This window comes from Cynocephalus volans, chromosome 4, assembly GCF_027409185.1.
Source record: "Cynocephalus volans isolate mCynVol1 chromosome 4, mCynVol1.pri, whole genome shotgun sequence".
In the NCBI taxonomy this organism is placed as follows: domain Eukaryota; kingdom Metazoa; phylum Chordata; class Mammalia; order Dermoptera; family Cynocephalidae; genus Cynocephalus; species Cynocephalus volans.
Window position 1 is genome coordinate 78,696,174 of NC_084463.1, and position 133,934 is coordinate 78,830,107.

Here is a 133,934-nt window from a genome sequence, read left to right on the forward strand (position 1 = left end):
TTGGGCTGGGCCATGAGAAAAATAAGTAAATACAGGAAACTAGTGAGGGAAAGACAAGGGAGAAGCCAACAAACAAAGAGAAGTAGAGGCAAGAGAATTCACAACCCCTGGGAGCTGGAAAGAGAGCCCTTGAAACTTCCTAATTGCCTACAACGAGTTTCAGTGAGGCCTAATAGTACTGTCCTTCTTGAATTCTCTATTTTATTTTACTAAATCCTTTTCTATGTGTTAACATGAGTGGGTTTCTATTTCTTCCTACCAAAAGATCTTTGACTAGAACACCTTCTCTAATGAGTCATAAATTTATCTTTTTAACCCATTATTTCTCCTCAGGAATCAGGCAACCTGAGCTACTCATTATCCTGCAAATGCATCTAGCCTTTTGCTGCCTCTATTTCTTATACTTTCTCCCCATTCCAAATGCCCATCACCTATGTGTCCAGGTGTCTGCATGCCAGGCAGTCTTTGAGCCCCAGGGAAGAACTTCCCACATATGGCTTCTTTAAATCCTCCTGGCCACAAGTAATCTCTCGCTTCTCCATAGGGCTTCATATGTAGGTCTCCTGGCTCTGGTGCCTTCTTTCTCACAGTAGAGCTATTGGTATATCTAGCTTATCTTTCTTAGTATATTGTAAGTTCCTGAGGGAAGAGACTTTCTTCTCTGCTGATGAGCAGAGGTAATAATCTCCAGGTCTCGTGGAACAAGTTCTTTCCAAACTTTGCCAGGGTTTGGCAGATAGTAGACACTCAAATGTTGTTTATAGAATTAATGAGTAAATGAATGAATTCAAATTACCAGAAAGGATAATTAACTGGAAAGTGTCAACCGTATAATTTTGTAGGAGAAAAAGACAAATAGAAAAATTAGGTCATATCAAACATATGGTCAAAATACAAATCAAAATATGTCCAAAGATCAATGCAAATTCAATCAAATCTTGGACTTTATCTCTAAGGTTTCAATCCATGGCTGTGTGATTCTAAACAATATACATCTACAATACTTCACAGGGAAGTAAGAGCTTAGGGATCAAGTCTTGAGTACGTTTTCAGTGGCAAAAAGACAATCTTGTTATTCATTCACCATAGTACTTATCACCACATATCATGGTATGTAACTATTTATTGTATCTATTTGCTCATTATCTCTCTTCTACTGGAATGTGAGTTCAATGAGGGAATGACCTTCATTTCATTCACTGCTTTATCCTATAAGTGTAGAAGAGTGCTTGGGATAGAGGTAGGATAAAATAAATAATTGCTGAATGAATGCTTGAGTGATGAATGAATAGGAAATATAAAAATGCATAAGATTTAGCCTCTACCCTCAGTAAGCATCCAGTTATGTCTAGCACAGAGGACACTTTCAGTGTCCTGCCCAGACCCTGTACCAGAACAGTACCCTCATCTCCAAGCTATTGTAAGTATTGGCGGTTAACAGCTCAAAGATGCCCCCTTCTCCTGAGAATTTAGGAAACTTCTTTCCCAGAAAGACCTGGGTGGTTGCACATTATCTCCAGAGGTGGCCAGTAGCCAATGAAGGACTGATAAAGGACTTAAAAATGTGAGATCTCCACCTGCCATCTCAGTGTGGGAAAGTTTTACGATGTCATTCTTTATCTAGAGTTCCCCAAGGGATCAAGATGAGTACACATCTTTATCTGATTCTTTCTCATCTTGCTTTGCTCACTCACTCTCTGACAGGTTTTACCTGAGAGCACTCTCTCAATAAATCACTGACATGAAAATCCCCATCTGAGGCTCTGCATCTCAAGAATCCAACCTAAGACATCCGGGGTTATTTATAATCTATTTTGTGCCATGCAATATTTTTCAGACTTGATATCCATCTGGAAATTTAGTTTAATGTTACCTTCATGCCAGTTTGTGAGACAATTATCATCTCTGATTTACTGAAGTTCATATACGCTAAATTGTTTGCTTAATATATTGTACATGATCAATGGGAACTGAACGCCAATCTACCTAACTCCACAATCTCTGTGCCTCATATTACTCTATATTAGTGCAGGAGTTCATTCATATATTTCAGAAACATTTTTAATGCCAAAACAAGGAATAAAAGAGGTTTTGTGACTGGTCCTCAAGTAACCAGAATATGCAATTAATCACAACTGCCTAATCCCTAAAATTCAAAGTAATCAAATAGTCTCTCCTTTCCCAAACTTGCTCTTCCTTCACATTGTGATGAGAGTCTAACTTAGGAGTTCACATATTAGGGAGTCTTTTGGTGCTTTTCACTTCCATCAGACCTTTAAGTAAATTCTCAGCATTACGGGGAAGCAGGTATCTGTTGACGTATCGTGCTGATTGATGAAGACATCCAGACGTTGAGTGATATTCCCCAAGGCCACATAACACATCTTCATCAGAAGCATTTCAAATTCCTTACCCATGCCTCAGATTTTTGAATTATCTTGTACAAATCCATAGCTTTTACCATTACTGAGAGTGATGAGCCACTGATAGAACCCTGGTTTGATTCACTAGCTGTGTCTGACTCTATTAGTCAAGAATGGAGTGAAAATATGTATATGTGAAGAGTGATCATCTTTTTTAGGGTACCATTTGCAGCCTTACAGACCAGATTAAAAAGGAATTTTGGGTGAATAATATGTTGAATTAAAATATACAAAGTATTTCAAATGAAGAGAAATGAACAATTTGGAAATTTCTTTTCTACTTGGGGCACTTGGACTACTATGCTTCCAAGACCAAACTCTTTTGGAGATGTATTATACTTTTATAAAGGATATTTTGAACTTATAAACACCTTTAAAAAAATTTTTCCTAGTCTGAATAAGTAGGGACAAATAGTAGGTGTATGTATTACAGGCCAAATGTGAGTTAGAATGATAAAACACAAATATAATAATCATAGAGTGAGAACTTAAATTGAAATTGTGGCTCATAGATGCTTCTGGTTCTTTCAATGGAATTAATTAAAAGGAATATATGTTAGATTATGAATTTCTGTATTCTTTCTGTCACTGGTATTTTCTGTTTCTATCAAAGCAATGCTCTAGATTTTCAGAATCTACCTAGATTTGATTTTCACTTGGCAACAATAAACTTTGCATCCAAGAAGAAAATATAAAAAGGAGACTTCAGATAGGTCACTATTATAAAAAAAAGGAAAATTGCAATGTGATCTCCAGTATATGAAAAACAAAATTTATAGCTACATCCTACAAATGGGTGTGCTTTTTTCCTTATTTTGAACAACTCCATGCTCTAAAGCTGAATCTCCCAAAACAAAGATCCCTAAATATATATTTTCACTATAATAATGAACAGTTGGATGTCAATATCTTAAATAATGATTATAATGTGAAATCCAAAGATAGCATTGTAGAGTGGACAGGCCAGCGTCCTGGGCCTGGGGCCTGGATTCCAGCATGACACAAGCTATCTTTGTAATGCTGGACATTTGACATTCTTTCTTGGCTTTAGCTTTTTTCAAAATTGTATATTAAGATAATAGAATTAGACAATCTCTAGGGTTTCCTTCAGCTCTGTATTTACGTGAATTCACATTTATAAAATTAGTTTAAGTTCTTTGGAGAAAGAACTCAGAACTTCTGTAATAATTTTTCCAAATTAAGTGAATTATATTTCTCAGAGCATGTCTTTTTCGGATATGGTGATGTGATGAAACATAGCTTTCTCCCAAGAAGCACATGTCATGTTGAAACCTGCACATATGAAATATATTGGTATTATTATTAAAAGCATGTTGAGGCCAGATACATGATCAAGGAAAACATGATGGACATATTGAAATGGAATTACACAAAAGAAAAAATCCGTAGTGACTCTGGTGAAGTACTCAAGACTAAAAAGTTTGGACAGACAACATAAATGTAGATAAGTCGGAATTCAGGTTCAAATAAGTCAGCCAGTACAGAAAGGGTAGAACAAGTACTGTAGGTAAAAGCAGATGAAATCCAGAGTCCAGGATCAGGGAATGGATAATAACAGCACTGAAGAACAGAAAACATCAAGGAAATCAAATCATCAGATTTGAGGGCATACCTTGCTTTCTCTCTGTGTTGCTTCTATTTCCCTGTTGGTATAGATACGTGTGCCCCTAGGTACTTATGTTAGTTGGAATAATATGAGAAGAGATATTGATGAAGTAAGATACTGCCTTAAGTAAGACACTGGCAAAGATTTGGGAGGATTCCTTTGCATCAAAGAGCATCAGAAGATTCAGATGGTTTAGAGATACTGAAGGCAGGAGATGAGATAAGAAAGGAGAAACCAATATGTCTTTGTCTTTCTTAGACACTTAGTTTGTCCTGGCCCTGGATGTAGGGAAAACAAGCCACTCCCTACGTCTCTTCTACTGTCATATCAAGCTGAACCCGTATAGCTAGCACCCGGGAACGTGATCTGGGTAATGAAGGCATGGCCATCGCCCCCACCCTTACGAAGGACTTTGCATGTAGCTGGCACCATCTTTACCTCTCACAGCAACCCCTCCTGGGTGCTCCACAAGAGAACAATGGAGAAGGTCACTCTGTGTAAGGACTCCCTCTTATCTGTCTCCACCTGGTTCTGCCTGAAGATGCTCTGACCCATTCCTCATTCAAAGAGAAAGATTTAAGAGAGAAGTTTTTACAGAAATACATGGCAACATGGAAGACACTGGGAACACAATAGAAGTTTTTTTCTCCAAATGAGTATTCTTCTTCCGTATCAATTGACTAGCTGGAGAGGGATGTTCTGATTTATATTTTCAATAATTTTTCTAGTTGCCCTTTGGAGAAGGTACTTCAGTGGACAGAGTGGAAGTAGAGAAACTAGTTAGGATGTTTTTTAGGAATCCAGATGAGAGATGGTAGATTTAGGTATTCAAAATGCTTTACCCTAAAATTAGTATTTGATTGCATTAGATTTAAAAGGGAGTTTCAAGAGCACTTTAGTGAAAAATTCATGCTTCAAACAGTATTGTGGCCCTGATACTAACAAATTGTGTGACTTTGGACAAGACACTCTAAAGCCTCTGAGTCTTAACTTAGTCATTAGTAAATCAAGAGTAATTATGAGTTCATTTTGAGAATTAAATGAAGTAATGTATATAAAACTCTAGGTAACCTACACAGAGCTAGTCTACGAATTATATGCTCTTCACAAGAGGTACATCTTTTCTTTTTTCTTTGTCTTTTTTTTTTTTTTTTTTTTTTGGTGGCTGGCCAGTATGGGGAACCGAACCCTTTGGTGTTACAAGGCTGTGCTCTAATCAACCAAGCTAACCAACCAGCCCCATACATAGACCTAGTAGAAGAACATTAAAATGTTTTAGGAATGAACTTCAGAGATTTCTTATTTTTGAGCCCACATATAATCCTGATGAGGCCATAGAACATTAGAAGTCCAAATCACTATAAATTTACATTATGACACAATGGCATTTTCAATATATCACTGGCCCTCTGATTCTGCATATCAACTCATGTGGGAGAAAATTAAATTACTATTCACTGTGAGCATTATTAGAACTAATGAAATCAGCAGAGCATGCTCTCATTAATTCAAGCATTTGTTAAGCAGTTTGTGGTAATAATTACATAGACTAATCTTAGCTGCATTCTCCCCACCCCAAACAAACCCTACCTCTAAGAAGTTAATAGAAAAAATGCATCTGAATCTAGTTTTCAACTCACCCCCAATATCGATTTCTCAATTCCTTAGATTTTAACTATGAAATGAAGGCATGACAGCTGAGTACCAAAGATACAAAGGTATTGAAGGAAGTTAGGGAGACCACCCCAAACAATCTTTGAGTGACCTTTCAGTTTAATGCCACACGGGACTGGCTGGTTAGCTCAGTTGATTAAGAGTGTGGTGCTGATAACACCAAGGTCCAGGGTTCAATCCTGGTAACAGCCAGCAGCAAAAAAAAAAAAAGAAGAAGAAGAAGAAGAAGCCACAGCAAGTACACAATAGCATTTTAGTCAAGGTTTGACAGACATGCTGTAACTCTATTACAGGCCTGCTGTGAAAAATAGAACAAACTAGTCTTGGCAACAATTTGGAAGTATGATTAAATACAGTAATAGGTGTGTTACAATTTTAAAGAGTTTCTCTAATTAGGTTCTAAGCAAATTCAATCATATCTTGATTCTTTTCCTTTGGGATATTCAGTAACTTAGATAAGATGTGTAATGTCTATTCTCTAAGTCATTAGTTTTAGTTAACAGCTAATGGAGTCCTAATTTTTATATCAAATTTCCTCTTTGCATCTATATCCAGGTCTACATAGCACAAAGCAATTAAAAAGCAGAACAATTGTACAGTAAATCTGGAAAAGCTAACTAATAGAGCACGTCAAACTCCATATGTGCCTGGAGTAGTACAGACTGTTCAAAATTATCTGAGGACATGTTTGTCAACTATGAATTCACGTAATAGTTTCTAGTCTCCATTACGACAACAGTTTTAAGAAATATTTATTGAGCTTTTATGATGTGCAAGATACTTGTATTAGGGACTAGGAGCACAGAAATTATTTAAACATCTCTGCCCTTAAGGTGCTTAGAGTCTGTGAGAATGGCAGGCATACAAATCACATTGGTACAATATGGTAAGTGTTTAGCGCAGTCCACAGGTGATGCGGAATGTTTGGCACACCTTGACTTCCTCAAAGGAATAATACCTGAGCTGAATCTTAAACACACCTGAGAGTTAGCCGGGTGACTAAAGACAGAAAAGGGCATTTCAGACACGGGGAACAGCCTGATCAAAGAAATGCAGAAGCCACATATTTGAAGGCCACCATGAGCTCAGCTTGAAGTGTGTTATGGGAGAATTAAAAAAACCTAGCAAGCATCTTGATATTTAGAAAACCAAAGCTCAAGGAAGAGTTAAGGGCTGAGGATATAGATTTGGGAAAACATATCAAGAGAAAAGATCAGAGGGTGAGATTGAAACTGTGGGGAACACCCAGGCTTAAAGGGCAGGAGAAAAGATAAAGAATTCGTGAAGGGGCAGCACAGAAATGATCAGAATGGTAGAAGAACCAGGAAAGAAATCTAGAATGTTGAAAGTTTCAAGCAGATGGCCGACAATGACAAGTAAACACTAAAATGCAACTAATATAGGCCTAAAATAATGTGCATTCCATTTAGCAATATGAAGAACATTAGCAACCTCTTAAAAAGTAGTTTCAATGATGCGGAGGTCAGGGGAGTGAGAAAGAAAAATTAAACCTTAGACTGTGCTTCTTGACTAAGGAGAGGAGTGAGCTGAAGAAAATCTAGGTCAAGGGAGGATAATTGAAAGCTGAAAGAAATCAGATAGGCTAATGTATTATTATAGCACAACCTGGATGGGTCTGCAGAGTTAGATAGGCTGAAGGAAAAGGACCACTTGAAAGTAAGAAATTAAAGATGTAGAGAAGATAGAAGATAGTCACAGGAGTGGGAATTCTGTGGAAATATGAAGGGGTGGGGAGAATGGCCTTGAGCAGGGTGGTGCTTCTGATAATTTTGATCATACCCCTCTATAATAAATACATCTCACTCAAGACCCAGTATTCACACAAAAACATATGCATAATCATATGTGTAAAACAAAGTTTATGAGACAGTATTTACCCTTACTACACATTGTGTACCCTGAAATATTGTTTTCTGTTCTATTTTATTTCATTTAAAAAATGCTAGTCATGACCCACTAAGTTGATTTCATGCCTCGCTAACTGGTTGGGGCCTACAGTTTTCAGGAACACTCTAATGAGAGAAAGACTCTTCAGTCTCTAAAGCTGGTCAGAAGAAAATAAAGTTGGGTAGAGATGAGGATAAATATACAGTTATAGGGAAGAAGGTGAGACATTTCAGGCCTCATGGCCTCACATTTCTTGAAGTAGGAGTTGAGGTCACATGTTGAATATGAATAGAATGGAGTCAGGATAGAAAGTAATGAGAATGACAAAGATTTGGAAAAGTCACTGAGGAAAATGAAAGAGGACACAAGCAAAGACAATGAAAAGGCCGCCTAGCTGCACTGAGGACTCATTTAAGCCAGAAACCAAGCATTTATTATAGCATAGCCTGGATGGGTCTGCAGATTAGACTCTCAGTCTCATCAGATTTGTCAGTCTTGTTTACTACTCTTTCACCAAAGAATCTAACAAATTCTCAATAAATAGTTACCGAATGAATGTTGAATCAAAGACTCTTCCTTGTGAGTTGGTTCACTGCTTGAATTGAAAATGTCACACTGATCATTTCAATTCCTTCCTCTCTCGTGCAGGAAAGATACAGTGCACTTTCTTTAGGTTCTCTCCCTCCATAATACCTGCATTAAGGCTTTCTTTTGGAGCATTTGAGGTCAGAGAATTGTTCAGCTGTCAAGTTGACAGCACTAAGCGTGACACTTGGTACCTTATAGGTACAAGTTGTTTATTAATTGGCATCTAGTTTGCAATATAGTACAGAAGTATAGTGTGTAACCAGCCTTTGTGTTTATGCTGTTTGTCCCAGGACCAGGAACAATACTATGTGGTGAAACTGTGGCTGTTTGGAACAATTGGACTCCATTATTCATTCAACAAATATTTATTGAGCACTGACTACATGCGGGCACTATTCTAGGTGTAGATAGACCGTGAACCAGAATGACATGGTCTCTTCACTCAAGGAGCTAACATCCTCTTTTGGGGAGGAAGAGAGATGATTTTGTTTTGTTTTTTGGTGGGGTAGGGTGGGGGATGGACAATAAACATGCAGGAAGAGAGAAAAGCACATGTAAGTTTAAGGCTGGGTACAACATGAAGCATGGTGCTGGTGCATTCCAGGAACTTAGAGAAAGCCAATGTGGCTACAGCCCAGTGGTGGAGAGGACAGGACCCAGACTGTGCAGGGCTTTATAGGCACATTAATGATATTCATCTCTCTCCTAAGAGCAAAGGGAAGCCATTTTAGACAGGGGAATGATGAACAGATTGCCATTTCTGGATGCACCTCAAAGTCTGAATACTTAGCCAGTTGTTTATGCAACTAGGCATCTCTCAGCTGGCAGATCAGTCAAAGATCTGGTTTCCCTTTTGCTATATTTGCTCTTGTCCCAAGTGTGAGCATTGCTGAACAGGGTCTGCATTTTGAGCCACTTCCCTTCCACCCTCACAATTCACTTTAATTGTCTTGTGCCCTTTCTGCTTCTACTCACCCAACCTTCAGGCCAAATGGTAGCAGGAATCTTTGCTCATTCAGAACAGTTTTGAAAGAGAGCCTACATTTCAATATCAAAACAGAAAACAGTATAGAAATATTACTCTTTGTTAGGGTGGAGGGTTTTGTCTCCACTTAACTCCACTCTGCTGAATTAATTCCAAACTGGAAATCTTGGGACTGCTAATTGCAATGTCAGTTTCCTTTCTGATTTCCTATTGCCTGGGAACCTCATATGACCACTCCTTTCCCTTCCCCTCAGCTCCAGAGATGGTGGCAGATCTGGGCTGATAGAGGGAGCTAACTCCCTGAAGTGTACCAGGATGGGTGTGGCAATGTGTCTGGTAACTTGGCTAGTGTCTGGTAAGTGTCCAGGCTTAATGATTAATTATAATGACAACCCTGCTCAAGATGGGTCCCAGGATTCAAGCATGGCTGCATCTCAGGGGGCGCTGGCAGCATTGCCCTCATGGCCATGGACATGGAGCTGATGAACTATTAAAAATATCAGCCCCCTGCCAGGGAGATCATGAAGCCAGTCTGACATCACCAATCTCCATCTGACTTGAGGGGGGGGGAAGCTGTTGTGGCCTTAGGAGAAAAAGGAGAAGCTGTTAGTTTTATAATTATCTCCACTCCATTTGTTGACATTTGACTTCTGCCTCTTATGCTTTCTGAGACTCCCCCTCCCAGTTCATTAAATCAGTCCCAATTCTAGAAAGTTTAACATTTTCCCTCAGTTCTTTGTTCCTATCAGATAAAATCTTCCTTTAATTTTTTAACAAATTTTTTCTATAATTGCAATGAAATGCAAAAATTGACTCATCTAATAAACCTGGCTTTGAGTCCAAGCCCTGTGTTTTACTACTTAGCAATGCTAACCTCATAGAACCCTATTTTCTCAATTATATAATGGTGGGAATAATAGTAGCCACCTCATTGGGTTGTTGTGAAGTTTAAATGAAATGATCATGCACAGTGTCTGGCACATAGTATGTACTAAGTAAAAGTTAGTTGTTATTATTGTCCTCCGCTAATTCAGGAAGAAGGGAATCTTCTGGGTATTGATCTTGTCATATAGAAATCTTAGACATTTGAAGAAGATCCAAAGTTTGCCCACTGCAGTTCAGTTCTGTGTACTTTTTGGTGGTACAGAATTAAAACAGTATTTTGTGCCATTGTTTCTAATCGCCAAGTTTAGGAGGTATGGATGGGGCTGAAAGTCACCTGCTAGACATAGCTCTGTGTTAGAAAGCACCAGTATTTTTTTATTTAGAGATAAAATGCAGAGCAGGCTAGTCGCAGACCAATAAAGCCAAAGTTCCAAAGTCCTAATTTCCTAGAATTTGATGAAATCCTCTCAGATGCTGCTGGTGGATGGGTTTGGAAGCAACACAGTAATAAATCCTATGCGTCATCTCTTGTCTATAGATGCCCCCCCACCCGAGTCCTCTCCTTTCTTGTGGCTAAGCAATCTTCTCACTGGGCCTTCTGATGCTGGTTTCAACAGCTCTTCACTGCAGTGATTCATAGCTAATTTACTGAACCTTGGACAGAATTCTAGGCTCTGTGCAAAGTGTTCTGGAAACATAGCCCCTGTCCTTAAGTTCCCTTCAAGTTTCTATTTGTTAGCAAAATTGTATTTCTCCTTGTCCTCAAACATACCTGGTTCTTTTCTACTTCTAAACCTTTGCTCATGCTGTTTACTTCTAGGAATTCCATCTTTATTCACTGTCCTCTGTCACTACCCCCCATCTCTACTTTTTAATATTCTTTCTACCTACATGAGCTCAATTCAAATGTCACTACTCTTTGCAGCTTTTTTCTTGCCTTCCCATATACCCCTCTTCCTCCTCCAAAGTCTCAGTATAGAGTCCTTATCTTATTCAAGGGGTTACTTGGAGTATCATTTTCTATGTATATGTTTCTCTCTTTTAATTCAGTATAAATATACTAGGGAGAGAAGTGTATGTTATTCATCTTTGTGTCTCCCACAACACTTACAGAACTTCACAGTGGTTATTAAAGGTTGAATGATCAAGTCAGTTTATTAATTCACCAAATATTTATTGACTACCCACTATGGATCAGGCACTGTTCTAGATGCAGGGAACACACAGGTGATTAGATAAACAAAATCCCTACCCTCGAGGAGTTCACCTTCTGCGTGAATAAATTCCAGGATTGTTTAAATAGCAGAAATTCAGAATGTTAAAACAACAACAACAAAAACTGATGCTATCACAAAACAAAAAAGTAGTGCAAATATTTAATTAACTCCTTTGTTATTTCTATACTGACTTTTTCCATCAACTAATATTCATTTAAATTTACTACCATTTATTGTTTACTGTTTTCTGGGTGTTTTAACAGAAATCATTTCATGTGATCCTCACAAAAATGCTAACAAGTAGGAAATATTATTATATTCTAGGAAATGATGGTTCAGGAAGGCTAGAAAATCTGTCTACCCAAGCACAAGGGGATAAGTGAGTGGGAAAGCTGAGATTTGAACTCCACTCTACCTGACTCCAAAGACATACTAGCCATCAACTCCTGTGTTATACCTCCACAGACTCTGGGACAAGAGTCTCAATGCCAGACAGAGTAAACTACACGACCTACAGTGTGCTTTTGTTGGTCTTCCACTCAGTACAGTTTTCTTGAAACCAGTCTTCATTGCTCCTTTTATACCCACCCCCCTTTTGATATATGCTATCAACTGAAAACATTTTCTTCATAAATTTCAACAAGTTCAACTTCTACATTTAGAAAAATATGTTGCCATCAGTTTCTTTGTCCAGAGAGCATGTGCTGTCACATGCAGTCACAGGCCAACCTCTTGGCAGGATTGCTGCATCCCACACACCTAAAAGGTCTAGCTACTCACAATGTTTCCATATTCCACACACTGAGTCAATGATTAACTTATAAATTACCTTCTAAAACTCTCACAATTTCAACATAAGATGGCCCTGGTAAGATATGATATGATTTTATCCATAATCATCCCTGGGGCAACCAGATCTGAACAGAATCAGTTGATCTCAGAGGCAAAGTCTGAAAGTCCTCAAAATAAGGCACTGCAGAGAGAGCTCCCTGAGGGGAAAAACTGTCTTTGAACTCTATATTTCCGCTAACTACTCTATATCTGGAACACATTCCTTACTCAATAAATGTTTGTTAAATAAAATTGAATGAATACGTGATTTAATTTTTAAAATCACTTTGAAAAGAATTTAAGATGAGATGTGTAGTGTGGCCATAAGGAATTGTTGACCTTGCAGGTTTTTTTTTTTTTTTTAAAAAAGACTGTTTGATTCCTGGCTCCACTACTTGGGATCTAAGAGTGGCTCAATGCAAGTAAGTCAACTGCTTTGCAGCTGCTTTATCTGTAAATAGAGGATAGTGTTATTTGATTTGAATGGTGTGAAGAAAACATGGATAACATGGCAGAGCACCCAACACAGTGTTGGTACATGGTAGATCCTCACCAATATTCTTTCCTCCAGAAAAGAAAACCCACTCGGTTGTGCTGTACTTTTTCATAAAACAGAGATCAAGAGTTAGATTAGGTCTGGGGTACACTCTTCTTATTTCCATTTGAAAATGCTTGTTATTTGGGGACAGGGGTTGTTCATAATTTTAAAAGCAATTAATAGGCCAGTGGCAAATCCTGAGTTACTCTTCTTGCCAAGAAGTTGTCTGTGGTCCAGTATCTCACACTGGCCCCATTATTGTGGTGCTTGAAATATCTCCTGAAGGACTCACAGGAAGCTATAAGTCCATTTAGCCCTTTAGCTCTGAGAGCTTCATAAATGGTTCAAGTTTCAAGGAGCCAGAAGTTCGAATGATCCCCAATAGGTGAATGTTCCTCTAATTTTCAGACATTTTCAGTCCAGAATCTGATTTGCTATCTCCAGATACCTTGGTTGTTGAGATCCAAATGACAAGAAGTAAATTGAGCAAGATCTCAAGAAAACACTCAAGAGTATTTGAAATGTGAGAAGGTAATGTCAGCTCATTTGATTCTTTTCACCCATTTCCATAGTTTTTGCCATCAAAAGCTTCGCGAGCTATAAGTAAAGCCCCTGGCACAGTTGCCATCGCACATAGCAGACTATTGACAAATGCTACTTCCTCTTCTGCTGTAAGAGATTCTCCTACCACAACCGTGGTACGTAGGCAAAATGTCAAATTTGATCAAAGAAAGAGAAAGAAGAAAGTACAGTGCACTGGCTTCAGCACCTAGCAAGCTATGTAGCCTCGAGCAAAGTTTTTTTAACTAGTGACAACCACTTGAGTTGATTATCTCTTTCTATCCTCTTATCATTCTGTGAGATAGGTATTGTTATCCCCATTGTTATAGATAAGGACAATGATTATCATAAAGGTTAGAAAGTTTCAAAGATCAAACAGCCTGTGAGTGATTAAAACCCTAGATTTAGGTCTCTTTGACTGCAAATAACAGTTTTCGCCATATCTCCAGATCTTCAGCTCTAAAATGTCATTCTTAAGATCTTTTTCCAGCTCTAAATATCTACATACATTATTATTTAATTTATTCAAAAATTATTCAAAAAATTGAAGTTCTAATATTCAGGTTCCACTATGCTAGGTATAGTTGGGTGATAGAAAGAATAACACATGAAATTTAAGACCTATATTGACGCACATACAATAATGATAATACAAGAGAAAGGCAGGAACTGCCATCAAGGGGCTCTAGAAAAAGAGCTCAGGGACTTCAGAAGAGAGAGAAATTGGGTCTTGCTGAGCAGGCCAAGGAAGACTTCAGGAGGAGGAGGAACATGATCTAGACCTCAAATACCCACTCAGTGTTGAAAGAATGATGCTCCTATTTCACAGGCACCAAAACTCTCATGCTTTTTCCACTTCTCCATTTAGGTTGAGAGAATCCTTCTGTGAAATGAGAGCTTGGTATTATTCTGAACAATGGAAAGGCAAGAGAACTCCAAGTGGCCATAATAAAGTACATTTCAAAGTGCATGCTTTAAAAGTCTATGATATCTAAGTTTCAGTTCATGTAAATCTTTTCAATTCATCGTTCGTCATTTCTTCTATAAATCATGCACTTGGACACCCAAATAATTCAGAAGCCTTATTGTCAAGCTTCTCCTCTTGCTTCAAGGAGGCTGGATGCAGGGTTTGAATTTCAAACCTCTGACACTAAACAGAGCTCTACTTGGTTAGGAATCATACTGTGGCAAAAGCAAACCCAGGTGATACACATCATGTGCCCGGCATGGTTCTAAGTGCTTCACATCTGTTATTCTCATGCAGCACATGCAACCATCCTATGTGATAGATGCTACTAATATTCCCATTTTAATGAATAAGTTTGAGATTCAAAGAGTTTAAATAATTTGCTAAAGTACACACAGCTACCAAGTGTCAGAGCCCAAGTTTAAACTAACAAAGGCTTTCTTTTTTAAATGAATTACTTTTTTTTATTGAAACATAGTTTCAATAAAACATTGCACATATCTGTGGCATACAGAGTTGAATATCAATACCAGTGTGCAAGATGGATGCTCAAATCAGGATAATTAGTATATTTAACATTATACAATGTAAAAAGAAAAAAGAAACTGACAAAAGCCTAATTCTATAGCATGTGCCCTTCACCACTATTTCACATCGCCTCCTTCTATGCTTACCCAAAATGATTTGGCTGATTTAAAAGCAATAAAAGGAGAAAAACTAGCATGATTCTAATATTTGGGGAAAACCAAGTGGTTTTTAAAACATTATTGTACACTTTTGGTTCAATACATAGTCACAGTTTTAGTGGTCTAAATTTTGTACATTTAAATTTGAAAAATTATTGTTAAAATGTTTATATTGCTATTTTCCTAACTATAAATGTAAAGCAAGGTAATTGTAGAGCAATTTTCAATACAGTATAGTATAAAGAAGAAAACAAAAATCACTTATAAGGTGAGCAGTATTTATGTTTTGGAATATTTCCTTGTAAATTATTTTTTTTCTGTGTATAACTATGTATTATGTATTTGCCTTCTGGATATGCATATTGGGGATCATGATATACCCAGTTTAGTGCCTTGATCTTTTTCCATGTTGTCCCATCTATTCACAATGCTTTCAAAAGTTCATATCAGGGCAGAAAAATGTTTCATCCAATGGACATTCTGTAATTTATTTAATCAAACCTCTGTGTTAGGCATACAGGTTGTTTCTATTTCTATTACTAAAATAAATAATAAACATCTTTGTACATTTTTATAGCTAACATTACTTTCTTAAGCTTTGTTAAGTTTATATCAGATTTAATTAATTAATTAGTTCCATTAAATACTTAACTAAATAGCTATGATGTACCAGCTACAATTGAAGAGCTGAGGATATTGTGGTGTCACTGGGTCAAAAGGGATGAATATGGTTAAGAATCTTGATACATGTGACCAATTGCTTCATATGAAAGGTTGTCTCATTAATTCATCCCACGTGAACTGTGTGAGACTTTGCATCTCACTGAATCTTACATGCTTTAAGAATTATATTTCCAATTTGAAAGGTAAAAAATTATACCTCATCATTGGCTTTATATTTCTTTGATTTCTACTGAGGTTATACCTTTTTGTGTATTTATTATTCATAAATGTTTAATTTTTAAACTCTTGTTCAAGGCCTAGTCTAATGTGGAAGAAACTTCTCATTTCATATTTCTTTATATCTCGAGAAAATGCATATCAAAAACACTCCCTGAAAGCTTTCATGTTGCCTTTCGGTACCCATGAAAATCAAGGTCAGCCTTTTAATACTTCTAGCTCTCAGAAATCTGGGTTATTGGAGAACATCAAAATGGTTTCACTGACTGCATTAAGAGCTTGGAATGACTCAGACAGGGACATTAAACAAAATTGGGCAGAAATGATAAAATCTGTTGGTCTCCTAGCTTAAGGAAATTAAACACATGTAGCAACAGTTGGAGGAGTTCTTTCTACAAAATATTTTTAAATCCCTAGGTTTATCTCAAAGGCAAACTGTTATTTAATGTAACTTAATGTAAATTAACGTAGTAATGTTACTTAATGTAACATGTGTATCTATCTCACTGAATCTTATACGCATAAAGCATTTCAAAATACTTTACAAGGTCTCTTTGTAACCTGTTCTCAGAAATGGGATCCTTTCATCTCTGGGATGTTCCATTCAAGTGATTATAAAAGGGCACGAATACTGGAAGAGATTGTTGGGGATCATCTCAGAGGCTGACAATCACACTCTGTATTTTATCACATTTTATCTTCTTCACAGTGCTTATTATTAGCTAAAATTATTTATTTGCTTATGTTTTTATTGTCTAGCTCCCTTTTCTAGAATCTAAGCTCCATGAGAGCAAGGACTTTACCGGTCTTATTTGCCACCTTATCCCCAGAACTTCAACTATATCTTGCTTATAGTAGGTATTAAATAAATATTGATTGGTTAATCAACTGATTGATTGATTAATCTGATAGACCCAATGGACTGGAAAGGCATTACGTTTACTAGTCAAAAGTAATGTCACCTTGCACCATGTGAGGACAAAGCAAGAAGGCACCATCTGTGAACCAAAGAGTGAGCCCTCACCAGACACCAAATCTACCAGCACCTTAATCTTGGACTTCCCAGCCTTTAGAACTATGCACTGTGTCGATTTCACTGAAGAGAAAACCTGAAATTTAAACTGCAGGTTTAAGAAAATGAAATAAGTTAGAGGGCCACAAGAGAATGTTACTCCCACCCTTACCACCCTTACAATGAGGAAAAAGTTGATAATCTACAAGACCATAACTTTTTTGGAACCCATGAGAGAGTTGAGATGAGCCACCAGGGAAGAATTGAATCTACTCTGGTGTCCAGGAATTGGGGGTTGCTGTGGATGGCAAGGAGTGCTCTGATGGCAGATTGAACTGCTGTGGTTGGCTGTACATCCGGGTTATCTGAGACCCAATCTCACCACCAGGGTTCTTCCTGGGAAAGGAAATATGCAAATGGCACAGTAGCAGCTCAGCAATGGTCCAAGGGGATCTATTAATACTGTATCTGCTAGCAAGCCACATACATTCTGAGGGAGAAAATTCCAAGTATCCTTTCTCAGGAATGGGGGTAGAACAATGGTAGTTTGTCAGTTGGTGCTATTTTCTTCTTTGTTCTTAATGCCCAAGTAAATAGTACTCTTTCCCTTCGAGAGGAAAAAAAAAAAAAAGAGCAAGTTCAAACAGACCTGAGTTAATTCCTATCTTTGCCACTCACTAGCTGTGTGATCTTGGTCACAACACATAGCAATTTTCAGTTTCAATCCCATATTGCAGAGTTAGTCAAATTCACTTAAATTAGAAAGAGAGAGAACTTGGCACATAGTGCCCAGTGCATGGTCATTGCCATTGTTATTCAAAAGGTGATTCTCCCGACCTGTGTGTAAGTCTAAGCCTGGCACTGATGCCTTGCACTGGGACCCATTTTCTGTGAAGACCTGCCTGAGGTGTGTGCATCACTTCTCAGAAGGCTTCATTTCTCCCCACCCCCTGACCTGGGACCTTGTTTGGTCAAACTTAGCCATGGAAAAGAGGATGGGGGGCGGGGGGCATATCAAAGGAGAGACCCACATTGTGAGCCCATTTCTAGTTACCACCCAGCTCCTGGCCACTGCCCTCAGGCTGGGCTGCTGACCAGCATGGTGAGTTTGTGCTGACTCTTCTGCATGCTTTCATTCTATCTCCCTCTGCCCTGAAGAGCTTCCCAGTACCACCTAGCTGTGACTGATTCCAAGCGAGTGAAGAACTGCACAGGACACCTCCACACACATTCTGACTAATGGAGCTAAACCACTATCACCACAATCTGATTAAAGAAAAAAAGTTGATAAAAACATTTCCACCTACCTCAGATGAGTTAAAGATTTTCACACTAAACAAACAATACACACAAACACTTATCATAGTCATACTTTGTTATTTATTTGTCCCTCTACTCCACAAGCATTTGTTTAATACTCATGTGCAAAGCACAATGCATGGATCTGGAGAGATTTACAGATGGGAGAACTGGTATAAGAAAATCTGACGGAGTGCAATGGGACCTGGCAAGAAAAAAAATTTTTGAAATGGGTCCTGAAGAATAAAAGACTTCTTTCTTCAGTTCGTACTTATCAAGCTTTTACTATATGCTGAGGAAAGTGCTAGATGATGGAGAAAAAACAGTGAATGAGAAATAGTTCCTGTCCTCAAATTGCTCATTGTCTCATGGAGAATAAAAGGATGGGTGAGAAGTCTCTAGGGAGGAGGTGAGTGCAGGATTTTAGAAGAGGGAAGCTCATGGCTTGTTTAGGAAACAATATTTTAGTATGGCTAGACTATATGAAATGTGGGGGTGAGGGGAACTGGGAGGGGGCTGAAGGGAGACAAGCCTGAAGGGAGATGTTTGGACCAGATTTGAAGAGCCAGGTACCAAGCTAAGGAGTTGCGATGAGATTCTGTAGGTAACATCAGGCTGTAGAAGGTGCATGTAGGGGAATGATATTATCACATCTGTATCTACATAGATTCCTCAGGCACTTGTGTTATAAATAGGTTAGAAGAACAGTATGGCAGTTTTCCAAGCAAGAAATAACTAGGCCCTGAACTAAGACATAACAAGTTCAGATGGAAAGATGGGGAAAGATTCAAGAGCTAGATCAGATGAAAAGCTATAAAATATTGGGAGATAATTGCATATTCTCAAAGGAATTTAGAGTCTTTTTGAGTCACCTACTCCACCCCTATTTCACAAGTAAGAAAACTTTCTTCTAGAAAAGTCAAGTAACTTGCCCAAGATCACACAACTGGCAGCTTTACCCAGTCTGGAGTGACATCGATAATTTTGGTTATTGCCATATGTATTAGTTTGCTAGGGCTGCTGTAACAAAATACCTCAAACCAGGTGGCTTAAAACAACAAATTTATCATCTCACACTTCTGGAGGATAAAAATCCAAAACCGAGATATCAGCAGGACCACGTTTCCTCTGAAATCTCTAAGGGAACCCTTCTTTGACTCTTCCTAGCTTCTGGTTTGTTTAGGTTTGCCAACAATCTTTGTGTTCCTGGAATTGTAGATGCATCAGTCCTATCCTCCGTGTTCACATGGCATTCTCCCTGTGTGTGTCTGCCTTCACACCAGCATCTTCTTATACAGGTACCAGTCATGTTGGGTAAGCAGCCCACCCTATTCCAGTATGACCTCATCTTAACTAATTACATCTGCAATGAACTGATTCCCAAATAATGTGACCTTTCCAAATAAGGAATTTATTTAACCCATGTCAATTTAACCCATGGCACCATATCAAATTGTTCTGACATAAAATGTCACTGTCTTGGAATAAATTGGTTTCCCCTTGTCTAAATATAGGTAAAGATCTGTTTGGGCCTAAATAGAGAGGTTCAGTTACTCAAAAATAGGCAGGTCTTGACTCTTGGTTAAAGCTGTAGTTGCGATTTTTACCCATTTCTAACTTCTCCACCTAGATGTGAAGTGATTGGAATAATGGAGGTTCTGTCCGGAGATTTCTACTTTCTGTTCATTGCCCATTCAGCCTCTCCATCCTGCTGTCCCCACGTGGAGTGATCTTTCACAAACCGCTGAGCTGGTCCACAAGCGATCAGATTGTCTTTCTGTGTGGTGGGGAGAAGGAGGCTTCTCTGTGGTACAGTAAGCGAAGCCTTGGGTGAATGGCGAATCTCCGGCATTGTATTTTAGTCAGCAAAGGCATTTTTCAGGAGAAAGGCCCAGTGGAAGTAACAGCACGTTACCATTTCTGTAGTCTTCTCGATTACTGACTAATGAGGAACCAGAGTCCAAAATAGCTGATTCGGCCTCACCCAGGAAGTGCATCCCCCACCCAACTTCCTCCTGACTTCTCAGGGCACCACAGCTGCTGTAACCTCAAACCTGCCCTGAGGCTTTCACTTTTCCACACAGACTCCTTGTCTGTCCGCATCTGTAGAAAGCTTCCCTAAACTCCTCGGGGCACCAGGAGCATGTCCACTTGAGGGACGTTCAGATGAAGAAACGGAATGGTGATAATAGCATCAATTCAGATACTTCACATTTTGGGTCTTTCTTGTAAAGATTGTCAGGGCACTATAAAATCACTAGAAAACCTGTTGCATTCATCTCAAGGCTCCCAGAAAAGTGAAACTTAGATCACACTAAAGCCACCTTCATCTGCAGTTTAGGGTCAATCAAACAGAGCCTAAACTGAAGTTAAATTTTGCCCTAGCAGTGAGGATTTGCTAAGCAAATTAATACTAGAGTGTAAACAAGGCTTCTCGAGTCTACTCAAGAGCTTTTAAAGAACAGCATGTTTTCAAGGCTTGGAAGCAGTCCTTTTACATGCTAATTACAAATCCTACAGTACTTGTGAAAGCTGGCCCCTCTGGGATTTCTATTAGCCAACAAGTTGTTTATTTCCAGTTTAAAGGGGGTAGAGGGTCTATGAATTATTGAGTAGCTGCTATGTGTTTTGCTTGTGCTTGGTGGTAAGAGATAGTTTATCTTCACAACCATCCTTGGAGCTAAGCATTGCCCTAGTTTGCACCTGTGGAATAGAGATTTGGCTGAGGTGCAGAGCTGGCAGAGATGGAGCTGGGATTCAAACCCAGGAGAGCCCAAACTCCAGAACCTGTGTGCTCTCCTGCAGCATGTTACCAGCCTTTGAACATCATAAGGCTGCTTTTCTCTATATTCCCAAATTCAGTCTCCTCAATATTTCAGAATGGCCTGCCCCTAATGAGCTCAGATTAGCTAGCTTTTTAAAAGCCTATTTTCATTTCAGTAATGAAGAAAATAAGGCATTCAGCCAAGAAGCAAACTCTCAAAAGAGAGGTTGTGGCAGGTCTGGGCTAACAAATTGTAGTTTGTGGGGCTTCCTGAGACCTACCAAGGATTCTGAAAGAAGGCAAGGTAGAAAATAACTCTCTTTGCTATATATATTTTTCTTTTGGAAATATGTGTTTTCATCACTTACAGGACAGACTGCCTCTGGCCTTAGCTAACACAGAAATTGTCCTCATGTGGTGCAGGTGAGGAACCTGCCTGGGAGGTGTAACAGATGTGGTGCCGTGTAGTTAGGTTTAACCCTTGATTGCACCCTTTTCTAGTACTTCTGTGGCTGTCTACAAAGATCAGAAAAACTGGCAAAGTGTTGGGAAATAACTTTATGTTTTCAGAAATACTACAAAGCCTCCCCCCACCTATGAGGCGATGTCTACAAGTCACACACAACATCACCTGCCAACTTAGACTTGTTTTTAAAGCATACACAAAACACATTTTAGTGGAATTAATGAATTAAGACTTTTGACCCAGAAATCAAACAGGTGTTGATTTCCAGGCTGCTTCTTATTTGAGAGAAAACTTGAAATATCAGAGGAAGTTCAAACTCTCTAAAGTGCAGTATTGAACTTTATGTATAGCTCAAATGCCAAGAGCTGCCCAGCAGCACACAATGCATGAAACAAAACAGGTTTCAAACAATTATAAGTTACAGCATATAAATCAAGACTTTATATGTTTATTAATGCTGAATTTTTCATTGCAAGAAAATGCTTTTAGAAAAGCATAGATGTGGCTCTTATTACCAATAAGACTGGCTGTTTGGATGGAAATAATCTTAACCACTTGCACACCCACTGGTACCGTTTCAGCTAAGGAGCCATTCAGTCTCAGCCTCGAGTGCAGAGGAAGTGCAAATAGCCTCTGCACTTCAAGAGCTCAGCTTGCTTTGCTAGGAAACAGTTGAGCAAAATCCCAGCACACTCTGATTCATTCTGCCTGCTGATTGGTTGTTCTCCCTAGCCGCTGACATCATCTTGTTGCTGGGTGGAAAACTTCTGCCACACAGCTCTCTTTACTGATACTGACTTCAGATGCTTGTGAAGGGGACATTGTACTCACCAGTGAAATCAGATTATAGCTCAAATGAAATTAGATCTCTTTTTTGTGTGATTGCTTCAGTCATATTATGGCTCTTATATTATAGCATACCCCCACCCCCATAATCTAGCAAATGCTTCTGTGTGGCATTCTCCCTGCAAGCTACCCAACCCCCAACACCCTTTAGAATACTAGAGAATAAGAACCTTACCGTTTTTCTTTGACTGTGCATAGATGTTTTCTACATCTCCTAAATGGAGTTGGCTTTCTGATTCGTTTATGTTTGCCTTTACCAACAGAATTAAGATATGTCCTCACTTGCTGTAATGATTGTGAAGTGGTACTTAGGACTTACTTCATTAAATGCCTTTCTAGCTGTCATTTATACTCCCAGCATTCTACGAAGCATTAGATAAACTGGGGAAGTTGATGGCAAAGGCCATCTTATCTATTGCCCTTTACAGTTTGCAAAGCACTTTTTATGTACATTGTCTCATATGTCCCTTGCAACAGTCCTTTGAATTAGGTGCTATTACTTCTCCCATTTTGTAAATAAGAAAACAAGCCCCCAAATATTAAATTCCTTATGAGCTCTATAGCTCATTAATGACAAGGCTAGGATTCAAACCCAGGCTTTCTGACCCTAGTTTCTGAGCTCTTTCCATTCAGGCATAGCTTCTTTCAGCCCCAGGAGGCTAAGAAATTTGCAAGGACCCGTCCAAAGTAGTTAAACCAATGCCAGGACTGACCCAGCAATTCTTGCTTTCCATCCAGGGCCTTTTCTTCTAAACCTCTTGTAGCTCTCAAAACAACATTATTCTTCAGGTTTTCTTTAGAAATGCTCTTAGATACACATTTATTTTAGAAATCTCTAGGCTTTTACAAGCTGTAACTTAAGTGCAGCTTTGAGGGAAAAAAAATAAAAGCCCAACAATTCAGATGCACATTTGCATATGTTACATAAGGCTTCTATAAGGGGTAAGATTATCCAGTTGCAGGTTTATTTTAGGTTTTAATGGAATGACTTTGACAGAGCAGAAATAGCAAGCTTAGTAACCAGCTCTGTGACTTAGATGTCAGAGACATTTCCGCGGTGGACAGCAGGCTCCTCCTCATCCAAAGGAGACACTGGATTTCTCTTGTTTATCTCCGGCGGGCATGATTAACCACCCCTTGCTTGGCCTTCATCTTGCCTGGAACAGCTTTGTCTTTCATTTCATTCATTGCTCCAAACCCTTCCTCTCTAAAACTTTTAATACACATTTGAGATATTTCAGCTTCCCTAAGTTATTTTTACATAAGCAGAGCAAAACAAACATGGATTTACTCTGTGGAGCCTGCACATCTAGTTCGCTCAGGTGAAAACAATACCCTCTCACTCATTCTTATTTTTAAATGAGATGCAATCCCTCAACAGAGGCTTAAGAGATTGAAATGTTGAAGGAAGGGAGCAAGGGAGTGAGGGGCACAGATTACTCAGACATGGAGGTGTAGGTTTTTATTTTCTATCTTGATCTTTGTGACTGCAGCCCTAAGACACAGTACTACGACTCACGTTTCCCATAGCTGATTTCATGTACTTTGCACACTTCTTTCATTTCTCCAGTTGTCTTTTTTCTCCTTGGGGATATTGTGGGGCCATGCGTCTCCCTGGTCCTCAAGTCTTCTGCTTCCCATGTATGACTTAAGCATATGCAGGTCACTCTCAGTTTCAGCAACATGCTGTCTCTGAAAATGGTTTCATTTCACACTGCTCAGAGCTTCACATTTTTACTGCCTATGGAAATAGACAAACTTACTGATTTTTGTCTTTCTATGTTATCTTAAGTTAACAAACAATTTATCACATTGAAAAGTAGAATCTCTGTCTCATTGATGCTCCAAAGTGAACCTGAGCAGTTCCCACATCCAGCTCTCCCTCTCCAATCAGTGGATGCAACAAACCTTTGCTCCTGTGGTCCTTTTTGCCTGAAATGCATGTCTAAAAATGGCTCAGAGTTAGTACTCAGTAACTGTTCAAAAAAAAAAAAAAATCAGCCTGGCCTCTTAGCTCAGTTGGTTAGAGCATGGTGCTAAAAACATCAAGGTCCAGGGTTCAAGGGTTCAATCCCTATACCTGCTGGCCAGCCGCAAAATAAAACAAATTAAATAAATAAATAACTATGGTCACATAGCTAGTTGGTGGCAGTTAAAATTAAAATTAATTCCCAACCTCACTGAATTATTAAACAAATATTTTATTGATGAGGAAACACATTAATGTAGGTCAAGAAATTTGTACAATATCCATCCAATTCTAAAGCTCCAGATATGAAAGCCCTCTTCTGGGAGTCTGGGACTTAGAATCAACCCATCTCAGCCCCTTGTCCCACTCCATCCATCTCCCCTACCTGTTTTTTGTTCTGGGAGATTCATTTTGCCTAGAAGATGACAGAGGGAATTAGGCCCACAAGCATACATTATGTTCCAAGCTAGATGATCTCTAAGGGCACTTCAGCATGGCATTTAATGTCTTTGAGTCTTTTACAAAATTATGTGCTGGACTAAGAATTCAATCTCTGGGATCAGGTCTCATTCAAACCTCAGCTCTGCAATACACCAGCACACTGAGGGAAGGGATGAAAACCAAGGTAAATGTGTGAATAATTTAACCTCACCCTATTTTATTTTTTTAGTAAATCAAGGAGAACGATATACCTGCCTCTTATAGATGAGGATTAAAGAGGATAATATCTGTGAAGTTCATGATACAGAACTGGGATGTGGGATATAGAAAAGTCCCAATAAATGTTTCCAGGTATTTTTGCCAAACTGACAGAAAATCACATACAGTAAGAAAAAAACCACGGTAGTGAGGAATTAATAAAAGCAAACTTCAAAAATGAGTATCTGTGGTACCCACAGTTTAGATAATCAAAGAAAAAAGTGAAACACGAGGGTACAGAATGAAAAAGTACTAATATTTCAAGATGAGTAACATCAAAAAGGATTTAGGGCCGGCCCTGTGGCTCACTTGGGAGAATGTGGTGCTGGTAGAGCCGAGGCTGCAGGTTTGGATCCTATATAGGGATGGCCAGTGCGCTCACTGGCTGGGCATGGTGCAGACCACACCATGCCAAGGGTTGTGATCCCCTTACCGGTCAGAAAAAAAAAAAGGATTTATGCAACTCTGTACCCCACAGACATGTACAATCGTGTATCAATAAAAAAAAGACATATAAACAACAAAAACAAGGATTTTTGTTGTTGCTGTTAATGAAGTTTCCCAAATTAAACTGTGGCTTTTGTTATATTTGGTATACCTGTTAACCAGAGTTCTACTGGCAAAATCCAGGCCTTTTTGGCATGTCTTCTCCATGAAAATGAGGATCTGTGATAAGAGATTACACATCTCTTTTCTCCTGATTTCACTACATCATTTGTGGAATCTCTGGTATAAACTTAAGAGACTTCTATGGAATATCAGGAAATGCTCCAGAGAACAAAGCCTATGATACTATGGAGCTGACTCCAAGGAATGAATGTGGCCCCAGTTACTAACCCATGCAGAGCTAAACTGGCCACAGAACTGGGAGCTATCTGAAGGGCTAAATTTTATATTTCAACCCTCGATATTTAATAGCCAGGCTGTTCTGCAAGTCCATAAAAAAATTATGCAGGTTAAATCACTGAACAAATGCACTGTTTTGTGTTCAGAATACAGTGATGAGTGAAATGGCAGCCCTGTGCTGATAGTCAGATACATAACAAAATTAAAATGTAATGTCAGAAGCATTCTGATATAGGTGTTCACCAGTGCTGTGGGTGCCCAGAAATAGGGCACTTATCTCTAGCTACAAGATAGAAAGAAGCTTCCCAAGAAAAAATAGTGTATGATATCCTACATATATTGACTAATCAATCAATAATCACCTGGAAGGGTATCTCTACTGCTGCCATGCTAAGGGGCTTAAGGATCTCAAATAAACAAAAAGAAGACATGTTTATCAGATCTGCATGTAGCATAAAGTTGTAAGAGAAAGCTATTAGCAAGATTCAAAAAGATATAGCAGGCTGGAAGGATGCCCTGAAACCAAGAAAAATGTAAAATTTTGTATTAAAATAATCAAATATATAAGAATAAGAGGTGGAAAAACTGGTTCAGAAGCAGTCCATGTGAGAATACATAGGGAATGATTAACTGGAAGTGCTTCTTGGTTTGACTACAAGCTTCTTTAATGAAGCAAAATGTCATTACTGATCTGTAATGTCCTTAAGGGTGTTTAATAAACCCACAGCTCAGTTCAGGTCCCTCTACTGCCTACTCTCCCAGTTTCCTATGTGTCTCCCCTTCTAGCACTATTCACAGTCATCATTCAGTGTTAACTGTGGAATTATTGTTTCAAATCTGTCCCCCTGCTGGAGTGTGAATTCCATGAGAGCAGAGACCTTAGACGTCTTGTGTCTTCACCACTGTATGTTAAGTACTGAGGTCAGTGTTTCTCAAAGTCTAACATGCCTACGAATGATCTGCGAGATCTTGTTAACATGCAGATTCTGATTCCTAGGTATGGGATGGGGGCTGAGATCCTGCATTTCTTATAAGCTTCCAGGTACTGTTGATGCTACTGGTCTTCTGATCTCCTTTGAGTAGCAGAGGCCTGTAGCACTGCCCACCCACTTGTCCTCACTGCCTTTAAACCATCTCCTTTCCATTCTCATAGCTATTGCCTTAATGAAATTCCTCCGCACCTCTCACCCAGACCATCTCATTTCCAAGCTGGTCTTCCTGCCTCGGTTTCCTAGAGGTCCAGCCCGTGGGCCACAAACGTTCAAACTGTCATTCTAAAATATAAACCTAATCATGTTGTGCCCTTTCTTTAAAAACTTTATCGACTACCTTTCACCTTGTAGAAAACAATTCAAGCTCCTCAGTATGGCATTCAAGGCTCTACCTTGAGTTTATCCCCGACTACTTTTCTGGTCCTACCATTTTTGTACCCCCATCTCACATCCCACACTCCTGCCCTAGCAAAGCCTTTGCAGTGCCTTGAACTCACTATGCTGTTCCATTCCTCCTTACTTTTGCTCAGGTTGCTGACTCTCCCTAGGATACCCTCTCCCAGCTCCATCCATCTGTTTCAAAGATCCACATTCCTCTCCTGACTCCCCTCCCCTTTGTGAGAAGTACTTTAGGGATCCCCCTCTCCAAGGAGAATTGGCTGCTCCCTCGTTTGGATTCTGCTATAGCTCCCAGTGCTGTTCCAGCTTATTTACATGTAGCCTCCTCCTGGGAAGTGAGTCCTCTGAGTACAAAACTGTGTCTCACTCATCCTTCTTACCTTTGTGCTTGCACATAGTTGGCACTTAGGAAATGGATAACACATACAAAAAATTAATGTTACCATGTTCTGCTCCAGATGCCATATTTTTAAAGGAGATGATTTGACACAGTGGAGTCCTTCCAAAAAAGGAACAGCAGTGTTGGTCCAGAATCTCTGTGATATGAGAAACAGTTCAAAGAATATTCTAAACATAGAGTCTGGAGAAAAGATGTGTCTGCACATAATAGGTGCCCAATGGGCTTTTATTGAATGAAAGAGGGAACAAATGAGTCACGATTGATCTCTTCATATGGAGCAGTCAGATTGAAGAGAGATTATATGCATTTGAGTTATCTGTAGCTCCAGAAGCTAGAACATTATATCTAGGGCAGTAGATTTCAGTCCAATAAAATAATGAGTTTCCTAACAAGACCAAGACTTACAAAACTTCACTTCCTCTAAGAGCCATCTAAATGATCTCTTTCCTTTAAAAATATAAAACCTAAGTAATACAACATAGCCTCTGTACTAGTTAGTGTTATCTTTGTGGCAAATGACAGAAAAAAATGAAGTTGTGGGTGATCTATTGCCTGTAATGATGCCATCAGGATCCTCTCTCTTTCTCTGTCTCCCCTCCGCCCCACCCCTGTGTGGTTTCCGTGTAGAGGCCCCACAGGTCCAGCTCATTTCTCCTCCAAGCAAAGAAAGGACAGCCGCCTCTCCAGTGTTTCTCTGACAAGACCAGCTGGGCTGTGGCTGAACAAAGCCTTATGGCCCGAGGGAAGACAGTTCCCTGGAGGAACAGAGAATCACATACCAATGCTGGATCCCTGAACCTGGGAGAGGAGACTCTACAGCAAGAGCACATGGATGGGGCTGAGAGGAAAGGAGGGCGCAATTTCCCAGACCCAAACTGGCTAAGAGGAACCCAAAGGAAGAATGAGAGCGGGAGAGCAAAAACAGCAGGTGTCCCAGGCAGCCTGAATGCTTGTTCCTATTCCAAACTTGCAACTACATTCAGCATCCCATTTACACATAAAATAAATTCAGTTTACAACCACTGGTTACTAAAAACACCTGAGAATGCAACCCACATTTCACTAGCCTGATAAGAATTCCTATTTCTATGACCTAGACTGGAGGCTTTTCTGCATTGACTGTCTTTATTCACTACTCCAAAAAAAAATTATTGTATTGAGGATATAATGATAAGAAAAACTGACCTCATGAAGCCTATATCTCATGGAGAAGGCAGCCAAGTAAAAAAAAACAATCGCAAAGCAGGTGACAAGGGCTGTAAGAAAATAACCTGTATCCATTTTGTTGTATGAAGATATAAAAAGATAAAGCAAAACAGTTTAATCAAGCTCCTTCATGACTACGTATAAGTTCTATTTGTTAACTTGGCCAGCTGCCTCTAAGAGTTGTGATGCAGATTGGCATAAAGGTTATTTTTGCTGAAGTCATCTCAGTTTTTCCCTGGCATGCCTGAAGGAAAGGTATCTACTTGCTTGGAGTGCTCAGTTTCAAACTTAGCAAAGACTCACAAATGTCGCAGACATTGAAATCAGCGCTTTCAGAGGCACAGTAAACACAACAGGCTACTGCAGTTCAACTGAGTGGCTTCTACCAGTGGTGGGGGCTGTAGAGAATAAAAAAGGAGTGAGGAGATTGGCAATAGTTCTGACTTTGGTCCTCAGTTTCACTTATTTTTCTCAGTGTGATGCTTTGAACTTTCGTCATGATTCCACAAAGCATTTGACTGCTCACTCAGGTGTCACCTTTGCTGTGGACATTCTTTTTTTCATCTGCGGTGACAGGGCACACTACTTGTCCTTCAGAATCTGAAGTAAATAAGATGGTTTGATGATCTTCACTCTTTTCTTGGGCAGAGAATAACAATGCTTTATCTTACTTGTCTTTCCAGCCTTGATCATATAACTCAGATTATTTAGTTCCTGAATAATGGCAGAGGTAGCTGAATTACAAATGTCACCAGAATTATGATCTCTGCTTTTCACTCGTTATTATAAAAAGTTTTCCTGTTGCTTATTAAAATCTCTGTTGCTATTGTTAAGCAACATACCATATTTACAGTGAGATAAAGAATATTTAGGAAACTGCTCAGGACTACTTTGTTACCTCTTTTTGCAGAAAGCACAGATGTGCCACCCTTAGGTGACCTAAGAGGCAATAGTTTCCATTGTAATTGTTGGTCCACATTGTAGGCCCAGCTGGACTGACATTTTAATTTCTGCCTCTTTTGTGGCTTCCATTATCCTGGGGACTAAGGTATAAACGTGTCTGGAATCACAATTCGTGGAAGGTTAGTAAAATTTTGGAACAGTGCCAGGACTATTCAGTGCTTGTGATGGATTTCTTGGAGACTCTCCAAATGTATGTGTTGTCCATTTGTGCCATGTGGCCAGACTTGAGTCTAGAATAGACAGTTAAGAGAAAATTATGCTTACTGCAGCCTAGTTGTACAACAGAAAAAAACTGAGGTGAGCACTTTGGAGAGGGTTGCTTCTGTGCTTTAGAAGTCTGGTTCCATAGAAGAATGTTGCTTAAGTATGGTAAGGCTTTAGTATGCTTAGGAGGCAGTTACTATATAAGGTATGATTCAAAGGGAAAATGATGGCTAAGACTAAAAAGGCTCTGATTCTTGGCAAGTGCTCTGACTACCCAAAAGGAAGGTAGTTCTATGTACTGAATATAAGCAGAGTGTTTTGGTTCAGCCTGGGTTGGTATCCTAGCTCCACCACTTATAAGCTGCATGACTTGGAGAAAGTTAGCTTCTCAGAAAAGCAGCAGTATTATAAAATTAAGGTTAAATGAGTTAGTACATATAAATGTTTAGCATGATGCCTGACACATAGAAAGTGTTCTGCCAAGTCTTACAAGGAGATGATCTAAAATATTATAATCCAGTGGATTATAAGGTTTTTGGAGTCTCAAACTACCTTGGGAATTTGATGAAAACTATGGATCCTTGTTCCTTAGGGGGGAAAAATAGCATATAAAAAACTTTTCATGCAGTTTAAGGAAATTCAAAGATACAAGGCAGTAGAACCACTGACTTTAGGCTAAAGTCCTTTGTTCTATCTAGGGCTAGACTCATTCCAAAAGAGAGAATAAAGTCTTCAGTTTTATTTATGTTTTATAATAGTTAGGTCATTTATACATAATCTTATGACATTTTAAATTTGGAAAGGTTCTTATCTAATCTAAATATTTACTTATTTATTTATTTTATTTAGGAATAGCAGTACTAAGGTCCTGAGAAAATACTTAGTGTTTCAGGTAAATAATTTCACATTTCTATAATTTAAAAAGAAATAAATTTTCTCTTTATCTACTATCCCTAATGTTTGAGATATTCCTTAAGTTTTATTGTAATTTTATTTTGTTCCTAATCCTGTTCTCTGAGATACATTTACAGCCCTCAGAAACACATGTTCATTTAAAGCCCCATGATGGAAACCATGATCATTTTTTTTCTGTGTATTTTAATTAGCATATTACAATCTACTCTGCCATATGCACTTGATATTGTGCTATTTAATGTAAAAGAGCCTTGTGCAATGCTAGAGTAATAACTTCATCAGGTAGGAATTCAAATTAACAAAGACTCGTTGAACGCTTACAATGGGACAGACTCCTCCGTTCTATAGCATCTGGGATACAGGAATGAACAGAACCCAGACATAGATGTGTGCTCTCATGGAGCTCACAAGTCTAATGATGAAAATGGTCTTTTCTTTCAGAAAAATATGTTTGGGGTTGAGATTCTGTTTATGGACAGGGCCAGAGGTAACCTGCAAGTTTTCAGCCACGGGAATGCCACTAATGTCTCCATTACCATTCCTCAAGGACACTTGCCTTCATTTTCTTAAACAATCAATACCTGACTCAGCCTGGGCAGTGGTAAATACAGAATGGCCAGAGTATGTCTAGGCAATATCCCACCCATAACTTCCCCCTGGCAGGAGCATGAACTACAGGTAGGAAGCGGGCCATGTTTAAATAAGTCATCTCTAGGCTTTTTACTGCAAACATATTTTTAAGCTCTTCTACTCTGCTACCAGGATAATTTGGGTAACTTTGCAAGGAGAATTTGACCAATAAAGCAAAGGTACTGGGGTTTAGCAGTTTGCTATAGATAGAGGGTGGCAGGAAATAGGTCAGATGATGTGGAAAGAAGCAGATTAACGAAAAGAATGGGAGACTGAAACATGAAAAATTGGAAGTAAACTTGGTAACTGACAGAGACATTAAAAGGCAAGAGATTCTAAAAGGCCTTGAAATCACGTAATATTGTTGAAACGGCTTATGGAAACCCAGAAGCAGTGGTGCCATAAAGTCGGAATAGCTAACATGTCATTGGGATCCATGGGCTCACTCCAGAATAGGGGTTGAATGATGTTGCTGAAGCCCTGAAGATGAAGGACAAAGAGAACAAAACGCTGAATGGGCTCAGGAGCTGGCAGGGTGGGGCACCAGCCTCTACTCACCCCGGGTTTTTGCCTCTTCTAGGGGTGCAGTCTGCTGGTCTTCATTCTGAAGCTCTTTTGGGCAGCGTCAGGGCTACAGAAACTATGATACCAACACACCAAGACATCTGCTTTCTCTCCTTTGCTTTTTCTACCCAGAAAAATTTTACTCCTCTTTATTACCCTCCACCTTTAGAAACTTATCCTTGTTTGGCTAAATATACTCCCTAGTTCTTTAAAATAGGGTCTTCCCTTTATCAATGTTCTCAAGAGGATTCAACTCAGACTTTGCTTCAGCTCCTTTTTACCTGAGATGCCACTACGCAATGGACTAAGAACAATAGGTGAAAGGCAGAAATTATGTTCATGACGTCTGAGGAAGGTAAAATACACATGAGTTGCATCATTAGCTCAAGAGAACAAAATCATTTAATTATGACCTGTTAATATAGTGACTTTTTTAATGTGCAATCATAATTTATAGGCCACAATATGTTTGGCAGATAAATTCCTTATCTCTTCTCCCAGTGAATGCCTTGATAGACAACAGTATAAATATCCAGTAGCCTGGGTCCTTGGTTTTGTAAACAACTAGGAAATAAGTAAGGCATTTTGCCTGAAGACCAAGGCAGACTCACAAATAGGCCTCTATAAAAAGAAGGCAATTATAAACGGCAAAGAAGACAGAACCCATTGCACTTGGAATACGCTTACATACCTACCCATAATACCACCCAGAGGACCCTCTCGGTCCAGCCCTATATTTATAAAAGCCAGACCTATTTATAATATGGTTAGACACTTGCTTGTGTCATACAGAATACAGTGGGCATATTTTGTGATTTTGTTCATATCACAAAAGGTAGTTGCCTCCTGCAGAGTAAAATTGGGAATCATTAGTAATGGATAGCAGGCAAAGCTCTTGAAGTATCCAAAGCACTCCACCACAGAGTTCCATCTCTTAAAATGAGAACAATATTCCTTTTTCATTAACTGGCAAACTGTGATTCTTCTGTTAAAAGCTTAAAAAATAATTCCTATCTTTAGCTTTTTTAAAAAAGAGGATTTGTTGAGTGCAGGACACATAAAGGTATATATACATGTGTGTGTGTACACACATACACTCACCTGTGTATACCTGCAAACCCGAATACAATAGAAGATCATTCATCTTTGTTTATCTAGAGAAAAGCTAGAACGAGGGATACATTTTTGTCATTTAATTTCTCCATATCCTTAGCTTCTTCGGTATTCAGTAGTATCACTGACCCTGAATTCTCTACCTTAGAATATGATTGGATAGGCTGAATAATAGAAGACAGAAATGTACTTTGCAAACACATGTGCAATAAAGATGTTTAATGATAAACCCTGCATGTCATCAAGCACTTGAGGTCCATTTAAATCAAAACAAACTGTCTTAGTAAGTAGTATTAGGGAACCCAAAACATTAAAATTCAAGTAAGTTTCAGTTGCTATTAAAAAGAAATTATTGTTGTGTGAAACCTTTTAAAAATAATAAAAATAGCTCACCTTTATTCAGTGTTCATAATAGCAGGGACACTGTTCTAAGCACTTTACATATATCTTTTTACTCAATCCTCACAAAAACTATAAAGTATGTACTAAAACATGGGAGTTCGAAGAGTTTTTGAACAGTGACTAGATTATACAATATTGAGGTAGGAAAAAAAATAATAAAATACTTCAATTTCACCCTGATAGAAGTCTTAGGCAATACATTTCAGGTCATGGCTAAAGTTGCACCATTAGAATCTTTCCATTTGTTTCTATTCCTGGTATTCTAGTTCCCCATAGACATTTGAATCTCTAGATGTTTATGTCTTCACTGGAAAATAGAAAATGCAAAGTGACAGGTCATATGTATACAGAAATAACAGTAGCACTGTCTCATCAATAGCAAGGCCAACACAACTACACCCTTCTAGTATTGCCCAGAGTGAGCATTTTCCTTTCTTCACCATACCTGCAAAGATGACCCCATTAGCAAAGTGAAGTACTGCCTTTATTTTCTAAGGGCTTAGCAAATCTTAAGAACTAGTTCACCTATGAGATAGAAAATGGATTCAAGGGTTGCTAAGCCCAGAATAAGCCCAGTATAAACAAGAGAGAGACACAGAGAGAAAAAGGGGGGGGGGGGGGAGGGTGAGAGAGAGAGAGAAATTCATTTAGAAAGGGAAAGAAGGAGCAGTGGCTCCTGCAAAGTTGGGGAATAAGACTCACAGGAATGGAAACAAAGAAAATCCCAAATCTATTGTGATCAGCCGAGATTAGCTCCTCTAAAGCTACTGATTGACTCTCCAGAAACAGATCATTTAGTTGTTTAGGCACATTCCACATCTGGCAAGTTGAGTCAAATTAAAACATTTATACATGTTTATATTTCCAAAACAAAATGACCTCCTAGTATAAACCTGGTCCTTTTTATACTCCACAGAGGACACTACAGTGATCTTTAACCTGCCTCCTGACACAAAGGTGCCCTCATTCACTTTATCTTTTTCTTGATAACTTAGTTCTTGGAAACTTTTGAGGAAATTTACCTTTGATTTTTATTTGTTTTTACTTTTTTTTTTTTTTTTTTAGTCTTTCAGTTCATAAACTCTGGAAAATCATTAAACTAGGCCTGTAGGCACTAAGTCTGAATAAAAGATAATGAGTGGAAAGGGAGGAAACCTGTGTCCCTCAAAGTTTTCTTTACAGGCAGTTGATAGTAGAGGCATGTTAGAAACACTTTAACATTAAACCTGGAGAGGAGAAGCAGTTTGGGTAATAGATTACTGATCGCCATTCTCCGACTAGGAAAAAAAAAGTTTCTAAAAAGTTTGAGGTTTTTGCAGAGAGCAAAATGACTTTCTTAATGAAACATAGGCTGTAAGAATTTTTTATGTGCAAGAACTAAAATGGGACTTTCTGGTCCAGTGAGTACTAGTTCTTTCTTTTGGAATGTCTGACTTTCACATCCATGCACTAATGAGAACTAAGAGTAGTATTTCATATTTATCAGTGCTTAATATGGAAATGAAGGAATATGGTTTCAGTCAGTCTCTTTTGGTTGAAAGAGAGGTGCACTTAAGTTACTTCACAAAATTAGCAGTGGAAGGAGATTAGATCAGATGAAGGAAATTATTACAAGAGACACAGGGACCAGAAGTGGAAACACGTCAGGATTTAAGGCAACTCTAAATACCAGTGTTTTAGCATCTTTGCTTTCTTTCTGTGCCTTGCCCCATCCTCCTTTCCCAACTAGCTTCCTCACCACTTACTCTCTATTCTGCTCCTCGTAGTTTTAGTTTGTTTATGGTTCATGTCATGTTCTCACAATATGACTTTGCTGTCTACTGGCATAGTGTCTCAGTTTCTCAATGCCAAACTTTCAAGAAAGGAATGTGATTGGCCCAGATTATTATTTTAAAGTAGTCCATACAGACGGATGGCCAAGTTACAGAATGGCTGTCTTTGAGTCAAGTGTCTATCACTTGGTCCACCCATCTGAGACAAGGGGCAACCACACAGTATAGAGCATGACTGTTTAGAATAAGCACACCAGCAAAAAGATTTCCTTATAGGAGGATATGGACAGGACTGGTGACATAAACCTCTCAAGTTTGCTGACAGCATATGTGGAAACCAGTTTATTCATCTTCTCTCTTAGAGGAGCTAATCTCAGCTAATTGCAAGAGACCTAAACTTGCTTTTGCACAGCATGTGAAAGAAGCAACAGCATCTCTTTCCTCTACTCTTTCCCTCACTTTATCAACTTTTTCTCCATCATGCCTATCATTTTATCCCCCTGACTAGCCAAGTGCCTAGGAATTTTCAGACTTAAATCTCAAAACATGTAGAATTTTAACTTAGGGTGCCAACAAAAGTACTTTTCTTATCCCAAGATCATTCAATTGTTTTATTTTAGAGTAACATGGCAGTGGGCAATAAACTATTAAAATAGGGAATAATGGATACTACTTTGTCTACTCCCATAGCATTTGTTTCAATAGGTATCCAATTAACAGAGGTGTCCAAACTATATTTGGTGAATATACGGGAGATCTAAGACAGTGGATTTCAGTTTGGTAACCTAATACAGAGAATTAGTTCAAAGAATATTTAGAGTAATGACTGAATAAATAATGCCACGGCAGTATTGCATAACATTGTAAATGCTGGTGGCATCAAATAAATCTGGCTTCAAATCCCAGCTCTGTCTTGTAATAACTGTGAATTTGACCAAACTTTCAATACCTACAAATCATATATAAAATAGGAACAATAATAGCCACTTACTTCATAGGGGTTTTATAAATATTAGGTAAGATAATGTATGTAGGCTATTGCATAATAATCGGCACATAGAAGTACTCAGTAAATGATAGTGTTTGCTTCTATTACTATGTCTATGATGATTACTATAGTACCATAGGTGTTACGGTGATTAGAAAATGTAGATTAGAGGTATAAGTGCTTGCTTTAAAGTACTTTACAGTCTTAAGAGAAATAACATAGATGCACATATTAGAAATGGTGCATGTATATATAATTTGTACATACACAAATGTGAATATTAAGTGTGAGACCATAAAGTTAAATGATATTTAATCAGGAAAAGGAGCTTAAAATTCTGGTAAATTTTTTTTTTTTTTTTTTGGCAACTGGACAGTATGGGGATTCAAACCCTTGACCTTGGTGCTACAACACCACACTCTAACCAACTGAGCTAACCAGACAGACTACTTCTGATGAATTTTTCCTAGGGATATGCCTCTTAGAAAAGAACGGAGGGATTGCACCAGCATGTAAGTTTGTCTGCTTCAATGTAAAAAGCCAGAATTCATAGTTTTGTAACTGGAGCATGAACGATATTAAAAAGGGGAATTGAAACATTAGAATGAGAGTTGCAATTGGAAAGGACCTACTGGATGGAATACCTGGGTGTCACTGTCGGAAACTAGGGGGCAGTCCACGATGTGGGTTTACATTTCACTTCCTCGGGGAGGCCTAGACCAGGTTAGTTTCCCCTGCTATATGTTCTCTTCCTGTATTTCCCCTGCTATAACACTCATTACACATTGGCATTATTTGTTTAACGTCTATCTTCTCTGCTAGGTTATAAAATCTGGCTCTCATGGTCATCATTCTATCTTCATGACTAGCCAAGTGCCTGGCACATGGTAAGTATTCCATAAACATATTCTGAGTGAATGGATGCATGAATTCGAGAATGAATTAAGTAATGAACATGGAATTAGGAGGTGAGTTCATCTTCCACTGTACTCACTGTTCTCTAATATTTATAAGAGTTAATCCTGTCTTCCTGTTGACATTGTAAATTGCACTGAACCACAGCAAGAATTCTGCATGTCTCCAAAACTACCACTGAGAGGCATCCAGTTATAGACATAAATGCTCCCAAGATCTTTCTAAGCTCTTTACTAATAATCCTTTTTTTTTTTTTTTTTTTGCTCAAGTCTCCATTTTCTCTTTATCATCTGTACCAATGCAGAGATTATACTTCAGTCTCATTGTTAGATTATAAGCCTGTCTTTTGTTATTTTTATCTTCAGGAATTCCTACTTGGTAAGAGTTCAATAAATAAATGAGTAAATAAAGAAATATCTGGATAGTATATATTTCAAAGCATACTCTTTCAAACTTGCAGACTTCCAGAATCTCACAAGTTGCTGTTGTGATTCCAAGCTTGCAGTTCATGCAGGAATGCATCATCTCAAGCCAGCATTATATCTTTGAAATTGCTATCTTTGTTGTTATTCTTGTAAACCGAAAGTTTCTTTCTGCTAATGAGGCAAATTTTACCCTTCTATGAAAACATGTTTATAATTTTAAGACAATTTGGGAATTTATGTTGGTAAAAATAATATGCTCATTTGATTGCTAATTAACAAACTCTAATACATTGAATCATTTCATCCAATGAGCTCTTTTTTTCTCCTTTTGTTTATGGTGGTAAACATATATAACATAAGGATTGCCGTTTTAAGCACTTTTACACATATAATTGAGTGAAATGAACTACATTCACAAATGCTGTGCAACCACTACCCCTACCTACTTCCAAAACTTTTCACCATCTTAAACATAAACTCTGTATCCATTAAGCAATAACTTCTCATTATTCCTTCCCACCAGTTTCTGGTAACCTCTAATCTACTTCTGTCTGTGAGATTCTTTTTTTCTTTTTCTTTTTTCTTAATTGACCCATGATAATTGAAATATTTATGGAGTACAATATAATATTTGGGTACACTTACACTGTGTCCAATGATCATATCACAGTGTTTAGCATATCCATCACCTCAAATATTTATCACCTCTTTGAGTTGGGAACACTTAACATCCTCTCAATTAGTTACTTGAAATTACACAGTAATTTGTTGCCCAATGAGCTTTTTTGAGCACCTTTTAGATTCCAAATACTGGAATTACTGAGATGTATCAGACTCTTCCCTGAAGATGCTCAAAGTCTGGATGTGCCCTATTCACATTCAGACAATCTGAAAGTTGAAGTGTAGACAACTCCTTTCTAAGGGCCCTTTTCATCCCATCTCAGTGCTATGTGTTAATTCCCCACAAATCCCTCACAATAGAATACTACTGTACCTAAGACTTCTAAATCAAAAAATTATAACTCCTCTGCACTCCCATTGACTACATCCTACTCCCAAACTGCCTTACTCTCACGTGAATTTTTTTCTTTTCTTCATCAATTCTCTTTTTTAACTCCCCGACAGCCAGTATGTTTCACAGTAAACTTTCTTTAAACCATATAAAATATTTCTGTCTCAGTTTCCTCATCTCTGAAGGAAGAATATTGAGAATTTGCGACAGTGAGTTTGAAGTACCAAGAAGACAAACAGGTTAACAGCAAAAATAATCCCTTAGGGGAAAAGGAAAGCCAACAGAACTCTAGGGATTTTTAAGAACAGAGCTGCCTTTACTTTCTCCCTGCCTACTTGAAGAAATTCTCCTATTTCTCCTATACCCTGCTTACACTAGATTCACATGGAAATACTAAGACAAAACTCATTCACAGAATTAAATAGCTCAAAGAAGTCTTTGCAGTTCTCTACTCAAACATGGATTAATCATGAATATAATAGAGTTTAAACTTTAGGGTCTATCACTAGCATTGACCCCTTCTGAGGCCCCGGGAGAGGTCCAAACAATGTACTCACATGGACATATTTTTAATTAAATTTCAGAAGTAAGCAATTTTAACCACTGCTGGTACAGACCACAGTCTCTTTGCATTCCAGTTTACTTCCTTCACACTCCACCTCAATTTGGAGGAACCGGAGAAGCTGCACATATCTTTGTTGACCTGGGTAAGGGGAAGTTGAGATGAGGATACCTTTAGCTTGGGTTGAATGGGTTATATTTATGTGGATCACAGTCACTTCAGTGAATGGTTGTTATTTCTAGTTGTCCCAATAAAAGAATAAGTTCTAGGAATACTCCCACTGTCCACTGGGCCAGTTCACCAGACATCATTTCACAAAGGTGTAGGGTCAGAGGCTGTTTCATGACACATATGTGTCCTAGGGCACTAAGCACCAGAAATGTATGCTAGGGGAAAGATTGAATTACCTTTCCATTCTCTATAAAGATAATATTGCAAAAATCTTTGTCATATGAAGAAGAAATCAGAATATACAGTCCCAAAGATGTAGACAAAAAAGTAATATAGGGTTGTATCAGGCAGTTAATAAAAATTTGTTGTTTATCTGGACTTTGTAATTTTATTGTATTTTTCAGCTTTCTAAAATTAATTGTGATATTGCTGATTTTAAATAACCATTCACTTTCATAACTAATTTGCATCCACAATCTTATATTTTTTCTCAAATAAAGTCCTCATATTATGTAAGCTTCAGTACCCACAAATCCTGGATCTGGCCCTGATCCAACTTCGTCACCCCTACACATTCAATAGATAAGGAAACTGAGGCCCAAAATCATATAGTTCACAGCACTACTGAACTAAACCCTAGATCTCATGACTTTCTGTCCATTGCTATTTCTACCACCCCACATTATCTTACTTTTGAGAAGAGTATCTCAAAAATCAAATATCCTCATCGGAAAAAGAGAGGCAAATAAAAAAATCTCCTGACTACAGTATGTAGTAATAGGGTTTATACAGCATTTCTTATAAGCGAGGCATTGTTTTAAAGTGCTTTACATGAAATTAATTTAATCTTCAAAACAACTCTATGACTAAGCTAATCTTAATATCCTCATTTTTCAGATGATGAAAATTGAGACACAGAAAAGTAACTAGACCAAAGTCACATAGCATATGGAGAGCATAACATCCTTTTCATTGTGGCAGCTCGTGGAGAACATTTATTGAGGGCTTACAATGTTCCAGTTATTTTGCTGAGCATTATAACGCATCATCTTACTCAATCTTTATAATCACCCTTTGTGATAGGTAGCATTATTCCTCCTTCTTACAGATGAGGAAACTGAAGCATAGGGACATTTAGTAACTTGCCCAAGATCATATATTTAGTAAGGGGTAAAGTCAGTACTCAAATGCATGTCTGACTCCAGAGTCAGGGCTATTAGCCTCTCTGTGATACAGCCTATCAACCCTCCCCCCGCCCCCCTCAAAAGACCCTTAATGCATCTGGCTTGGCTTCCTTGCCCTCCCACTACTGCTATGTTCCCTGTGGTCCCTTTTTGCCTAAAGCAAGAATTAGAAGGGGGATGTGGGCATAAAGAGTGGGGTTAGCAGTATGAAGGACATATAGTCTCTTCTTAGAAACTGTCCTCCCCATTGTAAGATATCTATCTATCTATCTATACCTACTTTTATATCTGTATCAAGAGTTATATAGTCAGGGTACCTGACATGATCATACATCAGAATATTCCTTGCATTTGACCCCTTTCCTCAACTTTTACTACAATCAAGAGATTGACAAATTTACTTTTAATTCATGTTCTATGATAAAGTTAAGAGTGACAATTAACAGATCAGACACTGGAGAAAGTTTACAGAAGTGGCAAATTCAAATCCCTACAGAGGTCTAAAAGATAATGTAAATAAAGTGACAAAAATATAACCCCCAGGCTATTGTAGAGACCTTAATAAACTGGAGAGGGCAAGTCCAAACCGAATAGCAGGTTCTGAGCTCGACAGATGGCTCCATGTGGGAATAGGAGCCCAGTGTGACCAGATCTGACATTTTTTCAAAAGAAACTGGAAATCTAGATTTTCGGTACAAAAAAATCTCCTAAATTGTAAATATTTGAAAGTAATTAATTTTTTTAAAGCACTGTGCCAGCTAACATTGTGCAGGCCAAGCAAACAACAAACCCGCATCTGTAGGCCTTCCATTTGTAGCTGCTTTATAATGGGGTTAAATGCAGAAAACCCTGGGATGGGAGGTTAGAAGAGAAGGCTGATAGGAATTTGGATCTTGATGATATATTTGATTTTGAAAAATGAACTTTTTTAAGAATAATTTTCTGGGTGGAGGTGGGGAGAATGGAGATGGGAACTAAAGCAGTGGCCTTTTTGGATCAGATGGTTTTATTTCCTCTTTGGAGGAGTATTGGTCTTGGGCCATAGGAAAAAACAACAGGAATCTAATTAACAGCTCTAAGGGAGCAATCAATTTACAATTGCGTGAAGTGCAAATTCCTTTGTACAAGAAATAAATTACAGTATTTGCAAATTTGTAAATAACACAGCACTTTCCCTGCAATCCAAATGCTTTGGGTGTCTCCAGAGAAAGAAAAGTCTGAAGAGGCAAAATGTTAGAAAATGATCTATTGTCCCAAGAAATGGAATTTAAAAAATATCTTTAGTAATTGATTTTCTCAATTGAATCTTTATTTAGGAACTACAGAGGGGCCCAGTTCTTAGGTCAATAGAATGAGACTATCTAGAGAAGTAAACAATTTCAAGTTCACAAGTCACAGCATGTTATTCAAAGAGTAACATCTTTCAAAAGTGCTGAATATAAAAATTTTCCCTCAATCCTCCCTAAACCCCTGGTTTGTGGCAAGCACTTTCATTTTATAAAAGAGATATGAAGCCTCAAGCCATAATAATTAATATGTTCAATGTCAGAGAAGGAATTGGTGACAGGTAAGGATATGAACCCAATCTCTCTGCTCTGCAGCAGTAGTTTTTATGAACAATTTAATTCACAAATATATACTGGGGCCCTTTTGTAAGATCCTGTAGCTGTTATTAGAGATTCAGCAGAGATACCCTAGAAGAAGATATGATGTATTTAGAAAAGTCAGAGTAAAAACTCAGTACTTTCTCCAAGAAATTTTAAGCATTTCGCTGTGGGTTGAGCTAGGAGCCTAGAATACAAAACAAAGTAACTCCAGCCCTGCTCTCAAGGGGTTTGAAGTCTAATGAGAAAACAGAATTTAAACCAACCACTTCAGTAGTGAACTTGATGGTAAAGAAGAGGTATAGAGGGCAACGATGGACATTGGACAAGTGCTTGACTCTATCAGGAAATCTTTCAACAGGAGAAGACAATCACCAGAGAGAAGAAAGAGGAGGAAATTAGAGGTAGAGGAAAATGGAATACTGATGGGCCTTATGCAGGAGAATGACAAATATGATTCACTCTTTGTAAATAAATAAATAAATAAATAAATAAATAAATAAATAAATAACATATTAAAAGAACATTTCTAACAAGCAAAAATGATTATAACATAACAGAGTTTTAAAACGATGTAAAAAAGTTTAATCAAGTATCATCCTAATTTTGTAATAAAACAATTAAAAAGTAGTTGTCAACATCAGTTGTAATTTTCACCCATATTCTACTTCTAAAGTTGTTCCTTAATTTGGACCTAGCAGACAACAAAAGGGGTGGAGTTTCTCCTTGTTCTGTGTAAAATCAAAAGCACTGGCTTTTGTTTCTTTCCCTCTAAATTGCAAGTGCAATCCTAGATTTGCAAATCACTTAGTCTCTAAGTCACATTCTCTTTATGGTACTCAGGCTGGTTAGGAAATGAAGAAAGGTCAGGTGAAGAAAGGAGGGGTCCAGAAGAAGAGTATTACCATGAGAAAGGAGAACCACTATGATGGCAGTCAGGGCGTAAGGACCAAAAAGGTTGTTTTTGTTCATTGAGAATGGGTTACTGGCATTGAGTAGCTCAGGGTTGGAACATAAACACATACATAAGAATGTATATAAGAAATTTCATATGTAAGCTGTATATATAAGAAATGTCACAATGCAGTACATGATTAATTGCCACATAAAAGGCACTATGGACAACAAACGTTACATAAGTTAGGAGGAGCTTGGTGGAGCTATCATGTGGTTAGATATATGTCCAAGGGTACATCAAAAAGTATGAGGAAAAATAGAAGTAAAAGATAACATGAATCTTTCCATGAACTTTTTGAAGATCGCTTATATCTGACCATGTATCATTGAAGACATTCAACCTCTAAAACCTCCCTTTAGCAATCTTTGTTAGAGGGTATAATTGTGTAGAGCTGGACTCTCCTGGCTATCCTTTCAGGGGCATTTGGTTGTTGAAGAACTCAAAGGACCTCATTGCAAAAGGACTTTTAGCTAAGTGAAAAAAGACAAGAAAATGTTAGAAAAAGAATGTGTTAGAAAGCAATTTGAAGTTAAAGTACTATTTGAGAAAATTCAATCTGCACAAATACTCACTTCATCTTGCAATTTCTCCTTTCCTTTAAAACGCACTCACATAAAATCTGTTTTGTAAGATGGAACCAGCCAGGAATATAGCCCAAGAAATTTACCACTAAATGGGAACACATATGTGTTTCAGTTCTTAGAAAAACTGTGCCTTGCTGACTTTCTCTCTGGATTTCTTGTTCTCTGCATTGAAGGGCATGTGGTAATTTCTCCCTTTGCTGAATTTTCTTGCTTTTACACTTTCTTCTAACTGAATGTTAAGCACCTTCCCCACACCATAGCTATATTAGGTTGTTCATGTCTACACAGCATCAAGCAACCTTTAGCTATCATTAGCTAAATGGATCAACACTTTTACCCAACCGCATAACTTAGACCCTAAGTTATGGGGTTTTCCAGTCTATTTTAATCCACTTAAACATGACACAGGCAAATTTCCATTTTCTTTGTCCCTTGTGTAGACTCGGTTTATACGTGTTAGTCTTTAACATGGGCAGAGAGGAGACAGCAGTTTAGAGATGAGATTGGCAGTTTTAACCGCACAATTTGGTCTAATAGCTTTGATATGCTAAACTTGCTAGCTCCTCCAACAGGAGGTGCATCACAACAGCACACTGAATCCCTAAGGATACCGGGACAGTTTTTTACATTAAAAAGAAAAGAAAGAAATGCAAGCTAGTGAAACTTCTTTTAAATCATCTCCACAGATTTCATTCTGTGAACTGCAGGCCTTCACAAATTCTGGTACACTGGAAACCTTTAAAAAAGGAGAAGCTGAAAATACAGATCAGGTTCTAAAGAGCGAAAACAGGTGATGTCATAACGCGTGGTCCTGTGTGGTTATGGCCAAGGCCGGATGGGGAGCTGGGACTCCAGTGAGCACGGCGCTCTGCGCCAGTGGGCGACGCAAGGTATCTCCGCGGCCCGGAGGACACCGGTGAGAACCCGGCACCAATCAGGTGCTCGCTCTCGCCTGCCTTTGTTCTCACGGAGGAGCAGGTTTCGGGCTTCTAGCGTCGGGAACCCGCATTCGACCCGTAAGCGCGTTGCTGGCCCCTTTGGGAGACCTGGCTCCCCTGCTCGCCTGTCCTTTCTACCCCTATCAGCTAAAGCTTTCCATTACATCTGCCTTCTCTTCCCAGAACGTGGACGCTAAAACCCTGACTCACCATTTTAGCTTTGGAAGAGTCAGGTCCAGACCAAGAGTTTTAAATGGCAGTTTGTTCTCTGAACCTTCCTTCCCAAACAGGGCTCTGTGCTCTGCATATACCTGACCAGCTGCCTCAGAATGAAGCTTTGGATAAGACCAACATCTCTTTGGCCCTTTCGTGCTGGACAAACTTTCATTAATAAGAGGACTGCGAGAAGGTGATTCACTCAGATAGAAAAGAAAACCGCTAAACCAGAGGTTTTGTCTTATGTCTTTCCCTCCCTCCAACTCGATTCATTGTAAAAATATACCTTAGACATCTATCCCCTACCCACCTTCCAAGCCTCAGGTAACTGTTTTTTTTTTTTTTTTTTTTTGCAAAACAAGCCTCACAATAAATGATGCATAAAGTTCTTTGAGATCCCTGGATGCAAAGTGCTACATGAGTGCAGTATTCTTTAAAGCTAAACTTAAATTTTGGCTTAGAGAAAGCCTAACCACTAACCCGATGGAGGGAACGTTTTAGTCCTCCTCCCCCTTTCCCAAGAGATCAGGAAATGTGTAGCTCAGTCTTAGACCTCTAGCGAGCTCTAGCTCCCAGCTATTTTTCTCACTCTCCTCACCATTTCTGCAGGGACCTATGGGAGGGCGTGGCTTGCCTTGGAGTTGGACTGGTCTTCCAGGATCATTTGCATAAGACAGACCCTCTTTTTCTTATTGGCGGAGCCGAGCAAACTGTATTCCCTCCTACTCCACTTCCTAACTAACCCGCCATCTCCTTTCAGTTCGGAGCCTCGGAGATAAACTTAACTTGCCCGGAGATTCAAGGCAACCTCGGTCCTTGCGATTGGTCGACGCGTTTCCCTAGCCGGCTCTAGGAGCTTATTGGCTAGCGCCCTGAGGGCGTGGCCGGAGCAATCGGATTGGCAGGAGGGGGCGGTACCCGACAGTGGAGGTGGTGAAGGTGGTGGGGCGGCGGGGGCGGGGCCGCACTGAGGCGCTGCGGCGGCGGCGGCGGCGACGGCGGTAGCGGTGGCGGCTGCTCGTCCTAGCCTGGCGGGGGCGGGGGTCTGGAGAATGGGGGCGGGTGGAACAACGGGCCGGTGAGGAGCAGCCGCCGCCGTCTCCGCCGTCGCTTGGGCAGCCGCCGCGGTGGGTCGCCTCGGGCAGCGCCGCTCGCTCGCAGGCCGTCGCCTCCCGTCCCGACATCCCGTCCGGAGGAGGTAGAGGCTGAAGCGCGGCTGGCGGCGGGGAACGGTCCGGCCCCGCAGCGGCGCGGCCGGCGGCAGTGACAGCCCGGCCCCGGCCCGCCGCCCGCCTTCGCCCTCCCCCTCGCTCTCGGCGCCTGCAGCCACGATGAACCGGGGCGGCAGCAGCCCGTCGGCCGCCGCTAACTACCTGCTCTGTACCAACTGCCGGAAAGTGCTGCGGAAGGTACGGGCTCGGCCTGGGGTCCGGCCCGAGAGGGGCGCTTCCTGCCGGCCGGGCGCGGGCTGTTCGGCCCCGGGCGCACACGGGGGAGAGGCTCAAAGGGAACCCCGGACACCGTCCCTACGCGGAGACCGAGGAAGGGGGCGTGGGTTGAGGGTGGAAGGTTGGGGCTGCTATTGCATTTTATCTCCGCCAAGTCAGAGGCTAGTCTCGAGGGGGTGGGATTTTCTGTATTTATTTAGGTACCTATGGTCTGTTTTCCGGCTCGCCTTCCTCCCTACCTTGCTACTTCGGTCTGCTCCTCTGGCGGAGGGAAGGAGGGAGGGACCCGTTCGATCCTCCTCCCTGTGCAGTTTAGCTGTTGATGGAGGTCGGTATGAAATCAGAGCAGCCTGGACTGGTCTCGAGGAACCTGGCTCTCTCTTTGCTGTGGCTAACTCTTGCGGGTGTTGTTTTTGTTTATTCGGTTGCTTCTGCCTTGTGCGCCTTGCCCAGCACCCTCTTTTCCCATTCTTTTGATGGTCGTCCTGTGTCTGTAGTTCAGTCATGAAAGAAACTAGTAAAGCATCAGGAACTTTATGCCCATGGGAAATGCTATTCGACCTTACAATTCCTCAGGCTGGGGTTGGGGGAGGAGAAGGTGGACGTGGGTTATCCCTCCTTAGCACCCCCCCACCCCTGTGCTGATTCAGAAAAATCAGACGCACTATCAGCTTGTTACTTTCCAGAGTGATTGATAGAAAGTTTACTTCTGTATTGTTTAGCTTACTTGGCATAATCGCTTGGGGGAGGGGGGAAAGGAGGGGTGGAACGGGATGAAAAAATGTCTCTCTAGACCGGGAACAGTTTTAAATCAGATTTTAACAGCCACTCCTGAGTAATATTATAATCAGTTTATTCTACTTTAAACTCTATTTTTACATTTCATTAAGAGGAAACATTAGGCGAAGTGCTTCTGTTTGTCCAGTGTACAAATGAATTAAAATTGCTGAGCTGTGCAGATGCATCGGGACTGAAAGGCTGAGGTGAATATGGTACTGTTTTTAGTCAATTTCTCTAAATACACTTCACTTTGAAATTGTTCTTCATATATTAAAGAAGGAGAGAAAGAGCACGTAAGTAAGCAAGCTCAAATATTTGCGCTCTTTGTCCAAAAACTGTTTTTCTTCCTCTGTGGGTCAGGCCAAGTGCCAATCAAAGTTGTTTTTCAAGCCTCTTTTCCCTGCAGTAGGGCTGCTCCTTTTTTTTTTCTTTTTTCATTTTATTTTATTTGAGAGCGTGAGGAAAGCAAAGGGATTGCAGATTTGAAATTAATTGAATGGTTAAATATGCCTTAAACTGTGCTTATCGGATATGTTTCTCTTGAAACAGATTTTTATTAAATGTGCTTGTTAAGTATGCGCAGTTATTTTTTTTCCATAAACTCGGGGATCGAATTACAGTTGATACTTGCTCAGCTCATTGTAGGGCAGCTTGTGAGAAATGTAATGGATCAGGAGTGCAGATCAGCTTAGTTGAATGTTAACTCTTTCACCGCAGAGCCAGATGTCATCTGAACTTAGCTTTAAAAAAAAAAAAAAAATCCTAACTTTAAAAGTGATAAATTATGTCTTTGACATGAAAATAACGTGTGTTTGACACAAGTTTGATTTAACTCAATCCTGGTTAAATGACAGCAAGTTTTTTTTTTTTTTTTTTTTTTTTTTTAATTGAGTAAGGGAAAAAAATCTATATTGACTTCAATACTTTTTTTTTTTTTTAATGGCTCTGGCAATTTGTTAGGATAATAAAACATTTGGAGGTGATATTAGGCTTCAATATCTATTTTATTTTTCTTTTGAGAAAACTATGGTTAGGGATCCATGACACTTTGCTAGTATTTGACACATCTTTACATCTTCCTCTTAGCTTTTAAGAAACTATTTCTATTTACCTAGAAAGAACATCCTCATTTCTAACCATTATTAAAAGAAAGAAGTATGTGGAAAATGGGTATTCACATTTTCATATTTTATAATCACTATGCACATCTTTGCCAATATTCCAGTTTTTAGTAACTCCAAGGTATTTAATATTGATTCATGCAGTAGCATGGAATACTTTAGAAGGAAATAGGATTGTTTGAGCCAGTTATGACATGACTTGGCAACATTTGTAGCTTTTTAAGAGTGCTATTTTCAAGTGCTCTTAAATCAGTGTCTAACATTTTAAATTCTTCACCATTCTAAAAATAGCATGTAAGAGTTTATTTCTGATAAAGACATGTTTTTCTTTTTGATAGAAAGAGTATAAGTAAAATTCATCTATAACTCTCAAAATGCAATTATTTGAATTTATGTTGTGTTTTCCACTTAATAAAGTGTTCAGTAATAACCAAATGAGTCATAGCACTTTGAATTTCAGTTCACGTAGTTTATAATGGAAGAATGAAACTCATGTGCATCCAGTTTGAATTGCTCTCTGCTGTTATAATCCTCACTAATGATGGGGGAAGGGTAACCTTTATATGTGGGAGAAAGCTTTTATTCTCTCTGTAAGTGGCTTAATTTGTTGCAGTGTTGTTGAATTTTGAGGGAATTCCAAAAAGAATTGAATTCACCTTCAAATGAATTTTGTTTAACCCAATTTAGTTTAACCCAATATCTGAATATTGAACCGTATACTGTATGAGAATCACCTTTATTCTTAGAAGTGCCTTAATAATTTTGGCTCAGTGTCTTCCAAAAGAAAGAGACTTAAAACATCGAATGTACCTAATTTGGTAACTTTAGGTCAGTAAAAGGAATGGAGAGGTAACCATATAAAGAAAAGAATGAAAAACAAAACTATCCTTAAATACATAACTCCTACTAAGTCTAACCTGTTCTGTTGCCAATGAGGCAGTTCAGTAAAGTTTTTAATAAAAGAGGAAATGCTTCTATTTACTTCATAAAGTTGATGAGTTTTTAAGTTTAATAGATTTTGCTCGAAGAAATTCCATTGACACCTAGGTGAACATGATCCTTTAATTTCAGAAGTGGAGTGCCAAACTGCTTTGAGGAAGGTAGGTAATTGTCAGTCCACTCATCTTCCGGTGAATAAAAGCTGGCATATACAATGGACTTTGAGGAGTGAGCAGTTAATACTATTTAAGTGACTAGAACTCTACACTTTAAGTTAGAGGACCTAACATTTAAAAATTCTTAATATGTTTAGGTAGTTCTAGTGATACATCTTTGTGTGTTTATTGCACTTTTCATTCTACTTATATAATCACATATTTTGACAACTTTTTGATAGTTTTATAAGCAAAGATACTACTAGATTAAAATAGAAAATATTAAACCTCATTTTTCTTGTCAAAATAGTCAGATAATAGCAAGTTTATATTGTTCAGCCAATAGAATGTATTCACTTTGACTATGGACTTGTAATTATATTCTGTTTTGGTTAATCAGGTTTCTTGTGTTATATATTTTTGATCATCAAAGGCAGTTTTTTACTTGATTATCTTAAATAACCTAAGCAGAGATCAAGCAGTGAATTTATGATAGCAAACCTTTATGCAGTGGTTTTCAAAACGCTTTCTATGGATCCCTGAGAAATGCTTAAGGTTTTGAACATGCTTGAGTTGGATTCAATTTTTAAGTATGTTTTAAATTATTTTCAAGTTGTAATTTAAAAATACAGCTACACAAAAATGTATTAGACATAATTTTAATACATTGAAGTCTACTGCAATTATCTTTTGTTACAAGATTCTTGTGCAGGCCTTGAATTATAACTGATCTACTATCTTTGTTCATATATTTGAATTTTTTTGTTACCATGTCACTGATGAGAAAGATTTTCATTGATAATGAAGGGATTGGCCCTTTTAAAAAGAATTCCTTTCTCTACATATCTACTCATGTTAAATACTTACTTGTAAGAATGCAAACATTATTATCAGTAATTGTTACTTTATAACTAAAATACTTATTAAAATTTTTGCTTTGTATATTTATATGCTTCATAGCTCAGGTTCAATATAAGATTTAATTTGTAAAAGGGGTTCTGCCACTTCTCCCAACTACCCATCATCAAATAAATAAAAAACGTAACTACTAATGTAGATGTGCTTACAGTTAGGCCTTTGACAAGTCTTTTAATTTGGAGCAAGTTACTTAACTTCTTTGAAGCTTAGTTTTTTCTATAAAATGTAGATAATTTCTACCTGCTTTATAGGTCGTTACATAGCTCAAGAAAGATAGTGTTAAAGTATTTTGTAAACCATGAAGTACAACTGTAAATATAAGGAAGAAAAGGATAAGCATATATATTTTACCTTTTTCCAGAATACCATAATTCTTGTGTGTTATGAGAATTTGTACATGCTGAATAATTTGGTTAATATTCACTTTTCTGTCCTGTTTATTGCCTGTAAACAAGAGATAAAGATTATACTTTTAGTTAGAATGATCTTTTTGCATATTTTTTTATTTCCATAATTCTATTTGTATTCTCCGTCCCCGGTCCCCCTCACTTAAATGGTAATCCAGTGCCTTGCTTTTGGATTTTAAAATAAATAAAATTGCCTATTTGACATTTCAGCAGATAAAGGAAATGGGTATTTGGTTTGAGAAGATGAAGAGTTAAGGATGATTGTGCTTAATAAAGGTGGGGGTAAATCTAGGGTAAAGCAAAGAATTTTTAATTATTTTAGGAGAAGAGTTATGGAAGTAAAAGTCTGTTAATCTTTTCTCTCCATTTCTTTCTTTCTTTTTTTTTTTTCTTTATACTTTTCATTTTCTCCTTTTGAAGGGATTGGGTCATAATAACATAAGTTTATATTAACTTTCACAATTTTTAGAGCGCTGTCCAATGATCTTGATTCTCTCAAACTAAGAAGATTTAAGTGGGATGGTCTCTGTCGTACACCTAATAAGTTTATTTAATTCTTAATACTGCCTCTTTAATAAACTGTGTTCTCATTGTCCCCTGCAGTATTGAGGCTGCCAGGGAATATCCCTGCTCCCAGCTTCAGTGTCTCTGGAATGCCCACAGATACCTGAAATTCTTCAGGTAACATTGGTTAAGTTTGAAAGTTAGCCACTGTTTGATATATTATTATAGATCAGTTAGTAGAGTAGGAGAGGAGTAACCTGGCTACTTTTATTCTCTCTCTAATTGTTATTTAGTTAATTTTGTAGTAAGATAAAGTATCAAATAAGATAAAGTTCTCAAAGTATTGTCCTTCGACCTCTGTGGGTATCGAAGACCATTTCAGAGGGCCGGGGAGGTCAAAACTATGTTCATAATTATACTAAGACTTTATTTGCCTTTATCACTACATGAAAAAACAGTGGGGGTAAAACTGTGCTGGCCCCTTAGTATAAATCAAGGTAGCGACACCAAGCAGGGATTACTGTATTATTCATCACCACACGTTCAACAGTGTAGGGTGGGGGGGGGAATGCCGATTTCACTTAATTTTGTCCTTGAAGAAGCAGTAAAAGTTTAAATTCTGTTAAATATTAGTCCTGGAGTGCCCATCTTTTTAATGTCCTGTGTGACAAAATGGGAAGTGTATAAAGCACTCGTACTGCATGGCAGTTTGTTTTCAAGGGGAAAATGTATGCAGTTGTTTTAGTTACAGGCTGAACTAGCCACTTTTTTCATGTAACTCCATTTTTACTTGAAAGAGCACCTGTCAGACAAACTTTGGTAACTTAGACTTGGATATTTGATAAACATTTTCTTAAAAATGAGTAATGCAACCCTGAAAACTCAAGGAAAACTAACTGACAATATTTGTTGCCAGTGACAAAACCCAACCTTTCAAGAAAAAATTAGAATTTTGAAAAATGTGTATTTGCTACCATTAGCCTGAAAGCTTCCCAGTCCTTAAAGGCCACCCCTTGAGATGTAGGATGATATTAATGGATGTGATGTTTTGTTACCCAATTATAAAACTTGTCAACATTTGGAAGATCTGCTGTAAATCATTGAGCCAATATTTTCTAAATGACCAATGCATAAAGACATTGCTACTCAGGACCTTTCTTTCCTTTTCAGCCAAGAACCAACCAATTACAGCATAATGGACATAATCTTTGGATTTCACCATTCTATTTATCACTGGCAATGAATATTGTCAGTAGTTTTTCTTGAATTTTCAAGATCGCTTAACTCATTTTTAAGAAACTGTTTATCAAAATTATGCATGGGTAAAAGATCCGTTCAAAATGCAAGATAGAAAATGGATTTTAATGTAACTTACAAAGTTAAGTTCATGGATATGGTTTCAGATTCCACATTGCAACTAACGTTTAGGAAACTAAATTTGTAGAGTTTTGGTGTGGTATCAAAATATAATATTCAGGATTATCTCCTTTTCCCAACTACATATCTGTCAGGACAGATTTTCCTCACTTAATTTAATCAACATATATCACAACAGACAATGCAGAAAATTCAGGTGTTTTGTGTCAAATAGACATTAAAGAGATTTGCAAAAATGTAAATGTCACTTTTCTCACTTTTTGGGGGAAATATTTTCATAAACATGTGACATGTTATCATGTAATGGATTTTTATTATTATTTTAAGTGAATTAAACATACAAACTTTTCAGTTTTAATTTCTAATACAGTATATATTGACACTTATAACCCACACATAAACAAAACTTTTTTGGAGTCTTCAATAATTTTTAAGAGTGTGAAGGGGTCAAGACTAAAACATTAAAGAACTGCTGAGCCAGAGTTACTGATGGCACTGTATGGTACATATAAATGTAATTCTGTGGGGAAAATAAAAAGCTAATACCACTGACAGAGAATGTGGATAAGGCCAATCCAGTCACTTCTATTCTGTGTGTGGGTGACTTGCAGATGCTGCCTAGCACCTTTTCAGTGATATCCTAGAAGAAGATCTTCCTGCAATTTTCATGAGCATCTCTTTACCTGGTAAAAGCCAGGGAGAGGGGAGAAAAAAACAAAGCTATTTGGAGCTAACATTCTTCTTAGTTCTGTGCAGCAAATGAAGGAAGGTCAGATCCAAAGATTATGTCCACTGTGCTGTAATTGATTGGTTCTTGACTAAAAAGGAAAGAAAGACCCTGAGTGGCAAGGTTAGCCTTTTTGGCTTGAAAGCTGGGACGCATCAGAGAAGCAGCAGCAGATGAAGGGACAAGAATCAGAGAAGAAAGAGAAATATCAGTGTAGTGTACTGATGACAAGCATTGTTACAACAAAGAAAAATAAAACTGCCACTGTGGACAGGAGATAAAGACAGCTGTGAATATGAGAGTTCTTAGAAATACTGCAGTCCTCAAAGATATAGGGGACTATTCATTGTGTGTGTATGTGTATAGCAGGGTGGGGTGGGGGTGGGGGGCATACTGTACACGAAATCTGTGGCAGCCAACAACTATCTGCAATTCAATGTGGTCTTGAAGGCATGGGCATAAGGATCTATTTACTCTGTCTGATTAGATCTGGTGAGACTTACAAATGACTACCAATATCTAATCTGTCCCTTAGACATCACTGAAATGTGAGTGAGGATTGGGGGAGGAAGTAGAATTCACTAAATATAGTAAATACATTACGAAGCCAAAACATTTAGTCCTGTGTTCCATAATTGTTACCTGAAACCTATATATAGGTGTGATGTAAACTATTTAAAAATATATGTCCTGTACAGTCAAAATCTATAGTTAACATGCATAATTCCTATATCACTTTCAAAAATTTTCTTCAAAACTGGTGGCATTTCCCAAAAGCCTTTCCAAATTGTCTAACTCTCTTTCCCTCTACCCTCTGGACTGCCATGCTGTACAGTTATACTGCATTTATTGGTCTTAACATATTGAATTATAATTAACAATTTATATATATCTTTGTCCTATTAGTTTGCCTCTTATTTGGGATCTAGCTAATGGAAAGTTTATTTTTAACAAAATGGGATTTTACTTTAAAGACATATAAATACTGGCAATGTATTTATATTGGATGCAATATATAACTAATAAAATGAAAACTTTTCTCATTTTCAAAAATATGTCTGAAATGTTTGTTTTTTACAGTCCTATTTTGTTGTCTTTATAGGGAACACTTTCAGAAGTGCAAAGCAAAGATTATTTGAGAAAATAAATTCCACTGATGTCTGTTTATTATTATTTTTGTTTTTGTTTTTGTTTTTGAACATTTTAAAACCATGAGAATGTTTCAGTTAAATATCATACCACTTTATGAAGGGAGTTCTGATAGGGAGCAAGAATGTTTGTCTGCCCAGAGTAAAGACACCCAGAAAGAGAACGCCAGTCTTAGCTGCTGGTCCTTCTCAGAAATGTAAAGTGGCCATCGCTTTGATATGGACACATGCCCCACCTCTTGTAATCTGCTACTGTTATATAAGAGATGAATGTTTTAGAGTAGTTAAGGGCACACCTTCATATTTCCAAGATTCTCTGTAAACAACCTCAAAATTCCAGTTTGACTATAGAATTGTGGCTAAGGCTTTCCATCGCCACCTCTCCCCCCTGACCCCGGCCCTTTACTTTGAAAGTCTCCCAAGCCAGCTGTGATCCCCTTGGCCAGCAGGCACTCCCTTGGTAACTGTGAAACAGGATTGTTGATAGGCCAGGACTACCACATAACTAGCCTTTACTTTTTAGATCCACCCAGAAGTGAGTCATTCATTGGTCTGTGGGCCAGGATATTGGATGCCCTCCGAGGGTCGCATGAATATTGTGGGGTATTTTATCCCTATTTAGAACTCATTGCATTTTGCTGCTGAGAGCTTCTGATAAGGTATGACAGGCATTTTACCTTATGCTTCATAAAAAATGTATTGAAAATATATATGAGTAAGTATGACCTATTATAGAAATGGTTTAGTTAGGTCCACATTATTTCTTGCACCAGAGACGACTTCTTAACAAGTATAAAATATATATTTGAGTAAGACTTATTTTCTCTTCATTCTTTGCTAATCAATAGCTATTTGTAATGGAGGGGTGTGTCATTATTTCTATTTTTTTAAATTTTTTACATGCTAAGATGTTGCAGAGCAGTTAGGAGGGGGTGAGGGGAAGGGGGATAGAGTGGGAGGAGGATGAATGAGGGAGGGGGCATGGTTGAGGCTGTGGCACCTTCCTCATTCCAACAGGGGAGTCCAGGGGGCTTCTGTTGTGTGTGGGGGGCAACGTGGTTAGGGCCCTCGCCTCCCCCCACCGTGGAAGCCAGGACACTTCTGGGCAGCTTGGTCATTACCAGGCTGGATGTGGACATTGGGGTGATTATTTCTAGATACATATTTTACTTTTCATCCTTTTTACAGTAAAGATAGAACTGGTCAATTGAAGAAATGAAATTTATCTTACAAATTATAGATATATATATGCGGAATATTTAGAAAAATCAAACTTACCTCATGGGTAACTAAAGTTGGATTTTGTGGAAGATCATTGTAATTGTCTGAGACTATGACTGTTAGTTTCAAAACACATTTTATAATAATAACAATAAGAGCTTCTATTGAATACTGCCCATGTGCCATAGCCTATGCTAAGTATTTAAGCTGTACATATGTTAGCACATTTAAGCATCACAATTAACCGATGAGGAATCATTACTTACATTATATGGATGAAGAAACTGGGTCTCAGAGGGCTTCAGAAACTTCCTAAAGGTCATTGTAATTGGAAGACTCAGGATTTGAAACTAGGTGGAACTCCAAAGCCTGGCTCATTATACAGGAATAAACACTGCATTGCCTTACATCCTGCCTGTTTTTTCTTTATGGAAAAGACTTGTAAAATGCAAAAGTAATGAAACTTAATAGGACCTGATTATTCAAGAGATTAATAAGAGTGATTTCAAATTCATTTATTCTACTACTTTATTTTTACATTAGAAATGCAAAAAAAAGTGCTTTATAAGATTAAATCAGTTGAGAAACAATTGAAGTTCTTATTGAACAGTTTTAATCTATCTAATTAGCTCTTTTATCTATGTAAATCCCCAATCATGTGACCATTCTTTCCTCATCTCAGGATATTTTTCCTCCTAACTTCCCAGCATACTTTACCCTCCTCCTTCTGCCAACCAGTCATTCATTAGTTCAATAACATTGAATCATTTAATACTATTGTAGTATCTGTGACAAAAGATAGTGTCTAGAAACATTTAAATGTTGTGTCTCTTGAATATGACCTCTAAAAATAGTCTCACTTTCTGGTAAATTTTTTGCAGTAAAAATGAGTTATTTGTGAAGATAAGAAATAACATGCATGCTCATTTCCACCATTAATTTTGGCTTTCTGTGTTAAGGCCAAAATGTTGGTGAAAGGAAGCAAAGAAATCCTGGGACTGGTATCCTTCCCCTGGCCTTTCCCTACCTATATTCCCCATAATACTACATCTACAGAAGGGTTGCAAGTCTTACAAAGGGTTTATGTTTTGAGGATAGGGATTTATGAGGAGATGTGGTTCTGCGTGAATTAGAACTCTGAGATTTTTCCATAGAAACAGTGTTAATACTGCAGATACATTCAGTAGGCATTTACTGAGTAGCTTGGAAACTAGCCACTAGGCGTAACATTGTTCCAGAGGAAAATATATACTGAAATCTAAGTAAATGCTTCACTGAAAACTGTCCTTCCTAAGCAGTTTATTCAACACTGAAAATTAGGGTAATGATTTTGGCAAAAATATTTTTCTTAATATGTTCACTCCCAGGATGAGTTTGTCAATTAATTATTGTGTCTAATAGGAAAAAACTGTTAAAACAGTTAATGCAGTTATTCAGGTAGGAGTCGAAATGGAGAAAGATATACAAACTGGGTGATAAGCAGGGTGTGGAACAACTGAGGCCCAGTGTTAGCTGGCTTATCCTTGTTCACTCTGACTAAGGCTCTGGCCCCAACATGGTGCATTTTAAGCTGGGTGACATATTTTTTATTACTCATTGTTGTCTTTAAGGTAAAATAAATGAAAAAAATCAATTTTAACTCCCCACAAAGTTCCCTTTTTATATGAAATTAGGAATTTAACATGTATATCCTATTTTTTTTGGTATAGGAAAACAAATCAGTCCAGCAAATATACTCCACTAGAAAAAGAATGAAAACAAAACAAAAGATACCTAAGTTAAAGTAACATACCTTAGCATTAAATGCCATGTAATCTTCAAATTCTTTTTTTTAACCATCAAAACTTTTTTGTGTATTACTTGAAGTAGCGATGTTCAGCTGGGATGTGGAATACCTATTTGTGTTGTAGTTGTATTGTTTTAATGGAGTATGGCTTACATAGCTAATAATCTCATGAGATACTAATTTTTATGTTGTATAGCTGTTAAAACTACAAGCTCTAGGTTCTAATATTCTTTAGGCAAAATGCATTGTTTAACACCCAAAATTAGCATTAACTAGTAAGTATTCTTTTGATTATACAAGAGGCCTTTTTAGTATTTGGCACTCTTAAAACTAAGGGAAAATACATGGTTAGGTAAATAAAAGTATAGAAAAAATTTCCATTTTATGCTCATCAGGATTCTATGTCAGATGCCTAGTACCTTTTACTGGCTAAGGCTCTGGCCCAGCATGGTGCATTTTAAGCTGGGTATCATATTATTTGTTACTCACTGTTGAGTAATAAAAATTCTTAGGCAAAAAATGTTAAGGTTACTAACATTTATAAATCACTCAATACTATATGAATATCTTCCATTCATTTATTTATTCGTTCACAAACATTTAGTGCTTCTACCTATAAGACACTGAATGAACATAGAATGACAATATCAGGGTTTTTACCTAAGTGGTGTGATGATTGCAACATATTTCTCACAGAGATCTTCAGTTATTCCCCTAACTTAACAGATAGTATAGAACAGGGTTTGGCAAATTTTCTGTAATGGGCTAGATAATAAATATTTTAGATTTATAGGCCATACATACAAGCATAGTAGTTTTTCTATAGTAAGTAATTATAAAGTGTTGAACTAATTGTCTTATTTTGTTAAAGTCCTAATTCTCCACCTGCTTTTGTCAACTAATGTTAATAAAGTGGCACTAAAGAAATGTGTCATGTAATAAGTGAACTATACACATACTCCAGAGTTGACAAGGGTATACCTGACACAGGAGTATGTGAGTGTGGTGTTGGGGAGTGTTGTGAGTGGAAGGTAATTCAGTAGAAACAAGTCTCTCTTCTGATAAGCAGAAGTGATTGCTCTCAGTAATTTAAAAATGGAAAATCAAGTTATTCAGAATATTTTTTATGGGGATAATCTTTAAAAGTTGCACATTGAGCATTTAATCAGTGAGTATAACATGGCACCTGTATTAGTCTGTTTTCTGTTGCTTATAACAGAATACCTGAAACTGGTTAATTTATAAATAGAATTTATTTTTTACAGTTTTGGAAGCTGAGAAGTCCAAGATTCAGGGAACACATCTGGTGAGGGCCTTCATCTTGGTGGGAACTCTACAGAGTCTTGTGACAACCAGGGTATCACATGGTGAGAATGGCAAGAGTGCTTTCATGTGCTGTTCTTATAAAGCCACTAGTCTACACTCATGATAACCCATTAAACCTTTAATCCATTACTCCATGAATAGAGTAATCCATTCATCAGGGCATAGTCCTAACTATCCAATCACCTCTTAAAGACCTCACCTTTTAAATACCATTATCGGACAGATTTTCCATCCTCTTAACACTGTTAAATGGGAATCAAGTTTCCAACACATGAACTTTGGGGGGACACGTTCAATCCATAGCGACAGCATTTATCCAAGTTGCACATTTGTAAAAGCATCAGTATATTGATGTTTTCTATGGTTGAGCTCTACTGATACCCAGAGCAATGACACAGCCAGTGCAACCTGCAAGATTCAAGCCCTATTCAGTCAGTCAGAATTTCCATTCAAATGAAGATTGACAGTTATGCATTTTAATAATGTATACTTCAAATTAGCTCTGGTAGGGAGGCTTTTGACCAGTTCTTGTGATTGTATATTATGATTACATATGGGAGAATTAAATGCATATAACCCATATACAAATATGGATGATCTTTCTCATTCTCTTATCTTGTGAAGTAATCACTAATCTAATGTACCTTGTTTAAAAAAAAAAAATCCATGATGTATAAGCAGCCATTAATGGAAAACATTTTATTTTTAATTGGTGTTAAACTTTTAAAGGTAAGTATATGATATCTATGTGTTTTTATCTTGCTTCCTTTACTGATTATTTACTAACAACCATATGTTTTTATCTTACTTCCATACTTATTAGGTCTTTATTAGAACTATTGCAGAGAACATATTTGTCCTGGAATATGGAAAGAATTGACAATTAATGAGTACCTCAGTAACTATTTAACTTCAGATATAGGCACAATTGGATTTTTTAAAATACTGAGTAAGTAACTAGGATGTTGCCATCAATGAGCTGCAGAGTGTTCCCTCTTTCATTTTACGGTGCTATTAAAATTTGTACTGATTATGGCATGTACATTTAGTAATTTTGCATCTAATAACCACTGTGTTACCATTCAGAAAAAGCACTCTGATGTCATAAAAATGAAGTAATTTGGCCTCTAGAATAACTAACTTGTCTGTCACTTTTTCAGTGACAAGTATACATTATATAACCATAAAATTGGAGAGGAATGCATTATTATTATAAAAGGTCATTTTCTTTTATTCTACCTTGATAGTCATTTTAATGCATTTTAGTGTTTGTGGATAATTAACTATTTGATAGAAGCTATAGAGCACTTGAAAACTAAAATGTAATGTGCTATTATAGATCATCATTTTAAGATAAAGGATTTCTAAAATGAAGATGTGTGTCAATGGAAAAGCTATATTTGGCTCACAGAAATTTGATACTTTTCTGGAATACATGTAATGCATAATTGGTTTATGGTTATTTCTAAGAAAGATTTACATTAAAATACTAAGTTCCTCTTCACTGTTTTGTAGTAGATATTTGTTTTTCAAGGCCAGTTGAATTCACAGGAGATAAGTCATTTACTACTTACTGGTCAGGAGTTTATTTTCCTGAATGTCATTGTAATTCACATCAGTTATCCAACCACAGGATAACAATTTTTAGGAATTAATTGGTCTTTATTGAATTAATATTCTTTCCAAATTGCTATGATTGACTGTCCTTACTACTCCCCTCCCCCAAGACTGAAGCTATTGTTTATTTAAAATGGTTAATTTGGGGAAAGATTGAAGTATTTATTAACAGGGTTATGAAGTTTGGTTCTGGATCCAGCAGCGTCAGCATCATCTGGGAGTTTGTTAGATTCTTGGGCCCCCATCCCAGACTTGCTGAATCAGAAATTTTAACAATACTTCCAGGTTATCTCTAGGAATTGATTATTAGCCAAATGTTTCTTCAAATGGGAATTGTTTATGTTCATTTCATATTCAACATGGATTATCAATTGTTTGAAAAATATGGTAAAAAGAGGAAATTGTTTCAAATTAATCTAAAATCCTAGTCTTCATGGATGACAGTGGCAGTACCAGTTCTAGAATCAGGAAAATTCCTTTTGCCTGTTTTAAAAATGTAGCTGTAGACTTGAGATCTTCCAGTACAATATACTCTCCCCTTAAGAAAAATGTCTCATTTTATTGTTGTGAGGTTCTGAACTTTAGCGTAAGGAAAAAGGAGAATTGAGTTTTGGAAGCTTGTTTACAGCTGAAATCAAGTGAAAATATCTCTTCAGTTTGCTTGCTTCCATAAAAATAAGTGTTTTAGCACTAACATTGGTAGACTTTGGTGGGTCTTTCCATCTTAGATTATTTTTATTTCAAGGAAGATTGATGTCTTAAGTTTTCATGGAGAAAAGAAAATTGTTTCTTAAATCAAAGGAGAAATAACATTTGTCCTAAAGACAGATTTAGGATTGAGACATTGTATTTTTTTAATTGTTTTTGAGTCTATTAGACAAGATTAAATATGTATATAAATTATGGATATTCTTTTTCACCTATGGTAGTTTACTCTTCAGTTACAAATGTAGTGTCAGAAAGTCACATCAGGAAGCTGGCAAATTAAAACAAAGGCATGTTTCTTCTACATGGACCCTAGATAAATAGAAAATTGTTCTTTGAAAAGCAAAGATCTTTTCAGTTACTTGCAGTTCTGTTGGATAGTAACTTTAAGTAATTTTATTTTGTTCTTTGGTTGCACCTCATTTTGAGGTAATGGATGTTTTCCACATACTGGCTCTAATATAGTACTAATTTAACCTGTATTGATCTTACTCAGGAAAAACAATGAGCTGTATTAAATTGTCCCCCACCCTACTTCCAAATTCCCGTATGTATTGGCTGCCCCAGAAACTAAACTAGGGAAAATGATGCTTTTCAATTGACCATTTTTCTATCCTTCCTCTGTGAGGAAAGGACTAATATAGTACCTTAAATAGAACTGTCTCCATGGCAATGGACAGTCAGCTTTTGACTCTGAGTCTCATATAAAAGGAAATTTTAAAAAGCATTTTCATGGTCTAAAATAGCAGTATGGCAAGAGTAAGGTATGAGAATATTTCCTGTCTGTTATTGCATGACTGATTAAGCTAGCAGAACATATCTTTTTTTACATAACACTTTTTATCTGAGTTTTTCGAAATGCTATACAATTCTTTCTCTTAATGATTGGTAAGTATTGGTTGATAGAAAAGTTGAGAAGCTCAGATATAAGATTAGAATTGCGGTCCATGCCTGAGAAAAAAGAGCTGCCTAGCTCTGGTTGTAATCTTATTCTCATAAAGGATAAAAACACTGACTAACTTATGGGTCATTTCTTGAATGTATTTAAACAGAATTATCTCTGGAACACTGGAAGCAGTGACAAGATTAAAGATAAAATCTTAACAAATTATGCCATTTTTCCCCCTAACTAATTTCTACAATTTGGGGTCTACAGATATCACTTACCTTACTTAAAAGCCACCTCCCTTGTTTCCTCTTGCATCCACACCCACTCAAGAGGCAGAGGCCTTTGATTCTAGCTGCTGGGCCACCTGGCCTTCAGTAACAGTCAGTGAGGATGCTGTACATTAGAGGCTAGAACATAAGACAACATTATTATTTGTAATCTTTTTTTGTCCTTTTCCTTTCTATAGTTGTTTCCTCTTTGACTAAATCATATCTCAATATAGGATTAGTTTCCAGTTTAGTCAACCCTCATCTTTAAAGCGTCATCACTAGATGCTTAATACTTAGAGATTACTGTTAAAGAGAGAACTGGTTAAACAAATTATGCAACATAAGTACAGTGAAATACTGGGCAACTCTTAGTGTATAGATCTATGTATAGAAGACAACAGATGTCCATACTAAGTTATTGAGTGGAAAAGGCTGTTTTTTTCTTTTTTTAATAAAGTATATGAAGCTTCTCATTCTTGTTTTTAAAAAGATAAATACAGAAGGATGAACTCCAAAAATAACAGTATTAATTTCTGGGTGGTAGGATTACAGAAGATTATTTTTTACCATCTGCTTCTTTTTGGTTGTTCTTAACAATAAACGTGTTTTATAAAAATTTAAAAAGCTATCACTTTTGAAATAATAGAATGTGTAATTTAAGTGGATGATAGTGCAGAGAGCAAATTCAAATGAGATGTAAATTAAAGATGCATTGATATAAAAACAAATGCTCAAAGGTTTAATAGATATCCCTAGTAGCTGTGGTAAATTGCCAAGGGAATAATAATGTGTGTGTAGGTGGCTAATGAGAACTCAGATGTGTAGACACAGATATATACAATATGGAAATACACATTTTTTTTGATGTATCAGTCATTCCAGGATTTCCCTTTAGGAACCAGATGTACTTACTGATACTTTATGAGAATATTGATTTTGAATTCCACAGATAGCTACAATTGTATTGCTGTATTTTTACACTGTATGGTAGACATAATAAGACTTATTGTACAAGGTACTTTAAAAAGTTCGTGGAAAGATTTGTATTATCTTTTAATTCTATTTTTCTATGAACTTTTTGAAGTACCCTTGTATATGTTTCAGGAACTTATCAAATAAGTAACTTGAACATTATATGTTAATCTAGAAATGTTATCTATTAGGACCTGAAAATAGAAAAAGATGGTTATTATATAAAATAATTTAATTTTGCAGTTATTCAATTAATATGTACATTCTAGGATTTTTGAAGAATAAAAAGGTGTACAGAATCTGACCTAGGTTTTAGAGAGTTTACTGTATGGTTGGAGAGAAAGATATTTTCTAAATAATTATAAAAAGAGGTAAAAATGGAAAACATATGTTCTTTTGACTTTTTATAGATATTCATAGATTATTTATCTTTAACAATTGTGAAGGCATGTATAAAATTTCCATCATCCTATACATTACTGTGGAAAAGAAGGGTAGTTAAATATTAAATACTTGTTTTTATTTTCAAGGCAGAGGGATGTGGTTCTGATGAATTTCTCAATTTTTAACGATTTTTTAAGCCTAAATTTTTATTCTTGACAATGAAAAATATGTTATTACACATTATATTATATCATAATTATATTATAACATTATAGAGTATCTATAACCTGTTATTTTATAAATGAGTATTTCTTAAGTGGCTTTTTTCCCCCAATTTTATTTTACATTTTTAATGATCTCTGTCATTTTTTGTGCAAGACATTGAATTAAGGGCCTCAATTAATAGTTTTCTAAACCCAATCTATTCTATAAATCTTTAACTTGCTCGGCAGTATTTAAACATTTTGATTAGCTACGTTGTACTTTATGATTGTGTAATTCTAATTATAACAAATACTTATATCGTAGGTAGTATCACACTGTTTTAACAGCTTTACAGGTGTTTACTCATGTAATATTCTCACTGTCTGTTTTAGTAATCTCCTGTTCTCCCCACTGGCGATGGAGGGATTCTCAACATTGGGTCAAGGGGGTGGCCAACACTGGACAGATGAGATTGACAGCAGTTTATTAGTCACGTATACTCACAGTGCAGGGCAAGAGAACACTTGCATACCATGCAAAGCCACATGGAAGTTGCACTCAGGAACAGAGTGAACAATTTGGGACAGTGGAAGGCAGGCTTTGTAGTATCAGTAGGGTGAGGTGCCCCCTGCTTTGTATAGGGCTATGATCTGTTTGAATAATTGCATGGGCTGGCAGTAAGCTGAACCCAGCTACTCAGTAATAAGCAGGAATTGAATCTGGTCTATTTGATAAGGAAGATTATTTGGCCAGGGGACCTTATCTGCATAAACAGAGTGGGGGGGGGGGACTTGCAGTTAGACCATTTCAGGTCCTCCTTATTTACCAGATATCAAGGCAACATAAAATATTGAGCTTTAATTTAGGGCTTATACCACACTATCATATGAGGTAAGTACTTTTATTGTCCTTATTTCATAGATGTGGATATCAGGCACACAAGGTAACTTGCTTAAAACTATGACAACCACTCCTCCAACTATTTTCTTCTATGTTTGCTTTCCTTCAACCCAGACAGAAATTGTTGATATCCAGAAATAAAAGGAAAGCATATGGAAATTCAAAATCCATTTCTATCTCATAAGTAGAAATGAACCGCTTTAGTATTTTTATTATTAATTGCCAGCGTTTTCATTCAGGAGCCCTGATGAATCTATTTCCTTTCTATTTATACATCTGCAGACTCTAATACAGGTGAATACATTTACATTATATATAGTCTTTATCAAGAAAGATGAGAGATTCAGGTTTCCTTTTCTAAGAGCCTATAAAAAAGTAAACATTAAGATAATTTGGATTTTATTCTAGTATGGAGAGCATGGTCTGCTGGTCTTCATTTCTAAAGACCAGTATTTCTGTGAGTAACTTAGCTATGTTTCTTATAAATATGTAAAGTACCTTTTGGTTAATAGAAATTTTAGTGGTTTACTTGATTACGACTTTGGAGTTTGCATACTTGATCTGTCATTATTGTTTTAAAAAACATACTTTTTCTGTACACCAGAAAGTAATTAATGATAATCTGGGATATACTTTTTTGTTTTTTGTGTTTTCTTTTCACTGTAATGATATCAGATCATCTCATCATTTCTCTTGGTAAAATTGGATTTTTTTTCTGTAAATTTGGTTATTAAATAATGCAAATCTAATTATAAGCTACCCAAACTAACTCTGCTTTTGTTTTTCTTTTTTCTTTTTTTTTTGGTATGGCAAATCTTTGTTATAAGGAAGACAAGTGTTTATTTATACAGTATTATTTATACTGAACTATATGTCAAAAATAAAAGTGGATTTTCCAAGTTTGGGTTTTTCTCATTCTCTTCACCTTACCTGTAACCTTTGTCAAATTAACTTTTTTTTCTTTTTCTTTTTTTCTTAATAAAAACAATTACAGAGTCTGGAATCTAGCATACTGGAATAATAAATTTTTTTAGTCTTCTTTTCTGTCTTAAGAACTGTGCTTAAGTGACGTAGTGGCAGAATGCAAAATGCTGTCCTATTGTGACATGCAAATTTGTTCCAATTGATGTCTTAGGGAGAAATTTAAGCATAACAGTCAATTTTGTTTGCTTATGGATAGGTTTGTCCATGAGAAACATGTAAATTCAGAAAACTGCACTCAGCTTATCTGAGCTTTGTAGGAATACCCCAAACCTAAACACATACCTCAAAATATCTACCTTAGTTCACCAGTGTGTTATGAGCTCCTGTCCATCCACATCTGGTGTTACAATTTTCCGTCTGATTTCAGATCATCTTCCTTGCATGGCTTTATAATTCACAAGCAGTAGCCCTTCCAACAGCCAATTCCATAAGCAACTTTCAAGTCTTTTTCAAAGTAAAGTACCATATATGATGTAATATTTAAGTATATCTTAACCGCTTAACCTGCATAGAACTATGGTACCATTTTTTATTAGGTTCCTTTTTTAAAAAAAATGTATGATATAATCAATAAAAATAATAATAAATTAATTAAATGTATGATGGATATAGTTTTCCTTAGTGTTGTGTCCTTAACCTCATTTTTCCCATTAAGCCCTGTAGTTTTTATTGCATGATTTTTCATAGTGCAGAGATTTTTTTTTTTAGTGGCACATATGTTGTGTTATAAGCAGAATTGCTGTGATTGGAAAGGTTATCTTTATTTTTTTAGTTAACTTGGGATTTTATTTTATTGTAATAGTATGATTAATTTAGTAAGTGTATTAATTATAGTTGTGATAAATTGGGTATAAAAATTTAGTATTTTTCTTTCTTTTTTAAAAAAATTATTAGATCATTATAGGTCACCGATGTTTTTGAAGTATATCGCCTGAGAATACTTATTGAAAACTGTCATGAACTTGTCACCTAAATTCATAATTAAAAGCACTATTGATTATTGTGAAGTCATTAAAATTTATGTTTGGGGGGAAATTGTGGAGAAAAAGAATTATAAAATTGTGTAAAATTATGATCTCTAGTAATTTTTTATTTTTGCACGTACATATGTGAATATATGCTTAGAAAAACTTTTTGGAAGGCTTGAAACCACCATCTTCACAATGGTGAGATTATGAAGGATTTTTATGGTTTATCTGTACTATATTTTCCACCTTGGGAGAAATGTTATTTTTATAATCAGGACAAAAAAAACCCCAAAACTACAGATAGAGAGGAAAAGTGCACATAAGTGGGTGTTGGGGAGGATATAGTAGTAACAATAACTTGATTTATTTCTCAATGAATCTCAGAAAAACATAACCTAGAATGGAGGGAAATTAGTAAATCTTGCCAGAAATGTTTCTATCTATAATTCAATATAGGACTACTTTTCATTTTGTGCTCACTATGTTCTTGACACAGTATAGTGTTTTTTCTTTTTTTTTTTCCATACCTTATCTCGTTTAATTCTCATAACAATCTTATGAAGTTGAGATACCATCCCTACATGATGAAAGAATAAATTGACTGAAGAGATTAAATATTTACTGCTGGTTGGATACTGCACTACTTCCATTATAACATGTTATTTTTCTTTTTCCTCACAAAAATGTCTGTTTTTGAAACATTTACATTGTTTTTTAAAAATCTGTAATAAAAACTTTACCATTTTATCTTCTAAATTAGATAAAGTACATATTTCCTGGACAAAAAAATGTCTGCCTTTGTGGAAAAAGTCCTCATTGCCTTATGACCTTGTAGGATATTGCCACTCAAGACTTATGAATCTTTATTTCATGTTTTACCACTTAGAAATAAATGTTACGTCAATGCTTATTAATGAGATTAAGGTGGAGCCTCTGTTACTTTTTGCACTCTTATTTGATACTTTCATGTTTTTTTCCTAAGAAATCAAATAATAACATTAATAAAACACAAATGAATTTTGTATTTATATGGGTTATTTGAAATGCAGAAGTGTGTTGGAATGTTAAACGTATTTAAAAACATCTGCCAACTAAATTCTGCTGATAACTCATCATATATGTCTATCCAAACCGTTGTTAAAAAATAATTTTAAACACTTTATGGATAAGAGCGACTTTACTTTGGTAAGGTCACTTCTGCTCTTGATCTTAAAATAAATCTACATTTGATTATTCTTTAAATACTGTAAAAACTGTCATTGGACTAGTTTTATTGATTTCGAAATGTGCTTTGTCATGTGGAACCTAATTCTCAGTTCTTATTACCACTCATGTAATTGTGCTGGAAAAACTCAAAGTTGTTTCCGCTGTAATATACTCATCTCAGAGAAATGATATTTTGGGGTGCAACTAGGAAATCCAGAATTTTTTGCTTTAGAAAGTAAGGTTAGCCTGTGAAGGGCTAACAAAAAAAACTCAAGGGGAGGATCTGCAGCTTCAGCCTTTGCCCATTTGGCTTCTTCTTTTTGGAACCAAGCTACCATATTTGGGGAGCAAAAGCAGCCCATGTGAAGGAGAAGCAAGGCACTCCAGCCAACAGCCAGCACCAGCAGCCAGCCATTTGAGTGCGGCATCTCAACCTACCAGCCAACCCATATGCTCTGATAGTTAGAAACGTGTTTGGCAAACTGATGATCATATAGCTCTTCTTTTAGAAGAGAAAAATGTATTTTTAGGAAATTGCATTCTAGGAAAAGAACAGCTATATTTGAAGGCCTGTATGATTATATGAACTCCATAAAAAAAAAGTTGTGGAAAGTTAAAATTCACTAATATATAAAGGCCCAGTAATTCTTAAATCTGTAGCTAAAATTATGTGATACGTGTTTTAATAGAAATATCTGAGGACAAATCAATACATTATTTTATGATGTCTTTGAAAAATCATTTATAGTACTAGATTATAAAGATTATTAGTCTTATAAATATTGTTTAAAGACTACTGTCGTATATCTATGTATAATTTCTCCAACTAGGTTGTAAGCCCCTTTAGGGAGTTTTATTATATTTTGTAAGTTCTTAAAAGAGCTATTACATAAGTTGCTTAAAAATGAAGAATTCAGTGAGTACATACTGATTGGGTGGTTGATTTATTGTTGAAAGTGTGTGTTTTAATTTAGAATGCCTAGTAGAGTGCTCTGGTTCCTATTAGATGTCCTTTTAATGCTTAAAAATTAGTAATGCTTAGATCATGTGAATGATCTTATTTATTTTGAGTTAACAAAAATCTTTGGATTATACTAAAACTGAAGTCTGAAGTATAGGCTAAGGATTTCAGATCCTATTATCCTTTGTTAAAATAAGTTAAGTTAGTTAAAGTAGAATGTTAAAGAATAGAAAAGTGCCTGAATAGCATCTGCATGCAAAGCTAATCTGGAAAATGGAAGGAGATATCAGGAGAATATCTTTAACTTGTATTATAAATACCAAAACTTTATTGTAATAATTGCCATTTATTTAAATGCCTATTACGTCAGGTACTTTGCTAGGCACCTTTAGAAAAATATCATGAAAAATTTCAAGCAACAGAAAAGCAGAAAGAATACTGTAATAAATCATCGTAAAACCATCCCCTAATCAAAATTGGCAAGATTTTGCTACTCTTCGTAATCCCGTGGTGGTGGTGTTGTTGCTGAGCTAATTTAATCTCAAAACTCATTTCTTTTTATTCCTGCATACTTTATTTAGTATGTATTTTTAAAATATAAGGACACATTCTGATGTACTACAATGCCAGTATCATACCTAGCAAAATTAGCAATAATCGCTTGATATCATTTGATACCCCCATCTTATTTAATTTCCCCCTGTTTAGTGTGTTGTTAGAGTTGACTTTTTCTGAGTTGGGCCTATCATTACATTTGGTAGTTATGTCTTTTAAGTCCCTTAGAGTATCCTTCTTTTTACCCCCATGCCTTTAACTCTGAAGACATTGGGTCAATTGTCTTATTTTCACAATTTCATAATTTTTCTATTCTTCCTCATGTTATCATTAAACTTGTTTCTCTAACCCTAGTATTTCCTGTTAGTTTGAAGTTAGGGCTAAAGGCTCAATTACAATTAGGTTAAAGTTAGTTTTGGTATATAGACATTTTCCTCTTCCTTTTTAATGGCTGTACTGATGGCATAGATTCCTAGAAGTGTTTTCTGAGTCAAAGGGTAAATGCTTATGTAATTTTGTTAGACATTTCCAAATTCCATCCATGACAGCTGTTTGATTTTGCATTCCAGAACAATTTTTGAGAGTGCCTGTACCTCTACAGCCTTGTCAATAAATATACTGTCTAACTTGGATTTTTGCCAACCTGATACATGAAATATAGTATTTGCTTTTCTCCTTTTATGAGTAATTTTTTCTATTAATTGCCTATTTGTCCATTTTTAGATTGGGGGTTGAGTTTTTTCTCTCTTGATTCTTTATAGAATTGGGTATTAGCCATTGTCTGTGTTAAGTTGCAAATATTTGCTTATAGTGTTTTTTATACCATGTGAAAGGTTATTAAAATTGTGTGTATGTATAATTATCAGTTTTTTTGATCACTTTTGGATTTTGAGTCATAATTATGAAGTTTCCATTGGTTTGTGAGTGTATTCATGTGCCAGCATGACTCTTAATTATAGAAATATTTTCATGTGTTTTACTATATGGAGGACTAGCCCCCCACCCCCACCCCACCATGTTGCTCTTTTTACAGGTTTTTCTTGGTCATTCATATTTGTTTAATTGATTGAAAATTTATTTTACAAGTAAAAAATGAGCACTTTCATAGAAGGTCTATGACCTTTTGTAGTAAAGAAAAAAACAAAAAATATTCATTATTCTTAAGAGTTTCTTTAAATCTAGCAATCTTTTTGCAAGTGACTGAGTTTATCAATATATGTAATTAAAAGAAGAGAGACAGGAGTGTATTGGAAGCATTTATTTCAATCAGAGTTTCTCAAAGTGTGTTCTGTGGACCTCTGTCTGGCACCTTAGCACAAATTAAAGGAGTGGCATCACACTCTAATAGTAATTAATCATTATTTTCCTCACCAACCTGTGTTCACATTAGAAAATGCCAGTTTCACTCAAGAATGTCCTTGATGAAACAGTAAAAACTACATTTACTTAAATCTGACCATTGAATGCTTATCTTTTTAATAGTCTGTGTTTCATAATAGGGAGTATGCATAAAGCTCTTCTGTATACCAAAGTGTGATGGTTGTGTCAAGGAAAAGCCGTCATGTGATTGAGTTGTGAGCTAGTCACTTGTGAACTAGTCACTTTTTACTGAATACCATTTTTTAAAGAAAGAATGACATAACTGTGGTCATTTGGTCTTGTGTACTTGACAAATATTTTCACACACACACACAAAATGAACAAAGTGAGCCTATCATTTCAAGGAAAACAACTGACAGGATATATTTCCAATGATAATATTTGAGCTTTCAAGAGAAAAGAATTTTGGAAAACTGGTATTTTCCGCTTTGGGCTTGACCAAGTCTCAATACTTAAAGATTTTTCTGGTTTGATTAGTGGAGACTTTAACAGATTTTCTTTCCAATATTGTACTAAATGTTTCTACATTTGGAAAACTTGCAAAGCTCAGTGAATCAATGTTTTCTAAATGACGAATGATTAACATTACAAAATCATGCACGGATAGAACTATCCATTCAAAGTACAGGACAAATCAGTGTATTTTATTGTAACGACATAAGAAGTTTATTGATAGATTCCACATTACAACAAACTTTTAAAAGCTAACACTTGTCAAATTTTAGGATAATATCAAAGAATGCCCCAAATTATCTGCAAAGACTATTAAAATACTCCTCCCTTTTCCAACTACATATCTTTGTGAGGCCGAATTTTCTTTATGTAGTTCAGTCACCACAACATCCAGTAACAGATGGAATGCAGCAGATTTGAGAATCCTGTTAGTTCTCTGTAACTAAGCTAGATATTTGCACAAACTTAAGACAGTGCTACTCTTCTCACTAATTGTTTTTTGTTTTGGAAATTATAGTTTCCAAAAGATTTATTCATGTTAACATGTAATGGGTACATTTTTATTTTTCAATGAATTAATAAAGATATTTTAAAAATTTTCTTTGACTAAATTTGTAAAATGGTAATTCTTGATAAATATAACACATAAACAAAAGCTTTTGGGATCAAGTATCTTTAAGAATATAAAGAGGTCATGATATCAAAAAGTTTGTGAACTCTTATTTAAGTGAGTGTAACAATTCATGATTTTAATTCTGATTACAATAGCTTTTCTTTTCTTTTTGGAAGCTGGCTTGTACAGGGATCGAACCCTGGACCTTGGTACAGGAACTTTTAAGTTTACCTATATACATTAAAACACAATCTTATAGTCAGTCCTCTTTTTATAGTCTTAGGGATTGACAAAACAGAGCAGAGGAAAAGTCCATGAGCACTCACTATACAGATCAGATCTATTTTCTATTCCAGGCCAAAATTAAGACACAGCTGCTCCTTTCAAAACTAGGAATAAAAACTTCTGTTCTTTGTTTATGTTTTATTAAAACTACAGATTAATTCCATGTAAAATCAAACATTTTAATTTGCTTAGTTGTGTTCCTGAGAGGCTGTGTGAAAGGTACTTTCTCAATTTAAATGAGAGCATGAGTTCTTTTTATTTTTGACTACTCAGTGTGTAAAGTATTGGTTTTCAGATGGCTAACTGCTTATAATATGTTTTATAAATGTCTAGAAATCAGTTGTATTTTTCTCTGATTCCTCTGAGCTGGGCAAGTGACTTGTATTTTATATATCATTTGAAGGACCTGAAAACTACCCTGTCATTCTGCATTCCATTAGGATAACCTAAGCCCTTTGATTTTATTACAGTCAAGCTGGTTGATACTGAATACAGAGGCTTGATTTAAAATTCTATTTGTCCCTCATATATTAAGATAACTACATTCACAGTATATTTTTTTGTTTCTCCAAAAAGACTAATAGCTATCAACCATCTACTGAGTAATATTGGAATGTTATATAACTGTAATTGTCCCTAATAGGAATTTTACTTTCTGAAACTCCCAATTTTAATTTCTTTTAATCTAATTAGTACATAATTTTAATAGGTAAAGCTTTCTAAAATTCAAGGAGAGATCTTATTGCACAGTACAGAAACTTAAAAAATTGTGTAGAAGTAAAGCCCTCTTCCTAATACTTCTGTGGGACTGGATGTTATAATTAGTGGTAGAAAAGTATATTGTCTGTATGTTAAGAGAGGATTATTGAGATAGGTGGTTAATATGGACTTGCATTATCTCAGGTACAAAGACTTAAAGTACTTTCATCATTTTCTTGGGTCTTAGCTAAAAATTTTAATAGCATATTCAATAAATATATTTTGTAGCTCTACATCTCTAAAAGTGCTCAACACTTAAAAGCTTGTAGAGGAGCTATTGTTGCCCAAGATTATTGTCACAGCATGCAATATTATTACTGAATTCTAAGAAAGTAGTACAAAACATGGGAAATTTAAGGGACTGTTTGTTTTAACGACATAAGAAAAAAACATGGGAATCCAGAAGGTACTTGGAAGGTAGCAGATTGATGTCCAGGACTGTGTTTAATTTATTAGTTTAACCTTTTGGTGTTTCTAATATGGATACACAGAACTTTAACTTCCTTAAATACACAGAATGCTCTTAACCTGTTCAAGGAAAAGAAAACGGATACAGAATCCTATAGCCAGACTTCTGTCTCCTTAATTCAATTCAGCAAATACAAGTATATGAGAATCTATTATTTTCACTTTGCTGTGCTATAATGCTGCAGATAATGTGGTAGAAATTGATTCTACTCTTTGAGGAGCTTACAGTCTGAAAGGAGTGATAAGATAATGATATGTGGTAATACTTATAAGTGACAGAAACAGGATTTAATTGTGAAATCTTAATAAGAATTGGCTTAAATTCATAGAAGAGCTTAGGAGTTGGAGGGAGTGGAAGGAGACCAAAAGAATTGGTATTTGAGATGGTCTTAAAGGAAGAATGGGTAGGATTTCAATAGAGATAAAAAGTGAAGGCAAATTCTCAGGAAATGCTGGTTCAAATATATCTACATTCCATAGGACACAGAAAATACCTGTCATATTAAAACTACCAATTACCTTTTTGATTTACAGGTGAATCTAGCTTTATTGATTTATGCTATTCTGTGGCATTACATGGAAAATGAAAAAGGGGGAGTGTTTTTTGCTTCTTGCCTCTGTGTGACACTGAACATGAATGTGATTTTAAATTTACTTCCAGTTTAGGTGATTAGCTAGTAGTACAATGCCAAGAGATGATGATATAAAGACTGTCCTAGCCCAGTATTTGTTCTTAATATTTCCACCTTGGTAGGTTTGTATCACTTTGTGGTTGTATAGGGTTCTAGTGCTGCGTTAAAGTGGTCATTTTGTTTTTAGAAGCTTGCTACTCTGTAGTCAGTGTATAAATATAAAAACTCGCCTGCACTTTGAACAGGTTCACTATGTGTTCTAATGAGTAAAATTTAAGGGATTTTGTAACCAGCCAAGGGAAACTTCATTTAGAAATACAGCTATACATCAGTGCAAATTTAACTTATTAGCTACCCTTTGCTATAAGGATATACATTTTAAATTATTCATACATTTACATTTTTTTAGTGCTAGGATGAGGTCCATTCTTCTCTGAGTACTTAACTGCTTCTACTACAATGAGTACTACTGCTAATTTCTAATAGTAATAATATGCATGGCTACTAATGAGAGTTGCTTGATGATGATACGTCATATTATTTTTTGGAACTCATGTTTGAAAAGCAAAAGAGAAGAAACATACTATTATTCAAATGATCATTACATAAAACTTTCAAAAAGCGACCAGAAGTTTACCTCACACTGTAGGCCATCCTAAGTTGAAGTATTCAAAGATGAACAAGGTATGCCCTTGCCTACGAGGAAATGCTGGCTCAGTAGGAGAGAAAAAGGAGGTTAAAAAAATAAAGAAATTCCTACAACACAGTTGATAAATACAATGCTTTTGAGCGAAAATGTTTTGTGTTTTCAGATTAAAAATTGAAATATGTATGTATTGTTGAAGAAGGCTAAATTTCACACTATTAGTAACAATATCTTTACAGTGTTTCTCAAGTGATTCTACCCAGAATTGGAGCTGTTTCAGGAAGGACTTATAGCCTTGGTTTTAATAGCTCAGTTAAAAGGAATCCATTTTTGAAGTCTTGGGCCCTTAGAATGGAATTCCCCACTCTGAAGGGGAGTTTTGAGTGGTTTTTTTTTTTTTAATATCAGTGAGTTTCTGAAATACTCTGTAGTGCCTGACTAGGCTCCTGGCACTCAGTGGTTCTCTGAACCACTCTATCACCAAGTAGGAGGAGAGTTGATGGTGTGATGTGGAAGATTCTCATCCTTGGCGCCATTGCCATTTTCTGCCTCTAGATCTTTTCTCAGTAAATCACCTTAAATCTTAGTTATTATAATATCATAAAGGTCATTACATATTTTAACCTAACATAGGAGAGAAATCTCAATTTTTTAAAATAGTGTTTTAGATTTTTCTTCTACGGATGATGGGAACAGAATGTATATTCCAAGTAGTGGTTGATATTTGAAGTTGAGTTTACTGTAAAATTACCAATCCATTACAACTGATCTAATTTAAAACCTGTTTTCTGATTTAGGATTAGAGAATTTTTAAAGCAATTTTCCTGTGTTCCTTTCCATTTGCCCTTACCCCTTTAAATGTATAGTGTCATCAATTTCAACAAACCAGTCATATTGCCTGAAATTATCTACCAAGGAATAAAACACGGCATCAGCATTATTTGATAGCATAGAACCAACTGTCCATCCCTGCTCTTTTTTGCAGTTTCTGCCAAAATGGAACATCTCTTAACAGTAAAAGGAGTCAATAACTAAAATTTACTATTGTGTTGACAATTACAGTTGGCTTTCTTACATTCACACCTAAAAAATTTGTTTGGGGCATGTGTTTCATATTTAAGATATTTTGTCATTGTGGTGTGTTCAGAAAAAAATGTTGAAGCTATTAAATAAATTATCTTCTAGGATTTATTTTAATAAAAATTATGGAGTTAGTATGCTCTTGAGTCAAATTTCACTTTGCCAGAAATTTTTGTATGTTGAACAGATTTTTTTTTTAAAGATCTCTTTTTTAAGTGTCTCCATGTGAAATTAATTACACATTTTACTGTTAAAATTCTTCTCTCCTATAGAGATAGATAAATACATTAGCAGCCATTACATTTCAATGGGTAGAAGTGCATGTTTTTTGCTTCTCCATTTTCTAATGAAATAAACTAAAGAAAAGATAAATGAAAATTAAATTTAGTAATTTATTTTAAAGCATTTAGTAGCTTAAAATGCAGCAATTAATTCTCTTTGGTAGTCAGCCTTTTAGGGGCAAGTAATTTGATGATTAGTTCTAAAGATACAATTTTAAGAGTTCCTAACTTCCAAGTATCTTAATTTTCTATTGGGATTAATTTACATAGAGTGATCTAGTAAATTGCTTAGCTGTTCAGTGTCAAAATAAGTAATTTTCTAAATATAATCATCTTTATTCTTTCAGCATTTTGTTTTCCAGAAGATAATTACATAATGGGCTTATGTAATTCAACTGATGAATTTTAAGCATAACTTCTAAAATATAATAAGCTATAATAAGATATATGAAAAAAGAAACTTCCTAATGGTAGCATTCTTGAGACTATAACCCTTGTAAAATAATCACTTAGAGCTGTCATGTAAAAAGTAGGAGTTTCTACTTTATAGCTAATTTTTTCTTGATTGAAATTATGGAATTTTATGGAAAAAAATAAGCAAATTCTGACTGTTGCCTAAGATATTTGAAAGGAAATCACAAAGCTATTACTGTTTGAAATTTCTTAAATATTTTATACCTCTTTTTATTTTTTAACGCTAGAGTCAACATTTTAGATAATTTTCTTTTTAGTTAATGATTTCAAAGTTATCATCAAATTAAGACTCTAAAGAATATCTTCTAACGTTTCTGTTATTGTAGTTAGTTTGTTGCTTTTATTAGTTTCATGAGTTTTAATATCCAAATCAATTTTTCAATTCTGTGAAGTTACCTTAATATGTGATTATTATGCTTATGTTCATTCCTGAATTTGTAGCCATTTTGTATCTTTACATTATCCCAGTAGCTGAAATCAGGACTGAACAACTCTCTGAAATAGCATTTTACCACAGAACCTTTGGCAAGGATAGAAATATCCTAGATTTGCATTGTACCCATTAGCCACAGGCTATTAAACACTTGACATGTGGCTAGTGCAATTTAGGCTCAAAAATTTTAACTTTATTTAATGTTAAGCAACTTAAAATTTAAATAGCTACATGTGGCAGGTGACTGCTGTAATGGATAGTACAGCTAAAGAAACTCAAGGGCTTGTTTTTTTATTTTAGTTTTTCACAGAAGCTAAATAGGGTTTATGATTTAAAGGCCATTGTATAAAATTCAGTATAATCAGAGTCACTTATTTCCAAGAATAAGATATTAGCTTTATCTTAGATATTTAAAGAGAAGGAAACATGGCAATATTACTTCTCAAAATTGGTACAACAGCAGATTATTTTTGCATATAATATAGAACAACCTTTGAACTTTTCAAGTAGTATCTGTTAAGAAAATATAGGTATTCTAGTTCGGGTGAGTGTGTGGGTGTATGTGGGTGTGTGTTTCAACATTGGGGGAAATGGGCAGAAGAAAAATAAAAATCTTATTTTGTATTGTGCTTTGCATTTCTTACATTTTTATGTGTTTCAAAGCTTCCCAACAAAGGGGAAATCTACAGTCTAGAATTTATGTTATTCTCAGTTGTGAGGGGAAAATATTTCTCATCATGAAAGAAACTCTTATGATTGAGAAGGGGCTGTGAAAGGATGACTTAAAGATTTAGTTGGGAAAAGGCAATAATAAGATTTGGCATCTGCTTTAATGCAGGTTTCTAGGATAAAGAGTCAGAGATAATTGCGAATCTGAGCCATGGTTACTGGTGTGCAAGATGATTTTATAATGTATAGAAGAAAGTGAGGAGGAACAGCTGGTTTGGGGTAGAAAGTTAGTATTAAACATGTTGATTTTAAGGCTAATATTATATCTATATGATGTCACAAAATGCCCCAAAGCCAGACTGAAGGGTAGAAAAGAGCCAGCGCATGGCTAGATATTAAAGATTCAAGAGTCAGTTGCATGTTTTACTCATTTTCATACCACAAGCCCTCTTTTTTCCTCACCCACTCTACCGTCCTCCCCACACCACCCCCTCCCTGCCCTCTGCCGCCAGTATGGTGACCATAACAAATTTCAGTAGAATTTTGTTTGTTTGTGTAAAGAAGGTGAAAGCTATGGAATAGAATGCTTACATGAGAGAATGAATATTTATGAGGAAAGAAATGCAAGGAACATCTAGGAAAAGTGTAAAAGTAAGCGGTCAAAAAAGTTAGTGGATTGGATGGTTTGTATGGAAGCTGAGCAAGGGGAGATACAAGGAGGTGAGATAGCTAGGGAGAATCTCAGCTGTGATCTGAAAAGTCTGTTTACATAAAAAAACAAAGAATGGTGGTTTCCAGAGGCTGTCATGGGTAAGAGGAAATGAGGAGTTGCTGTTCAGTGGGTATAAAGTTTTGGTTATGCAAGATCAAAAAGTCCTAGAGAGATCTGCTTTACAACGTATATTTGTAGTTAACAATATGGTATTGTATACTTATTTGTCAAGAGGGTAGATCTCATGTTGTGCGTTTTCTACCATAAGAAAGTGAGAAAGGGAGGAAAAGCTGAGGAAAGATATTACGGTTTGAGGAAAGATATTAGAGTTTTAAAATGAATCTTTTGGATATAGTGCTATCCTATTTCTTTTGTGTTTGATCTTAATGACTTTAAAACCATACAGAGATACAAAGTGGGTGGAAAAAATTTTTTCAGAGTAAAATGAGTTTAAAGTAGAATTTATGAGCTGCTTTGATAATTTTTTAATTGTTTTTCTCCTTTATATACATATACAAAACAGCCATCTGAGACTGTAGTAGAGTCCTCACCAGAAAAGATGCTCCTTATACAGCAGCAGGGACTAGAGCAATCATTTCAAAATTATTGAAGAAGGATACATGATGATAAAACTTAAAAATTAGTTTTCTCTTCTGTTTATTGTATAAACACTTCTCTTAGATCAGGCCACAAAATCTCTCTCCCGGGCTATCACCATAGCTTTTCAGCTGTTTTTTCTGTCTTAGGCCCAGGGGCCACATCATGCCCAGAATTACATTATTAAAAACACAGATCTGATGCACATTTCTACTTAAGAATATTTTACTACAAATAAACATATAATAAAAAGTTTCAAACACATTTTTAGATGCTGTTTTTCACTTTTGAAATTAGTGGGTTAGATAGACATGTTCTAAGCTGATGAAAATAAAATTGGCAAAACATTTTTGTTAGCGTATTGGCAGTATGCAACAAGAAGTTTAAAGATATTTATAACCTGAACCACAGTAAATTCACTTCTGGGAATCTTACTTTAAAAACTATCTTAAATACCACAAAATATGCCCCAAATCTCTTTTTGTAAAGATGTTCATCATAGCGTTATTTATAATAGTGAAAACTGTACATAACTAATATCAACAATAGGGAAAGGAGCGAGTAAATAATCATTGCTAAAATGATTTCCTCCCACGTCATTTTTTTATATGCATCTGCTATGGTATACATCGTATGCTATCATTAGTTGTAGGCATTTCTGCCAGTTCAGTCTTTGTGTCCCCATTGTGCCTAACACATTGTAAATGCTCAATGAATGTTTGCAGAATAAATGAACAAATGTTGACACAAATGAAATTGAGTTTCAGTTGCCTCTTATCAAAAACTGAGATGTTATATTTGTTTAAATTCACTAGCTTGCAGTTCCATATATAATGAAGATGTATTTCAGATTTAAACCTCCCCCATTCCAGAAAATATTTTTGTAGGCAAAAATAACAATTTCAAACATTTAAAGGTAAATTAAGTTGATAAATGAATCAAATTGTGATTTTTACAAATTGGATTAGAAATAAAATCATTGTTTCCAAAGTTCCATTGTATACTTTAATGTAAAACGTTCTATGTGTTTTTCTCCCCATTTTCTCTGAATTCTATCTATTTTTCATTTTGAAACTTCTGCTTATTTCCCTGTTGATATTTTTCTCCTTGAACCTATAAATTTCCTTCATAATCAGTTTTTTCAACTGCTTTGTTCTTTTGAAATTATCAGTTGTCCAAGAAATTGGTTTTCACATACTAGTTCAACTTATGTAAAGAGTGTTTGAAATTTTATGTTCTATTACTTACAGAGGCTGGCAAAGGGAAGAAATCTACTATTTTCTTTTAAATTCTTTTTCTGGGTAAATCTAGATTATGGTTGATGTAGATAAGTGTCTTAGTCCGTTCAGACTGCTACAGCAAAATACATTAATTTCAAAACAACAGAAATTTATTGTTCACAGTTCTGGAGGCTGGATGTTCAAAAGCAATGCTCCAGCAGATTTGGTGTCTGGTGAGAGCCTGTTTCTCATAGATGGCACCTTCTGTATCCTCACATGGCAGAAGGGGCAAACTCTGTGTCCTCAAATAGTGGAAGGGCAAAGCAGCTCCCTATAACCTCTTTTATAAGGATACAGTCCCATTCATGAGGGTAAAGCTGTCATGACTTAACCACTTTCCAAAAGATCCCACCTTGTAGTACTATCACATTGGGTATTAGGTTCCAACATATGAATTTGGGGGGACACCAACAAGAAATACCAATATTAGAAATTCTGAATTAATCCATTTTATGTGCATTTCCTCCAGTCTGACCAGTGGGCTGTGATCTATTTGTCATTACTTTATAAATATAACCTTAATTCTTTCTGAAACTCTCACAGTTTAAAGCAATCATTTTATAACATATTGATTTCAATAGAATCCTGGAAATTGATGAAAATGGTGTGCTAAGCTCATAAGGGCAGGGACCACATCTGTTTTCCTCACCCTGTATCCTTTGGCACAATATCTGATTAGGCTCTCAAAAATGTGTTGCTGAATGCCTAACTGCCTACTTTTGCCAGTTTGTTTTGTAACTGTTTTCTAATGAAGTAAGGGATTTAAATAACTATTTTGTGTGTGTGTATGTGTGTGTGTGTGTGTGTGTGTGTGTGTGTGTGTGGTAGGGTTTTTGACTGTGAAGAACAAAAGAGACTCAGGCTACCTACTGATGGTGCGGGGGGTGGGGTTTGCATGTGTGTGTGCGTGTGAGAGAGAGCGAGAGAGAAAGAGAAAGAGAAACCATGACCATGATTAAGCTTTACTTTCTCTAGTGAATCGTAGAAACTCTAGTGGGTTTCTCCTTAGAAACAGTTTTCTGTTGATACATATCTGGTGCTTCTTTATTGTTACACCTGTTTCCAAATAATATTTTGTTTCATTCTCTCTGGCAGATTGATTGCTTTCATATAATTCTAGTACATAGTTCAGAGACAATCTTACTGGTCCAGCTAATTACCTTCAACTCTATTTGAGCAGAACTTTTACATCAAGGCACCCATGGCTGCAGATCAGCTTTTGTTTTAACTGGTTGCAATCTTGATCTAGTCAGCTGTGGCCAAGAGATAGGGTCATGTGAAATAGATATTGCCATCCTCAGGTAAAGAACCACCTAGAGTTACTTTCTCAGCTTATAAGTTTCCTTGTGAGGTTTTGGTCGCATCTACAGCTTAATTCACTCTTTTCTAATAGACACGGGTTCCGATGTTCCTCAATTTTCCCACTCAGTCTTTATAATCTTATAGACTATGGCACACTGTCCATATTTTTATGTTACAGTTTTGAAGGGCACCTTTTTCAGAACTTTAAAATACTAGTTTAGAGAAGTCAGTCGCCATTTCCCCATCTCATTTCCTGGCTAAGAAAGGATTCAAAGCATGAGGGCCTCCCTCTGACTATCCCTGCCCCTAAACGTACCTAAGCAGAAGGAAGCTCTTCCCTGATTGGCATTTTCGTGGCTTATATATAACCACATTTAAATGAAGACACCAAAATATTTTTCAATTTAAAATAATTTAACAAAAAATCAAAAAGCTTAAAAGTCAGCACTTAGAATCATTAGTACTAATTGGCAATCTATAATACTAATAGAATAGCAAGTAGAACAATAAGAATTGCTGTATTCTCCATTTCTTAACTTCTATTTCACCAAGTTTTACATTTTTTCTTAAAATTTCAAAACTTTATATCAGATATGTTTATTGCAGTTTAATTCAGAAGAAAATTCACATGTCAGGTAATTGCTTTGGCGAATTACCTGTAATCCTCTTTGAATTTAACCTTTTCTTTAGTTTTCAAATTGATGCTAACAGTACATTAGTATGCTATTGGGTACAATTTTATTATGGAGGTTAATGGTTTTTAGTCATGTCAAATATGGGCTGAAAATCTATGATGATATAGAATGTGACTGAGGGAAATGATAGTTTGAGGAGCCTGTGTTGTACCCAGCATTATGATAGTTTGACCTTTTGTCTCATCCATACAGTGGCTTTATGGTTTTTTGGTGGTTTTTTTTTTTTTTTTTTTTTTAATCTGAGATCCAGCACTTATTCTAGCTTCATATAATTTTATTTATTTATTTATTTTAGTACCTTAGCAATAAATGTGTACCAATTTAACTTTTCTTAGAAAGTCATCTTTAATACATAAAACTTTTCTTTTAAAAACAGGATAAAAGAGTCAGAGTATCTCAACCCTTGACAAGAGGACCAAGTGCCTTTATTCCAGAGAAGGAGGTAAGTTTATGTATTAAAATACATAAAGTGTGATTTAAAAAAAAACTTAATTGTATCAAAGAATATCTCCATTTTTAATATGGAAGTAAAAATGTGTTTTGCTCTTGAGTTTCTTATTCATATGTCAGAAACCTGTAGAGTTATTTTCTTTTCAGCTTCATTTAGAAGTTTAAGTGTACAATAATCTGTCTCATTTTAAAGTTAGGTAGTACTGCAAGGTTAGAACAATATAAATTTAACCATATTTAATTTCAAATATAACTTTTCTGAACAAAGTGACTAAAAATAATACAATTTAATATTAAAAGGAAGGTTTTAAGTTTTTAAAAAGGCCACTGTTTTACGGTGATTATAGGTTACATAAATGTTAAGAAAAGTTATTCTGAAATGAAAAAGTGAGTATCCCAACTAAACCTATTAAATAAAATGTAATATTATATCACTAGTAGTTACTCTTTTCTCTTGATTCTAAGCCTTTGATTGGACAGGATGTCACAGAATCTCCAATACAATTCTGCACCTTTGGTGAGGGTGGGGAGTCAAGATGGTAAATGCAAGAAAGAAAGGTTATAAAATGACACAGCAAAGACTATAATCAATACAAGGTTTGTGTCTATTCTGTGGGTATACGTCTCTTTGAAAGATCACAGTGATGTGTAGGACCTTCTTAGATTCCTAGATGCCTCTCAGATATAATGGGCCAAGAAAAGTTTAAGAACCACTAATTAAGGAGTTTTTCTCTGCTTCAAGGAGTTATTAACTCATACTGAATATAGTTATCCTGAATACTGATTCACTGTTTACTACAAAGATATCATTTATCTTAAAGCACCAGGATTATTCCTGTATTGTTCTGAATTAGTCCACAGATATTTATAGAGCACCTATTATGTGCCAGGCATTGTCTTAAGGGACTAGTAGAATTAGAATAATACCAGATCATTTTCAGAGTCAGCAGTTCTTTCATCTTCAAATCACTTTTTTAGTGACTTTACCATTGAAATGAAAATCCTAAGTGACAGTAACAAAGCTCAGTAACAACAGCTGATCTGGGTGATGTCCATGTGCTAGAGAAGCTGCCAGGCTTATGCCTGTTTCCCTCAGATAGCTTAGGGGCTGCTCTTAGTGGAGTGATTGACGAGTACATACAAAGACTTCCTGAAACACAGTCATTTTCATGGTATGTATTAGAAAATAATCTGGTTTTCAGGTTCTGTTGCATCATGTGAATCTGTTAATGTATCTCAGGCATTCAGTTGAACACAACACAAGAAACTTACGCTGGGAGAAAGCAAAACAAAAACAACAGTATTCTATCCCTAATTATGCGTGGTTTATATGGATCCTATTGTATTTTTAACTGTCATTTTGGTCCTGGTAGTTGACAAAATGGAGGGAAATGGGCAAATGAAAGTATACGTGGCTCCATTATATTACATCATTGTAATTAACATTTCCTCACAATTTACACTTTTCAAACATTATGTTTCCTTCAGGATTAAATTTCCCTCAGTCAGTAGTGCCTTTGTATAATTTGTACTTATTTTTCAGAAAAGACTGTGAAGCCAGCTTAGAAAAATAAAAAGAATTTCTTAATATCAGTGGATCTTTGGAGAGACCATTAGTCTGGACTTTAGGAGATCTGGATTTTTAGACCAGACTCTGCTATTAATGAGGTACATGAGCTTGAGTTTAGTCTTGAATATGTTTCTTTATCTCTAAAATAAAAACATATTCTTAAGTCTAGAACTCTACTTCTAAAATAGAAATAAATAATGAACCAGTCCTAGAACTGCGTATCTCATATCCAGTAAGTTCCACAGAGTTTGATCTACAAGGTGTTAATAAGCTCTTAACACTTTCAGAGCCAATTCTGGGTATGGTGCCCAAACTGTCATTGTGTATAAAGATATATATAAATAATCTGTTTTGGAGAAAGCTCTTTTGATTTCCTAACAAGAAGGAAGTCCATTTTAAGAACTTACCTTGTTTTTAGTAATTAATATGATAGGCTGAAAATAGGAATGACAATATTTTAGTACTTTTTTAATTTCTCAAATAACACTTTCCTACAAATTATCATATATTCCTGTATTCCTAAAAAAGCTTCAGAAAGCTGTTTTTAATGTGGATTAACAAAAGTAAGCAAATGATCAGACTGAAAATATTCATCTAAAAGTAATGTGGTTAATTATCTTCATAGGTTGATGAGATGAAATTGTAAATGTATGTAATCAAATGCTGCTTTTGCCTCACCACAAATTGGTGTGACAATAGCCAGGCAAGTGGGCCTTGAAAAATCTGCCTAATGTGCCTGGCAAAACAGATGGAGGCTTCTTTTCTTCAATTTCATAGCTGTGTGTATAATGTTTGATAATTTAACATTTGTTGTTTAATAAATTGTGGTACCAGAGCCAAAAATGAATGGTGCTTTCTTTTTTATTTCTGTTTCCAGTACGAGTAACTGCATAATTTCAGGGTCTGTTAATATTAAATGAATATTGATTTGCCTCAATAGTGGCATAATTTATGTAAACCAAGGATGTGTTTATGTCTCAATAGTTTTATTGCTTTGTGTTTCTTGGTTATAAGGTTGTCCAAGCAAACACAGTGGATGAACGTACTAACTTTCTTGTGGAAGAATACTCTACGTCTGGTCGTCTGGACAACATCACACAGGTCATGAGTTTACACACTCAGTACCTGGAGTCTTTCTTGCGGAGCCAGTTTTACATGTTGCGCATGGATGGTCCCCTTCCTCTACCAGACAGGCACTACATTGCAATAATGGTAGGTGCTTATTTTTCTATTTTTTTCCCCATTTTCACATAACATTTTCCGCACTTATTCTTTCTCCATTCTGAAATTATGCATATATGTGTATGTAGAGCTAAGTATAATTTTATGGACATAAGAATTGAAGAAGCCTGTGGCCTTTTAGATACTAAGTTTCTTGAATACATTTGAAATGCTTGAAGCTACTTAATGAGAAACATTTAACTTTCAGTAAAATCATTTTCCATGTTTAATCTCATATGATTAAAGATGCTTATAGTGTCAAAATAATATCCCACAAGTTTTGTTTTTGCTCTTGATGTCTTGTTTTGAATTTTAATAAAAGCACAAGTTGTTTATGACATTTTTCTTAGTCATTTTAAACTTAAAGGATATCATTAATTTGGCCAAATACAAGAAAAGTATCAGCATTAATGGAGAATCTGGGTAAGAAAATAATTCTTAAATAAATTATAGCAAATAGATAAAGTATGGTTCTTAAATAAATATGTTTAAATAAAGTATAGTTCTTGTTACAAACTGGTTGACTAGTTAATGTTATTGGCAGGTGGTGGGGGTCAGGTAAGAGAATTATAAATCGGGACAATAGGCAGAAGGAATGAGAAGGGTAGAAAGAAACAGTGCTACAGTTGGACTGTTGAATGAAGAAAAAGATGAATAAGAGCATAATACAAGTGCTGTATATTTGGAGGGGTTAGGGGAACAGCTGGTGTAACAGAGCTAGCAGAGATAGCCAGAAGTTAGCAGATTAGTTTTTTACCAAGTTCGATTTGATTATCTTTATTATATTCTCACTAGAGTTTTAAACAACAAAAAAAGCAGAATTGTGTGTTTTATTAAATGATGAACTTTACTAAGACTATAAGCTTACGGTTTTGACAACAGTAACGCTGAAAGTAGACTTAGAATGCTTACAAACTAAGAGAGAAACAAGATGTAGGGAATAGAAAGAATAAAACAGTACTATTTTACTGAGACGCCACCCTGAGGAAGAGAGGTCAGAAGTCAGCTTTGCACAGATTTACTAAATTGTCAGCATTGAGGCTGATTCTGACAGCTTGTGAAAGAAAAGGGTCAGTGAGTTTCAGTTTCATTTGAGTAGGATGATCTATACAGATATGAGTGAAATCACAGTTATCTTAAAGGGGATATAAGAAGTACCCAAGTTAGCATGAATTCTGAATTGTTAGAGTACAAGTTAATGGGATTTTATTAAATAGAACACAGTAGATGTATTTCCCATAATGAAATGGATGTGCATTTCCCTAACATAGCTAGGAAGTGGGCTCTGGGTTAATCTACACCAACTTCTGGGTTAGAAAATAATTGGCTTCATGTGACAATAATTTGCTTATACAAATATCAGGATCATGTATTGATTCAGGAATCTATTACAGCACTGTGATTGACATTTTAGAAGAAGGAGGACTCTGTAAAAGAGCTATTGGCTATAAAAATTATTATCTAAATTATTTGTTTAGAAATAGTGGAATGAGACTCTATCATGATTGTTCTATCAACAAATTTTTCTTTGTGCTTTAGGCTGCAGCTAGACATCAGTGTTCTTACTTAATAAACATGCATGTGGATGAATTTTTAAAGACTGGAGGTATTGCTGAATGGTTGAATGGTTTGGAATATGTACCCCAAAGACTGAAAAATCTTAATGAAATAAATAAACTGCTAGCACACCGACCCTGGCTGATCACGAAAGAGCACATTCAGGTACTGAGTGTTTCTTTGAAATAAAAAGCAAGTTTTTCTACTGATTCTAAGAGTTAATTTTTAAGTATTTTGCTTAACACTTAATTTTAAGCGCTTGCATATTAGGAACTTGAAAAATAAAAAATAGTCTATTAATACGTGTAGAAAAGATAAATTAGAAAGTCAGTCGGTTTAATTTAAGTGCAAATAAATACTTATTTTTAAGTAGTCATTAATTAGGTTGTGCAAATACTTTGAGTGTCTGAGAAAAATTGGTTTCTATTTCAAGCAGTAGGTAGAATACACTAGCATGATAAGATGACTTGGTTCTCGTCTCTACTCTGTTACTTACAAGTTTGTGCCCTTAGTGAGTTAACTTCAGTGGGCCTCAGTTTTCCCCTCTGTAAAATGAGGAGGCTAAATTAGTTAAGTTCTAGACTCTTTTCTAGTTCTAACATTTCATAATTTTAAGATTCTCAGAAAATGACTTTGCAACTAAAAAGTTATTTACCAGCTGGTGTGTGAATGCTTAAATGCCTGTAGAAACTAGAACTCAGATCAGAAATAGAGTTGTTGGATTGACTAAGAACACATATTTCAGAAGGAGCTTCCATCAAAGGCCTACAGAGTGAGGTTATTATACAATATGATTAGAACTGTGCTTGGTACACGGTAGCTATTCAATAAATAGGAGCTATTATCTAAATTACTATCAGTCGAAGCCTTAGTTATTTAAAATCTCTGTTTCTGATGCATAGAAATGTCCTTGTTTTTTAGATCCTCTTATTAGAACACATTTTTGTTTGGTATTTGCCCAAATATCAAACAAAATATGTTATTTAGTCAAACGTAGCTTTTGTCGGTCTCTATACTCACAGATTTTGATGATCTCAGAATTTGTGAAGCACAGTGCTGTCCTAAGGTTTATGTTCTGATTTGATAATATTTTAAAGGAATTTAATATTATTTTTATGTCATATCTTAATTACTGTGTGCCATGTGCTTTTGTGGGCCTAAGAAGTTGTGCTTGGAATCAAGTGCAGGAGAGGCAAAGGGTAATTAATGACAATAATCAGAGCACAATAGTGTGTGAACATACAAATAAAGATAATGAGATCAGAAGGTTTCTTGAAAGAGGTAACATTTCAGCTAGGACTTAAAGAATAAGTGGGAGTTTTCAAGAAGAGGTCATTTCAGAGAAAGAAATCGAGTATGCAGTATTATGGTACATTGAGAAAATAGCTAACAGCTTCAGGTTATTGAAGTATAAGGATGTTTATGTTAAGGTGGGGGACGCGGAGTGCGAAAATTTGGGATTGTATTGTATTACCCAATGAATACTGTATTAAAGAATTTGTACTTAAAAAAAAAAAGAATTTGTAATTTATCCTCAGAAACTTATGGTCTCCAGAGTTATGTAATGGTACCTCAGAGGGTGCACAAGACAGTCCTTCGAAATATTAGAAAATATGTGTGTGTGTATATTCTTATCCTTTTAAATTTCTGTATTTGTATATTTTATAATGTTACTATTATAGTATGTGTATATAACTATTCTATATAAAATATATTTTATAAACACATATTAATTTATAAATATACATGTTATCAGGGGTTATGTCTCCCAGTTGTTACTATTGCAAGTATGTATATTAAAAGAGCTTGGAAATCACTAAGATAGAAAATCAAGAATTATTAAAGATTTTTGCTATAATATAAAATATTTGGTGATGCAGAAGATAAATTATGGATTAGAAGCAGGGAGGCCAGTCACAGTAGTACAACTAAAAGATAGTTTTTCTAAAAAAAAAAAAAAGCTGTGGGGAGATAAAGAGAAGGGATAAAACTATTCTTTCTCTCTCTCTCTTTTTTTTTTTTTCTATTGACAAATGATTGTAGATATCTGTGGGGTACAGCATTGAATATCAATACCTGTGTGCAGTATGTGATGCTCAAATCAGAATAATTACTGTATCTATCATCATACAATATAATCATTGTTTGTGGCCCTTTACCAGAATCCTCTGGTGGACTCAGTTCCATTCTCTCCTTTTGAAAGTTCAATGAATTATTGTGATCATTATATCTTTCATTCTTTTTTATTTATTTGGGTTTTTTTAAGCTCTCACTTATGAGTGAAGACATCAGTATTTCTCTTTCTGTGCCTGGTTTATTTCTCTTAACCTAATTTTCTCTAAGTTCTTCCGTATTGCTGCAAATGGCAAAATTTCATTCTTTCTTATGGCAGAGTAGTATTCCATTGTGTTTATAAACCACAATTCCCTTATTCAGTTGTCCATCACTGGACATTCAGGTCGGTTCCAACTCTTAGCTATTGTAAATAGAGCTGTGATAAACACAGGAGTGCAGGTAATCCTTTGACATGATGATTTCCATTCTTTTGGATATACACCCAGCAGTGGGATTGCTGGATCATATGGCAGTTCTATCTGTAGTTGTTTGAGAAACCTCCATACTGTTTTCCATAGTGCCTGCACTAATTTACAGTCCCACCAACAGTGTAGAAGGGTTCCCCTTTCTCTGCATCCTCATCAGCACTTGTTATTGTCTGTCTTTTTTATTTTGGCCAGTCTAACTGGTGTGAGATGATACTTCAGTGTGGTTTTGATTTGTATTTCTCTGATGCTTAGTGATGTTGAGTATTTTTTCACGTATCTGTTGGCCACATGTATATCTTCCTTTGAGAAATGTCTGTTTAGCTCCTTTGCTCTTTTTAAAATCGGGTTACTTCTTTTTTTTTTTTTTTTTTCTGTTAAGTTGTTTGAGTTCTTTATATATCCTGGATATCAATCCCTTGTCAGATGCGTAGTTTGCAAATATTTTGTCCCATACTGTACACTGTTTTTTTGCTCTGTTGGTTGTTTCTAGTGCTGTGCAGAAGCTTTTTAGTTTGATAGAATCCCACTTGTTTATTTTTTCTTTTGTTGCCTGTGCTTTGGAGGTCTTATTCATAAAATCTTTGCCCAGTCCTACTTCCTGAAGTATTTCCCCAGTGTTTTCTTTTAGGAGTTTTATAGTTTCAGGTTTTGTATTTAAGTCTTTAATCCATTTTGAGTTGATTTGGGCATATGGTGAGAGGTATGGGTCTAATTTCATTCTTCTACATATAGATATCCAATTTTTCCAGTACCATTTATTGAAGGAGGTAGTCTCTTCCCCAGTATGTGTTCTTGGTGCCTTTGTCAAAGATCAGATGGCTGTAGATGTATGGGCTGATTTATGGGTTTTCTACTCTGTTCCATTGGTCTGTGTGTCTGTTTTTATGCCAGTACCATTTTTGGTACTATGGCTTTGTAGTATAGTTTGAAGTCAGGTAGTGTTATGCCTCTGGCTTTATTATTATTTTTTTTTTATCAATATTGCTTTGGCTATTCGGGATCTTTTGTTGTTCCATATGAATGTTAGACATTCACAGACATTTTCTGTGAACAATGTCATTGGTATTTTGATGGGCATTGCATTGAATCTGTAGATTGCTTTGCGTAGTATGCACATTCTCATAATATTTATTCTTCCAATACAAAAGCATGGAATGTCTTTCCATCTTTTTGTGTTCTTTTAAATTTCTTTCAGCAGTGATTTGTAGTTCTCATTGTAGAGCTCCCTCACCTCCTTGGTTAAATTGGTTCCTATGTATTTTATTTTTTTTGATGAATATTGTAAATTCACTTGCTTTCTTGATTTCTTTTTCTGGTAGTTTGTTATTGGAGTATAAAAACACTACTGATTATTGCATGTTGATTTTGTATCTTGCAACTTTACTGAAATTGTTTAGCAGCTCTTAAGAGTTTATTGATAGAGTCTTTAGATTTTTCTCTATAGAGGATCATGTCATCTGCAAACATGGACCCTTTGGCTTCATCTTTTCCAATCTGGATGCCCATTATTTCTTTCTCTTGCCTGATTGCTCTGGCTAGTACTTCCAATACATGTTAAATAGGAGTGGTGAGAGTGAGCATCCTTGTCTCATTCATGTTCTTTTCTCATCCCATTCAGGATATTGGCAGTAGGTTTGTCATATATGACTTTTATTGTTCTTGAGATACTTTCTTTCTATACCTAATTTTCTGAGTGTTTATCATGACACTATGTTGAATTTTGTCAAATGCTTTTTCTGCATCTATTGAGATAATCATATGATTTTTAAATCAAAATCCTTGATTTTGTTGATGTGATATATCACATTTATTGACTTATGTTGAACCATCCTTGCATCCCTGGGATGAATCCCACTTGATCATGGTGTATACTTTTTTTGATGTGTTGCTGTATTCTATTTGCTAACATTTTGTTGAGCATTTTTGCATCTGTGTTCATGAAAGTATTGGCTGTAGTTTTCCATTTTTGTTGTATCTTTGTCTCATTTTGGAATCAGGATGATGCTGAATGCATAGAATGAGTGTGGGAAATGACCTCTGTTTCAATTTTTTGGAATAGTTTGAAGGGAATTGGTATAAATTCCTCTTCAAAGGTTTGATAGAATCCAGCAGTAAATCCATCTGGTCCTGGGCTTTTACTTGTTGGGAGACTGCTGATTACTGCTTTAGTATCCTTGCTTATTATTAGTCTGTTTAAGATTTCTATTTCAACTTGGTTCAGTCTTGGTAGTTTGTATATGTCTAGAAATTTATGCATTTCCTCCAGTTTTCAATTTGTTGGCATATATATAGTTGTTCATAATAGTCTCTAATGATTCTTTGAGTTTCTGTGGTATCAGTTGTAATGTCTCCTTTTTCATTTCTGATTTTTGTTATTTGCATCTTCTCTCTATTTTGTTTATGTTCTGAGAAAAGCAACTTTCTGTTTTTTTGACCTTTTGTATCATTTTGGGGGTCTCTATTTCATTTAGTTCTGTTCTGATCTTAATTATTTACTTCCTTCTACTGATTTAGATGATGGATTGTTCTTGTTTTTCTAGCTGTTTGTGAAGTAGCATTAGGTTGTTTATTTGAGATCTTTGATCTTTCTATTCTTCTAATGTAATTGCAATAAACTTCCCTCTTAGTACTGCTTTTGCAGCATCCCGCAGGTTTTGGAATGATGTGTCTTTATTTTCATTTCTTTTAAGAAATTTTTTTGATTTCCTGTTTGATTTCTTCTTGGACACATAGGTCGTTTAGCAGCATGTTGTTTAATTTCCATGTGTTTGTATAGTTTCCAGAATTTCTCATCAATTTCTAGTTTTAGTCTGTTGTGGTCTGAAAGGTGCTTGAAATGATTTCAGTTTTTTAAATTTGTGAGACTTGATTTGTGACCTAACATGTGGTCTATCCTGGAGAATGTTCCATGTGCTGATGAAGAGAATGTGTATTCTGTAGTTTGTTGGATGAAATGTTCTGTACATATCTGCCAGGTAGCCATGACTGTTAATGTGCTGGTGAGCCACTGTGGCAGTGGCTCTGGTGGACTACCCACATGCAGGTGGTGTGGCATGCTGCTGCCTTCTGTTGAGTGGGCAGCTGCCTGCAGCTCCTGCTTAGGTTCCCAGGCATGCTCCTGCCTTCTGCCAGGTGGGGGAGGCAGCCTGCAGTTCCTGGTGAGGTCCCTGGGAGTGCTTTGTGCCTTCTGCCAGGTGGGGCAGGCTGCCCAAAGCTCCTGGCCTGTATTAATTATTCTTCATGAGAATAAGCAGGACTTTGTAGCTGGTAGAATGTGAGGATGGAGAAAGGAGGTGGGACAGGAGAATGACTCTCAGGTTTCCTCTTTCTTGACATGAGCATACACAGGCTGAGGACAGAAGATTATGACATTTGCGGGGTGATGTCTAGTTACTGAAGGAAGTACAGGTCTGCAGCCCAAGATAAAGGGTGAATTAAAAGTAAAATCAGGTAGTTATTTACAGATAAGCAAATATCAAGTTGAAGGAATGAATGCTCCTTCCAGGAGATGCTGTACAAGGAAAGAAGATCATGGATAGAATAGGGTAAGCCCACATTGTAGAAATGAAGGGGGCTGGCTGTGAGGCAGATAAAAATCCATCTCAGGATAGAAAATGTACCAAAAAAAAAAAAAAAAAAGTGGAATTTTTGAAGTTAAGGATGAGTAATTTCAAGAAGGGAGGAAGTGAATAATATAAATTCTGTAGAGATCAAATAGGATAAGGACTAAAAAATAGTCATTTGGAAGATCATGTGTGATCTTAGTTAATGTAGCTTCAGGAGTTTACTTGAAAAACCAGATTTTAATTTTTTTAAAAAGTCAAAGTGAATGTGAGGTGAGGAATTAGAGATGGTGAATGTTGACTATCCTTTCAGGTTTAATAGCAATGATAATAATAATGCTAATCCTGAAAGACTGGCAAATGCATTGTAAATTCTATCAATCCTTTTGGAAAGCTTTTTGGCAATATTATAAAAAGTCATAAAAATATTAATATCTTTTCCTTTAGAAATCCTATTAAGAAATGTTTTAAGATATGAACAAAGTTATAGCATGAGGATGTCATTTATAGTAGCAAATAAACAAAACAACAAAAAAAATAGAAGCAATTTGAATGCCTAATGGTAAGGGAATCAAATAGTTATGTACATCCATTGATGTACAATATAGGCCTATGCTTAAAAATTAATGATAGCGTAGACTCATGAAAAATGAATAGGCCAAAATGTCGTGTTTGAAAAGAAGAAAAAATAGATGTATACATGGATTATAACTATGTAATAATGCTTATTAAAAAATAAAAGATATGTAAAAGTTATATCTGGGTGGCAGAATTTGAGTTTTTTCTTCTCCCTGAGCTTTTGGTAATATATTAAGTTATATATGTTTGTGTATATAGTTAAAAAATGGGTAGTAAAGCCAAAGAAAGTAATTTTGCTTTTGTTTTTGTTTGTTTTGCCATGAAGTGAGCCAAATGAAAGTTTTAGATTTGGGGGGAGTAGAAGGAGAGGAATAGGAGAAAACACAAACACACACACACACACACACACACACACACACACTCTCTCACACATTCTCTCTCTCTCTCTCTCTCTCTCTCTCTCTCTCTCACCCATCTGAGAGAGAGAAAGATAACTGGTGGGAAAGAATCCCTGATGGATTAATTCACTCTTGAATAAAGTGGGGATGGGGGAATCACTGTTTTTAATGTCTACTTGTGATTCCATCATTCAGCTGGAAGATCAAGTAAAATAGCATATGAAAAAGTGCTTTGAAATTTAAGTTCTTATTCAGATGTGAGGTACTATTCTACAGGTTTTGTCACCAATTGTACGGTCTTTCTCCATCAGAGAAGATATCTAAAGGATAACTAAAAGTTGACTTGCAGAATTGGACTTTATATGATTTGGGGGGACAAAGTTTCCAAAAAATCTTAAAATGGTTTTGCTAGATAATTTTTAAAGTCCCTTTTAGCTTCATTGTTCTTTGATTCTCTGAAGTATCTCATCGAAATAATATGTAAAAGTAGTTTGGAAGTAGAAGTTTGATTGTGTATGTTAGGGATTTAGAAGAAGCCACGACATAATTATATTCTTGGGTTTGATAGTTTTAATGTAATATTGTTTGGCCAAAGCTGTTTCTTTAACATATGAAACATTTTTGAAAGGGAATTTTAAGTTTTATTACTATAATTGAATGTATGAAATTTGATAGATTTTTCATGCTTTTTAAAATTGTTTTGTAGCATTTTATGATTTTTATATTTACTCTGATTTGCTTTGTCATTTCAGAAACTTGTCAAAACTGGAGAAAATAATTGGTCTCTGCCTGAACTGGTACATGCTGTGGTCCTACTGACACATTACCATGCTTTGGCAAGCTTTGTTTTTGGTAGTGGCATCAATCCAGAGAGAGATCCAGAAATTTCCAATGGATTCAGGCTAATATCAGTCAACAATTTCTGTGTTTGTGATCTTGCTAATGACAACAATATAGAGAATGCATCACTTGCAGGCAGCAACTTTGGGGTTAGTTTTCTTAACTGTTTTTCGTTACTATTCTTGCTATAAACTTCTTAATGTTAAAAAATCTAGATAAAGTTTATTTTTTGATTAGACAAGATGTTATATACTTGAAATATTTTTGCATAATTTTTATTACTGTGAAAATTCAATCAATACCTGAAGTTCTGATTTGTCTTAAAGAGGCTTTAAAAGCAAATAGATATTATTACAAATCATAAGTACTAAACAGTGATGCATTCTAGTGGTCATAGGCTTTTAATGTTAGACTCCTGTCACACAGATCCCAGAACAATATATCTGTATCTATAAGACACTGGAATAACGAATGGAAAATATATCTGATGAGAGCAGAAAGTAGAAAATTTGACACTGCCTCATTTCTTTAAATAAACTATCATATAATTTAATATGTATCAAATTCTAGAATTCTAGATTAAATATATATATTCTTTTAAACTTTTTATATTTATAACTGAAGCAAAAACATAATACTTCCAAAAATGTTTGAATCTGTCATGGATTCTCTTTGGAATTAGTGAAAAACCCATTTAGGAACTTAATAACTTCCCATGCCACTGTACATAGTAAGGTGACACTGGGAGACAGAGATGTTTACTGGAATACTTTTTGATATTAATAGCTCCCATCGTTTTCTTATCTGTTTCCAGATTGTAGATTCTCTAACTGAGCTAGAGGCCTTAATGGAAAGGATGAAAAGGCTTCAGGAAGAAAGGGAAGATGAAGACGCATCTCAGGAAGAAATGACCACTCGTTTTGAGAAGGAGAAGAAAGAAAGTCTTTTTGTGGTCTCTGGAGATACTTTTCATTCATTTCCTTATTCAGGTGCTTTTTTTCACCCCACTGTCTTTGCCTTTTAGTTCTTACAGCACTGACGAGACAACCTTCAGTGTTTTTTATATGGATATGTAAAAATGATTCTATTACCATCTTCATTTTATTCAGTTTTCCTGCTCTACCATACCCTAATGCTATTGCTTTCCCTCTTAGGCTGGTACATCTTTGAATGTATTTCAGATCCAACTGAGAGAACCTTTTCCAGCTTTGTAGTTCACACTGCATCCTGGATAAAATGTTATTCGTAGCAGACTGATTGCTTATAACATTAGATAGGAATATTTAATTCATTCTACTTTTGTGATTTTTTAAAAAATAAGTGAAATCCTGTTTCAATAGATATAATTTTTTAAAAAATATCTTCGCCTTTGTTGTGGATGGGCTGTGTGTGGGAGGATTATTCTCACACTGCTGCTTTTCCAAATTAGTTCTAAAATTATATTGCACTTGCATTTGCATTTCTTTAGAATTTTATAAGAAGGTATTATTTAGGTCATTTTCTTAGATTAAATTTGGAGGAATTTATTCTGTACTAAAAACTAGGATTGTTTGCTCTAGTCATAAAAACTAGTTTATCTAATACTCTAACGGACTGTGAAATAGAAGGGAAACTTTGTAATTTACAACTAAAAAAGATATTGAACACCACATAGTAAATGTTATTAAAATAGCATAGACTCAATACAAAGCTTAAACCTTTCGAAAGTCATCAATCTACATACCATTTCTTTTTAAAAATAGAGTTCCATTGGTTTAAAAGAAAGCTTCAAAACTACTTTCTTAAAGGCTAGGCAGTCTCATAAATTTTGGAAATTGTTTTGGCTGTAACTTGTTTGTTAATGTTAAACAATGGCGTTGATCAATATCTCTCAGAAGTTTTACCAAGAAAAGCTAGAACCCCTTTTATCATTTCTCCTCATGATCTTTTTTATGAAAGATTTTATATACTCAATAGGGTAACCAATTTAATCCATTGAAGGCTACTGTAATTAAAAATCAGACTTCTAATCAACAGTAAATCCCAAATAACTTGGTATTTTAGTTATTGGTTGAATATTCATTCTACAAATATTTAGTACCCTATGCAGTCTTGGCACTATGATAGGTATTAAGGTTTAAAGGCAAAATAAGACATGATTCCTGCCCCCAGGTCACTCTCATGTTAGTGGGGGAGAAAGAATTCTAAAAATAGCAGAATGTGAAAGATAAATAAACCTAGAAGAGGGCACTGAACCCAGTTTTGCTGGGGAAAGGGTGTGGAAAGAAAGGGGGCCTAGAGGAAGAATTCTTGCAGGCTATGACTCTAAGCTAAGTTTTACAGAATTGAGTGTGAGGAAGCCAGGCAATGGCTGAGGGGCATGAGAGGATGTGGTAAACAGCATCCAGACCTGAGCAAAGGCACAATGGTAAGGAAACATGCTGGGTACAGGAACAGTTGGTTCTATGTTGTGGGGACATAAATCATGAGGTAGGTAGTATGAAGAGGAAGCTGGTTGGGTAGACACAGGGCTTACCATAACATTTCTAACCTTAAGGAACATGTAACCTTCCATGTTTTGAACATATGGGTTTAAGATGTCTAGCACAGTGCTTCACAAATTTTAATGTGCATATGAGTCATTTGGGGAAACTTGTTGAGATGCAGATGCTGAGTCAGTCAGTTGGATAGGGCCTGAGAAGCCACGTTTCTATCAGTCCTCCAAGTGATGCCAATGCTACTATTCTGCAAGCCACACTTGGAGTAGCAAAGGTATAACCAGTAAGAGATCAGGAGAGGTTTTACAGACATTAATTTTTAAGAACTTCTTTAAGATCACTAGAACTTTAAGGATATAAATGTCTTATTTCTTTTAGGTTTTTTAGGAATGTTGAAAATACATTTTGGATCCCAGTCTCTACCTTTGACCTTTGAGCAGGGACTATTGCCTTTGAAAGTAAATTTTGACTAGCAAGCCATGGACTCTAGCCAAAATTATGTTCTAATTTTAATAGAGGAGACTGTGTCATGTGTAAATCATTCAAGGAAATATGTCATTTTATTATATATTTGTTTTTATTCTTAACCATTCCCAGTACTAAATTTTCTGGCTATGCAAAGATATAGGAAAAATGATTTTGTACATTGACTAATTGAGTCATGTTTATAAATTATCATGTTCAAAAACAGAGAAAGAAATTTATTTTCCTATAAAAAAATTTCTTGGTTTGACCAGTGTGATAAAGAATTCCAGATTATATAGAGAGATTCTAAGAACAGTTTTTCAAGTCTGTTGAAGAAAATAAATAAAGTGTTCTACAGGGGCAGTATACTGTAGCTTGGTAACAGGGTTAACTAGCTTTTACTGTTAGTTTTTTAAGTGAGTGTTTTTTTCAGAACAATTTAACTAGTATTCCGTTGCTGCAACAAAGTGTTTTCTGTATTATGTTAGTAGCTAAATGCTAATTTCTTTGAGTACGAACTTTGAAATATTTGTTTAGATAGAACTTAAATTAGAGTTTTAGACTTGTTGATCAGAGTACTAATTTTGACTTCTTAAAATAATATTTGTGGGTTGAGGGACCTTTGTACATTTCTTTATGTGAAAAAAATTGTCTTGAAAACAGGTCTTGATTGACTCCTAATTTTAAAATTAATAGAGATTTTTCCTAGGATCAATTTTCTTGTGTGGTTAGTTACTCACTTTTATTGTTTATTTTAAATGTTTAAAACTCATATGACAACTTGAAAATGTATATGAGCAAAACAAAAACTAACATCCAAGGCAAAGGAACTGATTATATAAATAGTCAACTATAGTATCAGTATTTGCCAGATGAAACCACCTGTTTGTACAGTGTTGGGGGAAGAACTCACTTCTAGAGACACTGTCTTACAGAGTTTAGTTATCACTCACTGTTCTTAGTTTGATTTTGCTTTGCAACCCATGAAATCTCTAGTTTTCATAGCAGCCTCAGTGATTGCTACGAGATTTTATATTTTTTTTGCTTCATTTCTATTGATTATTATGTGATGAACTGAATTAAGGAAAGTATACCTAGTTTGTAAATGTTTAAAAAATTGCATTGAAAATGCATTAAGTGTTTCTGTTTACCTGAATACAGTGCTGAAGCACAAGGAGAAAATAAACTGGTTATGGGATTGGGCTGGGGATAAGCCTGAAATTTCTCTTTAGAGAACTGAAGTAAAAGCTTCAGAACAATTTAACTAGTTTAACATTTAGAAGTTTTTCACCTCATTTTATACTAATTCACATTGTATTTCTTACTGACAGTACAGATGATAGTATTAGTAACTTACAGTTACCTTATTTATTTCTTAAGTGGATATTTCTTTTTGTATTAATGAAACAAAGAAAAAATAGATGTTAAGCATGTAGCATAGTACATGGTATATAGCAAATACTCAACAAATGCCAATCTCTTCTCTTTACGTGTAATAAAGAAGTTAGGTAAAAATTTTAATAAGATATATCCAAAGTTGGATAGCCTGGGCTCTTGATCTTTCTGGCTGTTGTCAAACATCCCAATCAGTCCATAGCAGTGACTCAAGGAAAGGAAAAAAAACTTGTGAGTAAAGAATACATATTGTTAGTATTATGAAATGGCAAAGATTAAACATACTGAAGTACTACTAGTCTACCAGGTCTTTCTTTTGGAAGAATTAATATAATTGCATTTGTTTTTTAAACTTCTCAAGATTTTGCCCAGCCAAGGATTATAGTTTTTTATTACATCATAGTAATGTTTTATTAACTATTTATTTCATACTTATTCATTATTTATTAAATATTGAATTTATATAATATTAATTAATATTCTTACTAAGGAAATATTGTTCCTTTCATGAAAAGAGCTTTTTTAAAAATTTTGTGAAATATACGTTTATTTTCTAGAACAGAAGGTAGTAAATAAAGCTTGTAATTCCCTTTCAATGGTTGAAATCAGAAAAGAGTAACTATAAAGACAGCCTAACCTAAAAAAAAGTGAATTAGAAGAGAATTATCTTTAACCCAAATTATTATTCATTGGGCATTTAAAATTTTTCAGTGGTGAATTTTTAATATCATCAAGTCACCTGTCTTAAAATATTATTATTGTCTTTCTCTCTTCCTGAATGCCACTTTGGTAATATTCTAAAGACAGTCTTAGATTTTGAGGATGTCTATAATATCTGATGTCTCTGGTTTTGGGTAAGAAGACTCTGCCAGATGAGAAGAGCATTGTTTACTTCATATGTTATGTACCTTTTTGTTTTCATGTGCACAGAAAAGAGCACGTATCTTAGGTATAAAGCTCAATGAATGTTCACAAATTGAATCCTCCTGTTTAATTAGCGCCCAAGTGAATTAAGAGAATGAGGCACCCAAAAGTCCACTCTCCTCCCTGTTGAGCTTTCTTCCTGATCCTTTTCCCTATAAGCCTATTTGTAAGCTAAAAATGAGCTAATTTCAATATAGAACTGATTTTTACTTTCAGTACATCCAGATGAAACACCATATAATTTTAACAAAGTCTTTTTAAAAATCAAACTCAAAGTGGTCTTTCACCTTCATCTCTTCTCTTTCCCCACATCCCATTTCATCCATCAGAGAGAGAAAAAAAAATGTTTAAGCTTTATACTCAGTTATATGCTATCTTTCATTTCTAAATTAGTAAAACTAGTTTATTAATTATTTGCTACTACTATTTAGATATTTCAGTTTAGTCAATTTTTTGCCTGGATAACTACAGTTAGATGATAAGATTGCCAGTATTTGGTAATGAAATTGAATTAAAAACTTCAGCAATAGATATTGTATATGAAGCCATGGAGTTAATGTTGTCACTTCAGAAATCCAGGGAAAATCCAAAAAGTAGAAGGAAATGGAGTTCAGTTTTATTGTCTTAACTATGTACAATATCCTTAACACTAGATTGTTCATTATTGTCCGTAGATTTTGAAGATGACATGATTATAACATCTGATGTATCTCGATATATTGAGGACCCTGGTTTTGGGTATGAAGACTTTGCCAGAAGAGGAGAAGAGCATTTGCCAACATTCCGAGCTCAGGTATGAGATGTCTTTGATTCAGAGAAACAAGTGCATACTGTGATTTTAACTGTCAAATATTGAAATGTAAATAAATTAACTTCTAAAGAAATTGGTAGGTCTTTTTGATAGGATCTATAAATCTTTTATTTACGTAGTTTTCAGCCTACTCTAATTGATATCCCAATAGATAATTATTTTAACATTTTCTCCCCTAAGAAGGCAAAAGGAAACTGTCTGCTTTATTTGGTTAATTGCATTATTACATTGTAGTTGTATAATATTCAAGCCAGTTTTTGGAGGGGGGATGGGAGGAAATCAAGTGATATGGTCACATCTATAAATAATAGGCATTTTGTAATAAGATCACACACCAGTAGTTATGAGCTTAAGGACTACCCCAACCCCACCCCTAGAAAATAGCCACAATAGTGATGTGACTCCTAAAGAGTGTATAAATTTGAATTAAGACAAACTCCTTCATGCTTGTTTCAGATAATCAGCTAACTGTCCATGTCACTGAGTAAGTTTGGTCACACCTCCTGGGGTCCTTCCAGATAAGGGCATGTTGTGCATAGTACCTGACCATAGGAGGTAGCCAGAGTTCACCCCCAATATGCCAAACCCTGGACCCTATGAGGAAATATGCTGGCACTCTGCATCTACAAACTGATGAGAAGGGTTCTTGGTAAAGCCTTAGTAAAGCTGCAAACCTAGAACTAAATTAGAAATATCCTCACTTACTTGCTTCAGTAATTGCAGTTAATAAAAACATAAAGTTTAAATGGACGATGCCCATTTTGTAATGGGATATATTTTATTCTTTTAGGATTATACCTGGGAAAATCATGGGTTCTCCCTGGTAAACAGACTTTACTCTGACATTGGACATCTTCTTGATGAAAAGTTTCGGATGGTCTACAATCTCACCTATAACACTATGGCCACCCATGAGGATGTTGACACAACCATGCTGCGCAGAGCTTTATTTAACTATGTTCACTGTATGTTTGGAATCAGGTATGTTCATTGTAGAGACAGTTTTATACATTTCTAAGTGAAATGAGTCTTATTTATATCCTCTTTCAAAGTATATGATCATGGGAAGAAAATATTACATATGAACTTCTGATTTAAAGAATTCCATTTTATAGAGAAACATTTTCTTTAAGTGTTATGAGTCTTAACATAGATGCACATATAAATACAGTAGTAAGAATTGACTAAGGAGGAAAAAAAGCATCAGTAATCATTGGGGATAGGACAGAATCAGACTAAACTGGAGACTCCTTTTTGGAAGAATAGTTCAGTTTAAAAAAGAACATGTACTGTGTCCCTTTAGATCACTGTAATAAATTCTGGTTTGTTTAGTTTGGTTTTTAAAACATTCATTTTTGAAGGAATGGTTATTGGAATATAAACAAAACTAGTATAGGTTCTTTCCTCATAAAGCTTACATAAGCTCACATAAGGATGCTGAAATGGGGCTGGCTGGTTAGCCCTCTAGCTACTGCCTCATTTTCTGCACCCATGCACAACAAATCTCTTTGAAAAAGTTTTGTGTGTTTACTGTCACCATTTTCTCATCTCCCATTCTTTCTTGAACCCACTTACAGTATCAGGCTTTTTTCCTACCCACCAACAAAATTGCTCTTGTTAAGGTTGCCAGTGACCTCCATACAGCTACTTCCAGTGGTTAGTTCTTGGTTATCATCTTATTTGACTATTCAGCAGCATCAGACACAGTGATTACTCCCTCTTGCCTGAAACACTTGACTCTGGCCTTAAGACCTTTCCACTTGCTTCTTCACTGCCTTCTGGTATTTGCTCAAGTGTCAACCTCTCAAAGATGTCTTCCTGACCATACTATTTAAAATCACAACTCCTCTCCTCCCAGACTGCAATTCCATTTTCTCTTCATAGCACTTATCACCATCCACATACTATATGTTTAGCTTTTAATTTTTTTCCTTGTTTCTTCAATAAAATTTAAGCTCCACGAGACCAGGGATTTTTATCTATTTTGTTCACTAATAAAGCCCCAGTGACATTTACATTAGGCACTCAATAAATATGTTAGGTGATTTAATTAATGCTTTCAGTATTTAATTACTAGATAGTAAATGTCTCTTGGAACAAATTTAGAAATTAAAAATCTTAATGTTTTTCATTATAAATCTGTTGTCGTATTGCTCATAGGTATGATGACTATGATTATGGAGAAGTTAATCAATTACTTGAACGAAGCCTGAAGGTTTACATTAAGACAGTGACCTGCTATCCTGAGAGGACTACAAAACGCATGTATGATAGTTACTGGCGGCAATTCAAACACTCAGAAAAGGTAAGTGTTTCTTGACCAGGTGTTATACTGTAGACAGATGTTCAGTATAAGAAGTAAATGATTATGAAAAATGATATATAAAAATATTAGTAAGTTAGTGCTATTGAAATGGAAGTGGCATCATCTAACTATATGATTTTTAAAATAATTTTTAAATTCAGGCTGATTGAATACTAACTAAACCTTGGTTATGCACTTTGTCTAATGTAGTGTATAAAGTAAAAGTTTAGCATTAGCTTTGAAAGATTGGATCTAAATATTACTGTCTTTGAAGTACATTTGAGAACCTGTCTACCATTCTATTATTAAAAATCAAACTTACTGAGATGTTGTATTGGGTATAATTGCATCTTGCCCAGAAAGCACATCCATTTAGAGATTCTTTAACTCTAGCCACTAGAGTTAACCTATTAGAACAAGTTTCTCATCCCACTTCGGTTTAGAATTTTGACATTGTAATGCAGGACCTTTGAGCCAAATGTATTATTACATAAGAATATTTCTTTGGATGAAATATATAGGAATCATTATTTAAGTTAGGACCTAATAAATGTTAAGAAACTTTACCAAAATCATAAGATCTGGCTGTAAGTTCTAGGTCTTTTTACCTAAGACCAGGTACCATAGTTTCCAAGCCTGAAAGTAAGAAAACCTTTTTAGGGTCCTAACATTCACTAATTACCTGTTTGACCTTGACTGAGAATGTTATAGCCTTGGTACCTAATAGATGTTTTGAAGTCTTAGAGCCAATTGCACGACAGATAAATACCCATTTTAACTCTAGCATCTCTCCTTGATAGAGCATTATGCTTTTTATGTTTGTACTAGATTTTCTTCCTTTTCTAGATTATAAAATTCTCTTTATCAGAAAAATATATCCAACAATATATCCAACTTATAGAAAGATATCAAAATAATTTAAATATATTTCTTTGTAATAAATTTTGAAAATTTGAGGGTATTCATTTTAACCTATTGGCTGAGAAATATCCTCAAAAGAAGTGCTGTTCACAGCTTTATCTAAGAGACGCTAGGGAAGCTATGCATATCTAATGAGTATCAGACACTGATTGGAGACTGCTTTAAGCATCAGATTTTTTACTTTAGTATCTTTCAAGTAAATAGTAGGAAATTTTTTGAAAGCTTTTGAAGGAATAAGAATAGGTTGTAAGAAATATAGGGCTGATTTTTAGCCCTGCATTTTACAACTAGAAGTACAATTTGTAGGAAAATTGTAATTTATAAAAACTAGTTTTATAACCCAAATGGTTGATTGTCTTTACATAAAATACATTCTAACAAAATTATTGGAATTTCTTTGGCTTTTCAGATTGTTTTTACTGCTTGCAGAGCCATTTTTAGAAAAAGAAGTTTAAGAGTTACATCACGTACATGCATAAATATACCCAGGCATTTATGTTTGTATATTGTCTGTATGCACATGAAAAACTTTTATGAATGTCTGATGTGTGAAAAAAATGAAAGTTTTTTAGTTGTTTACATTGGTTATTAAGCTGATAACATTTACATTTCTAGGTTCACGTAAATCTACTTTTAATGGAAGCACGGATGCAAGCTGAACTTCTTTATGCTCTTCGTGCCATAACTCGGCATTTGACCTGAAGCATCACCCAGGGAAAATGTCATATATGTGTAAAGACCTTTTCACATAAGATATACATCAAAAGCTGTCTGTGATATAGCATCAAAAATTATTCAGTTCTCTAGTGTCAAAGTTTAGCTGTTTTTTGGTTTTTTGTTTTTTATTTTTTTTGCGGCTGTAATGTGCAATGATGTGTTTTATTTTTCTTGATGCTTAACATTACTAACAATTGCAAAAATAATACTGAGGAGCACTACCTTGCTTTGTTTATAGTTGGATTTTCGGATACTGATCATAAATCATAAACCTGGTTTGTTAATGCTTAACTTCAGCGCTTTGGGGTTTGTGTGTATGTGTATTTTTTCTTTACCTTTTTTAAAAAAAAATAAGGAAAGGCGCTTACAACCTGCTCAAGCATTTTTCAGACATTGGCATTCAGCAAAGAATGACCTCCTCTGGCCATTCTAAAATTTTAATGTTGTGTCCTAAATCTGGTGGAGGAAAAGCATGCGCTGTTGAACCAAGCTGCTCACTGGACACATATTTGTGTCCTCAAGAGATTATTTGTCAGGCACTGTTTTGTTTGTTTGTTTTGTTCATTTTTTTTTTTTTTTTACTGCTATTGGCGATAACGTGAAATGTGATACAGTCATTGTCCATAATTTAATGTGAAATTAATCATAATGAATTCTATAGCATGCTACTGAAATGCCAAATTCAGCTATTTTCTTTCTGTTCTAAAATGGAAGTTTCAGTTGTTCATATCAGTTGTATATATTAAAAGTGAAATTATGCACATCCTTTCTATCACTGATAGTAATCCTCAGTCATCTTAAATAATCAGTGCTCACAGTGCTGCTTATGGTCCATTTAGTTGGCACATATAAACCTGTACCCACACAAGACTGACCAAAAATTTTCTTTGCACATTTTTCCTTTCTCATAGTTCTTTTCTATATTCTAGTAAGCAGTGGAAGGTTACTATGCCTATATTTTTTCCCATTAGGCTTTTAGAAATAATTCTCCATGTTTTTCTTATAATAGGATAAACAGTTTATTATTCAAAGGAAAAAAATTGTGTTTCTATGCATTAATGTGATTGAACAACAACAAAAAAAGAGTGCAATATGTTCAAAAAAATTCTCAACTTTCCCCCTGTCATGTCACTGTGGAAGTGTCCTTTTAAACAGAGCCATAAAGAAATTTTGTTCAAATTTCTTTATTGCACAAGGTTTTTTTCAGTTTTACCTTACTGGGGTTGAACAATGTTCTTTTTATAATGCCAAAGCATTCCGTTCCCCAGAAAAATCTCTTTGGACAGCTGGTTAAAAAAAGATATCAAGTCAGAGGGGAGGAATAAGTGGCCAAAAAGTCACATTTTTGCATTGGTTTGTGTTGCTTGGTTAGACTATCTTCAGAGAGCACAACATTATGTGTTTATAGCTTTAATTTGTATTATGTTAATGAACCAGTGAAGTGCCTAAAGAGATGCTTACAACTATCCAGTAGGACACAACTGTACTGCTTAAACACTTTTTGGTTAATTAAGGGTGACTTGAATTTTACACATACGTGCTAATTTTAAAAAACATATATGTAAATTTTTTCATAGTAAAAAATATAGTTAAAATTTTCCATTATAGTTCCCACAAAGATTTCATTTTAAACTTACTCGTTATATAGGACTTTTTTCTCTCATCATGAAAGGATCGTGGACTAGCATTTTATTTGATCAGTTTCCCCTTCCATTTATCATCCTGTTCTGGTACATTAGGTTGCTTTTCTTCGAATTTTGTTCCAGATAAGAAAACAAAGATGACTGTAAACCTATTAACATAAGGCAGTTCTACATTTTTAGGTTCCAGGATCTTGTTTGAAATCTTCCATGTGAGGAAAAAATTACTAATATTTTTGAAGACAGGGTGGTTTATTTAAAGAGGTTATACAAAGAACTCATGCTAGGTCTCTTCTGTTTTGTTTATTGCATATGTGATATGTTGATTTTGTTCAATATCACATTATTAGATATGTATTAACCACAAAGAAAGTATTTAGGAGAGTGGCAAAACAGATGGCAACATGTGTCCATTTGACTTCCCTAACTTCAGAACTTTCAATTTGAGGATATCTTTTATTCTTGCATTTGTTTTTTAAACTAGAATCCTTTCAATTAATAGTCTTGTATTTTCGTGCAGGTGAACTGTATTAAAGGATGAAAAATGATTTTTGTGTATTGAAAAGGAGGAGAAATTCTCACAGAACACCATATGAGCTTTAGACCAAAAGAGGAAACAAGGTTTAAGTAACTAAAATGGCCACTTAGTTTTTTGGGTTTTTTTCCTTAGAAATGTAATTAGTTAGAGTTTGGATTATGGAAATATTAGTGCCTTTAATAGATCTCTTTCCTAGCAAAGTTTCTTTTTAGCTCGGCATTGATCTATCTCATCAATAATCAGGAAAATAAGTTGACTTGGAACTATAAACAAAAACAAAACAATGTATTTATGAACCTCCGTGAACCAGCCTAGAAAAATTTACTTCTGAAGGTGCTGAAGCACCTACTAAGATGCAGCATGCACAGCATTCCATGTTGTGAATACCATTTTACAACCAGTTTGCTGTTAACTCTCTTTATCCATTGCAAACTTGAAATTCTGATGCGGTTTTCCAGGGTGGTATTTTTTCAGAGTATTGAATTTACTACATAGTAATTTATAGTATAGCTTTTTATATTAAGATGTGATATTTTTTAAAAAAGATATCTGGTTCAATTGGTATAGTGATGTCATTGTACGCTATGCTAATCTACACCTTGGGCTCACATTGTGCCAAACTTAAATGTGCACCTGTACATGAAAAAAAAGCACATGTGAATGTGAATTCTGTAATTCCTTGCCTATTATGTTAAAAGTAGTTTAATAATCCACTGATGTATATGCTTGAATAACATCTATTTACTTTGGAATTTAAAGTTTTCCAGTTTCAATGATAGTTCTTAATTTCTCAGATCACCTTATCAAAATACTCTCCCATCTGAAAATCTATTTTCAAGCCCACTTGACTGTGGGAGTGGCCAGGCAGGTGCCTCACTGGATCCTTCAGACTAGACTTCCTCAAGTGAATTTGTGATAATTAAGGGAAAAGAGACTTTTGAGTTGGAACTAGGTATTACCTTCTTATCCTTTTTGAAATAAGTACATTGTCTTGGTCTCAGGAAGAATTTGTCCCATTTGGGGTACTTTTTAAATAAAAGATGGCTAACATGTAATCTAGGGCAACGCCTTGGCCTTTAATTATAGTTTTAAAGCCAAATAACAGCAGAGCAACACAGGACTGTTTTTAGAACAGAAAACTCAATGTAAGTTTTATATCAAAGTCATGTAAGGTTTGAACCAGAACCCCTAATTTAATTGTTATAATGTCTCTTAAAAATTTTAAATGCTTCTAAAAGCTAATCAATATTATTCTACAGCAAATTTTTTCTTTACCACCTTAGAAAGTTTTCTTTTTAATTCAAAATCTTAGATTTTTATGCCGCAGCAAAATAAAATTATCAGCAAAGATCTGTACTTAAAATAGTTCACTACTTGTAGTGGAGAGTGCATGCATATATGATAGCAAGATTCTTTTAAACTCAAAGGACAGTTCATCAGGGAATAAAATAAATTTCAGTGCATGTTATAAAAATGGTTTGCACTGTGATAGCAAAATGAGGTTTTTGTTTTGTTTTATGCTGTGTTTTAAAGACTATTCTAAATCATTTTTCTGGGAAGAGAGACCTTAAACTCTTCTCTTTATCTAATAAGACTTTTCTTTCTTTTATGCAAAGAGATAGTAGTGCAGGAAGTAAAAAGTTTGCACCAATAATGCTATATAAATAGTATGTAAAATTGTTTTAGTAGTAAAATTTGATAGCAACCTGAAAGATGTGGCTTTTCTGTTCAGATCGAGTTTTAAGTTACCTAATTTGTATAATCAGAACCTATTCTAGGTGGCCATCATAAACTGTGTTTCCATGTTATATCCCTCTGGAGACTGAGAATCAAATTAAGTAATCTTTCCACAAAGCAGTACTGTAACGTGAATGTATTTATCTCAGTCAACAGAACTTAAATGCCCACTGTATGAGAGGAGCTTATTTCAATGCTAATTTGGCTTAGTTAGCAGTGTCTGCTCAGGTGAGACCTAGAACAAAAATAGGTGGGGTGAAATGGATCACAGAGGTAGAGGTATATATCAAGGCAGAATCCTGTGAGGAAGAAAAAAGTTTCAGGAAACACATGGAACACAGTGCTGAGAACGTGGCTGTCCTCAGCATTATACACCTTAATGTAAAGGAAACATTTCCTGTGTGGAAGCTCCTGCCTGCATTCAAGTCCACCCTTTCCTATCTGCTTTCTCTTCCTCCAAGTGCCTCAACCTCCAAATGCTCACTCTCCTCCCCTTCCCTCAGCCCATCTTGGTCTGAATGCCTTTCACAATCCAAACCAAACATCACCAGCCACCTGCTGATAGTCACCAGCATTTACTTTTCTGAGTTACTTTTTCTCCATTCATTAAAAATATGGCTTTGTCCCAACTTTCTCTAAGCCCCTCAACCATCCAACTGTATTTTGGCTAACATTTGCCCTAGACATGCTACCAGATGTTATGCAGCATCATGTAATCTTGTCATCCGATACTGTTCTACCCTTTACCCAGCTGCCAAAATATCTTGCTCTCCTCTACCTCATCCCCAAAGAGCCTGTAAATTCAGAGTATCCAACCTTTTCATGGATTCACTCTCTGTTGTTCGGTAATACTACTTCCATATTTAAAATAAATCATAAAAGATTTTTGCCTTCTATCAAAGTAGGAATCTTTATATTTATACATGATACAGAAATTGAACTATTTCTATTGTGCAGAATTTAGTATTTAGCAGGATTTTAAAGTGATTGAATTGCCATCCTAACTTGAATCTATATTAGGTAATGAATACTGGTATAAGTTCAAGTTATTTGAATGTAAACTTAAAATTCTCCAGCAATTCATATTGACCTGTAACCCTTCACTGGAACAGGACATTTCTGGCATACAAATGGGGTGGTGTTTCAGACATTTATTTAATTGATGTTGTTTGGACCTTGAAACACATTTCTAATAGAAGGGCTATGGTAAAGGGTTTTAAGATGGTCTAACTGATTCACAGAAGCTCATTTGATTTGTAATATACATAAAAGACCACAAAATTTGGCACATAAGGATTTGATTGAGATTTCTTGGTTTGACTAAGATTCAAATACCCATTCCTATCCTATTCTCATTGGGGGGAAATGTTCTATGGGATGAAAAAGGAATGCATTGACTTTGTAGTCTTTATTCCTTTAGCTGCACTTCAGGTATATCCAAATAGTATCATTAAGGAAGAGGAAATGCATAAAGGTGGAAGATACAGCAGTTCTTCCTCTAGCCAGTGTGCATTCAATGTTGGTCATAGATGTAAAATTATGTCAGGTTTCTAACATGAGGCATGTTTATCTTCAGGTTGTCTGACTTGAAGATGAACCACCATGTTTGATAGTATAGATTATTACTATCTGATGGTATTTAGGTGTTTTCCATCTTATTCATGAACAACCCAACCTGATAGCAGTGCCCAACAGATGCCTCTAAAGGCCAGGACTGAATGAATGGCCTAGTTAAAAAATGAGACTTAATAATGGAGACTGAAGAGATGGTTTTTATTAAATCATATGTCATGGAGTATTTATTCTAACTCTAACTTAATTATGACTACACTACCATGAAGTACAGAATTGAAAAAGCAAAAATATAGGGGAGAAAAGAGAAGAATGAGTATATCTGATTCTTTTGAATACTTGTGGAAATCTTTAAAATAATGCAGTGCATACCATAAAATAGCCTTTAGAACAAATACCCCATTTTACAGCTCATAGAACATCAAACACTAGTAAGTCTAAATATGATAAATATAGCTTGTTATGTAAATTTTGATACATTTACCTATTTTCTTGCACCCCTCAAGTTAACCACTTAAAAATGAATGTATAATTTCTATAGAAAAAATATCAAAAAGGGAGAGAGAATCTCTGGACTTCAGTGTTAAAATATTGTTCACGAATCCTGATTAGTTAAGTAAATGCATTACAATGCTTATGGAATAAAACTAATTATATATCTCTTTCTTAAATTAATCAGTCTTTACAAATTTTCAACTGTCTCTCCCAAGTCTGACAAGAAAAGATCAAAAGGTAGGATAAAGGAAATATATCAGTTGGGTGGCCAAGAAATTTCCTTTGTAATGTTTAGAGACAATTTTCTCCTTTCTGACTTTTACTAGTTCTATGAAATAAAAGTTAAAAGTTAAATGGTACCCTTGTTCATCAAGGAAACTGATCCAAACTCTATGTCTAGTGCAAATATTTCCTTAGCATTCATATGTCTTCTCTGGAGAGAAAATACAATTTTCCCCTTCCTCTTTCTCTTTACATTTACTCTTTTCAACCCAAAATAAGATAGACATGGAAAGCAAACCACAAGCCAGTTTGGCATTTTCTCAGTGCTAATGGAATAGGCACATCCACATGCACAGTCTGAGCAAGGTAAAAAAAAGAACCCTGTCAGGTCAACTTGGAACATTGCCTTGCTACTTGGATTAGCTCCTTCAAACCTGAAAATAACTTTCCTGCTCATGGAAGAACTGGATGTATCCTTTAACTTATGAAATAGGATTTGAACTTGAAAACTCTTTTTTTTAAATCCTGAACTTGCAGGGCAGCTACATAATGAATGTATATATTAAGACTTTGTAGCTGAATTGCACATGAAATCAGATTGCCAACTTCTTGACTTTCAATTTTAGACATCATTTTATTTTAAGTTGTGAGCGATATATGTAGCATGCTGTGAAATGTCTCTTGTAGTTCTTTCATCCATCAGTATTAATACAGAATTATCTTCTGCGTTCCTTGGTACTTTTTATTCAATGTAATCAGAAGCTGTGATGTTTTTGCCTTTGTAGTCCTGTGCTTTGTTACTGTATTTTTTTTTTTTTAATGAAGCACATGACTTTGGACTAATGTAAGGCGGATGACATGATTTTTAAGACTGCTATATAAGTCTCTTACTCTATAGGGTTTTAAATTAGAATAAGCTTTTATCAAATAGATCATTGATACAATTTAGAATTCACACAAGTTTCAGTGTCAAATGGCGATCTTATATTTATAGTTTCAATTTTGAAAATCGCAAACCTATTAAACGGCCACTTTAAACTTGTTCTGGCAAACCAGACCCTGCTGTAGATATAGTATAAGGTATGGTAGTTAACCATATAAGCATTTTCAACTCTTAACACCCTCCACATGAGTCAGCAGTTAAGGAGCTTATGGAACCCATGAAAGCTTTTCCTATGTATAACTAGGTTTTACTTAAGTTGCTGATTTTACAATTCTGACTAAAGCTGACCTAAATGGATCAGTTTACGTGTAATATTCTAGTGCTTTAATTCCTCTTTTTTTTTTTTTTTTTTGGAGGGATGATTAATATTATTTGAACAGATGCAGAAGGAACTGTTAGTAAGTCAAGACAAACGCATTTGAAATAAAGGAACTGTGTAAACGTGTTAACAACAATTCATGACTGCACTTTTTATGACATTTTGAAAATCTATTTATAGGTACAGAACAATGGGTTTTGTTAAACTGTATCACATTTATACTTGCAGAAATTTATTTCATTGTTATTAGTAGGAATTTTATTGGTTCAATAAAATTGGCAAAACTGAGCCCAATCATTTGCTTGCTTTATATATTTATTTATATTGGAGTAGCATTCTTGCCTAGATTATTTTTGCTTGATTATTGAGACATGCATGTTCTGAAAGACAACAGAATTCCTAATTTTTTCCTGACCCACAATTTTCATGTGACATTTCTTATGGTCACTTGATATTGCATTAGTGGAATACTGCAATAGTGCAAAATGTACAGTTATTATTGTTACTTTTAAAACACAAATTGTGATCTCAGCAAGACGCAAATTAACTTTATTATTATTTCTTGTTAACCAGAATAGTAATTAGAATGGGGAAAGGGGCATTGAACATGGGGTCAGGGTCTGGATTCGAAAACCTATTTTTTTTCACATTCTCCTCGGTTTCGATCTTGGAAGTAATTTAATCTCTCTGAACCTTGTAATTTAATGTCTATGAACCTTGATTTCCACACCACAATCTGGGGAGAGTAATACCTACTTGACATGATTGTATAAGAATTGGATGCAATGTACTAATGTATTTGAAATATACAGCACAGTAAAGAGTTTGAATGGATAAACTAGAAAACCCAGAGAATAGTGTTGTTTCTAAATGAAATAAAGTAGGAAGGAGAATTAATGGGGAAGGGAAGATTATACATGTGTAATATGAAGCAATGGTAAGACTTCCAAGTGGAAATGTAAGCGGCTCCTGGAAGGCTATAAGGGGTGTGTAAAGGCTTTTGTGCAAGGTTTTCCAAGGAAAGTCGTGATTTTTCATTTCCCTTAACTCACTTATTACGTAAAAATTCATCCCAAGGGCAGGAGCTCTTCCTTTGTGTCATATATCCTGCTGTAATGGGAGATCAGCAGAAACTAGCTTGTTGATTAGAGTCTGTCTTTTATAATAATATGCAACCTTTGGGGGAGATAAAGGACAAGGCACATTGGGCCAAACTCAGCCCACACCCCAGCCCACACCTCCCACAAGTTCTCCCCCAATTCAAAAGTCTGCTTTTTAACAGCAATTCCCTATGAATTTATTAACAACTTTGAGTCATTTCTTAAAAGTGAAATAATACTCCATGTTTATGTATGTGCTTTGTCTTTTCACATATATGATTTCACTGCATCCTCGCAATAACTTTGAAAAGAACTGATATCTTCATTTTACAGATGAGGAAATTGAGTCTTAGAAAGCTTTGCTTGCCCAAGGTTTGGCACCTAGAACTGGCACAGTGGGGATCTGAACTTCAGTCTTTTTGATATCATTTTGTATAAGGGTACTTCAAAAAGTTCATAGAAAGATTCATATTTTTTAATTGTATTTTTCCAATGACTTTTTGAAATAACCTCATATATTGAATTCCACTACCTTAGTGAAATAAATGACCATGCTATCTACATGACGTTTTATTAAAAAGTGAAAGCGTAACCCATGCTTTAAACAAGAGGTTAGATAACTTTCCTTTCTGGTTAACTTGCTACTTTCTTAATTTTAAAAAATAGATTTTCTCTCCTCCAGTCTTAAATGGACCTTTTGGTTTAAAAGATAGTCCCTGTAAATTTAAAGTCTAAAAATTTCTCCCAAGACAACACTGAGCCTGATCCTAAAGAAAATTGAGAAATGCTTAAAACTGTGTTGCATTTTTGGTTTTAGGACCATTCTACTATATGGTGAAAGTTATGAATTCAAGTCCAAGTTTTTAATGCATGTATCTTTCTAACATGGGCTTCCCTTTCTGTGAATTAAGAAAAAAATCAACCTCAGAAAATATCTCTTCTCCCAGAATCTCACATACCTGACATGTTTCAAAACACAGGTGAGCCCAAACCTTTCCATGAAACTCTAAAAGGAATTTGAGGCAAGAATTCCTAATACTCTGTCTTGCACTGGCCTGCTCTTAGAATAAACATAAACAAATCCTTCATCTTCACATCAAGGTGAAATTCAGGAAAACTCTCCTGATTACAGTACTTCTTAAGACCCATTGACTCTCTCCTTTATTTGCTAAGAAGAATGTAGCACATGCCTCTTACATGCCCCTTCACGATCACCTTGACCCATCTCTCACACCTGCGCTGGTGCTGTTACAACCTGCAGGCTTTGGCCAGATTTTTACAGGTACAGCTCTTATGGTGCTGGACTGCTTACTTCTGGTTTCCTGCCCTGGGGCTTCATAAGTGTTTGTGGTAGGATGCCGGAGGGAACTGTTTTTCCACTAACATGCAGGATCAGAAGTGCAGGGAATTACCACTGCTTAACCTATGACCAGTGCTTTCTCTCTCATACCCCAAGCCACAGTTTTGAGAGTCATAGGGCCTGGTGGGATTGAGTACCGGTTTAACTCTATCAGTTTTCCATCCTATCCTATTTTACTTCCCTTATCTTCTACTCCTGCTCCCTCAGTCTCAAATAAACCTTGGTCTCAGACTTTGTATCCAGGGGAACCCAGGCTAAGGCAGGGGCAGACCAGGGAGAAATTTCAGCTCCACTATTGCTACCTACCTGGCCTTGAACAAGTTAATCTTGTGGTTCCTCAGTTTCCTCATCTGTAAAATGCACAGAACAGTAATAAGAAAGAAGACAGCTCTTGTCTTTAAGAAGGAGAAAGTGTGGATAGGAAGAGGGTAAGATAGGCATTGGTCGGGCACCATACAACACAGAAAATAATGAGGTAACACCTTATACATGGAGTCATAAAAATAGCCATCATTTATCAGGAACCTTCTAAATGTTAGGAACTTTAAATGCAGTGCTTTTTTATAGTAACCCTGCAGGTAGGTATTAGCCCCATCTTTGAGAATTAAGAAAAAATAGACTTAGCAAAATTAAGCACCTTGTCTAAGGTGAAACAGTAAGTGAATGATAGAACTGTTCTCAGATTTGTCTGATTTAGTTGCTATTCTTTTCCATCTATGTCACATACAGGAAAATAGTGCACTTTTGTTGTCATCAATGAAAGTTTTTAAAACAGGTAATAGTTAAGCAGACACTTGTAAGATTGCTAAGATTTGGATTCACAGAAACTGAGAACCATCACATTGTAGGTAGAGGGGACAGAGGAAGCAAAAATCCTGAGTGTGATGTTCAGGGGCATATGTTCACATTGGAAGATAAATTTGGAAAGTGTAGTTTGGTCAGACTGTGTAGGGTATAAAAGGCAGATTCATAGTGGATCCATTTTCAGTGGATCTTTACCACAATGATGTGTCTCACTTTGAAACAACAGTATGTCCTTGACAACCAGAACCTGACTAGAATTTCAGGGCAGCATAGAAACAGGATCTCTTTGGGGCATTTGGGAAATTTCTGAATATCTTAAAGAACTTTTTGAACTTCTTTCCCCTTGATGATGTACTCCATGGTAAAGTATTAGATTCTCAAAGAAAACTATTGACATTTGAGGCCTTACCTTCCCATGTGTGTGCACACGGACTCTTTTGATACCCAGGACCACTATGATAGCCTTCAGAACTTTATGCCTTCTAACTACACATTACATAAACAAAGTTTAAGTAATGAACGCACTTGGTTGTTTGTATAAATGTCCCCAATTAATGTCCCCCTGCATCCACACCCTTGGGAATGTGACTTTGCAACTTCTCTAGTCAAGAGATAGAGTATATTTCCCCACTGCCTTGAATCTGGGCTCATCCTGTGACTTGGATTGACCAATAGAATGCAGTAGAAGTGGTATAATACAAGTTGCAGGTCCAGGCATTAAGAGATCTTACATGCCTCCACTCTCTCTCTCAGAACCCTGCCATGCCTGGGCTAGACCGCTGGAGAATGAGCCACCTGGAACAAACTGATTTGTCCCAGGTGTTCTGGCCAAGGCCTCAGACGTGAGAAAGCCTATCCAAGACCAGTAAAGTCAACTATCCTACCTACAACTGACACAGACTTATGAAATTGCCCTGTCAAGCCCAGTTCAGATCAGTAGAACCACCCAGCCAACACACCCACTCATGAGCAAGACTCAATATTTATTGCTGTGCGCCCTTGAGGTTTTCTGGTTGTGTCATACAGCATTGTTGTGACAATAAATAACTGATATAATGTAAATGCTGGAGGTAGCCAGCACTTGATCCATAGAGAATCTGGATTGGGAAATTCCTTCCTTATGACGATAGTCTTGAATAGTCTTAGGGAGTTTCATTTATATATCTAAGCCAGAGTCAATGAAGTCAGTAACTTAATAATCAGTCCTTTGCTCATTTCTTCCTAAGAATGTTCATCTTTGTGGGGTTGAAATAAATCACATTCCCGTTAAGCTTGTTTTAGATCTTTATCTTCAATATTTTGGACCCTAAGCATGACTGTACCTATAACTGGACTGATGAGTTTAGAGCAGAAATACTCAAACCTTAGAGTAAGGATCAGTGACCATGATGGTTGATTTGGGCTATCAACTTGACTGGATCAAGGGATACCCAGATATCTAATAAAGCATTAATTATTCTCAATGCTTCAGTGGGCAATGAGCCTATCCCTCTTCTGCTGAAAGGAATATCTAGGTAGTTTGGCATTTGATTAGAATGTAAGGCTGTCTGTGAGGATGTTTCCAGAGGAAATTGGCATGTGAATCAGTGGACTGAGTGGGGAAGATCCACCCTCAATGTGGATCCAATAAGGTGGGAGCCCAAATGGGACAAAAAGATGGAGGAAGGGCAAATCTTTGCTTTCTCTTCTAGAGCCAGGGCGCCCTTCTTCTCCTGCCCTTGAGGTTCAGAACTCCAGGTTCTCTGGCCTTTGGACTCCAGGACTCATCCCTGTGGCCCCCTGGCCTCTCAGGTCTTTGGCTTTGGACTGAGAGTTACAGCATTGGCTTCCCTAGTTCTGAGGCTTTTGGATTTGGACTGAGCCTTGCTACCAGCTTCCCTGGTTCTCCAGCTTACAGACAGCCTATCATGGGATTTCGCAGCCTCCATTATCACATGAGCCAATTTTCCTAATAAATCCCTTCTCCTCTCATCTCTTCTCTTCTCTCTCTCTTATCAATTCTGTCTCTCTGGAGAACCCTGACTACAATACTGGGGAACTTGTTAAAAATCCAGATTCATGGAGCCACCCCCAAAGATTCTGATCTAGTGAGTGTGGAGCAAGGACCAGGAATTTCCAATTTTGTAAAGAGTCCTGGGTAACTAGGGAACATGGTCAGACTTTGAGGCAAAACAGATTATAAGAAGAGCTTTCCATTTCTCAATATGGTAAAACTTCAAGTACATACCACAGAGGAATAATGGAAGGCTGTGAAAAGAAAAAAAGAGAAAACAAAATCACAGAAAGACAAGTGAACACAGAAAATAATCATGAAATATGAATGGAGGGTGGAGGTAGGGGAGGACACAAGGAAAATCTTTTTCTCCTGTTTTTTCGGTGACAGTTCCTGGTACACTTTTATTGTTACCTCAAATGGAGCTTAAGCCAAATTAATAGTTCTCCATCATGTTACACCTAGAATCACCTGAGGACTTTAAAAGATACTGATACTTGAAAACCAGCCCTCCACCCTGAGATTCTGATGTAGTAAATCCAAGGTGGATTTAAAGTGCATAAATCCAGGACCTTTGGTTTGGAAAGTTCTCCAGGTGATTCCAATGCATGGCACATTTTGAGAACCACTGAGCAAAATTGTGTTATTAATCTCACCAAATAAATATCTTCCTAACAATGGAAAGAATTGTAGCTCTGTTTTACCTTACTGGCCTGCAGGCAGAATGGAGAGAAGACAGTTGGATTAGGCAGATATGAAAAAATTCCCAGGTGTTTCTAAGACCACATCCTTAGGGTGGAGTCTCAGAAGTGCTGCACAGGTGAAATAGAAACATGCTCCCATTTCACATGACCTCTAGGGAAAAATGTCAAGTGCCCATGCTTGCTAGTGAGCAGAACACTTCTGCCTACTGAAGTCATTCTAGATTCTGTATTTATATGCGTGGTGTGCACTTGAAAGTGTGGTATATGGGCCACATCATATTTTTCGTAATCATACTTCTCTCTATAACTTCGCAGTTAAGAATGCTTTTCTGGTATTTCAGATATTTCTCGAATGCATGGATCCCATGTGACAAGCAATATTTCATGAAAATAAGAACTAGGGGAATTCTTTAAAAACCAAATGTAATATGGTAGATTACAGCTAAACTGTGATTATCAAACCTTCAATGTGAGCATCAGAATCTACAGCAAAGCTTGTTAAAAACAGACGTTCCTGGAAACCACCGTGACTTGCTGAATCAGAATGGGAGGTAAGGAGCTCATACAATTTCCCTTTTTACAAGCTCCCCAGACAAATTTTAATGCACTCAGCACCACACCAGTCTCCTTTTGGAAACCAAATGTCTTTTGGGAGCAGCCTCTCTTAGACAACGTTGTCCACAGTCACACAGCCTTAAATCCACTTTGACTGCCTACACCCTCTCTCTATGTTCATATATAACTGGGAAACCGAAGAAGGTTCACGATGTTATTAAAGCAACAAATCAAATGGAATCCAGAAAAAGTGACATCAAAGATGGATTTCCCCATGGTGAGAATGAACTCCCCATCACAAACCTGCTAGAAACTGTTTCTCGAATAGAAACTACTGAAATGGAATTTCTCAAACAGCAAAAACACTCAATGCTCTTGATGCACATTTCTGGATTGCTTTTCAGAAAGGTTATGCCAGTTTACACCCCTACCCACGTGCACGGAATGCCCCTCCCCCTGGTCACAGGCACTGCAGACAAACTGCATCTCCTTCATAAATTTGTCCTATGCTGTCCGTGGTGAGATGAGATAGAAATACTCTGTGGTTAGACCAAGGACTAAGTGAGGGGCAAGGCTCAGACAGCCATAGGACTTCTGAGCAAGAGAGGATTCTTGCCATTGAAGAAGAGATTCTAAGTGGTTTTCAAGAGAAGTGTGGCTGCCCAGCCTGGCCAGGGTGTGATGGTCCTGAGGTCTTTAGCACAGGGTGGGGGGTGCCTCCATCAGAGCAATCCCTTTCAGAAGCAGCCCCTCTAGGGGATCTCTGGGGAGGGCCCCCAGATGGAGTGCAGGAAATCAGGGAGGATAAGAAATCAAAAGGGGAGAGGCAAGGTGAAGGGCTTCAGAAGACCCTCACTCTAACTTCAGGCATCAAGGGTAGCATATAGCAGTGAGGGAGCCGAGTTACCCCTTATGCTCTCTCTTTCAGCTTCCTGGTGCTGTTACTGTGCTGCTAGCTGCTCAGGGCTGTACCTACCCCACTTTTTCAAGAGGAACATGCCCTTTCTTGTCTGAGAATGGTGGATTCTAACCAATTCCTTCCATTGAGTATCTTCTGTGTAAAACAGGATTACTCTGTAAATGGAACTCTTTCTACAGTTCTGGCTGTAGCCCCAAAAGGATTCAGGAGATGACAAAGTGTTCCCATATTCCAAAGTGAAATGTTGGCTCTTGTATTTAGGACTTGGCAAAAGCAGCGATTTCAAACCTGCTTTGTGACCCACACCTCAACTCTGCTCCTGGCTATAAAAGAGTTGAAGAGCCAGGAGGAAAGAGTTGTGCTTTGGGTCCCAACTCCCTTCAAGGAGATCGTTCTGAGGAATTTATACGTATCTTGTCGCGTTTAGGGAATGCCATAGCCTGGTGTTCAACTGTACTCTGAAGGAAGGCACACAGCCCAAACTGTGGCTTGAGCTGCCCACGTTGGCAGGCCAGCCCAAGTGAGAGGGCAGCTGCAAAACAATTGCCCTTCCAGCCTCTGGCATGGCATGGATATCTGAGCAATCATAGGCCAAGAGAAGCCCTTGGAGGGTAACCAGACTGGAGCTACTTTGAAGGGATACGTCCAAGAGAGAAGACAGAGAGTGAGGTGCCCAACCCCCGCAAACACAAAGGCTGGAGGCTGGGGGATCACAAGAGGTCAGCCAGAGAGCACTTCTCCCCAGTCAGCCCACTTTATGGTCTAGGCTATGCAGGGCTTTAAAGCCCATGCAAAGGATGTTGGCTTTTACTGTAAGAACAATGGAAGCTATAACAAAGTGTTAAATAATGTGTGTGTTTGTGTGCAGTGGGGATAATGATAGTGACATGATCAGAGTTGCATTTCAAGGACACTCTGGCTGGAGCATGGAGAGTGAAGGGGAATTAGAATAGAAGTGGGAAAGCTCATTAATCAGCCAGTCAGGTGAAAGAGGAAACTGTTGTGAGGCACCCTCCTGCAAGAATGCACTTGCACGCCACTTGTGCAGAAAAGGGCAGTTTATTCACTCCAGCTGGCCAGCGACCATCTCTCAAGGAGCAACCAAGGGAGAACAGCCCTGGGCCTCGGTCTTGTGGGGTTTTTAAAGGCAAAAACCACATCCCGTTGGCACATGGGTTTGTCCAGGTGCACAAAGCAAGCTAGGTAGCTAGGTTACAGAAGCCAAGAATGAGCCATTAGAGCAATCAAGCATACAAATTTTCATTGTGTATGGCTCCTGTTCCCATGTAATAGTTCAGTGTGTGTGGCTCCTGTTTCTATGCAATGGGTTTTGTTTCTGTGAGAAGGTCAACGGTTTCTCATGCAGAAGGGGGGTGTAGTCTGCAGGTCAGAAGCGGGTAAAATGAAGTTACTTAGATTAAGCAAGCAATTCTACAGAAGCAGATAGCATACATTATGAGAGTAAAGGGAGCTTTATTTCACAGCCAGACTAGGATCGGGACTGCAGAGATGGTGAGTAAGTGGAGTTAAGATAGGCAAGAAGTAAAAACGGATGCGTCTGAGTCATTGGCTTGGGAGGAGGGAAACAACAAGGAGGATGACTTCAGTTCCTGGCTTGCCCATATTGCTACCTGATAAAGCCATTTATTCTGAGAACATTGGAAAGGGACCAAGTTCTAGAGAAAAGACTATGTGTATTGCCCTGGTAACTGGAATTTTAGGTACCTTTAACAAAGATGTCCAGTAGGGTAATTGAAGCTTTATACATGGGTGAGATGGCTTAGGAAAAAGAGTGAGAGATGAAGGTAACCTAAGAACTAGGCTTGAGGAACACCAACATTTAAAGGCCAGAAGAGGAGAGTGCACAAGTACCAGTGAAGGAGGCGGAAAAGTCACTGTCAACGATGCAGAAAAAAAGACCATGAGCCACATCTGTCCTCGGTGCTAGCTACGACTGCGGAGAAAATAGACTTGGTCCCTGCCGACATGGAGCTTACAGTCAGGGGGAGGAGGCAGGGGACAGTACACAAGTAAACCACAAAATTATAGAACTACAAACTGAAGTGAATGTTAGAAAGAGAGAGGTAATAAGAGAGAACTGTGGGGCAGGGAAGGGTTCTCCACAGATCACCTGATCTGCATTGAGATGCTAATGAGAGTCAGCTGTCCCAGAGTAAATGCCATGGGATCCGAGGTGATTCCTTCAACCTCTGGCATTGAAGACAGCACAGTGCACAGTAAACAGAGGAGTGTTTAGAGAATGGGGATTCTCTGGTGCCTGTTGTCTGCTTCCCCACTGGGGCTCTGTTCTTCCTTCTCCAGCTATTTCCCAGGAGGTGCAGGGGACCCACTGACTAAGCGTCTTTGACAAGTGGGTATCTCCCAAAAGAAGGGGAGAGCACCTGCAGAATCAACCCAGGACAAAAAAAGCCCAGCTAGCCATAAATAGGTAGGAGAGAAGGTATCACAGGTCCTGGTCCAATCACAAGATGTTTGGACTCTTCGCCAAGGCCTGGAGTCCTGCACAACCTGGTCTGTGACTGACCCCTATGGGAGTGAAGCCCTTGGTCAAAGCAGTGATCCAGAGGGCATCACGTACAGCTCAGCCCTGCCAAGCAGACTTCAAAGAAATGCTAACCTGGGTTGTCATGGTGATGACCAGGGGATCAGATGGCCAAGTTTCTAGGGCCTGAGTCTTGGGGATACAGCCCAAGTTTCCTACCTAGGCAGCCTGAAATACACCCCAGCCTAAGGGTGTATTTATACACCCAAGATAATGGGACTTACTTCCCAGAGATGTTGTAAGAATTCAGTGAAATGAAGCCTGTATAAGGACTCGATTATAATAGTAATAACAATGCAATATTTATTGAGCATTTATAGTACACCAGATACAGTATAAGTGATCCTCAATTCCCATTCTAGCCTGAACTCACCTTTGCAGACAGTTTGCACTTTTACAGCCACACCTACTCACTGCCGGGTTCCCTCACTCCACCCTTGTCTACTGAACTCCTACTCATCTTCCAGGGTGCAAATCAAATGTCACCTCCTCTTTGAAGCCTTCTCTGCCTCAACCAAGCAGTCAGTTGCACCCTGCTCTGTTTACCCACACACTTCTCCACCCCTTCTTAATGATAATGATAAATACAAGTGCCAAGCACTGTGCTGAAGTACTTTAACTCTTTTAATTTGCTAAATCCTCACCAGAACCTTATAACAGGTTTTATAATTAACCCTATTTTAGGATGCAAAACATAAGGCACAGAGAAGCTAAGTAACTTGTCCAATGCCACACAGCCCATTAGTGGCAGAGCCAGTGCTAGTGCTCCTAACTGCTGCGCTACACTGCTTATTCCTGGGCACAGGGTGCTTACGTCCACCTCCCATCAGGTGGGGAGAGCCAGGGATTGTATTATATTCATTTCTGTATCTCTAGCTCCTAGTGCAGTACCTGGCACACACATGCAACCTCTCTTCCTCCCAGACACTAAAGACTATTTAAGGAAACTCACTAATCCAGAAAAATTCTTCCATGTGTTCTGGTCTCCTCTTGTTTCTGGCCATGATTTTGGATTAGCAAACACTGCTCTGTAGTCCTGTCCAAGGTTTCTTTGAAGTTAATGAATAATAAAGACCATCTAGTTCATTCAACTAAAAAAAAAAAAGCCATTTTTTCCCATGGAGAATTTTGGAGCCTAATGGTAAGATAACGACACGTATTTGTCATGATACCTTTTTGGAATGAAAGGAAGAGACTATAAAGAAAAGAATTCAAAAGGCAACAGGGCTTCCAGAAGGACCCTCGTAGGCCCAGCAGCTCCTGGAGGCAGCTGTGGAAAGTGGAATTGGAGGAAGTCTTCAAGAGGGAGCTCTTTGAAGGTACAGTTGGCCAAAAACCAGTCACAAGGCCAGCAGTCCCAGCTCAGCTCAGCTCAGCACATCTCAGCCAGCACGTAGCTGGGCAGGCTAAGGAACTATGAGGGGGCATGCTATTTTTAAAATCTTTGGAGTTAACAAAACTGAAGGTTGCCTGGTCAGTGTTTGTCTCATTCTTTTTCCCAGTTTAGTGTCTAATTTGTGTATTTCCGGGATTCTGATCCTTTCTCTATCAAAGGTGGATCAGGTCTGGGTACAAATGGTCCCCATGACACTCATGTTTTGTGAGCTTTTTTCTTCCTTAGAAACAAAAGGTGGGGTTTTGCCAAGATTTAATGGCATTCTTTTCAAAGCTTCAAATCTGGCTCAGTTCAACATGCACAAGAGGAGGCCTTTGAAGGTATTATGGCTAATTTTCTAATAAAGCAAAACTACCCAGCAGGACTGAGACCAAAAATATGAACCATCTTTCAAGTTCAGGTTCTAATCAGCCTTGTACGAAATAGATTATTCAAGCTGAACCTTAAACTTGAGCTAAATCCTGAGACTTGAAAAATGCTTGAAAACTAGAATTAGGAGGTGACAGAGGTGTGATGAGGAAGTGTGGGGATGGGGGAAGCACTGGTTGATGGTTTTGCTTCCAGTCTGCAGTTATTGAGTTCATGAGTGTACATTCTTGGACCCATTGGTAAGTATATACAGAGCAGGTATTTTATAGCAAAGCTCAATAGGGAATCTGGCGGTGTATGAGACAGGATTGCTACCTGTATTAGTCCGTTCCTGTTGCTTATAACAGAATACCTACAACTGGGTGATATATAAAGACAAACAAAATTTACTGCTTAAAGTTTCTTAGGCTGGGAAATCCAGAATCCATCTGGTGAGGGTCTTGGTGGTGGCGACAGTGACTCAGGGTCTCAAATTGCAAGATGATGGTAGTAGAGAGAGCAAGAGAGAAAGACAGACTCTTCTCTTCATTTAAAGCCCCCAGAACCACACCCCTGACCACCATTTTTAATTCATTCACTATGGCATGGTCCTACGATCTAATCACCTCTTCAAGGCCCCACCTTTCAGTTGCCATAATAGGATTTCCCACCCTCTTAACAGTCACAGTGGGGGCTAAGTTTCTAATACATAAAACTTGGGGGGCACAATTCAAGCTTCAGTGAGTTTGGGGAGGACATAATTCAATCCACTATACTACCTTTGAGTGACTCACCGTCTCACAAAGAAAAGAGGAGACCAAAGATCTGCATAGAAGACTTGATACTGAAATAGAGCTCCCTACACTCTCATAACGTATGCTATCTGCTTCTGTAGAATTGCTTGCTTAACCTAAGTAACTCCATTTTACCCACTGTCAGACCTGCAGGCTACCCCCCCTCCTTCTACATGAGAAACCATTGACCTTCTCATAGAAACAAAAACCATTGCATAGAAACAGGAGCCATACACAGTGAAATATTACCTGGGAACAGGAGCCATACACAATGAAAACTTGTATGCTTGATTGCTCTAATGGCTCATTCTTGGCTTCTGTAACCTAGCTACCTAGCTTGCTTTGTGCACCTGGACAAACCCATGTGCCCATTTCTGCATGAGTGGCGTGTAAGTGCATTCTTGCAAGAGGGTGCCTCACAGCAGTACATAGTAGGTGCCTCTCAAAATCACTTCCTGTCTTCTCTTTGGGCTGTTGGAGGGAAAAATGATGTGTCCACGAGAGGTGTCCCTGGACAGAGAAAAGCATCTTTTTACCATGGGAAGGGAAAGATCACTGTGGACTTGAGCGGCTAGTGAGACTGGCATAGTGGGAAGATGGCCAAGAGTGAGCTAGGCCATGATTAGCTGGAGAAGGAAAGATGGGATAGGGGAGGGGAGGGCCCACACTGAACAGTGGTGACAGTGAAGGGTAGAAAGCTCATCAGGGCCCTCCAATTCCAGGCCAAGTGATTTGGCTTAGCCCAGGTTTCAGAGTGGAAGCCAGACTCTCTGATAGCCATAGATGTGTATGTGTGCTTTTTGCTTTCATTGGGATTAATTCCATGTTTTTAAGATCTGAATTTGAATGTCTGGGGTGGGGGAACATTTGCTCCTCAGTTTTCAATTTAGCTCCATTAGTTCAATTAGTCCATTTGAGTTGCTGTAACAGAAATACCTGAGACTGGGTAATTTATAAAGAGCAAAATTTTATTTGGCTTATGATTCTGGGATAGCTGCATCTGGTGCAGGCCTCAGGCTGCTTCTACTCATGGCTGAAAGCAGCAAGCAGCCAGCAAGTACAAGCAGATCACATGGTGAGAGGAAGCAAGAGAGAGACAGGAGGTGCCAGGGTCTTTTAAACAATCAGCTCTTGCAGAACAAGATCTCCCTGAGGACCCCCATCCCCCAGAAAGAGCATTAATCCATTTGTGAGGGATCTGCCCCTATGACTCAAACAGCTTCCAACACTGTCACATTGGGGATCAGATTTCCACATCAGTTTTGGGGGGACAACACATCCAAACTCTATCATTCCACCCCTGGCTCCCCAAAACTCATATCACTCTCACATAAAAAATACAATCATTCCATCCCAACAGTCCCAAAACTCTTAGCTTGTTCCAGCACCAATTTAAAAGTCCAGAGTCCAAAGTCTCATCTGAGACCAAAAGCAAAAGTTCTTTCAGCTGTGAACCTGTAAAAACAAAATCAAATTTATCTACTGCCAAAATACTATGGTGGAACAGACATTAAGTACACATTCCCATTCCAAAAGGGAGAAATAGACCAAAAGAAAAGTGTCCCAAACAAGTCTGAAACCCAGCAGGACAGACATTAAATCTTAAAGGTCCAAAATAATCTTCTTTGACTCCAAGTCCTGCATCCTGGGCACAATGGGGCATCTGGGCCCCCAAAGCTTTGGGCACCCTTACTCCCACAGCTCTGCAAGGGGCAGCCCATTGAGATGTGCTAGTACCTGCAGCTTTTCCAGGTGGGTGTTGCATGTTGCCAGTGGCTCTGCAGTGAGGTCCGCCTTGGCTCTACTAGACATTTCCCCAGTGGGGGGTCTCTGTGGGGGCTCTGACCCCACTTTCCTGCTCCACATTATTCTGGTAGATGGCCTCTGCAGCGGCTCCACTCCTGAGGCAGGTCTTTGCTGGGGCCCCAGGCTTTTCCATACATCCTCTGGAATCTGGCTGGAGGCTGCCACGCCTCTACTGCTCTCATGTCCTGCTGGCCCACAGACTTAGCACTACATGGACACCACTGAGGTTTCAGGCTTCTACTCTCCAGAGCTGCTGCACAAACCACACTTGGGGCTGCTTGAGGCAGGGCTTCTCCAGCCAGGGCAGCTAGGATGCAGGGAGCTGGCTCTCTAGAGCAGCTGTGCCCCAGGTCTGTCCTCAGGGAGAACTCGGTCCTTCTAGGCATCATGGTCTGTGATGGGTGGGGCACCCTTCCAGACTTTGGAAATGCCTTCAGGGCTTTCCTCCCATTGTCTTGGCTATTAGCATCTGGCTGCCTCACTGCCAAACTAATGTCTTTAGTAACCAGTTTATCTGTTTCACCCTTGCATTTTCCTCCTACTCTCTGCTTCTCTACCTCATGGCCAGACTGCAAATTTTCCAAATCTTTGAGCTCTGCTTCCCTTTTAAATTCTGGCTTTACATCATGCCTTTGCCACCATAACTCAGAGTAGGCTGTTAAAAGTAACCATGCAGCTTCCTTAGTGCTTTGCTGCTTAGAAATTTCTTCTGCCCAACATTCTGGTTCACAACTTTTAAGTCCCACCTTCCACAAAGTCCAAGAGCATGGACACAATGTAGCCAAGTTCCTTGCTATGGTGCAGCAAGGGTGATCTTTTGTCCAATTCCCAGCAAGTTCCTCATTTCTATCTGAGACCTCATCATCCAAATGGTCTTTACCGTCCATGTTTCTATCAACATTCTGGTCACAATGATTTAACCATTTAGCTCTAAAATGTTCAAAACACTTCCTCATCTTTTTTCTTCTTCTAAGTCCTCCAAACTCCTCCAACCTTTGCCTATTACCCAGTTCCAAAGCTGATTCCACATTTTCAGGTATCTGTATAGCAACAGCCCACTCCTCAGTACCAATTTTCTGTATTAGTCCATTTTGTGTTGCTATAACAGAAACACCTGAGATGGGGAAACATAAAGAACAAGGGTTTATTTGGCTTACGATTCTGGGACAGCTGTGTCTGGCATGGGCCTCAGGCAGCTTTTACTCATAGCGGAAAGTGGTGAGTAGCCAGTGGGTACAAGCAGATCACATGGTAAGAGGAAGCAAGAGAGAGAGAGGAGGTCCCAGGGTCTTTTAAACAACCAGCTCTCGCAGAGCAAGATCTCACTCAGGACCCCCACCCCCCAGGAAGAGCATTAATCCATTCATTAGGGATCCACTCCCATGACTCAAACAGCTTCCAGCACTGTCACATTGGGGATCAGATTTCCACATGAGTTTTGGGGGGACAACTCATCCAAACTCTATCACTCCAGGAGCCACTTCTCTTATTGATTACCCAATTTATACATTTGTGTTACCTACCTGTAGGAATTTGAGTTTGTGGCCCTAGCCCTACAGGTAACAGGGAACTAACACATTTTTGGAGAGATGAAAATGGTATTTCAGAACCATCACTTGTATGCAAGGCTGCCAGATAAAATGCAGTATGCCAAGTTAAATTTGAATTCAGATAAAGAAGTAATTTTGAATATAATTATGCCCCATACAATAAAAATTATTCATTTTTTTTCTAAAATTTGAATTTAATGAGCATCCTAGGTTTTTTGTTTGTTTGTTTCTGTTTCTTGCTAAATCTGGCAACTGTACTCATGTGGCATATATCAAATAAATGGGAAGAAGGAGAAGATGAGCCCAAATGAGGAGGCTGTGCAATAGCTGCAGAAGGGGGATGGATCATACACTCCTCTAATGCAGCACATGACTGGACTGGAGGCAAGAGATGTTCTGAACAAATAGTGGGTGGAGCATGCAGCTTGGTTAGAGATGGGGGGCCGAGCAGAGAGGTAACCCCAGAGCTACAGAAACGTAACTCGCACTACAGCTCTACCACTTAATTAGATGATATTCTCCCAGCCTTGGTTTCCCCATCACCACTTCTCTTGTCGTGAGAAGTAAAGAGATCATGAAAATGCCTTACAAATGCTGCGCAAACATGAGTTGTTATAATAAAAGCTCCAGCCCCATTCTTTCCCACATACACTGCTGCTAAAGCCATTTCTCTTCCATGCTGTCCTTGTCCAGTGATTTTGAACACAAGGGTGAAAGTCACTGTGTTCTATTTCCCTATGGGCCCATGCTGCCTGGACTTGTACAACTCCCTGTTCTTCTGCATGGCACTTGCAAGGACTCTGAGCTTCTTGTCCTTGGCAAACTGGCTGAACTTTCTGCTGTTTTTTTCAGAGAGCCATTGGTAGAAATGTTTATTAGGACAGAGCTCCACAACAAGCCAGAAGCTCTTACTCTCTAGATAGCCATCAGTCCATGAATAAACACCTTCTGGTCCCATCTAATGCACCTATACCTGAACTTTGCTTCTCTGTGCTCAAACACCAGGCAGAAACCTCCTCTGCTGATGGCACAGGGCATGGGCCCTGAGATGGGCCCAACCCTCTGCAGCTTTCTAACTCTGTGATTTAGGGCAGATGGTGTAGATTTTCCATCCAAATAGAAGATATTTTGTTATTTGCTGTCCTTTTACTTTAATTGCTTTTTCCTTTCTTCATGTCAATGGTATGACTAGTGCTTACACTAAAGTGTCGTAACAGTTTATTTCTGAGTTACAAATGAAGGATGCATAAAATGCTCTCTTTTGCCTGGATTTCTTCACTTCACCTTGCCCTGCCCTCAGGGAGCTCTAACTCTCACACATCCCATGCTGGGGCTTCCACCAGGATGTTTCACCTTTCCTTGGCCTCTGTTGCCACCTGCAGGATCATTTTGGGGGAGGATTACAGGACCCTGGATGGCAGAGGAAAGAGCAGGCAACAGCAGCGTGAAGTCTTAGAGCTTCACCAGTTGTCAAAAGACTTCATGCCAAGAGACTTCATGAGACACAACCTCCTCACCTCGCTGGAGCCCAGGCTCCAATATGCAATCAGTTGAGTGACTTTGAGCAAATCACTTCCCTTAGCCTATCTCCTCATCTCTAAAACAGTATCTGATATCCATAAATTTGCTTTGATGGTGATTATTATTGAATCATACATTTATTTATATATCCATTAAGTAAATGCCCTATTGGATACAAAGACATGAAAAAAGTAAAAATCTTTCCTAGAGAATATCACAGTCTTACAGGGACATCAGTCAAATCCATAGGAAATCGTCAGTAGGTTGTGAGAGAGGTATTAACAAGGTGTTTCATAAACTAAGTTGTGACTCTCTCTGGTGCCAGCAGGGAAGGCTTCACAGTAGAGGTGATATATGAGTTGGATTTGGAAAAACACATAGGGATTCACTAGGATTTGGAAGAACACACATGAGTTCATCAGGTAGAGAAGGGAAAGGACTTTCCAGAAAGAGGGAGCAATGAACCAAAATGTTTTGATCTAGCTTGCCCCAGAATTTTCCCAAGGAGTGACTGAATTTTTGGATCCTGAAGCAGACTTTGTAGGAGAGAAATGTGAGGGGGGAATTTTGCCAACTTGAAGGCAAGGAGTGGTGAGGATCGGCCCTGACAGGAGTCTAGTAGGGGAATGAAGCAGAGGGGCTAGAAGGTCAGGAAAAGAACTTTCAAGTCAGGATGCAGAGGTGTGCTTCACGACCCAGGCTCTGCGCTCCCACTCACTGTGGGGCCTGGGCTAAGTTAACCACTTTCTCCATGTTCAGGTTTCCTCATTTGCAAGTGAAGATAATAATACCCACCTCAGAGTGTTGTTGCAAGATAACAAGCAAAATCATTAACAGGGTTCCTGACATAGACGTGCTCAAACGGGTTAGGTACTGTTAGATGCACACATTCAGGAAGTTATTTTGCTTCACTGAGCCTGCCCTCCCCATCAATAAAATGAAAATAACAGTGTTCGCCGTGCATGCATCAGAAACTGTGACGATAACATCAAATAATATAAGCTGTAGATCTTATATGAATTGGAGCTATAAGAAAGGGGCTAGAGAATGAGATAATGAAACCTACAATTTTTAAACATACTAAGGCATTTTCACTTTCATTACCTTCTTTGACTTTTCCTGACAACAACCTTATATAGCAGGGATCGTGTTGATGTTTAGTTTATGTGCGATGAAAGTAAGAGAGAAGTTGAATCTCCATTTAGTAGATGCTCTCTGAGCAGGCACTGCCAATGCTGCTGTGAGCAGAGAGAATCATGGGAATTGTAGTTCCGCAGAGGAGGCCCCGGGCTTGGGCTCTTCTCTGGGTGATCTCTCTCCAGCCTCCAGGCTTTTATCCCATGCCTGTGTCCTGACAACTGCATAGTTCTTTGTCCAGCTCAGCCTTCTCCAGAAGTGTGTCTGCCTAGTCAACCCCTCCACTTATTTTTCTAATAGACACCTCGAACTTAAAATTAAGGTTAATCTCTTCTACTCTTTCCCCCAGTTTTCCCATCTCAGCCAGTGGCAATTCTGCCCTTCCAGCTGCTTGGACTCGTCCTTGATTCCTCTCTTTCACACCCCACAAATGATCAGACAGGAAATCTTTTTTATCCTACATTCAAAAACAGATCTAAAACCTGACCTCTCCTCAGCACTCCCCCTGGCCTGAGCGAGCACTCTCTCACACCCGGATCACAACCAGCGCCTCCATTTTGCCCATCTACCCCCTGCAGTCCATTCTCAACACAGCAGCTGGTGCGATCCTTGTGAAGAGCAAATGTCCATCTGCTGCTCACAAACCCACGAATGGCTCCCCATTTCTTTCACATTAAGGCCAAAGTCTGTAAAATGTCTATAAAACCCTATACAATCAGCCCCCTTCCAACAGATGGTTATTATATTTATGGCTTATTGTCTGACTACAAGCACCACGAGGGCTCATTTATTGGCACACAGTAGGTACTCTATAAATATGTATTGAATGGATAAGATGATTATACAAGCATTTAATTGCACAGTGGTAGGTGCTATAAAAAAGATGTAGTACTATAAGAGGAAATTCTTATGGAGAGAGCCAGAATTCCAAACAGCTCTTACAACTCCAAATCCCATGTGCAATGGAATGCCTGGCACAGAGTAGGTGCTCTACATACGTAGGCACACACCCTGCCTTGCCTTGGCTTGCTTTCCTTATGTCAGAGGCTTTTAGGATCCTTAAAATGTAAACAGTTCTCAGGAGGAGGGCTAAAAGGACAGTCACCTCCCTGGAACTTGTCACGGGGAGAGAAGTGCAAGGTTCTTCTTCCCTAAGCCTTACTGCGGGTGTAGGAGAAGCCAGACCTACTGGATCCACTGGAGGACGCCCAATGCCTGAGTGGGGGCAGAAAGAAAAGCCACAGCAAGGAAATGGCTGTCAACCGGCAAGACAGGTAAGTCCCACCTCACCAGTTAGGGAGAGGAGAGACGGCTAAGGGCGCTCAAGAACATGGAATAAGGTTGCCCCCTGCGGGTGAACGATGAAGTCAGCTCACAGCGGAAGACTGTAGAGATGGCGTGCAACCAACAGCCCGACTGAACTGAACCGTAACCCGATTGCACGCACTGACACATCTCAGATGGAAGGGGATCAGCGTACAGCACAGAAAGGGGGCACAAGTCTAGGTAAGGGCAGGCCCTGTGGGCTCACGGAAGTATCTGGCCGCCTTGAAATGAATCAGCAGGCTGTCCGAGCCTGGTGTCGCTGAACCTTCGGTTCTTCTGGCTCCCCTGCTCTGAGTTCATCATTTTCCAGCAACTTCTCCCGCTCTAGCCTCCCCCGGGGCTGGCCTCCGGGGAGGGGACGCACTCCACAGGCTGAATCACGCTTGTGGACCCACGGCCGCACTTTCACAATGCAAATTAATAAATGGCCCTCGGCGTGGTTAGCGTCGCCCGGCTTTTCCCACTCTGGCCACAGAGTGAGGCCGCTGGGGGTCTGCAAGCGCCTGGGGTCGCCCGCGCCGCCCCCGCACCCTGGCCTCCCTGGAGCCAGGAGAGGGCGAACCCGGCCCAGACCGGCGGCCTTTCCCGGGACGGGATCTGGCCCCACCAGAGTCGTCAGCAGGTCCGGGAGCCTCAAAGGGCAATGCAGACCTGGGTGGACGAGCACGCATTTTTTTTCCGGGAGGAGTCTAAGGCTTCCCTCTGACTCTCAAAGGCTCCCATCCGGAGGAGGGGAAGACTCCGGTCCGGTAGGAGCGACACAAGGGCGGGCCAGCTGTCCCGCCCGGCCTCAGTCTGCTGCTTTGATCTAACCCTCCCTGCGGCGGCGAGTGTCACCAGAGTCGCCGCGGATGGGTGGGCGTCTGGAGAGAGGTGCGGGCCGCCGCGGTCGGGCACGCAGCCCCCGGCGCCAGCAGGCCCCTGCCAGCTCAGGGCCGGCCACCGGGAGGCAGGTGGAGCCCGGGCGAATGACGGTGAAGAGACCCCTTCCCCTTGATTGTCTCAAACCCTCCTCCGAGCCCGAGCCCTGGGAAGGGACGCCGAGGCTCTCCCGCGACCCCGAGGCAGCGGGCAACCCCAAAAGAGAGTCCTGGGCGGTCCAGCGGCCTTATCCAAGCAGAGACCTCTGCACCACCGCCCTCTTGGGACCGGAGACTTGTTTGTCAAAGGAGCCGCCTGTTTCCTTGTAAACGGGCATGATCTATGCTTTTTTTTTTTTTTTTTTTTTTTTTTCTTTTCTGCAGTTGCAGCTGCAGGATTGCCAGCTTTTGGACCTGAGCATCTGCTCAACCTCCCGGTCCTGGGCGTGGGGCTCAGCGAGAGGAGAGGGGGAGACCTTGCATTTGCCGTGGGCCTGCTCGGTGCCGGGCCGTTACAGTCTTGCTTCCATCCTCGTTTCTGGTTGTAGGTGTCAGCATCTCCATTCCTCATTCCGGAGGAATCTGAGTGAGCGAGGCTCAGAAAGGCGCGCAGTCGCCCGAGAGGAAGGGCGGTGCTGTCACCTGGCCGCCTCCTGAGAACCTCGGAACTCGGCGCAGCCACACCGCAGGCGGGACAGGCTGGATCCGGTCCAGCAAAAGGAGCGGCTTTCTCCCCCCACCTATCCCAGGGGGAAAGAAACGGTCGTTGGCGTTTTCTTGCATCCTTGAATTTTGACAAAACCATTGCTCGGGGTTGGCCATGGTGGGCCAGGATGGAGGATTTCCCCTCCCGGGGAGCAAACCTGCCCACGCCGAGGCCGGCAGTGCAGTGGAGTCAGCGCCTGCCCCAAGCCGCTCTCTCCCGAAACAATGCCCCTTTGTGGCCGCCCTCCCTCCC

The 133,934-nt window shown here is 37.2% G+C and overlaps 1 protein-coding gene across 1 annotated transcript; it reads left to right on the forward strand.

Moving 5' to 3' along the window:
• Positions 1-45,901: 45,901 nt before the first annotated feature.
• On the forward strand, positions 45,902-106,850 carry SESN3 (sestrin 3). The gene is made up of 10 exons (XM_063093675.1): positions 45,902-46,217; positions 82,415-82,480; positions 85,073-85,270; positions 86,819-87,001; positions 94,672-94,908; positions 95,574-95,748; positions 100,695-100,813; positions 101,622-101,812; positions 102,992-103,136; positions 104,673-106,850. Exons 1-10 carry the CDS (start codon positions 46,140-46,142, stop codon positions 104,757-104,759), a joined length of 1,479 nt encoding a protein of 492 aa, XP_062949745.1. The 5' UTR covers positions 45,902-46,139; the 3' UTR covers positions 104,760-106,850.
• The last annotated feature ends 27,084 nt before the right edge of the window (positions 106,851-133,934 follow it).

Bases quoted from the DNA above. Each gene is read 5' to 3' on its own strand.
- SESN3 (XM_063093675.1), top strand. From the start codon at position 46,140: ATGAACCGGGGCGGCAGCAGCCCGTCGGCCGCCGCTAACTACCTGCTC. The intron at 95,749-100,694 runs GTGCTTTTTTTC...TATTGTCCGTAG, and splicing joins TCATTCATTTCCTTATTCAG to ATTTTGAAGATGACATGATT. The intron at 101,813-102,991 runs GTATGTTCATTG...TATTGCTCATAG, and splicing joins CACTGTATGTTTGGAATCAG to GTATGATGACTATGATTATG.